This window comes from Oryzias latipes, chromosome 15 (assembly GCF_002234675.1).
Source record: "Oryzias latipes chromosome 15, ASM223467v1".
In the NCBI taxonomy this organism is placed as follows: domain Eukaryota; kingdom Metazoa; phylum Chordata; class Actinopteri; order Beloniformes; family Adrianichthyidae; genus Oryzias; species Oryzias latipes.
In genome coordinates, this window is record NC_019873.2 from 8047060 (window position 1) to 8191238 (window position 144179).

The 144179-nt window shown below is 38.9% G+C and overlaps 1 protein-coding gene across 1 annotated transcript; it reads left to right on the forward strand.

Annotated features, from left to right (window-relative positions):
- Positions 1–13882: 13882 nt before the first annotated feature.
- Positions 13883–112447, forward strand: LOC110016570. The gene is made up of 3 exons (XM_020709830.1): positions 13883–13977; positions 77209–77312; positions 111341–112447. The coding sequence occupies exons 1-3, from the start codon at positions 13883–13885 to the stop codon at positions 111877–111879; spliced, it is 738 nt and encodes a 245-aa protein (XP_020565489.1). The 3' UTR covers positions 111880–112447.
- Positions 112448–144179: the final 31732 nt, after the last annotated feature.

Consider the following 144179-nt stretch of genomic DNA (forward strand, 5'->3'; position numbering starts at 1 on the left):
CCCATGTTGCTGTCTGCTTTTGACTCCAGTGCAAGTTTCTGGATAATCTCCACATTTTAGCAAGCCACACCAGAGTTCTAAGGAAGTAACTAAGTAACAGAACGAATTCTCAACTAAGAGAAAAACATATCACGATGGTGCAATTCATAAAGCAGAGTACAAAGAGGAATATTGCAAAAATGAAGACAGACAGTTTAAACGTGGCTTTTAACAGGACTGACAAACACATTTGCAACACAAAAGCCTTAATTTTCAGATGTGTCTTTCAAAAGTGGAGAATGGGGTGCATGCTTGAAGCAACTCCGAGCAAAAGAACAAGTGAAAATGTGCTTCCCTCAGCCTATCTGCTTTCCTAGATAGTTAATGGTCCATTTCTTTGCAAACTGCTGTACCATCATCAGAGAGCGAAAGAGATGGAAAAAAACAGGAGTAATTAAAATGTCTGACTTGTAGCTTAATTACTAGCCAGCCAATGAATCTCTCTGTCAGACCAACTCTTTTTTTCCCCTTTCATTCCCTTTTAACAAGAAAAAAAGAAACAATGAAATCTCTGTTAAAATGTAATCTTCTCTTTGTTCAGATTCGATTTTTTCTCCTTTTTTCTTGTTTTAGATGAAAGTAAATTTCGTCAAAGAGTAACATTGCGCTTTCTACGTTCTTTTTGACTTCCGAACATGCTCACCTCCCAGAGATTCCTGCACACTGTAGCCATGGAAATGGGACTTTGGGGATGAAAAGAAACCATAATTTTGTGGCAGGATTAATTTGGAGACATGAGTGATGCCAAATAAAATCCCTGTCAAAACCTCTGCTGATTCTTTTCATCGCCTGCAGATCCCTGGGAAATCTGTTCCCTGTGGCGTTTGTGATTTGACAGTCCAGTAGTTTTGGACTTAGTTCCCCCCTGATACCTTTGACATGTTGACATTAAGTGGTTGCAGAGACAGCCAGCAACAGTATTTCAATCACCATTAAACAGATGATGTTTGGTGTTAGTTTGGATGGAAATAAAGGTTGCTGACAAACAATCATTCACAGACACAATCGAAGGCAAACAACTGTAATTACATTAGAGTGCCAGAGTGACAAACATTTCCTTGGATGGCAGAAATAAGAAAAAAAAAAAGTCCACACATGACCCCTTCAAGCTGTCAAAAAATTGGGCCCAATTGTCTGCGTCCTTGCAAAATGCCCTTTGTTTACATCCCAGAAGGAGGAGGAACTTTTTTCCTTTTTTTCCTTGTATGAAAAAAGATATGTTATCTCTGTTTACAGGAGATAATGACATTTAGTTTCAAGGTCTTATGCAGAGAAACTATAAAAAAACAAAACAAATATGTATATTTATGGCAAAAAAGTTCTTACAACATCTATCTATTAGCTACAGTATACCCAACTAATCCTTAAAAGAGTTACAGCCAATGCCTAAGCCTTTTCCTGCCATCACCAATGAGGTAAGGTGGATAGTGGAGGTTGCTAGTCAACCCCAACTTACATTAAAGTCATTGGGAGATGTGAGGGTTGTTTGCTTTTACTTATAAATCAAGAAAAGCTTTACCAGAAGCCACATTTAAAAAAAGAGCATTATTATTGTTTTCATGGCACTAGGAACTGTCTTGCTTGGGGGGAGACCCCTTCTAACTTTGACTAGTCCTTTTCTTTAAGCCACTACGTACATTTTCCGCATATTAAATTTCGATCTTTCGTGACACATCTGTGATTTATTTTATAATTAACAAGTGCTTCTTGTGTTTGTCATTCATTGAGGTAGATGTCTGTCTTGACGCAAGTTCAGTTTCAGCTGTTCAAAATTTTGGGTCAGTTGAGTATTACAGTTTGCGGATATTTTACGTAGTTTATACGCAACTATTGTGTAAATCTTACACAATTTTGCGAGATGCATATGTAAATATGTGGCTTTCAATGACATTTGTCTGACATACTTTTCATGCATGTACCACCAATGCATGACTTTTATATCGCAGAACGAAAGATCATTAAGACTCCAAACCAGGCCCCGTGTGCCTTAGTTTCACCCTTCTGAACACGCTAGAGGTGTCCGCAATTCTCTACGACCTTCTGTTCCAGAGATACATTAAAATAATAGCCCACAAAATGGGCGTATCTTCAGAACTTGAAGTCGTAGAGACAAACGGACTGCACAAAACTATTGTGGTGTCATGTATATGTGTGTGAGTGTGTGTCTTAATTTCATGTCTCTACAACTTTCCTATCAAACGTTACAGGGGTTTAAAGTTTGTGTTGAAGGTGGGGGGATGGCACAGTCATATTAGCCCTATAAACCTTAACCATAACCTTACCTAAAATCCACGAGTTCTGGGGGAATTTATTCCCTTGATATATTTTCGGAAGGCTTTGCAACCGCCTTCTGAGTTTTAATCAAGGAATGCTGGCTCTTTAATTTTTTTTTTTTTTTATACATTGTTTATTTGATATGGATAGTGCATACTAATGGACAAGTCAGTAGACAACAATTAATGTAAATAGTCTCCAAATACCAGGCAGGTAAAATAAAAATATAAGAAAACCCAAAAGCTGTTCATCTCAGTTAAAAAAACAAAACAATTAAAGTAATAAAATATTTAAAATAGGGTGTAACGATTCATGTTACTAATTTGATTCATATCATAGTTTGTGGTTGCTGATAGAAATTATAGCTGATATTGATTTATTTTAAATGATACGATTAACTGACCTTCAATCGATCCAGGACATCTTTACCCAAAACTTTAACCAGTCAATGGTACTGAACAGTGCAGGTGAAGTTTTCCAGATTTCTTGCGTTTCTTGAGAAATAATCAAGTGTAAATGAAATAAGTTTACTAACAAACACGAATGAATGTCAAATCCATTTACATTTAAGTGAAATGTATTTTTGCACATTTTTAATGACGGATCCTCTCCTATGGATACTTGGATCAAACAAGGCTTTCATCATTGTTAGAACACCATGTAATGTTTAAGTGAAGCAACTTTATGTGGATTCCTTTATGAATCCTGTCTTTCTTTCAATGCTCCCTGTGTCCATGTCTTGTCCAGCCGCGCTTTATTGCCAGAAGACTTTTCATCGAGGTTAAAGTTTCGGCCATGCAGAGAAACAGTTGCAAGCAGATATAAAACCTCCACGGAGATTTAAGGACTGTGCGGGAGAACTGAAATGGAGAAACAATGGTATAGCAAAAGATTGGCATAAGGTAAGTTGATGTTTTTTGTTTGATATTTGCAATATTTGATGAGCGTTTTTTCTAAGATGCACTGACTTTTATCAACCTAGAATGAAAGGAAGCTTTAATCTACAAGCTCCTTAATGACATGCTTGTCAAAGCTTTACATGGCAGGAAATGTAATCTAACTTTGACAAAATATTAAATACCTTCTGGTTTGCATTATGAATGACTTGGCTCTCTAACTTCTCCTTCTCCTAATAGACACGGCATATTATTGACAGATGTTCCATGTTTTCAATTGCAAGACCGGATTTTGCAACTGAACTTTTTTGTTCTCTGAGTGCACCCTGTCCACTGGTAGAAAGCTGGAAGGGTGAGAGGGGCTGTCCCTTTGAAATGATAAGTAGAGGCTTCCTTCACAGAGGGACTGTCATTGAAGTCTTTGTTTGCTCGTCAGTGGCTCTGAGGCATCTGTGAACTTGAGGGTCGGAGCAGAATAGAAATGACCACATAACCTAGTTTGAGGTCACCTGATGAAGAACGATGTATTCATATGTTTTCCTGGTTGGATTAGTTCAACAACATGCCTCGCTTTGAAGCCCAAGGTTGCAGGATCATTTTTGAAGTAGGTTTCAATCATCCCTTGACATTAAAGTCTCTTTTGTGCTTAGTATCCGAGCACCACAAGCCTACAAGTTACAGACTTGTTGCCAAGTATATGGCAACAAGGCTAGGTTGAAGTCCCTGGCCTTTCTCATACTTGTGTATCACAAAGGAGCACATTTGAATACCATCTCTTCATTTTCTTGACCCGCTGGGGTCACAGGGCTGCCAGAGCCTAACCTGAACCTGGCTACTGTTGGGCGAAGGCTGGGTACACCCTGGACAGGTCGCCAGCCTATCGCAGGGCACATTTGAATACCCATAAATACAAAAAGGAGCCGCATAAACTCAAGAAACAATTTAGACAGAACTGATCTTCACAAATCTTTTTTGTCCATCCGTTGGGCTGTTCAGGTCCGTCCAAACCTGTCGCAGCAGAGTCGCTTAAAGCAATTTTCCCCCTCCATCATCACCTGTATTAAACACACTCACACACCCCATCCCTGGTGACATACCACCTCCTGCTTCCTCACAACATCCCGGACCTATTTCCCTATATTTTGGAGGCTCATCTGAGCTGGACCCCCTGGTCAGATTCACAGCAGGGACCCCTCCAGCCCATCAGAGAAATAATTCTCACTCTGCCTCATTTGAGTTATTTACTCTATTACCACCCTGGCTGGTCCGTTCCCATGGCTGCCCACTGAGACCTAAAACTCAGGCAGGAAAGCCAGGCTTCCAGCAGGACAGTCAATGCCCTCCAACAGCCCCCTCCTCTTTCTACCACATTATGATGGGCGCTGCCACCTCAATCTGTAGTTGGCACAGTATGTGGGGGTTTTGAACAAGATGAGTGTGGAGATTACTCAGCCAGCTTGGAGCAGGGAGGTGTGGATAGTGCACTGGTGTGTGTTCATGTGCATGCATGAGCGACTCGGGCACATCTTTTCCCCGTTGGTCGTCTCCTGTAAGTCATTATCACACCCAAAGTCTGTGCTTCTCTCAGATGACTTGATAGATTTACATGACTCTGTCTGGGGACCTGTGAAACAGACAGGGTTCAGAAGAAACACGAGAGTGGACCACACCATCATCCCCCTCCAAAATAAGAAGAGGGATGCTGCAGTCACACCTTAATAAAAGATGTCCCTTTTTTGGTGGGTGGATAGCACACCTTATACTTTACACAATGGGCACAAATCCAGCCCTTCCTTTTGTAGAATTGAAATAGGTCTTCTCATCAAAGATCCCCTTGAGCTCATGTACCAGGGTAAGAAATGAATGATTTTGCCCATCTTCTTCATCATCTCATTTTCATTTCAAATCCTGTCACTTTCACTTATTGCTATTCAGTGTTATTCCAGATTTTATGAATTTACCTGTCTGTAATGCGTTGTGCTCAGGGACTCAGAGGCTCCAACAAAACAGCATCGGTGAGAGGATTTGTGCTGCTAACACAGTCCTGATGCATGTAGAGTTCCGAACTGTCTCATAATTTCACACCACTGCAACAAGAACTCATTTGCAAACTGCACATTTCTGTTAGAAGACAATTATTCAATTCCTGTAAAAATCCCTGTTTATGCCGCCCACACCGTAGTAATGATGTTAGCCTGGATTCTTTTTTTTTATCTAACAACATAAAATCAAGAGCACAGGAGGGACATTTTAAACATGATAATTAAAAATGTAAAAATGTCTTTTCATGTTAGCATTTTAAAGGTATATCCTGCTGCAGACAACAAGCAAAAAAACAGCTTCAGTTGTTTTAGCTCAAAGTTTCCTCTGTTACATCCGGACATTACAAGCCATAGCCTGAACTCACAGCTGGAATCAATAAGAACAATTCACAAAGACAAAAGATGTATTCAGTTAATTCACAAAGAAGACTAAATTTCACTTATCATCAATTGAACTTTCTGAGAAATTAAAAATATTTAGAAGGTCAGTTAAACTATACAAATAATAAAGCTAAATTAGATAATAAGTAAAATGTCCAATATAGAATACCGTACATATATATAATATTTCAAACTTTGTCTATTTAAAAAAAAAAAAAAAAACTTTTCTAGAAAATAATGATGAAGCTTATGATTTTCTATTCATAACTGTAAAATTGAAAGGGAACAAAGTCAATGAAATGACATGAGGTGACACAATGAATAGTAACATCAGACAAGTTATTTTCTTTGACTCGTTTTGACAAAATAAAAACTATAAGTAGTCATTTAAAAAATGAATAACAATACATCAGTGATTCGTAATATACAGTTCGAAAATTTGCACAATTTTTCCTGCCCAAAGTGTTTTTGAGTTTTAATGGAAGCAGCTGTTTTGAAATGAGCAGGAAAAGTCCTTCTACTGCCCCTAGTGGAGTAATGATGAACTACAAGGCAGATAACATGTAACAAAGTTACAGAAAATGGGTTTTTCAGGACAGTTTGGATCATTCTGATGAGATATGGGTCTCAGAAATGCATGTTTCAAATATATGAATGGGTACAAAGGGTTAATAATAAACATCTTTAAATTCACCCAAAAAATCTATTTATTTTAGTTAACCAGCAAAAAGTTTCATCTTTTATTTATTTTATTTTTTTACACGTAAGTGAAATACAGATTAAGCAGAATTCCACTTTAAAATTAAGTTTTAATTTATTTACAAAGTATATATCTAAATGGACAAAATTTGACAACAACAAAGATATTTTATGTTTGGTCTTGTTTTCTCGATTTATTACATCATTCATCTGAAAATGAGTCCATGCTGAAGCCCAATCCCAGCTGCGGGTGTGTGATCGTGTGTGCATCTCGGTTTGTGTCAGAGCAGCTTCTGAGCGTTACTGTTTCTGGCCTGGTGTCTCTCCAGCTCTCCTCGGTCGCGGAGCGGCAGCAGGTGTTGCTGCCACCTCTTGTCAAAGTGTCGCTCACACCATTTAAAAAGTGAGGACACACTCGGCTGTTTTGCATATGCTGGGGTTTTGGGGTCTCAGTACACTCGGGTGCATTAGGGTGGAGTCTGATCATTCACACATCAAGCTGTCAAACTATCATTTCATCTTTTTTCCCTCTACTTTGAAATTAATTTTGTTGCTTTCTGGTTTCTTATATTTTTTCAGCAGATACATTTCTAATGTTGGAACTTCCAACTAGCAGGTCATTTTCTCACATGTAAACCTTATTTATAAAGAAGTGTTTCCGAGAGTAATAATAACTCCTAAACATGCAAACAAGGTAAGGATGAGATCAGCATTATTGTTTAAAAACTTCACAGGAACAGGAAGTTCTGGTGAGGAAGAACAGAATGTGATGATTCCCTATCAAATTCGTGATGAGCTCTTTAACCGACAGTTGTTTAGTGACTGAAAGCACAAAGTATCTGACACCTGAGTTCTAGTTTTTTGTTGAAAAAAAAAAAAACTTTTATCATTGTACATATGATGGGTAAAAAAATAACCAGTTTTTTTTTAATAACAAAATAACAAATGGGCTTAATTTTTATAATATTATTTTATTTCTGCTTTTTGCATATAATAGACTGTACCTGCAGTGTTTCATTATCAAGAATGGCAACTTTCTCAATAAATATGAAAAAAAAAGTCATATTTTTTATTTGGAGCAACTAAACTTTTTGACAAACACAAAAAAGGAGTTTGAGAATGGGACACATGACACAGAATATACAACAGCACAAAATACAAAAATATTTAAATGAATCCATAACACGCTGAAGGCCGAACAACATAAACTTTTATTGGACACACTAAAACTAGACTTTTAAAACATAACTTTTTTTTAAACGTAAATAATAGGAAGAAAAAAAGACTGAAAATATGATTTTGGAATAAATCAAGTTAAACCTAAAATAACTTATATTTCTCTTTATAAAAATATATCCTGTCAAGATTAAAGTAGTTAGAAATAAAGTAAATGTTAAAAGAAAAAACAACAACAATTGACAATTCTTTACTCTTATAATAATAATATAATAATGGATGTTGGAGTTTAGGGTCAAACAGGAATAATAATATACAGGACGTGCGGAGGTAACTTGTCTTTTATGAACATACTCGTTAGCAGTCGCTTTACATCAGAAGGATACATGCTGCGTATCCCACTACGTCTACATCTCGACCAATCAACGTGTCCCTGTAACTGCGGTGCATTCAAATACAACAGGATAAATGGACTGTATATCAGAATATTATTTTGGAACGCATTCATTATTAAGTTGGAACAAAATATTATTTCGTACACGATTTGTTAGTTCATTTTACGCATGTCAGATCCTGGGCTCTGTAGGTTTTGCAACACTATATAAAACTTGACAAAGTTATGATATAAATCTAGAAGTAATACCACTACACTGAACTAAAACTGATAAGACACAAATATTTGTAACAGAAAATGCAGTTAAAGGATTGACGAGAGGAAAAACCGCTTTTTCATGAGGAAGAAGAATAAGTGTACACGCAGGTGGAGAAAAAGCTTTGCAGGAACTGCAAACAGAACCGAGACAAAACAAAACACAACTCAAGAAAAAATAACTACAGCACAATGACAGATTCCTTAAATTAAACTTTTGGAAACTGTTTTTATAAGATTTGAAAACACCGTTTTGTGAACCACGTTTGTTTTAAACCAGTGGTCTCCAACTTTTTTGATTTGTAGTAGTTGTTTCTGATTTGAAAAAATGGTAAATAATAGTAACTGTTTTTTCCCCCCATAAAATGCCCTCATAACATCGAGAACTCAACCCAGGCTCAGATCATCTTTCAGAGCAAAAAGATTTTTCATATTTGTTTTTACATAAATACTGATTCATTCATTTTCCCCTTTCTTAACAGCTGCCTACCTTATTCATCCTTAATCTCCCTTTTACAAGTTTCCTCAGATCAGAAACATCTTCAGCAGGTCGACAGCTTTATTTGAGGTCAAAGGTTGGTTTTCTACAGGTTTTCACACACTACAGCTGCTACTTTTTTCCATTCTTCCATGCAGATCTTCTCAAAAGCTGTGATGTTTTGGGACCATTCCTGTTCAACTAGGACATTCACCTCCCTCCACGGATTCTCTATTTGATTGAGATCCAGAGATTGACTAGGCCACTCCAGAACCTAAAAATGCTTTTCATGTAGCCATTTGTTTGTTGTCTGGACAATGTATTTATAATCATTGTCAAGCTGGGAGATCCAGCCACATTTCATCCTCAATTTTCTCACTAAGAGTGGTTTTTGGCAATATTTTCTTTGGGTCATCCTATCATCTTTGCAGAAAAGCAGCCCCAAAGCATTATATTTCCACCCTCATGCTTTTCCATATGTTATTAGCATTCAACTGGGAACAATAAAGCAGGTAATAAGTAGAGGATTGAAGACCTTCTTAGCAACAGGCCACAATTCTTGCTTGTTTGCAGGAGCTAAACACTTCTTTAACACAATTAGCAAGACAAGGTTGCTGTTGTTCACCTTTCTGTGTGTCCCTTTAGGAGTCGCCACAGTGAATCAGTTTTGATTGAGTCGCACAGGTGGTTTGGCAGAGATTCAATGCCGGATGTCCTTCCTGACACAACCCTGTACTTCATCCGGCCTGGGGACTGGCACAGAGGGACCCAAACTTGGTCCACATAGTTAGGCAGTAGCACAAACGGTCTTGCCCAAAGACCCACACTGGTTGAAGCCCTGGGAAACAAATCCTGGTCTCCCATTCGTCAGTCCTACACACTGCCAACTGAGCCATCACGCCCCTAAAGCAAGAAAAGGTATGATTCCAAAATTTTTTTTTGAATATAACTCCCACCATTCTGTACCTAATTTAATGGAAAAGAAAAACTTATCTGTTGAACCACCTAGATTAATACAAATATAAGTGTTGGTCTAAACCTTTTAATGTAATTTCTTAATTTCTAAGCTCCAGTTATGGTGCAACTACTCGAACTGCACATTGTAAGTTCCTGAAAGGTTTTCTAACGTAATTAACTTTTTTTCTATTGTATTTGGTTAATTTATGAAAGAAAAACATGTCAACAATCATGCAAAATATAAGTACGAGGATGATGAATCGGTGACTGAACTATCTGCAAAAAGACACTTCACTGTCAGCCAAAAAAAAAGAAAAAAAAACTTATCTAAAAATATAGATCCTTCGAAAAAATGTTTGTGTTTCTGTCTGTGTGCAAAACTCTGCCCGTCACTTCCACTTCCCGAGGTGTTAGCCACCTCTTTCCGCCTGCCATGTCGCTCCTCTCCATCCGCCTCTAAAAACAGGTTACTGATCCCCTCTCCTCACTCTCTCCCTGTCAAAACTCATTTGGGACATCCTCTCATCACTCTCTTCATTATCCATTCTTTCTGCCCTCTTCTTTTTTTTTTTTTTTTCCTGCTGCTCCTCAGCTTGTCCTCATCTCCCTGTGTTCATCTGTCTGGCACCTCGAGCGCCACAACCACTGTCAAAATGTACAGAGATGGAGCAGCGACTTCTGTGTTTAGCTGATGGGATTCACACGCTCACACACAAATACACAAACACGCACACTCAGAAACTACCTAAACCTATCCATTCGCACAGTTGTTTATACACACGTTTGTGCCTAGACTGGAACACACAAGTGTCTGCTTATCCGGACGCTCGAGCTAGATGTGGATAATAAGCGGCAGAGCATCAGTCACACGTGTTTACACTACAGCAAAGGAGGAAGGTACGACACGGAGCAACCACGTACAAACAACATATCTGCACACACATACACAAAAAAGACGGATGCTTTGAGTTATTGAGTCAGAGAAGTCAAAGCCTTCCAAAGTTGGAGTGTGTGTGCGTGTGTGTGTGTGACAGAGAGTGTGTAATAATCCATTGGTTCTGTTCTGTGCTGATTTCGGGCGCTAAGCCCTGCCACAATTATTCAAATCCAGGCTTTTAGTTGCAGCACACCTCTCTCCATGGGCCCATGAGCCGGTAATCTTGCCTTTGGCCTTGCATTTCAAATGGCCTTAACTCCCATAAGGAATGCATATGAAGAGGACCCACTAGTGGCTTAATCCGCCCTGTTTAAGTTGCTGAAACGTACACCTGTCACGCCGTCTCGCACCAGAGCTTGTGGCTACTGATAGCCGGCCTGTAATTCCAAAGGCATGTAGCTTTTTAGGCCTTTTGAAAAGAAATATTATCATAATGTTTGGCAGGGAGGTGTCAGGTGAAGAAACAGCCTCTCCCTTTTTATCTCCAGCCCCTTCTTGCCAGATGACTCTGCCTTGAGCAGCTTTCCTGTTTTTGGATGTAACTCCTCTATTTCCCTATTTGTCATATTAAAAACTTGTGTCATTTTTGTTGTTGTTGTAAATAGTCCCCACGGCTACTAAGATTTTTAAAGAGTATTTTTCTTTCCTTCAGAAAACATGACAAAAATGAAGGTTCAGGTTAAACTTTGAAGGGAGGGCACCAGCACAGCTAGATTTCTCTGTCTTGCATCATTATGCATTTCATTATATTTAAACCTTAACTTCTAACTATAAATCTTTATTTTAGTGACACCGTTTTATTTTATTTCATATTATCTCTGGCATGATCCAAACAAGAAAATATTGGCGTACAGGTTAAAAATTCTTAGTTGGTTTTGTTGAGTTTCTTCTTTTTCTTTTATGAGCCTGTAAGAATTTTTTGTTTGTCTTTTTATGATGTTTGATTTGTGTTTTTTTTTTTTAAGATGTTTAATTTACCTGCACAGCTTTACATGGTAATTGTGTCTATTTTAGAAATCAGCAAGCACTTTATTTGTCAGATATACAGTAAACCTTTGTTTTTCGCGGGGGTTACGTTCCAAAAAGAACCCGTGATAGGAAAATTCCGTGAAGTAAAAACCTCTATTTTTTTTACAACTATTATACAATTAAATACTCTATTATACATTGAAAAGAAAGAACAAACCATTTTACAGGCTCAAGCATTTCTTTCACAAAAAAGTACTTTAGAAACATTTTTTTCTACAAATAACTTCTTTACTGTAACTGTCAAATAATAATTTTAATCATCGATGTGAACAGAAGGCTTCAAATTGCGGAGGTTAGCCCCGCCCACCGCGACCCGAGTAATTGGATTAAACGGGAGAAAATTTAAAATGATTATGAAAAAATACAAAGTACAGTGTCAAGTCACTCGGTCACGTGACCAAAATCCATCTACTTTTTTAAAGTGGCTGTGACAGAAGCTAGCAAAGTTAACAAAAACAATCATGTTTGGAAAAGTTTGTTTTTGCATAGAAGAGCCAGTGAGGACACCAAATAACTTTTGAAGTTATCCGTCAGACAAGGCTGAAGTTGGCGTCAGAGTTTGTAACTTTCACCAGTTGTGGGCTAAGGAAAAATCTAGATCACATTTTCATGGTTCCTACATGAAATCTAGAGAATAAATAAAGTTTAAAGCAGCTGCAGATGTTTTAGACAGGATGAAGATACGTTTTACTTCTTAATTGTTAAAGGAAATTGGAGGCTAAAGAAAAAATTGGATCCCCACTGTAGTCTTGTACAGGACGGCTTGTGAAAATATTTAAAACATTAAACTGGTCCGGGTTGGAGACCACTGATGTAGAGCACTGGTGTCTGCAGTGAATCAGCTTCTTTTCGGCTCTTTCTGTCAAGATTTCCTAATTGGTATGTTTTTAACAGGCATGTCCAAAGTCCGGCCCGTGGGCCAAATGTGGCTAGCATTCAAATTTTCACCGGTCGTAGGTGAAAATAAAATCAATAATATGCAGCCCCTATCATTTTTCTAAGAAGTACGATTTCTTGATTGGGGTTGATCAAGTTATGATATAAGCCACATGGCAAATATGTGGCAACAACCTCTTGCTACTTGACCTTCAGAGCCTTAAGGGCCAAACGAGACAAACAGATTTATTTGAATGAGATTGTGTTATTTTCCTGTTTACATTCTTAAATTTTAAAGTTTACAGTGAATATTAATTTTTTTTCTTCGCTTTTTCTTGATCTCTGTCCTTTTGGTCTTCAAATTCACAGAAATTTTGGTTAAAAAAAAGATAAATGCACTTTTTGTTTTATGTGAACATGAAAAGTATCTAATTGCAATTAAATTTTGATAAAATTGTGCATTTTGCATGTTATTATAAGGGTTCAAAGAATGTTAGACCATTAGTTGGCACTCCTGAATTACAGGAATTGTGGAATGAGCAAGTGTTTTGGTTTTTGCTATCTATCTACCCAGATACTTCAGAACAGTCACTGTCCATTAGATGTTGGGTTTTAGTTTTCTAAAGTTTGAATTCTTTTCCTTTATTTAACTGTCAAACTGCACCTTTTGCCCAGTGACTGCAACAAGCTTCCATAACCAAATATTAATCCAACCATTAAATTGATTTTTTTTATCCTTATATTAACATAGTATGTATAACAGTACTATTGTTATTTATAATTTATGATTTTACAGTTAACATTAAGTTTTTTTTTCTCTGGAAAACACTTGGAATTACTGAAGTTACGAACTGTTGTTCACTAAATAGCTTCCCTACCTCTAAAGGTTAACAACATTTGTCCTTCTAAGCGGAAAAAAGTGTCTTCAAAGTCAGACCTGTCTGCCACTTGATGACGTCATGAATAGATGCCGGTTCTGTAAGTTAGCGCGTAGCTTACGTGTGTTGGTTTTATAACTTTAAAAAGTCAAACAAAAACAAAAAGTCAATACATTCAAAAGTAAACTTCTGTGCTTCAGAGCACAACCACGCGTGAAGAAATCCGTTTCTCCTCCCCGCCTACAAGCGCAACGCCAATCACTCTACCAGAGAAGGAATAGCAAACCCTAGTCGCTACAGCTCCCCCACAAAAAACACTGTTGGACACCACTATATCTTCAAATGCCCCTTCTATCAGAGTAATGTGGAGGAACCAGATGGGTAGGGAAGCAATTTAGATTCAGCCAATAGAAACAAAACAAAGACTAAGTTTCCATGTTGCTGTTCGAAGTATTTTTTTAACCAACAAAGATCTGACAAACACTTGTCACGACAGACTCGCACTCCAAGAAAATTCCTCAGAAAGTAGAAGAATTCTCTGAAATTCCAATCACCTGGATTTCTAAATTAAATGTATTATTTCCGACAGAAGACGTCTTCCAGCTCTCCCTCAGTGTCTGTTGCAGGGACAGTGATCAGCTCAGGACAGCTGCACAGCAGCCTCAGGTAAGACACAAACTCCCAGCCCCTTCCACAAGGGACCCAGACGTACTCGACATCTGTTGATGTAACCACACACACAGTCTTTGAACTCTTCTTTTTTTTTTTCTTCTTCTTGGTTAACAACAGGCTTTTCTTAGTGCTAGCCACAATGTGCTGCCAACAGACAACTTTGCAACTTACAATTCTCCTAAACTCTCACAAGCTCAGATCGAAGCATGTGGCGCCCAAAGAAAGAGGAGTTGTCTCACAAGCTGAGGGCAACCCACACACATGCAGGCGGCCTCCCCCAAGGCTTCAGCTGGCAACAGGAAAGGCCCGGCAGCTGCCAAGCTGTCCGTCCTGGATGTTTCCCCAGAAGAGAGGCACTGCCAGTGGGTTTGCACTCTACCCATTGCCCTGGCCTGAAACAAGGCCTTCAGAGGTCTATTCCCACTGGCCAGAGTTTTGGATGTGGGTTTTTATAAAGCTCTGTAAATGTTGGCTATAATTTTTTGGCCATCTGGAATTCAGGCCTTGTAGGACCACATTTATAGTACGATTGCAGCTGCCACAGCTATTTACGGGTCTACACACTCACAGGGACTCGAGCACACACACAGAATGACCACAGCAGCCACCCACAGTGTAGACACACTAACAAAAACAGACACTCATAGGCTAAAGAGAATATTGACTACAAGAAAACCTTTAGTCAGTGATTTTATAGACAAACAGAGATTCCTGAAAGACACTGCATGTTTTTGATGTTTTTAACATGTTGTTGTAGCATTTTTCTGATGATGGAGGACATACATAAAGAAAATTAAGCTCAAATTAGCATTTCTGAGAATTTTTCTATCCAAACTGTTGTGAATCAGGAGCAGAAAAAATGCTGTTTTAAAAGATCGTATTTGTGACCTAGAAAATACACTGAACGTACAAGAGATCCTACATAATAAAGTTGAAGAACATGATTTTATTAAGCTAGAATTGTAACTGTTTTAATTATTTCTACTATTTTACTACTTACAGTATCTCAATACCTATCACGTCCTTCACACACTTGTGATGCTTAGAGTGATGTTTAGTTAAATTTATGTCCGCTAGCATCAAAGTGTCTCATTTTACATATATTGTGTTGCGCTGTCTGCCCACTGTTATGGATGCTGACAAAAGTGACTTCAAATTGAAAAGAAACAAATCTGACTTTCTGTTACAGTCATCTGGCTACATTAATAAATACATGAAATTACCATTATGACTGAGCTATCACATAATAACTGGACATTCAGGGAACCAGATATTCTGTCTTCCCAGGAATGGATGTCCATTTGATTGGAGAAGGAATGTGGACTTACCAGGGAGATAATAGCCCGAACACCGGAGTCGCTCCACAAAATGAAATGTCTCATGCTTCTCTAACCCACACTACAAGCAAATAGTGTAATGCCAAAGGCATATTGATTTTCTGGCTGTATCATGTCCCTATTTCAAGTATTTTTTCTTGCCACCCAGCACTAAAATGTCTTCTCCTTATGTGTACACTGGACCTGGGAAACATGCCAGACAGAAAAAAATGGGAAGAACACAAACGGCCTCATCCAACATAATGGAGTTCAAAACTTTCAGGGCAAAACTAACAGGGGTCTGAAAGGTCTAAACAATAAAATATTAAGTTGAAGGAGTCTATGTAAGAAAAACAAATAACCACAAAAAATGTCTAGAGGGCCACAAAGGCTAAATGAAAGCCTGCGTTGCTACACTCTATCTAGTGACGCGTGGAAACAGTGTATACAGGATACCAGGGAAGTTTGTGTAGAAACAATCTTACTTACACCAGTTCAGCGTATCAGTTGTTGCTCCACTTGTTGCCATCTTGACTAAATGTCCCAAAATCCTTTCCGATAATAAGTGAGATGGACAAACAAGTCTGAGAGCTGTTGAAAAAGTAGTCATTGAAAAGCTAAGAATGTTCGTGTTATATATCAGTCAAATTTCAGTTATAAAGGGACATTTTGTGTTTCATAAAAACAGGTCCCACGACAGTTGACAGAAACAAGTAACTGGAAAAATAAAAGAGGTTTATGAAGCAAGAGTGCAAATGTATTGTATTTTCCTCACTATATAAAGCATACTGTCAATGAACAGTCTATTTTCAAACTTATGTCATATATAAGGTGCACCGAACAATAAGGCGCATTAAGCGAGACAAAAATGTTGGAGATAAGTCTGTCCATCAGTCAGACTTTATTACCTGCGTTCACAGTAACTAGAGAACTTGATTGTAACATGCTACACGTCAGTCACATTAGCATATTCAAAATTACACCCAACCTTGTTTGCAACACAGTCTGATTTTTTTGCAACACAAAAAAATCAGACTGATACCTCCAAAACTAACTTTCTTGTGACTGCGCTAACTCCCAACCTTGTCAGTAACATATAAAGAAACACAACCCGACATAGCTACAAGTTTGCTATGTTGCCGTATTTACAAACACACAATCTTGTTTGCAATTCGTAAAAAAAAAACAACAGACTGACATTCACCTCACCTCTCAAAATCGTTTCCACATCAGTAAGCACAACTAGAGTTAACCCATATACAGTAAGGTACATATTCTAGATTATGTCGTTTAATAAAAAACAACTTTTTTTTCTGTAGGATTTATTTTAAAATTTTTCATATAAGCCAAAACAAACAGTTCAAAAGCACAATTACACAGTTCAAAACCACAAATACAGAAAAAACTAAAAAAAACGAGAAAAGAAAAGACATAAATAAATAAACATGTCTAAATAAATAAATTATACAAAAATTAAACTGTGCTATTAATCTATGTCCAGCAAAAACATTAAAACATAACGTGTTAATATATTTAAAGGTTTACTGGGTCATTTCTAAGGTCAAGGCATGGCATGTTCTAAGAAAGGTGACCAAATTTCAGAAAACTTAGGTCCAGACCCCATAAGAGAATGTCTGATTTTCTCCACCTTAAAAGAAAGTGAGTCTTTAATCCATTGTGAATGAGTGGGCGGGCAAAGATCTTTCCAGCGCATCAAGATAGTCTGCCGGGCAAGCAGTGTCAGAAAAGGGACAAGATCCTCGGACCAAAGAGAGAGGGAATGATTGTCCGGAAATACACCAAAGACCACTTCTAGACCACTTTACATTGAATGATACAGTGCCGGGCACATATTTATGAGGAGTGAATTCGTCCAAGCACAGATCTCCACTGATCATCATTTATGTCCACATGGAGCTCTTCTGACCAAGCCACACGTAGATGGTCAGATGTTGAATCAAAGGTGGATAGTAAGGGGTTATACATTTTTTGATATTGTACCCTTCAGAGAGGGGTTGATCCCCGTGAAAGTATCAGTCATAGTGGCTATTGGGACACTGGAAGGCAGTGGGGGTAGTAGGCAGAGGCAGCAGTACAAAACGACTCCTTTGTGGGTAACCAGGCTGGCTTAACCATATGACTACAACACCAAAAAAATATTTTTCAGATATTTGCGGCCCAATAGTAAAATAAAAAGTTTGGTAGGGAGAGGCCGCCCTTTTTCTTTGCTTTTCTGCAATATAGTTTTTCTCATCCTCGGAGGCTTTGTTTCCCATAAGAATTGAGCAATAGAAATTTCAAGGGACCTGAAAAATTGATTTGCAGTGAATACTGGTAGGCATTGAAAAAAATAGAGAAGTTTAGGCAGCACATTCATTTTGATGCAGCTTATTCTACCCGCGAGAGATAATGGCAGCATGGACCAACGCTGTAAGTCACAATTAATTTGATCCAGTAATGGGTTGAAGTTGGTTTTGAAAAGATCAGAAAATTCCTTAGTCACTTAAACGCCTAGATACGTAATGACACATGGAGAGGTTTTAAAAGAAAAGTCTGATGGGGGATAGGCTATGGCCTCCGGATTGATAGGAAGAAGTTCACTTTTATTTAGGTTTAATTTGTAGCCAGAGATCTGACCACACTCCCTCAGCAGAGCTAAAAGTGGAGGCATGGAGACAGCTAGATCTGAAATGAATAATAAAAGTTCATCTGCATACAAGGCTACTTTATGATCTACACCACGCCTAAAGATACTGCACATAGAGCTAGTTCTAATGGCCACCGGGAGTGGTTCAATGGCTAGTGCAAATAGAAGAGAGGAAAGAGGACAGCCCTGTCTAGTTCCACGGCCCAAGGGGAAGTATTTCGAGTAGTCATTATTAGTGTGAACACGTGCCATAGGTGATGTGTACAGTAATTTGATCCATGATAGGAATTTAGAGCAAAAGCCAAAGCGTCTCAAAGTATAAAACAGGTGAGGTCACTCCACCCGATCAAAGGCCTTTTTCAGCATCAATGGAGATGACCATTTCGGGGATGCAGTAAAAAATATTCATAAGCCGTTATGGTATGAATGTCTGTTTTTAATAAAGCCAGTTTGGTCAGGACTGATTAATTATCATTGTTGACTACAAGCGTTTTGCTAGCAGTTTAGCTAAAATTTTAACATCTGCAAATAGCAAAGATATAGGCAGATGACTGCTGCAGCATCAGGGATCTTTATCTTTCTTTAGGATAAGAGAGGTTGTGGCCTGTCGCAAAGTCGCTGGCAAGGCACCAAGATCAGCTGAAGGCTGTGGCATGTTAAGCATTAGAGGGGGTAGTTTATCCATAAAAACCTTAAAGAATTCAGATGGGAACCTTTCAGGTAAAGGGTTTTCCCACTCTGCATAGACATGACAGCGTTCTTTTGTTCTTCAGCAGTGAAAGGCTGATCCAGTTGAGCAGCTACATCTGGTTCTACTGTTGGAATATTAAGATGTAAAAAGAAAGCTTTGTAACGTTTCTCATCAGGAAAACATTCAGAGGTGTATAGAGCAGAGTAAAAATCCCTAAATTTATCATTGATAGTTTGAGGATTGATTGTGAGTCCATCAGAGGTAAAGACTTCAGTAATATTTTGAGCTGCTGTTGACTGTCTGATCTGGTGTGAGAGTATTTTATCACGCTTATCCCCAAACTCATAAGTCAAATTCTGCCTTTTTTACAAGCAATTCCTTAGATAGGTCAGCACTGTGGGATTCTGCACACTTATTTTGCAGTTCCGATATAGCAGATTAGAGCTTGCGCCTCTTTGGTGAGACAATCTTATTTTTATAGGCGCTGTATGATATTATATCCCCTCTCAAAAATGCTTTACATGTTTCCCAATTTCCAATTGCAGATCTGGTGTATTATTAGTGGAAATATAGAGATTTATACGCTCACTAATAAACTGAACAAAGTCTGTGTCTTTGAGCAGCAATGGGAAAAAAAAATACATTTGAAAAAACACTTTTAAGTGGGCCTTATAGGGCAGAAAATAGGGTATTTATTTTATGTGTAAAGTTGGGTAGTCTGCTTCGTAGAGAGTACAGGATCACTTTTTTGCCACCTAAGAGTTGTGTGGCAAATTGTCCCACCTTAAATTACTTTGTCCTAACAGGAAGTGCTAGAATTGCTTCTTGTTGACAACTGGGATAGATTCTTCCAGACTCCTATGATGTTACATTAAATAAATAAGTTTGGAAAGAAGTTTATTTAGAGGCATTTAAAGACAAAAACCACACAAAAAAGCAAGTGTGTGTTTAAAGTTTTCCCTAGATGTAGATTTATTTTCTTATTTGGAAAGAAACTCAACAGCCACAAACACGACAACTGATTGACAAATACCAATTTATGTATTTACCTTTGCTCAGTATAAACCATATCACCCTTCTCCTGGTGTTCATGTCTGTGGTGTGCATTTTTGGTTTTGCTATGATTTCCTTTGTCAAATTAAATCAAAGCTCTGGGAAACATACAAGAAATAAGCAAAAGCTTCTGTTTCACACAAGCTTTTTGTAGTTTTTGTTTTGTTTGAGAAATTACTACAACCTTCTGTTTTCACAAATAGAGAGCCTGTGGGATTTGCACATTTCATTCTTTGCTACTGCACACACACACACACACACACATCTCTATGTCCATACTATTATCCATTTTTCACGTCCAATTTCTCTGTTATGGTAATCGTTAAAGGCTCGCCATGGGCTGGTTACTCACAGCTGACTTCAGAGGCTTCTCTCTCCTCTCTCCTGCTGTTCTCCTGCTGGCTCTTAATGCACTATTAACCCATTCCTGCTTATTAATTCCTTCCCAGTCATTGCGAGGCGTCCACTCCATGATAACTGTCATCACTCCATGCCTATTAGCTCCTCGGCCAATAGTCATGCCTTGTATGCTTCCACATTTCTCCGTTGTCCACCAAAACCCCACCCCACCCTTCTAAGAGTCTCTTCAAAATGGGGGTGCTGACTAAGTTGAATTTTAAAATACTGAAGCTGTTAAGCCAAGTTGTAGGAGCGCGTTGTACCCATCTGGACAAATCCTCTTTGATTTTCAAGTAATGTTTTCCCGTTCCAAGTTATGGTGATCTTGATAATATATTTAATATTTAGAATAAAAGTTAAATCAGATCACTGGAAAGTGGAATGAAATCTTGGACCACTAACATTAAAGAGTTTGACATTTTTTTAATTGACTTTTGCTTCAAAATTGGCAAAAAGTTTGAGGAGTGACCTACATTTTTAAAGGCTTTCATCAGGTCTGGTCTTTTCCTTTCTTAGCTTTCTCATTGCTGTCATAAGTCTATTTGGGCCTTTTCTGGACAGAGACTATCTCTGTACTTTTTGTTCCCCCTGCTGTAAATCCTGATGGCAGACTCTTGGATAAAAAAACAGGAATATTGCTCACAGTGGATCTTGGCAGCTGAGTTTGGAACCTCCGCTGTTGTCAGGGTCTGTGGTTTTGGGCTGTCTTGAGCTGTATGGAGGAATGCTGGAATAAGAAAAAGCCATTTAGCTCTTTGGACTCAACCACACATCATCTCATGTTTCCCTATGACCACAATAAAGTGGTGCAGTAGCTCCAAGTGTGGTCCTTCAAGTGGAACTTTTGCTGGTATTTGTGATGGCTGGTCGCACATGACTCCACAACTGTCAATCAATCAAAAACTGAGTTTATTTTGCATTTTTTTATTGTAAACTATAATCCCAAGGCAAACATTAGCACGAGTGGCCAACACGTGCCAAAGCAATGAAATACTAAATTATAAAGACAGCTGTTGCTGCAACTGAAGACTAAAAGTACATACCAACACCTTCTCAATGCTGTGTTGCTCTAAGGTGGCAGTGTCTAAACATCCCAATTGTTTCAAAAATACATTGCTAAAAATCATCAATGTATTTCATTTAAATCCCAAACAGCTTTCATGGCAAGCTTCTTTTGACTCTATAACACAAAGCTGCTGCAGAACACACTCTTGTTACATAAACCATTTTCAAAGGGTGGTGTAATGTCTGGCAGGCACATAAAAACAGCAGCAGACTCTTTGAAGAGCCTGCTTACAGCAGGCCGAACCAAGCGATTGTTTTCCTTGTTGGATTTCTCTGATCTTTGTTCACATCACCTATAACGATTCAGTCCTGGCGGTCGATGCCACTGTTTTACATGCTCCACGCAGTAGATGGCAGTATACACTCTACTTGTTGGTTGGTAACCACAAATAAGAGTAAAAAAGACATCCTGTGGTTGCACAGAAAAAAGTCTTACACAACTAAATAAATATTTGTTTTCATATTTTTTAGTATGGTCTGTCCTATATGGTACAACCCAGTTTTCATTTAAGTTCCTGTTGTACCTTAGTGACAAGTATTTTCCAGCAATTGGGTGACAACTTTGGGTGCCACATAAATTGTATCGTAGCTTTGGGGAATTGCTCCCCAGCACATTTACTTAACTGGAACAAAGTCCACTAAACTGGGATCACACTCACCTCTGTAAATTGTTGCAGTTAGGTCATTATTTAACTACCTAACCAATCAAACCAGTTAGAAACTGAACTCAAATACACTTGGATATGGTACAGAAAGTCTATTAAAAATAAGCCCTTAGAAGTTCTTTCACCCCTGGATTGACATGTCCAAGACCCAAACGGTGAAGAGTATTTTCTTGTGATGCAAGTAGTACAAGGCCCTTGAAGTCACGCTTCAATTATCTTTTGATCTATTTTAAAAAGGTTCCCAGTGGTGTTTTTATTGTAATTAGGATTTTTGTAAGCCAAAATAAAAAAAAGTATGTCGTTTTCTATAACTTAGTTTCTGCATAGCGGCAGGTGTTCTTTAGAAGTCGGGATTGTGGGCGGGATAATTTACGTGGAATGATCTTTTTCCTTTTTACCATCATCCCTTTGTTTACATGCTCCCCCAGCTTGCAGCATTTCGCAACCTCAACCTGACATTACTGGTGCAACAAAAATGGAAAGCAATATTGGAGCTATCAAGACGTGCAGTCTTGAGCCAGCTTGGATGGGGAAAACATGGATCAGCACATCTACAAGTGGATGCATCAGAATGGAGAGGAGCAGGGAGCTTGTGACTTTTGCTCCTGTTTTACAACGATTTGACCAAAAAAAAAACAATACAAAGGAATGCAATCTTAAACTTACATTTCTTTATTTATGTCCCCCATCATTAGGTAAATGCTAAAAGAACATGTTAAAAAAAAACACAAAAAACAAAATTTTCAATGGAGTGAGTCTTTACCATCAACTATACCTGCCTACATCTGGTCCACTTCTCCTTGAAGTCATGGTAGAGTAAAAAAAGTATGTATCCTTCAATTTTATCTTTCTAAAACTGTACTGTAATCCCCGAAAAAACCCTACACTTGACATCTTAAAGAATTTGGCAGTGTTGTAATTGCTGACCGCATTTAAGAACCATTAAAGCCTAGCAAAGACGAAGACTGTCCATTGTTTCATCCTCTTTCCAACCAGTTCCCTTTTTAGCTTCCCTTCCTATTCAATACTAACCCCAATGATTTGGCATTCACACCAATTTGCCATTCACAATTCTGTTAATAACTTCGGCCTTTTATTGCATTAGCAATTCACGGCTCTGCTCTGAGAGTCGTAGCCTAGCTGTTCTCTCGCCAACGCGCTAGCCCCCTTTGATTTCCAGTTGCATATATCAACCTGCAATTATAGACTTGGTCTGGAAATTGTCAAGCATGACTGCAGAGGTATTGGTGTTATTGCAATTACACTCAGGTAATTGAGCCGCCACGGGTGAAGATGTTAAACACTGTGTCTATAGTGGGAGTCCATGTCGCCACTGTCTCATTCCATTTTTCTCCATTCCTTAGCATAACACTGTGTGAAATGCTGCCTTTTTCCTCTAATAACCCAGTCAGATAATGTGAGCTGCATAACTGCACACACCGAGCTTCTTTCTGCAGTTACTCACAGTTGGTCACGTTGATTCAGTGTATTTCCAAGTAACTTTTTTAATAGCATTGTAAAAATGTTACTTTGTTCTCCAATTAGCTATGTGTACAAGCAAATGTGTCCCTTCAACACTGAGATGTTTTTTTCTAGATGAAATTAAATTAAGAACGGTGAGTGTGGCTAGGTGAATGTCAATATATCCCTGCCATAGCTTGGTTACAGATGTAAAGATTGAATTGATTTCAACTAGATTGTTAGGAATTATGGAGACAACATTGATAAGCACACACATTGGGTGTGTTATGGTTTGTTGTAACTGCTTCTGCAGAACTGGATCAGACTTATGTTAATGTCAGTGACATATTTTGCACTTGCAGAATTAAGGATGGGGAAGATATTAAACATACTAATGAATACTAATTTAGAGTAATCAATCAACCTATAAAGCATATCTTTGGACTGTGGAAAGAAACCAGAGTACCTGGAGAAAACCCACGCATGCACGAGGAAAACATGCAAACCGGGGCCTGAACCACTGATCCATTCCTGGTAACTACTACTCTATTATACTTTGTGTCCAGGTTGTGCTAATAATCCAATTGTTTCAATAACTGTTTATCTTTCCGTTTTTTTACTTTCTCAGTGAAGTGAAGCAGGTGACTTTTTTGAGTACAGTGTTCCCTCACTATATCGCAATTCACCTTTTGTTTTCTTGCTGTTTCATGGATTCTTTTCAGGGCAAATTTGGCAGCCTTTTTTATTTTATTTACAGCGCTCTGTGTTCTGGATCCTGATTGGCTGTAGACCTTATCAATCATTATCCTCTGTGCAGTGACTCCTGCGCAGATGCTGTACATGCAGCTTACCAAATATGCATAACGCTTCAATCAAGAGCAGATCTATGTTTTCATTCTACAATACTGGACTTGCTATTTTTCTGTAAAGGTTTGAAGTTCAAGAGTTTAAACAACAGAAAAAAGTGTAAAAAAAAAGGTTTGCATGTGCAGTAGTAGAAGGTTTCTACACCACCACTAACTCACAAGGACATGATCAGGCCTTTCATCTACCTGCTTAGGCAATCTTTTCTAAAGTTAAATGTTGAGTGTAAGAAATGGAACATCTAGCAGATAGAAACACCTCTGGAAACCTGGTTATCATAATCTGCCACTTGGTAAGGGGATCCAGGTTTCCATAGAAATGGTATTTCAAAGAAAGACGGTATGTCAACCCCAGTTGAAGTATAACCCCAACTTAGCAATAATGATAAAAAAAAAAAAAAACTATTTTTCATTTAACCATCTGGTGACCCTGGGCTTACTGATGATAAAAAACAATCAAAGGTGACTCAACACCATTTTGTTGAATGCAAACTGTCGCCTGCTGCAACATTTGTGTGTCTTACCACATTTCTATTTTTAAGTCTTGGTATGACCCTGCTATTTGTTGTTCCCCAGTTTGGGAGAAAAAGTTGCTGAGCTCAGAAGAAGCACAACAAAGCTGTCACTGCTGCAGAGCTGTCCTATCAGCTGGCTTTAGCTGACTTCTACCTCTCCTCTCCCCTGCTCATATTTGCAATGTCTTCTTCACCCCCTGCATGAACTCTGCCTTTTCCTCTCCCCAGCATCTGTACGGCCAAATATCTCCTCCTCTGTGTGCCTCCATCATTCAGCCTGTCTGCATCCGCTGACCCCGTCCTCATTACCGTCACAACTCTGCAGCAGCTGGTAGCCTGAGTCACAGGCACCATTGTCGAATCCCCACTCATCTCGCGCTCATCCTCTTTAGGAAGAGAAGGGAGTGAGGGGGAGAGAAGAATGCAGAGAGCCAAAAACAGGTGAGAGGAAGAAAGATGGAGGATGAAAGGGAAAAAAGCTTTACAGAAACCAAGTGGTTTATCAAGCTGCAGATGACATAATTGTTGTGCTTGCAACCTACTGTGTTTCAGAGTTATTGGATTTTACTCTCAGCTCAAACCATGTGTTTGCTGTTTTTTCCTTTTAAAGCAGATACAGGAAACATGGGATGACGTCTTCATCACATCGTTTATTAATAAGGATGTAGCAATTAACCGTTTGCTGGATCGAACCAGATCGATCTGTCTGAGGCAGAATCGAATCGACCAATACCAATAATCTTTTCTAAATAAGATAATTCAATAATCAAAACAAAATTGGAAAATACCATGATAGATTTATTTTACTATAATGTAAAAACGACCTAGTGCATCACAGCTATAATGACAGCCATCAGTCCATCATTCCAGTCTCATCTGTGAATTTAGCAAAGATATGTGACCCTACAGTGTGCTAGAATGTTGTAAGAATGGCGTATACTTACATAGCGCTTTCTGCCCTCTTTCTAAGGCCCAAAGCACTTTACAGTCAGAGACCCAGTCACACACACATTCACACAATGATGGCGCCACCACTGTCGAACACTGGCGCTAACCTCCCACCAGAGGCAAGGTGGGGTTCAGTGTCTTGCCCAAGGACACTTTGACACATGGGCGTGCAAGGCGGGAATCGCACCTGCAATCTTACGATTATGGCCCTACCGCTGCACCAGGGTCACCCTTTTGTATATTTGGATGTGGAAAAACAACAGTGGGCTGAATTTTAGGAAACTAAAATGTGAATGGATTTTACATTCATTCTTGTTAACTTGTTTGCACACATATTTAATGTACTCTTTATTATTTTAAAGAAATCCAAGGAATCTAGAAAACGTCACCTGCACTGTTCAGTACCAGGAATTTATCTCTGAGTCTGACTGGTTGAATTTGTCGCTAAAGATGTCCTGGATCCATTTTACGTCAGTGGATTGGATCTCTCAAAATAAACAGAAATTGACTACGAATCAAATCGACAACCGAATTTAATCATTATTAAAATGATACAATGCACTATTAATTAAGAAATAAAAATGCTATGGTATGGTGGCACTGAATTGAAAATCAAACCAAGAAATTACTCAACACAAAAATACATTAAAGATCACAACGACAATTAAAACAAGCTAAACAAAAAATAAAAACATTAGATTTTAGAAATGAAAACAAAAATCCAGAAACCAAAACCCAATTTAAAAAAAAAATGAAACAAGAAACATGAAAATGAAATGTTTCAGAAAACAAATGTAATTTCCAGTAATCAAAATGAAAAGTTTAAAACAAAACACAATAAGGAACCATAAAATGAAGATATTAAGGGGCATCACTGAATGGATTATGTTTGATTTTTGAATTTTTTACATATGTGTCCTTAATGCATGCATACTAATAAAACATTTTACGACTAGTACGGAGTATATCCAGTATGCCTTCACGCCAAAAAGCAGTTGTTTGAAATCATAGACAAATGTCTTCATCCAATCAGTAATGTCACATATAATCTATATTTTCCAGTTTCTTTTTGCGTGTTGCTTTTTGACAATTCATTTTGATTTCCGGAAACTACTTTGGTTTCCCCAACAGTTTTTTTTTTTCATTTTTACAGAAACTTGAAAAGGTAGGTACAACGGTACATCGCTACAGCAACATGGCACGCATTATTGATTGACATATGATAACCAGTAAAAAACCAGCAAGAACCACACAAGAGTGAATGCCTCATTGCACACAACAAACAATGTCTCCATGAAACATTAAAAATGAAGTTTTAATAACTAAATTAAAAACAAACAGAAAAAAATGAAAGAAATTCGTACTATTTGCAAATGGGATGAAAGTCTTGGTTTAGTAAGAAGCAATCAAATAAATAAAAGTCTTCAGAAATGTATGGTTCCTTCAAAATAAAGGCTCATCCATTTCTGCTGGACTGCGAAAACATTTTACCCTCCAGTGTCCTCCTCAGATGGAGGTAAACCGTGTGTTTACTGTGGTCTATTTTCAGAGGAGGATGAATGCACATTTGGAGCTTCAGTGAGTGTTTCTGGCAGCAGACGGTGCATGTGGGACAGAGTCAAAATAAACTACTCATGTTCAAGGCAATGAAGGAATGTGTCACCCAGTGAGGCGGCGTGGCACATGGCCCAGAGAGAGGGAAATAAAGAAACACCAAAACTGATAGATCCTGCTTTGGCTAGACACAATATGAGTCAGTAGGAAGCTGTGATGAGAGGAATTCTGGTGATTTCAAACACTAAATCCGAGCGTATTGTCCGATAAAGTGTGATTGCACCTCAATGCTGGATTGCTGGAAGAGAAAAAGGTGAAAAGATCCAGAGGGAAATTTTATACTAATCTTGTGCATATATAAATTCTGTCCTGGTTCCAGCAAAAGCCATCTCACAACACAACTGTGGGCTTGCACGGTCAGCTTTGATGCAGTGATTTTGCAGATTGTAAAGTCATTCCAAGCAAGCACTTGAGGAAATCAATATTTTACAACCCGCTCGTTCACACAAACAAAATATTTGTGTCAGGTTGGGGCCAAAAATAAGCTTAACTTTAAATTTCCATTTCTTTCATCCAGAGTTAGAACAACCGGGAGTGCAAAAGACTTACACTTTGTTGACTGACATACTGTTCGAGAGACAAAACAGCATTTTTGGTTTGTGAGTCTGTGTATTTGTTGGGGTGTGGAGGTTCTTTCCTTGACCCCATGCATTTCCTAAACATGAATCAAGAGTAAAGCAAAGCTCTGTTTCTTTAAACGATGGTTCTGAAGAATGGCTGGGATCAAGTTCAGATTTCTTTGTCAAAATGTAAGTTTTAGAATTGCTGTTCAGTCATGTAAAAAAGGTCTTGGTCTCAGACAAAATTGTGAGCTATAGCCATGTGGACTTTGTGTCTGCTGAACCAATTGACTGTTTGAGAAGTGGACCGAGTGCTGAAAACATGTCACAAATTCTTAAAGTCCCACTCCGATCGTCATTTGATCTAATGTAAAAGCGTTCCCAGTGGTCTCATCATTATGGTTATGCCGTCGACGTGTGGTGAGGTACTGACGTATTCAGTCAGATTTACAAACAAATGAACCAAACAGAGTAACATATTCACTGTTTGGTTGGCAACAGTTAAAGTGTGTCGTTTAAAATTTCATTTCAACATTTTTTCTTCTGTTTCCAAGCTGTAGCATTGGAAAAAAAAATCACAAAAATTGTTATTGACTTAATTTTACCTATAAAGGAAGTCCAGCCCTTCACTCCCCCAACCTAACATGAGCAGTTCAACAAACATGCCAATCTTTTCAGTCATAAGGTTTTGAGCCAGATTCCAGCTCTGATGAGACGAAACAAAGATGTACATGGAACTGTCTGTCTACCAGTGGATGCATTAGAATGGAGCAGAGCAGGGAGCTTATGGCCCGCCCCTTGTATTTTCTACGTCATGAATAAGATCTTGTTCAAACTGCATTTTTTACATCTGCTTATGATTCACCATATTTTGAATAGACAAATACTCAGAAGCGCAATTTTAATCTCAATTTTCTTTGTATATCTTCAGAAAAATGTTACAAGAACATTCTCAAAACATTTATAAAAAACAATTGTGGGTCTTTAAAAAGGGGTGACCTTACTAGCACAGGTCATTGAACATGTGTTAGTATGATCTGCATATTAAAAGGTCAAAACTGTATTAAACATTCATGTATTTTATCTGTGTAGTAATTTTTAAACCCTGGTACTTTATGTTAAATGGTTGTTCCTCAACAAAGGCGTGTGTAACACAGCAAAGTAGAAACTTAACCCCTCCTTGCAAAACCCAACTCAACCACTCTTGACAGACTGAGGTACTGTTGTCAGATTTGTGGTCAGCCTGAGAATTCTGACATCACAGACGTTTGATCTATAATTACGCCCCTGCTATGGAATCAGCAGCTGACCTAAAATCCTAAAAAACACGACACAAAGTTCAATAAAAAAAGTTTTCCCTCAAACTTTGGTTAAACGTGGCGGCCGCGCGGTAACAGTTTTGTTGTGACACATTGACATCTCGCCAAACTCAGGTACCTTATCAGACATGTTCAGGTTTTTTTCTGCTGAATCGTGGTTTCTCAAATGAGCAGGAGAACAAGGTGGACAGACAAAGACAGTCGCAGAGCAGAAGAGTATACAAAGTAAAGACACAACAAAGGGAGGATGAGATGGTGACTGCGTGCATTTGTGTGTGTCGGAGAAATTGGGTATAGGAAGGGAGGGAGGGTGCCGTCTGGGCTTAGCCAATCCCACGCCATGCTCTCTCATCTGAATTAAGCTGTGCAAAACAGGCCCCAGGGCTTGGTTGCTAAGCAGTGAGATGGGCTTTCAGATTTCCACTGAGACCTCGGTGGCGAGAGCCTCTCTGATGGCCTGAACCAGACACCCCATAATAATGAGCATTGCTTTACAACAATAGAGACCCCAAATAACAGGGGTGCACAGCGCTCGTTTGCTGCAACGAGAGGAATTATGCATGTTATGCAGGAGGACTGCATTGTTCTGTCAGACCCTATGTTGTGACACAGACAGTGACCATACAAATAAAACCATATGAGGGATATTATCTCACTCTAAGCCTGTTATTCTTTTCTTTAAAGAAAAACAACATATCCAGTAAAATGTTTCTTTACGCTGCCGTTGGTGCAGGATGTTAAGCTCACTTCCTCTTGCGCTTTGCTTGCAGAGTGGGGCACATTTCTTGATATTTTTCTTTTTTGTAGCCATAGAGACAAACTTGGAAACTGTGGCAGCAGGCGTTCTATTAGCTTCCCTTAGAGCTCTCCAGGTCTTCTCATAAGGGCATTTCCTGTATTTATTTATTTTTTTTTCATTTTTTTGCCCCTTGTTCGTCTTGCAGTTGGTGGGAAGAGTTGGACGGCGGGTGGAGGAATTGCTGCTGACCTTTTGGATTTTAGAGAGTGGAGAAAGCCAAACAAGCCAAAGTCTGTTTAGTCTGTCAACAAACACTTAAAGGTCTCAGGAGAAGCTGGGGGCCTCCGGGGGCCGCGGAATGCTATTCATCTGGAGTGTAGGCAAGAATGGGCTTGGATGCTTCAACGTGACACATAAACAAGGACCAATGCCCAGCCAGTTAAGTAATAATCTGGTTGCGATATGCAGACGCTGGCTGGGGCACTGTACAGGACGGTGTGTTAAAGGTTAAGTGAAACATATGAATAATTATGTGCTGTCTCAGTGGTGTTCTTGTTTGGAGTTCCTGAAACATTTGCAAATGTTAGCGATGGCGCTGTAGATGTAGATGCATCTGTAGATGCTTTGGTGAAGGCAAGCACCTTTTGTCCGTGTGTGTGAGTGAGTTTGTATGTGCGTGCATGCATGCGTGAGTGATGGTATGACTGACAGGGCTGCTGTGACATTTTTAGTGCGATTATGATAGTTTTTTTTCCCCCCATCTGATTAATATAGATTTAGACATCACAGCCTGGAGGCAACCTAAAATGTCATAACTGAATCATAACCGCTAGGTTTTGTGTTGGTGCCTTTTGCTTCTGGTTTCCTCTTTTATATTTTTGAACAATCTTTCAGGGTTTCACTTTTAAAAGGGTTTATTTCATTACACCTACTCTTAATGAGATTTATTTTGTTTTCTGGGTTAGGCCTGAAGTACAAATCACCAGCAAATCATTCAAAGCAAAGACATATTAAAAATTAACGACAATTAAAAAAGCAAAACAATTAGTTAAAGAACAACATTCTTTTTTATAAATTCAAAATTAAATTCCAGATACCAAAACACAATTCCAAAAAAAATAAAAATGAAACATTTCGAAAAAACAAAATGAATTTCCTTAAATGAATAAAATGTCAAAGAGTTAATGTTAATGTGAAATGTCATCATGCTTTTCTTAAGCCTTTCAGAGTAAACTATATCCATATCAATACGATGATATCTTATCTTTGGCTCAAATGTGGCTGAAATATTATTATTGCAGCCAATTTTCCTACCCAGAAGTAAGACGACTCTTATCTTTTAGGGGCCGGCTTTCGCTCTGTGTGGGTGCCGCCCATTTCATGATGTCAACCAAAAGCCGCCCTCGCGTATCTGTTTTTCGCCCATGAAAACAAATAATATCTGAACTTTTGGGAAGATGGATGTGCATATTGTGCATTTAAAAGGAAAGCATTTTTGCTGATCACCGCTAGCTCTGTGGAGAAAGTGGGTGTGTGTGTTAACCTGGGGGTGGAGCTGGCAGCGCAGATTCTTCATGGAAGGGGCTGATCTTACTTTAGGACATAACAAGGTGAGGACATTATGTGAATGCATCAAAATACCACTATGTGGTTATTCATGTTACGGAATAAAAATTATAATACACTTACAAGCTCAAAGTTGATTTTGAATGGTATAGGCCCTAAAAACCACAGGAAAAAACTGGGGTAGGTAGGTACTATGTAACATCACTGATTGGATAAAGACGATTGTGCATTGTTTCAGCCAAAGTTATTTAGCATTTTATTAGTATGCGAACATAAAAAAATGCGTTTGAAAAAAACTCAAATATTAAAATCAAACGCCATCATCCAATCAGCAATGTTCCAAAAAACCTACCGTCTCTGATTGTTGCGCTTTTTAACATTTTAATTTGATTTTTCGGAAATTACTTAGATTTTCCAAAATGTTTTGATTTCCAAAATGCACTATTTTAATTATTTGTTTGGCATTTTTATTGTTGTTGTGATCTTTAATATACGCTTGCTTTAAGTGATTTGTTGCTATGATTTGTACTTCAAGGCCACCGTACCTAGGGGCACAGGTAGTTTTCGCTATCTATTGACACTGTTGTCAGCCTTCTAATGCAGGTTATAACCTCTTGATGCAAAGATCAAATTTGGATTTATCTGCTCATCCAAACAAACACTTAATCATTCATGAAAGTTTACATTTCTTGAAATGCTAATTAACAAAGTTACTACACACACAAAAAAAGAAAATCCATCCCAAACAGAGGAAAAGCACATTTGAAATGACAGTGATAGGGGTGGCCCAATGTGGCCAGGCAATTAGCTGCTGCCAGTGAAGGCGACTGCGGCGATTTTTCTTGCTTAACTCATTAAAAGGGTCTCCGGCGGTGTGCTCACTCATGTCAGGCCTGCATAATTACTTTAAAACAAGACTTTGTGCGGGTGTGTATTTTTGTGTGTTTGTGGGGTGAGGGAGAGGGGGGGTCAAAGTACCCACCGTCTGGCATTGTTCACTGCCCCCTCATCTAGGAATTTAATTAGGCGTTGATTTTAATAAAAGCCCATTTGGGATGAAATGCAGCAATAATAGTATTGCGGTCCCCTGAAGGCTGGGACGTCTTCATTCGCCGCTTAGATGGACGCTGACAGGTGACATCACGGCTTCTCATACAGAGATATCAAAGTGATTTGATAAGGTGGTGGAACAATGATGTTCAAATGGAGCTAAAACTCACGAGACGTCAAACATTAAAGTAATGTTTAATCACAATGTGACTGAAGCAGACTTAAAAGAAGGAAACTGTGAACTTGTAGTGTTTACTTCACTTTTGCACAATTTAAACAATTTAAATACAATTAAAGACATGTCATTCTATTGAAATATCACGTTTTGAGTAAGGGCTAATAATAGATCCCGCTATGATTTGAAATGTCTTTACTGTTCTAGCTGTAATATAAATCAGCATATCTCTGTGATATGAATGTTACAGCTTAAGCCGTAGTTTTGTTTTTGGTACTTTTGGAGTGTTTTTCTGTCTCTGTTTTATTTGATTTTCTGCTGAAGGGGAGTTTTTCTTTCTTCTGTTTTTTTTTTCTCATATTCCAATCATTAAATTGTCCAGAGCACCTGATTGGATGAAGACCTCTAGCTCAGAGTTTACATACTACATAATTATCTGTTAGAACTTTACTTTGTGTGATTGTTTCAGGCTTTGGTCCTTGTATTTTGATTGTTTTTGTGTAGTTTTGAGTGTTTCCGTAGATAAATTCTCTTATTTTCAACCTGGGTGTTGTTATCGGAGTTTTTGAGTAGTTGGCTTATTTAACATGTTTATTTTACCTTGATGTTATGTTCTTTTACAAGCCCCTAGACAGGGGTTTGATTCTAGCTCAGGTTACGGGAATCCCGGACGAGCCCCCAGTTCATGTTACACCCCTTCTGCAACAGATGCAGTAGCTGGAGGTCCACATCCAATCAAATGCTCCGGACAATTTGGGCACCAATCTGTAAGCAAAAAGAAAAGAAAAAGACAGAAAAACCTCCCACTCCAGCACAAAACAACAGAAAACAGAGACAGAAAAACACCCCAAAAGTGCTAAACAAAGCACAAAAAAAACATGGTTCAGGCTTCAGCCATAACCTAGTCCCCTTTATCCTTCTCTGTTATTTAGCATCTGTCTGGCCACTTTCAGTTTGATTTAGTGCTGTAGAGAAGTTCATTTTTTTTTTTTTCTGTCTTTTTTTTCATGAATGAAAACTTAATTGAAAACCAACAAAACAAATTGGGGTTTTCATAATCAAGACTTTTTTTCTTTGCTCAGGCATGTGAATGTGCTGAAAGAAAATATTTGGATGTTTTTAATAGTAGCAATAATAATGACGGATTCAGTAAATGACTGTACCACTTTTGGCTTTTATTTTATTATATCTACAACATTTTTAATTGTATATCTGTGATATCAGCTTTTTCTGGTAGTTGTGATCTAACAAAAAAAACAAAAAAACTTTACCCACCACATAAATCAAAAAATTACAATGTCTGATTTTTGTGACTCCTAAAACTTATACATTCATATCAAGGACATTAATTATTACAGTATTCCCTTGTTTTTGAGTGATTACAGAATAAACCAAATCCAATCAAAAAGTATTTTTTCTAGATGTTTAGCTATTATAATGCTTTATTTATTGCAAATCTTTCATCAACATACTGTCGAACACAAAGAACCTAACATAAAGGACATAAAGGACATAAATATAGGTTAAAACAATAACACGTCATATAACACAACAGATCAAAAGCAACAACAATCAAAAGACAAATATAAAATGGAAGTAAATGCTGCAACTAAAGACCGTTTTGAGCATAGAGCACAGATTAAAATTGGTCAAAATTGTGCAAAAAGCAAGAAAGATTGTGGTCACAGATGTATCACAAATGAACCGCGTCAAAAACAGAGATGAAGTACGGATAAACCACGCAAAGAACACATTAATCAACGTAGAACAGGAACTGTGCATGATTATTGCGCTGTTTAAATGCAATTCAGTAGTAATTCAATTACGTAATTTAAAAAAAAAAAAGAAATTTGGGGCATGTATGCGATATGAAATGGTGGTGCAAAGTCCGTTAGACATAGGTGCACATATGTGGTGGGCGGCTGTGGAAAGCCACAAATTTGCGAATGCATCTCGCAAAAACCATCCACAATTGCACAAGACGTGTAATAATTGCATATAAGTGAAATATACATAAACTGTGTACATAATTCTCAACCGACCAAAAATTTGTTGTCCTTTTCTCACAGATAAGATTCAAAAGAGAAGTCCTGGTGACTTCAGTGTTTCATTGATAGTCGTCAGTGCTGACAGTCCTTTGCAGTTCTTTGTCTTTTCCTGATTCGGTTAACCTTTTCAACAAGATCTAATTTGTCTAACTTTTGATTTGTCTTCCCCTCTCCTGGACTTTACAAGACAACAGGTTCTGTCCAAATTGCATACTTTTAAATTGTTTTTCACATGTAAGATGAAGTACTGTGTTTATGGAGATTTAAAAAGAAATCATAAAACATTCTTCTGACTTAGAGTTAGTCATGTAATACTAACCATCTGAAACCAGAGAGACAGATGTTCCTCTAGAACAGGTTCGCTAGTTACATCGAGGATGTGATGGTAGATCGCGGACAATCAAAGATTTAAAAAATTTATACGTATATTTTTTACAAAAATCTGTCCGTGAATCACTATCCACACTGTGTAATACGTCACTAAGTTGACATATAGAACGACCAGTAGACCATCCTCTTAAAACATACGTCACTGTGTTTAACTACACTAAGCGCCCTTTCTTTTTTCTTTCGTTCTTCTCCCGGCGCGCAGAAGAAGCTGGGTCCCGTTGGAGGAACATTCTGGCCGTGGGAGCATTTGTTGATGCTGTGTTTATCCTCAATCGGAAGCAAGACTCGGAAGCCCCGTCTGATCCAGTCGTCCTGCCACGGCGCCTACTGCTGGTTCCGGGGTTTAGGCCCCAGGAATCCGTGCCCACTCACGCAGCAGTGTACAGAAAAACGTGCTTTTAAGTTAAATAAAGGGACTTTGGTGCATAATTCCAGGCCATGACAAATCTATACTTATTCTACACGTCCTCCACAGTCACCTCATAAAGATTTCTGTACTTTTACTCTGTAGTTTTTTTTAATTATTAGAACATAAACATAGTGTTTTTATCTAAAAATATAGTCTAAATAGTCAACATGTCTGCTTGCACCGCTTTCGAAGTGCCAAAAAGCCAGCACATTCACGAGGAGCCGCACGGCAATGAGACGGACTCTGATAATGATGAAAGTTTTGATAGAAATTTGCATCCCGGCTGTTCATTTCAGATACAGAAGATGAGGACTTTGATGGATTTTTGGATGCTGATTGATGACTGAAAAAATGAAAAATAAATCACAACCAACTCAATTTTGCTCCCGTTGCCTTTTTAAACACACACTAGCATGCATGTTTTACCGGTATGTGTTAACGTGCCCGCACCTCGAAACCTGGTGCGCCTTTTATACGTGTAAAATACCGTGAAATCCCCCATAACTGAGTCTGCGGCCTTTAACCCTCTGCGCCCTATGGTCATGAAAATACGGTACTTGGATTTAGCATATTTTTACAACTATTTACCCAGTCTATTGACTGAGGTTTTTATTTTGGGATGTTGTTTCATGTTTGGACTTATGAAAGTTTCTTTACAGGTTGTGAACAACACAAACAGACAGTTTTTGAGACTATTTTGTTTTCCTACAACAGGCCGAGTTTTTGGGTTAGGGTTAGTTTTTCGGTCCATATAAATAATACCAGTGTATCTGTAACATGTGGATTGTATCATCTTTCAATGGGATCATGCTTGGTTTTTTACTACTGCATTAAAGCTAAGCATCTGTTGGTGTGCTGCATGGGGTGACTGGACATCAGGAAGTGGGTAAACATTGTTTTTAGGAAATAGAATGAACTGCACTGGGGGTTTAAGGGTTTAAGTGATTTGGAAAAAAAAGTGCCCAGCCACGCTGTAAAGGAAAATCATTTTCACTATCAATGTTTGGCATCTTATGCATCTTATGATCATAGCTAAGAATATATGGTAAATGTGGATGGTAAAATGATAATCATACTTTATCCAAACAAGCTGCAGTTTTAAGAGTTAGCAATGAAATCAAACATTTTACAGACTCCACCTTTTCAGGTCTCTTATGAGCAAGTCTCATTAGAAAAAAAGGCAATAAAGGACCAAAGTTGAACATAAACAAATCCTGAGAGAGACGTTGAGAAAAGCAATTTGAGTTGATAGTTCACACATTGATTCAAACGGGCCTTCCATGAGGTAACAACTTTTAGGGAGTTCAATTACTCATCTTATTGGATCCTTAAAAGGAGACAACAGAGGCTGCTTGATCTGCAGGTTTTACTGAAGGGCCAATATCAGCTCAATACACGAGTAAATCAGTGAAGGAGTGAATCTGGATCTGGCTAAAACATTTTTTTGCCTCTCTGTCTTTTGTTTGTGTTGGAGCACATGCAGTAAATCTGCATATTCATTCTGTCAGTCCACATGTTCACTCCTTTAGCACGTCTCTGTTTATAGATAGTGGGCCAGATCCAGGAATGACATGAAATATAGACTTTTCTCTCCCTTTTTTGCCTCCAAATCTTGAGTTTAAGTGATTCATCTGACGGATACTCTTTGCTTCCTTGTAGTTCTAAGAAGCAGTCCGCTATGAACTGTTTAAAGCGCTTTCCCATTCAGCGCCTGTAAATCTGCAAGGCCATGTTCCTTTGCAGGCCTCTGCTGTGCTTTGTTTTGCAAAAATGGAAATGTTTAATCACTGATGTCTCATTTAAAACTGATGTAGCTCTTTAAATAGCGCCTTTGTGAAGGGCCAGCCTTCCTTGCAGTGAATGGCGAAGTTGTGTTTAGTGACAAACTTATGTGGAGCAACAGAACTTGAGGCAATCACAGTCTGCTCAGGGACAGAAAAAAAATGTTAGTGAAAAACATTTAAGGCAAGGCAAGGCAAGTTTATTTGAATAGCACAATTCGTACACAAAGTAATTCAAGGTACTCTAAATGACTTTGTGCATATTCATTCATATCTAAAGATCTACACCAATACATTTGCACAAACACACATTTGCATCAAAACATGTTCACAGAAAAACTGTACATACTAAACAAAAGAGTAGTACTAAATAATAGTAGAATCTAATTTATATATAAAGTGTCAAATCACAAGTGAGATGGTTTTGTTGATTTACACAAAAGACTAAAAACTAAAGTAACAGAGATAAAAATTATAAAGCAATTTATTAAAATAAGATAACATGGGGTTACTTTTATTTTAATTGTAGCTTAAAGAAAAATTAAACAAATAAAAATTACTAAACAAATAAATCAGGTCATAAGTTAAACCATAACTTATTTCTAATGAACTCCTGCCGCTCTGCAGAAACGCTGAATGATTCAAGTTTTTAGATTTTGGCTAAATCATTGGCATAATCATTGTTAAAAGACCAGTGGTTACGCTTTGAAAACAGATCAAAAGATGATCAGAGTGGGACTTTACTGTAAGCAGGAACGCTGCTTTAACTTCAGTTAAATTCTTATTAACTATGGCTGCTGCTTTTGTCAACGGTTATCTCACTGTGCTTCCAATTCACAAGTTAGGGATTCAAGTACAGGTATGGCTGGATAAGAAAGGGTTAAATATACACCAAAAACAGAGCGGTTGCTGAAACAGAATTTATTCTGTTTTTGTACAATAGTGGCACTGAATGTAAAGGCATTAAACTTACTGCACTAAGCTAAGGGGAGACAGCTGAGCATCGCAGAATCTGAGGAAGTCCACTCACAAGACTACCTGATGAAAGTTACACTGAGCGTGATCACTTCAGATCAGAACAGCAGTCGGTTTCACATTGCTGTTCTTAATCGACACTATTGACTGTATGAGACAACTGGACCGAGTGAATGTGATGTGATCTGTAGAAAATGGCTTACTTCCGGCTCCATCAAGTCAATTCAGTCACCATTTTTTGGTCTTAGTCTGAGTCTGAGTCAATGTTTCTATGGCAACTACTCTCATAAATTAAGAGTGAGCTTGTTGGAAGCCCACACCACTACCACTTAAAAGGGGGATCAGGAGAATCTGTCAACTAAACGTTTGACCTACCGCCCACTTTTATTGGGACAAGTTATCTAAGTTTTTAACTTGAATAACTTGTAAAAAAGAAAAAAAAATATTATGGATGTTAAAAAAAAAAAGATAGCAGAGCAAGAATGATGATTTTGACCGATAGAATGACTGAGTACCAGCTTTTTGTTTCTCTATAGAAGTCTATGGGATACTTCCTGTTTGGAACGCCAAGGGGGAGGAGTCATCCAGTCCACTATTCACATAGTCAATGATTGGCTTATAACTTTTGCACTTAATTTAATCGTTACAGAGCCACCTTAGGCTTTTCAGTGCTGTAATCACATTACAAAAAAATCTCACAAAAACACCCTAAGTCAAGAATTAGATGCAATCCCAGAATCCTCAGCTTCAGCCTTGCTGCCATGTCAGTTTCAGCAGAACATGAACTCCTAACTGCTTTAGCCAAACTTTCCCTGTCTGTCTGCTCCCTCCCCAGACCGAAGAGAAGCCGGCTGCAACAATGGCTGCTGTCCAGAAATTAGAGGGCAGCAGTCATCCAAGAAAAAGGTGGAAAAATATATTTGGACCTTCGTTCAGCTGCCACTGCCAGTTTCAGGTTTATGAGTTGGATTCTAAAATTGGAAGGATCATGGTGGCACAAATACTTAAAATGAGCCAGAGTAATAAAAATCTGAACTGCCAAATAATACAGGGAGAACTCTCCAGTGTACCCATATTTAATTGTAGCCCTAGATTATTATGGCAAGTTCCACAGAGTGAGTTAGATGAGAGCGAAGGCGAATGTTTCACAAAGTCCGCCCAGAATTAGTGACAGGGACAGACAGAAAGGAGGCAGAGGGAGGCTGAGGCCGAGTGAAAAGCTAATTAAAAAGATAAGTGACCAGCAGCCGCGGCCTGTCAGGGTGCAGAGCCACAGTTGAAGTTAACCTGCTTTGTGCTGAATGGCAGCAACTGACAGTGTCGACCGCGGCTTTGTATGGCCTCACCTGTGATGGAGAGGCTCTCTGTTCGCAGGTGAAGGGCTGCACAAGCCGGGGTGGCACTTAAACACACTAATAGAAGCACACATACCTCCTCGCCTCTCCCTCTCACACTGTCTCAGTACATCTCTCCTTCTTCTCTCGGCTGCTTCCTCCTTCCTCTCTCTGCCTCTTGTGACAGATCCAGGCGGTGGGTGGTGGCGCTGGCACATTGTTTCTTCCTTTCTCTCGCCTCTCCTCTTTCCCTCTCCCTAACACACGCACCGAGATGTACACCCACACATGGGGTTATAATTAATACCTTCCCCTATCCATGTTTCATAGTGTTTGCTTAGAAAGAGCCGAAGAGCTGGGGTGAGAAGGCTGCAGTGAGGGTGGGATGCTAAAAAAGATCTCGAAGATTAATTAGCGGCGGAAAAGGGGAAGAAAAGGTATGTGTCCGGAGAAAGCAGCAAGCTCTGCACAATGGGCCGCACTTCATTTGAATAACGGAGCTTTGTGTCCCCCCGTGCGTGTGTCATTGCTACACCAACTCCACCTGAAATGAAGGATAACTAGCCCACCGGATTAGAAAACGCACCATCTATCCTCAGAGTCTGCCCCTCCCTCCCCTTCTCTCACCTTCTCCCCATTATTTGTATTCAAGGTTTTTTAAAATGACATTGCAATCTGATGATGCTCCAGCCTATTATATTGTCTGGCAGGACAAATACCCCACCGTTTTTCCGCGTAGAACTAACACAATTTTTCCATGTCAAACCATGTGTGAGTGTGTGTGCACGTGAAAGAGAAGGGGAGTGTTGGGGTAAAAAGGGGGGGGGGGGGTGCACGTTGGTAATATTCCAGGTTCTGGGATGGAGGCGAGGCCCTGGGAATGTTGTCATTAATCCTGGAGGAGGGCCGTCTCACACTTGGATTATTAGAGAAATAAATTTGCATGCTGCATATGAGCCAGGTGAAAAGCACTGAAGGCGCAAATTATATTTCCCTGACAGGCTGAGCAGGAGAATGGAGGCTGCCACCATATCGTTCCATTACACCATTACACACACATACCCACATATTCATATGAACTGACATTTCTGCCGCCGTACACAGGAAAGCAGCACACGCGCACAGATACAAGATGCGCTCAGGGATTCCACATCCATGCATGGGGTTACAGAAAAGAACATGCTGGAGTGGACTATGGAACTTTCTCCGGTTTATTTTCAAAGAGGACTTCACTCAGAAACTCTAATAGTACCCAGTTTGTGAGCGAATGTAGGGAACCCCCTTAGGAGAGAATTTCAAGTGTGGACATACTCAATATTTTCATTTCTCCAGTGTGTGTAAACAGCCTTCTTTTATGTGTGTGAGTGGTGTGTATTCCGATGGGGTCCTCTGGCTCTGGGCTGTCCTCTCACCCTGTCTGTAATGGTCCATGCAGGCTCAGCTTAATGGGGTAGACACTGGTGTCAACTTCATTACTTTACATCTTCTGCCAAGATGAAAAGTCTCTCCCTGCTTGCTCTCTGACCACACTTCGTTAGTGTTTTTTTTGTGTCTTCCTCCAACATCTAAGCAAAATGTGAAACATTTGAGTGCTGGTTGAGTTGTAATCACTACAAATGTGGTTATTTAAGGCTGTTTCCCCACTACCCATTACAGGCAGAGGAGGTTGGGCTGGCTTTAATGCCCGTCCATGTACTGTTTGTAACATATGAAGGCACACTCTAATGATCCTGAGACACCAGCATGCTATGTGAACACACACTGATAAATGTTTAGCCACCTTGGTTTCAGGGGTGGGGAAACATGGTATCTCGTGTTGTGATAAATATGATAACTAGAAGGTGGCTGCAGTGTCTCATGTTTTTTAGAAAAGTAATGTCATTTTTACTAAAGTCTGTCACTGTCCTGCTGTTACTGTCAGCTTTCGCCTCCCCAGCTTGTTAGCTTCTAGTCACATGTTTTCATGTGGGCAATGATGCTGAGAACAGCACATTCGTTTAAAGCACTTTATGATTTTATTACAATATATTTGTCTGGAACAATTATGCTATAATTCATAATATATGAGCAAATTTGTTACGCAATTAAGAAAAAGTCAAAAGTCGTAGTGCCGTGCATCTTTCTAAGCAATATCCAAAACTTGTTCCAGTTCTCGCAGGGTTTACCCTTTAACGCCGGAGCTTCAGCTCCAGTGTTTATGTTTTTCGACTGCTGTGACTCTTCAACAGTTGAATTCATGTCAATCCGCAGATTCTGAAGTGGAGAAAAGCAGCCTGCTTTAATTGTAGCCGTATATTATTATGGCAAGTTAATTACTTGTCATAATAATAAATAGCACTTCACTATTTTGAACAATAGTAAAGTGCTAATGCAATCGATGTAGTCGATGTAATCGCTTTGCATATCGGTGCAAATCCTATATGAAAATCCACTTCCTCCACGTCAGAATCAGCTTATTCACAGCGTATTCCCAGTGTGAACAGTCAACTGCTACGTTCACACCGGGCATGTGTCGTGTGTTTAAAAACCTGTTGAATGCAGGTTCTTGAACTCGCTTTTAGCATGTGGTGTTCCCACTGGACTGTTGGTACCTGATGGTAGCATATGTTCCTTTGCAGAGGCTTGGTGTGAAACGTTGAAGTAGTGCAAATCTCGTGAATCTTGCTTCAGGCTTTTTCTTTCACAGCTCTATTCTGATGTATGAAAGACTTGGTGTGATAAAATACCAGCCGGGCACTAAACAGCAATTAGACTTTTTTTCCTCCATGATCGATTTTCAGACGGTTGGCACTTTTGTGAATTAAAAGGGAGGCTACCCATACATCACTACAAAATCCAAATCCCTGATTGATCAAAGTTCAACTGGTTTAACTTTTAAAGCGTGCTCTAAGGCCGCACGTTTTTGTACGTAGAACTGGAAAACTCACTTAAAACCTTACAATGTATTTATGCGAAATTTTGAAGTGGTCTCTTGAATGAGTGTTGCACGTAGCCAAAGAGTAATGCAATGTCAAAGAGCGTGTTATTTGGGTGTCACTGGTGACAGTTCTGATATTTAAGGGGTTAATAGTGCATGGATGAAACAGTAATGAAACCTTGTCATTATTTCTTTTGATTCTTACATAAGACTTCTTTACAGTCTTGTTAACATGCAGTTGTACTGATATTTCACAGACCTCTGTTTTGTTTCAAACCACTGAGCTTGTAAACCATCTGTAAAACCAGATCATGCAGCTTAGGTTCTGGTGTAACTGCATATTAGTGGTTACATAGAGGTGTGGTTCCCGCTATGACTTGCAGTTTATTTCTTTGGTTCTTACTTGGGCACATTCTGCACAGCTAAACACACAGTGAACGTGGTGCAAATGTTATAGGTGAACTTGATTTTTTAAAAATATTTTCTGTAAACGTCTCTAGTTCTAAAGTCATAGTAAATTGCAATAATGTGGTCAGTATAAACAAAATTAGGAGTTAACTTCTCTTTTTGTATTTGCAACTCCAGGCTCAACTGCAGAAATGTTTGATTTATACAAAATTAGGTGTCTGTGGGAGGGGCAGAGTCACTGGCTGGAGCATTGGTTAATTGTTGAAAAGATTAAAAAAAAAACGTGTTTCACAGGAGAGTCTTTAAAATTCTCCAATAACTTCATAAATAAATATGGAAGACTTCCCAGAAAGGTCTAAAGGGACTTTAAAGCATATAAAAATAAATTACTCATTTTAAAACACTTTTACAGTCACCCAGTATGAAAGATAGAGACATGATGGGATGAAGGTGAAAATAAAAAAAAGGTGGGAGTTTGTTGGAAGTAAAAAAAATCGCTGCACAGCCACTCATGATCACTTTTGAATTTGGGGTTTTCTTTCAGAAGAAATATACAAGTGTCATTTCACTGCCGGTCACACACACCAGCGTCACATCCTGTGGGATGTTGAAACTCTGTTCTGTCATATGCTTCCTCTGCAGCCAAGTCTCAGAAACCAGCGTGAGATACAAACATCACACTTCTTTCCCTTCCTACACTATGTAGTGTTGTTTACATTTTACTAAACCTCAGAAAGTTGTAGGAACCACATTTAACTTGGAAACAAAATAATGGAGTGCAAGACAGTAACACTGTTTTATTCTGAAGAGAAAAAAAACCTCTAAAATGAGATTATGATCAACATATATATCAAGATATATCTTAAGAATATTTTCAATAGAAAAATAATCTTAGTTTAAGCAAACATGAAGTTTAATGAAGTAAGACATGTCAGAAGAATGTTTGACTTTTTTCTGCAGTATAGTTTCTGTGCAGTTTTCTCACATTTTGTTTTAGGGAACATCAGTCAAGATATATGAATAGGTTTCCTTCATTTTCCAATAGTACTTTAGTTTTTGGATCAAAATCAAGTTTTTTAGGTTCCATATTTTTGTCCTGTTGCCGACCTTGTGAGATTGTGTACTGAACAAAGAAAAAATGTGTGCCCTCTTTTACTATGACGCAGTCACGGGGCTCAACAGAATCCTGAGAATGACAAAGATCTTTGGACATAGTGGTTTTGAGCAAGGTAAGATCCAAATTTTTAAAGATGAATTGAGATCTAGTTCATGAAAAAAAGCACAGAATATGAACAAAATGATTTCAACAAAGCCAAAAGCGTCCTAGCATATGGAATATTTTGCGATTCAGCATTGGCTTTTTGTACGGTATGAGGATAAGAAAGACACAGTTTAACTTTGTTTTACCTTTGAGAACCTGATTTGATCCAAGACTTTGATGTGATGGATGACTAACTCTGAGTACCAGTTTAAAGTTTTCATTTAATTACACCCCTAAACCACGCGCCTCCTGACAACAGAAGCCTCATTAAAGCAGAATTAGAAGAGATTAAAGAGGCACCTCTGTATTTATGTTCCTTGGGACTGTACAGATGAAGACGCATGGTTCTGTATGTCCACTGCATCGTCTTTGTCAGTCTTTCATCTCTTGGCCTGTGCCTATAGGCAGAGGGTGAGCAGCAGGCGGTGTAATTTTGTTCTAAAGCCCCTAGTTAGGCATGCATATATTCCTATTATAGTCAGCGCTCCCGGAACAAGACAACAGAGAGCAAACAGAATGACCTTGAAATATTTATCCCCAGCCTCGCTTCAGAGAATTAAGTTTGGTGTCAGGGGCAACTCGCTGCCATCCAGCTCCACTTTGTGTGGAAGTGTGCGTGCCTGCGTACACACATGCACACATGCCCGTCCTCCTTTAGTGGGTTATGTAGACTGAGACAAACGGTTCGTGTACCATCTTGCAGTGCTGAATATTAAAGACGGTCAGGGAGGCAAGGCTTTGATTTGGACAATAAAGGCTGATGAGTAGGATCTTAGAGCATGGGAGAGGAGTGTGTATGTGTGTATCCATGTGGGTGTGTGTGCGAATGTGTAAGCGACGCAGCCAAATCAATGAAGTGGAAGCCAGGAGCCGCCCGGCCCTGAATACAGCCACTTTGTGTTTGTGTGTGGAGAAAGGGAGGGTGAAGAAGGGTGCAACTGACCCAGTCTGAACAAATGTGGGTCAGAACACTTACAAAACTGAGAACAAGTGTAAACTTAAACTCCTTGTGTATCTTTGGTTAGTAACTTCCACAAACAGAAACTAACGTAGTAGTATTTTTGGTAGCCTTTCTGTAGACTGGGTCATCGTTTGACATGTTTCACAAAGCCGTGCCTAACAAAGTGGCTTAATTGAATAAAAAAAAGTAAGGGGATGCAAGCACAAACAAGAAGCTGTCACACAGCTGACAGGGTTAATTTGACGGTATGACTGAGAGACAGATGATAACAGTAATTACACAATAAAGCAAAGCCATAGCAATTAGAAAAGGCCAAAGATGAATTAAAAAGTAAAACTGCAAATTGTTGTGATGTTTACAACCCATTCTGTTCAAATTGCCAATTAGCTCTGATGTTTTCTAATAAAAATCAGTATGAGCAAGCCATTCTGCTTAAGAAAACTATTTTGTTTTACAGGAAGACCTGTGCCCTTAAAAATGTACTTTTTTTTAATCGTTTAAAATGTGTATTTTACAGGACAAACCTAAATTTTCCGCCAGGATCTTGAAAGTAGAACAAAAACAATAACTTTTCATCTAGGATAAGTTTTCTGCTACAGCTAGCTTGTTACGTGTTATTCTTTTTTGTGAGTAAAGTTTTCCAGCATGTAGAACTTATTTTTGGGGATAAATTATGCTAAAACTAGGAATGTCCCCATCTGATCCCACGTGATTAGAAATTGGGCGATGGCATCAGATTCAGAATTGGATGCTGTATTCTGATCAGGGATCAGATATTTTTTCTTTGTATGATCAGCGCAATATATTACAAGCTTAATGTTATAGATAAATACTCTACTAAAGGTCTATTAACAGATTACATTTTATTGCGGTAAAGCACAGCAGAACACGGCAATAGTTTGAGCGGCCAGTGCAGAAAAATAGTTCTGTACAGTTAGCGAGATTTTCAGTTTTTGACTTCCGGTCTCAAATCTTTTAATAAGCGTTTTAAACTGTTAGCAAGTCTCTCTTTTGGTTTATCTTAACAAAAACAACAAACTACAAAGTCATTGTAAAAGGAATAAGATCAGGTTTTGGTTTCTTTTGAATGAGAATAGCTCTCTCCATGTTGCAGATGGAGATACGGCATAGAGACGGCTGCCAAGGGTCGGTCTACAAAGTGCAAGCTCTGGAAAAATGTGATTTAAAAAAAATGAAATTGATAATCTCTCAAAGCAACTCAAACCAACAAGCTCTTAAGATACTTAAGCTACAGTGATCAAACTTTCTCACATGACTAATTGTCATCTATTTTTACTAGTTAGTAGTTAACTATTTTAGTTATTTGCACTAAATTTACTTGATTATTGAAGTTACTTCACAAAAGTGCAGTGTTAAAGTTTTAAATGATAAAAGTTTAACAAAATAAAAATTGTAGAAATAAAGAATCAAATTTGTTCATTTATTTTGAAATTGTTCTACAAAAGTTTCAGACCAGCATTTAGTATCGTCAGATACTAAAAGTCAAATGACTCAGAATCGGATCAGGGCCGAAAACTCATGATTCCTAGTTGAAACCTCACATAAAATTCCATTTGCTATAAATAAAGTGCTTAAAGAAAAACTTGAAAAGTAGCTTTAACAAAAGTTAACAAAGCTCATTTTCTGTATGCAGAATTCCTGCTGTTTTGTAAAAGAAAATGACAATGTTGTCACGATACTTCCTTATTTCTAGCACTTGTCTGATAAAAAATGGTAACTATTTCAAGAACTAAAATGTTCTTCTCCCTCTTTAGTTTGAAGTTGCCACTTTCCTGTATTTTCAGAGATCAAAAAGACTTTCTAACAACATTTGGATTTTTTTGGAGATACTGTTCTCTGATCAATAGCAGCATATCTGACGGGACATCTGCGCAGAGGAGACATGATGGAGGCTTCGCCAAGAGCCTCTTTGTTGTACTTATGTAATTGTCATGTTCATGGGAAATTTTTATTGAGACAATAACAAAGCACATGTCCACAAATTAGCCTCACTTTTTCCCCATTCAACTTCTCATTGTCTGCAATGCCTGTGAGGGCTGAGAATAATGGATGATTGGAAAGGAGAAAGGAAGCAGTGAGCTAGCTGTGTGTTTGTGTGTGAAGGGGAAAACATGTTGGCAGGGTGGTAGAGAAAAGCCTGCCGGATTGTTGGAGCACAGTGGAGGGAGGCCTGCCAGATTCTACGCCACCGGGACTGTCTGACCCACACTTGTGTCTGTGTGTGTTTGGCTGCTTGCGCACAACCTCCGCCTGCTTCTGCGTGCCTTCATACTATGCATTTGCGCTCCGGTGTGTGTTTTACTACATGCATTTGTTTCTTTTGTTTCGACCATGTGCACTTGCTGTGTGTGTGCGTCGTTGCACGTGTGTGGGAGGCAAACAGATGAAGACGATGCCTGCCTCACATTCAATGTGATCTGAGCCTCACCCCTGTCATTATATTTAGCATAAAGCCAGCTCTGAGTTTCATTATGTGTTTCCATCCACCGCTCCATGGAGTGAATCGTATGTGTCAATTAGCCTTTGTGTTCTGGACATGAACTCAGTTTAAGTTTCAGGCAGGCAGTGTGATAGCCTAGAAACGAAGGTCTACAACAGAATCTGACAGCAGTGATGGCAATTACTCCACAAAAGGACCCGGAAAAATACAATTGTGTTTACATACATTTTCTATACAAATTGGCATCTCCATTGCTAAAAAGCATGTTTACATTTAAAAGAAAAATTTGCAAAGTTTTTCTATATTGATGAATTAGTTCTTCTTTTTGTATTAAAAGAAGAAGAAAAAAGACAAACGGGAACGCCAAGTATCCCACCACTGGATTGTCCACACTATAAGGCACAATTTAAACCCTATTTTTTTCAATAAACGACAGTCGGCCTTAAAATCTGCAACGCTTTATATATGGATCAATTTTGTTTGTGTTTCTGCTCATTATTTTTAATACACTAACATGGCTAATGTGTAGCAGTTTTAAACATGTTTTTTACGTGTTACTAATAAGATTTGGAGTTATTGTAGTTACGATAACAGTTGTTTTTGCTCGACCACATGCTGCAAACAAGGTTAAGAGTTCCAGCAATTGTAAATACATCAAACACATCAGAGTTACAGTGTTCCCCCGCTTATTTGCGTTTCAGTATTTGTGGTTTCATGCATTTGTGGATTTTTTTTTTTTAGTCGCTTGACTCCACCGGTTCATCATAAAAACTCAGGTCCAAAGGAGGTACTGCAGGGGAAGAGGGGGGCGGAGATGAAGACCATGCCGCCGCCCTTCCCTGCCGACTGCTAAGGAATATTTCACAGCTCTTTCCACCGGTTCGCTATAACCAAAGTTTGTGTCCCCGGACGGAGAAATGACATCAGCTGACTCAGAAACGGCTGGAAAATATCCCGAAACACTGAGGAAGATAATCACGGACAATAATTGTCATCCGCATGAATGAATGATGGATGAAACCGGCCTTTTCTTGAAGAAGATGCCCTCTCACATTTAACTGATGAAGGAGGAAGCAAGGGCTCCTGGATTTAAGGCACAGAGAGACAGAGTGACCCTCTTAACGTGTGTAATAAAGTACGCTATGGTACAGTCTATTGCTCTGAATTAAAAAAAAAAAAACTCTTTATGTAGAACAATATTCCAATGTTTGTTAATAAACGTTTTACAAAGCATTAGAAATGTTTCAGAAGAGTTTTTGAGGAGTTAGGAGAGGTGACTGACATTATTCAGTGACGGGGAGGGGGCTTCTCCATATTAGCGGATTCTGCGTATTTGCATGTTTCGCTGGTCCCTACGCCCCGAAATACTCGGGAAACATTGTACTGTAAATGCAGTTAATAAAGTCTGACTAACTGACAAATTCATCTCTGAATTTGTTGTCTCGCATAGTGTGTCTTACAGTCCAACGCATCTTAATAAGACAAAAGTTTGACTAAAGTGAAAATATTAACTGACACATTTTTAAACAAATTTCTTTCTTTCAAAAGTTGCCCTTTATAATTGCGACCAGAGCTCTAACAGACTTCCTGGCTCATTCACTTATGACTTTACAACTCCTTGATGTGGTCCTAAACATACCAATAAATGAAAATAACACATTTGTTTGTTCACCTTCCTGCATATTCCTTCAGGAGTCGCCACAAGTGGTTTGGCAGAGATTTTTACGCAGGATGCCCTTCCTGATACAACTATGTATTATATCCAGGCTGGGGACCGGCACAGGGGGACCCAGATTTGGCTACACCGGATAAAACGTGTTTTTCCCTCTGGGAATCAAATCCCGATTTCCCAGGTGCCAGACCTGCACTTAAGCAAGTGAGCCTTTCCAGCCGCTAAAAAAAGAAAAAGAAAAGAAAATAAATAATTACTCCAAATATGTAATAAGCAGATTAAGAAAAATGGCAAAGTAACAGAGATGTAATGAAAAACACTCATCAAAGTGAAATGAAATTCTAAAAAGTTCAAATCCTTTTTATGTTAAAAACGTTGTAGCCACTTCAGTACCACTGATTTCTAGGTTGGATTGGGACAAATGAAATTTTCTCTGAATTCGAATAACATTCATAAGCTATTAACAAGGAGATTCATTTTTGAACCCTCTAAACATGATCAGAAAAGTTTCAATTTGGCAGAAACGGCAGAATTTGTTGTTTGTATGGAAGAAAAAAAGAGCCGGAACTAAACGTTTTTGATAGACAGTTTAGAATCTGACAACTTCAGTGCATCGTGGAACAGTGTTTTTGTTGTTTTGTTTTGATAATTTCTCATTTTCAGAGAAACGTAAAAATCCACAAAGTTTTGCAACATTGTTGTCAGCAAACTTATCAGGATTCTTTAGCAATAAATTCCAGTTTCTGAACCCGACTGTCGTAATCCTGCTGCATATACATAGAAATAAATTATATTTGAACTGCATTACATTAGTTATTGTCCGTATTTGTCCGTAAATCTTTAAACAGGGATCACTAACATATTGTTAAAACCGGTTTTATTCCATTAATCTAAATTAAGGTAAAACAGCATACGGGGAAGATGGGGAAACCTTACTCACTGCCCAAAGCATCATTCACAATAGAAATGTTCAGTGTTGATAAAATAATGGTGAAGATGGGCTTTTTAAAAATACACTTAATGCACCGAAGCTTTAGCAAGAGGTTTGAAGAGCAACATCAATTTACTTTAGAGTTTGCAAGGTTACTAAATCTTTGATGCGATACTGCCCTAAATGTCTAATGCCAGGAGTGTTACTTAGTGTTTCATTAAACAGCAAACCACAGCCAGTGCTTTTATTTTGTTATGAGTTTAACCATAGAATTCACCTTCAGTCATTTAAGTCATTTAGGACAGAGAACAAATGGAGACGGTCCTCTTGCTGGTCCGCTGAACACATGCAAGAAAACCGAGTAAATAATACATTTGAAAGCATGCACACAACGGGCAAGTGGACGTGGCTGAAACAAAAGCGTGTACTAAAACATACACACAGGAGTGCAAATACATAATATGAAGGCAATATTCAGCCGATTAATTAATACCACAGTAGTGTTTCTTTCTATTGTTTTCGTTTATGTGCTGGATATTTAAAAAAAAAACTTTCTTTGGAAAAAAAAAATCCCACAGAGGTCAAAAGGAAACCAAATAAATCCAAATAGAGTTCCCAAACTCACATTGAGGAGCTAAAAAGTGTTACAAACTGAAAAACACCTGTTTGTATTTCTCTCTGCTCTATAATCTGAACATATCAACCTATGCACACTTAGCCCAGTCTTATTATTTTAGTTGTCAATCTAAATAAGAAAGTGGAGCCGAGTTTTCCCTTAAAAAGGCCTTAAAATGCAATAAGTTGGATTAAAAATACCATATTTCTGTCATTTCCAGGTTGTGAAAGCCCATGAAGCCCCTGTTACTCTCCAGTCGCCCTCTGAAGCCTTTGGCTAGTGTTGTTCACTGACCTGTCACTGCTGCTGTGGCTCGCCTTCTCCAACAGAGCTGGGCAGCTGACAGAACTGATCGCCTCCTTTTCTTCTCCTAATGTGTTGTGATAAGGAGCTTATGTGAGCTTTCCGTAGCAAAATTATCCCCTCCAGCTATTCTAACAATCTGCCTCATGTGGGCGTACACTTCTTGATCACTTCGAGGCAGAGGTGATGCTGGCAAGCTAAGACGTTGACCAGGAGAAAGAAGGGACGTTTAATGCGTTAACCTGTGTTGAAAGGCAAAGATGGGGGGGGGCAGGAGGACGCTGCAGCAGATGCCCGTTGTCTTCCTGGCACACTGGGAGATGTAGCCTGCAGGAAGCAGCTTTTTCTCTCTCTGCTTTCTTTTTACTGCACACGCTTGCCAGCAGATGATATTGAACAGGCTTTGATGAAGTAAATGCAGATATTGATTTGAAAAGGTTGCATATTTTTTCAACTCCAGAAATTCAGACCAAAATGTTTTCTTGTGATTCGGGTTAAACACACTGAAGCACCTAAAAACATCCATCTAGGCAGAAATGAGCTCCATATTTGAGCACTATCATCTACATATTGTTCCTTTGTCTATGTTTTTTTTGCAACAGGCTGCGACACAAGCGTGTGCATTGAGGGCAAACCAACACGTGCATCATGCTGGAATGCGCACGTCCTTCCCCAGGAGCTTCCACTGTAAGACATCGATAGCCAAACTGTAAATGACAGGCACAGAGGGAGTGTGTTTAGCAGTTTGGCTGGATCTTGAAAAGGTCACACACTCATACAGAGACAGAAACATGACCCCTCTCGACCCCCGTCTTTGTCACCCTCGTGTGGGGGTTTCCGAGCATGTGGCGCAGTTATCAGGTGTAATGTTTGGCATCTTTGAAAAGTTTAAGATTGGGGATTACTAATATCTTCTCTTCTTCTGTTTTTTGTTGCTGCAACTGAAAGAGAATACAAATTTGTTGGAGTTTAAGAAACAAAAACAACAATTATCACTATTTCTAAAAGCATAAGCATTTAGCTATAAAGGAGTTTAAAGCAGTCTTCTTTAGCTACTTATTGCATACTCACTTATTATTATTAGCCTTATCTTTTTTTCAAAAAACAACAGTGCACATTATAATCCAGAGTGCGTCACATGGATTAAACGTGGTGGTGGCTACTGATGTTGAAGTGATTTTGAGAAGTACACAGCACTCTGTCAAAATGTTTGGTTAAGTGTTGTTGTAAATACGCTAACGAGTAGCGGCGTCAGACATTTTTTCTTTTACATGTTTTTAGCAAGGTTGGGAGCTAGCATAGTCACATAACGTTTGTTTTAGCGTTATCAGTCTTTTGTTCACTTTCTACGTTTTGCAAACAAGGTGAGAGTTGCAGGTAATATGAATATTGGCTAACGTGACTAACACTTCTGATGTAGTGAGACAGCGTAGTGTGGTAATCTGCATTCAAGCCAGCAACATGTAGCACGCGTTTCATAAATTAGGCCGGTAGTGTTCACACCGGACTAGCAGGGAGGGGGATTTTTCTTCTTTTGCTTATTAACTGTTTTCTAGCGCTTGTCTTCCACCTATTGGCATGCAACTTGATTTGACATGCCAAAAAAGCGGTGCAAATCTTACTCCAGGTTTTTTTTGTTTTCACAGCTCTGTGCCTATAAATGTTCATCTTGGTGTCATTAATCTGGCCAGGCACAAATGCAATTATTAATTTGTCCTTCATAATCATGTTTACAGCGGTTGGTACTTCTGAGTTTTGAAAAGGACGCTACATCCATGTCACTATTAAATCTGAGTCCCTGATTGGTCACAGTGCCGCTTTGCCGCGATTAACTTTAACCAGTTGAACTTTCAGCGCAATCAATGAACGCCCAATTTGTAGGTAGAGCCTGCGAGCGGACTTAAAAACTAGCATAGCGAAATTCTGGTCTACACACGTTTGCATAGACTTTTCATTGAAAGTGGCAACTTGTGTCGTATGAAGATCTTAGACTTCTTCTTCATGCCTTTGTATCTACACGGCTAGACTACTGTAACAGTCTGTTTTCCTGTCTGAATAAGAAGGATCTGTCTCGCCTGCAGTTGATCCAGAACTCTGCTGCGAGGATCTTGACCTGCACTAAGAGAAGAGATCCCATCTCCCCTATGCTTAAAGCTCTTTGTTAGCTCTCGGTTGCTTACCGCTTTCAATATAAAATCTTACTGTTACTTTTAGGGCCCTCCAATTTCAAGCCCCTCCACCTGTTTGTGATTTGATCGCCCCCTAGAGACCATTTCGTGCACTGAGGTCTGTGGATCAGAACTTGTTGATGGCTCCTTGCACACGGTTCCGGACCAGAGGAGACAGATCCTTCCAGGCTGTTGCTCCTAAACTCTGGAATGAGCTCCCGTTGTTCCTGCGTTCCCTGGACTCCATAAATTATTTTAAAAGTCAACTGAAAACTTTTTATTTTTGAAAAGCATTTTAACTGAAACTGTTTTTTTTTGGGCTTGGGATGATTGTTTTACATGGTATATGCTTTTGTCTTTCATGTTTTATTTAAGCTTGGATTTTTAAAACTGGAATTAAATATAGCTCCATGAAAAAAACTCATAAAAATGCAAAATTAGCTACAGCTATATTAAAATTGAAAGTCTGAAACGACTTACTTGAATTGCTCTATTTGGCAGATGCTAATTTGCACAATTATTTATGTATCTATTTAATAAATAAGCTTGTTTGATCCATTATCTGGTGAGCTGTAATTGTACTATTTCTTGCAATTTTTTTTCATTTGAGACAAATGAAGTTCAATTATAGGCAGAGTTGATAAAAGGCCAAATACAAGATTACAATAGTGAGTTGAGTCATGTTTTTGTTTTTTTCTTATTGTGGCTGTCACTACAGAAGTGTAGTTTTTTTTTTGCTATAATTTTGAAGAATAGTAATGCTTTTAGTCTTATACAAGCATAGGCTTTTATTTTGAAAGGGCTTATTACCTCTGCTCTGACTCTTGGATGAAGTTGTTCAGTTTTTGTCTTAAATAACTAAAATGTGAACTCTTTAAAGCAAGTTAAGACAAATCAGTTTTTTCTTCTGATTCAGTACCCTAACTTTGTTTCTTGTCTGTTAAAAACCAAGAGGTACAGATATGGGGGGGGGGGACACAGACAACTCAGAATATAACACAAGAATCAATGTCCACCATGTCAAATTATCACATTGAAAAAGAATTGTTTTGTTCCACAAAGCAGACATGCAGATACCCTGTAACCTTCAACTGCTGGACTCTGTGTTTCATCTTTGTTTTTGTCTCCTGTCATCACCATCATCCCTCCATCTCGACACGAGCTTGAAAAACAGGAGAAAGTGAGATGGAGAAAGAAAGAAAGAAAGAGGGAGAGAGATTGGATTTCCATACTGCATCAGATCACTGGAGCGCAGTCTTAAACCACAGAGTGAGCTGGCACTGGACAAAAAAGGCTGGATTCAATAAATATGTGGACTAAGCTCTCCTTTTCAGACCTCACAGTATTGAATTCCAAATTTAGGTCATTTAGACTTGGCAAAATTGATACAATATGGAGATCTAATCCATAGCTAGTTTATTCTCTTCCTATTTTGTGCACTACTTAAAAAAATGATTAGAAATAAAACTTAAACTTTGAATGGGAGGTAAGCCAGTGTAGGAGGGTGTGAACAAATACCAAAAAAAGATTAGTATTTGGAGGACCCCAGTTGGAGGACCCCATCTCCCCGCATTTTAAAGAAAAACCATTGGCATATTTTACGAAAACGTTACAAAAATGACCTGGAATGAAAAGAAGTGTGAAAGAGACTCCGGAAAAGTAAAGTGCGTCCGTGTGAAGAAGTGGTATTTTGACATTTTATCAGAGTCTGAATGAGGTCTGCATGAGACAATGCTCTCCTGCCTCCTCGTTTAGCCTGATCTTAATTGGCCATTAGATTGAAATATAGCCTATACCTCTTCAGCGTTTCTATTCTCCTCCTCTTCTCTTTTCCTCAGCGGCTTTAGAGCTGATTAGACCTTTGATTTACTAATAAACACAAAGAAACAGATTAGCTGCAGAGCTGAGGCTCCATCAGACATGCTTAACTGTGTCAAAGGAGGAAAACACGAACAGAGGCCTCCACGCTCACTGAAACTTATCTGATGGTAGTGAAAATCTTCTGAAGTGTCTTAGTGCCAAAATAACCAAATCTTTGCATTTTTCTTTAAAGAATAAAGTAAAAAAAAAAATTACCTCGGCGGCTTTATTGTTATTGTTATTTTACACTCTCTAACTTTACAAATTTAGTTTTGTGTCATTTTCATTATGATTAAAAATTAATTTTAATCATTGTGTTTCACTGCCAATTTGTATTTTAGCCACAGTTATTTTTTATGTCATTTGATAAATTCATGATAAACACGACTTGGACTTTGTTTATAATTAAGGGGCCACTCAATTTTGCAGGGGAACGATAAAGAAAGAGGCAGAAGATGAAAATGAGGGTTAAACTTGAACTTATAAGCAGGGTTTTTTTATTGGTCAATGTCATTTTCATGTACTTACTGTATGTGGGGTCAAGTTTAAAAACTGCACCATAATGCTCATTGCGGAATTCCCAGCATGTTTTTTTTTTTTTTTTTACCTTCTCCTTTCTTTAATGGCCACTATTAGAAAAAAAACCACATGAATGAAGTTACACAATTACTAGAAAAAAGTCGTGATTTTACAAGAATAAAGTCGTAAAATTATAAGGAAAGAAGTCAAATTTTATGAGACTGAACTCGTAGAATTATGAGTAAAAGAGTCAACATTTTGCAATGATAAAATGATAACTTTATACATTGTAGCTTGAAAATAGGGGGGATTAAAGTCAGAAATTTATAAAGAAAAATCTGCTAAAGAAAAATAGAAACAACAAAAAAATAACCAATATTGTCTGAGAATAGCAGTTATTTCAGCATTGGTGTCACAAATAAGGACACACTAAGTCTTTTAGCCAAACTGCATTGTTTTCTTATAAGTATATAAGTATTCTTATAATTCTTATAAGCAGAATGTGCAGGCATCTTCAGAAGAAGATTCTGGATGGAGACTTACACAACCAACGATATTTTCAAAAAAGCGTGTCTTTTTTCTTGAAAAATTATGACCTTTTTTCTCATAATTTTACATTTTTATTTTTGGTAAAATTATACCTTTTTTCTCATTATGACTATATTTTGTACTTTTGTACTATTTTTCAATTTTTATTTTTGTTGTGGCCCTCATTCTCTGTCGTGCGTTCTTCCTCTAAATTTAGCTTTAAACCGGTTTCAAAAAATCTTCAATTATATATCAGCATTCTATGTATCTTTAATTAGTGGCTAACGTAAGCAGCTACAAGAGTTTTTGGTTTTTGTCTGGTTTAAGTCGACCATATTTTCTGTATTAATATCACATAACTGAATTAATTCCACATTCCAAATGTGCCATTCCAAACTTCTACTGACCTGTTCTTCGTTTCTGAAAAACGATGATTTTGTGGAGCTTATCTTCCAAAGCTGCAGATGACTAAACATCATGTCTGCTCCATCGTTGCTTTTTGTTTGTTTTATTTTGTCCACAGAACTCACACTGGGCTCTTAAAATAAATAAGACATTACCCACAATGAGAAGAACTCAATCAGCGCTTGTGTTTGCTGAGAGTGAGAAAGACAAGGATAATTACTCTCTAAATAGGCAATCACCGGGGTGGCACCCACACAATCAAGCAAGTATTTTGAGTATTTTGGGATGCTTCCACAAAGAATCCCTGAAAAGAAAGAATCAAGCCCGGCGTGTGGGTGAGTGACAGACCCGCCGTCTAATGCTACTCCAGGGTCACTGGTGGGTTCAAAAGTGGTCATTAAAAGCTTGGATTTCAAAGTGGGTTCATGGGTCACATGCAACGTGAAAAAAATAGTCCCTTAATGAGACATTTAGTGTACAGTGAGCTTTTTAAACTGGATTAGGTTTTGGCAAACAAAATAGAAACTTCTCCATCGTTTTGTTCTTTCTCAGTTTTTATTTTCTCCTCTGTTATGCCCTTTTAAAACTTTCTTTTTTTCATTTAACCAAAAGGCGAAAAAGTAAAAAAAATCAACAGTGAAAATAAAGAGGGAGGCAAACTAGTGGAAATCCCAAATAAATCTGAACAAGATTAGCTCCGGCAACCCTGTGACCCCGAAAAGCACATGGTGGGTTAAGAAAATGGATCGATGAATGGAGGTTTCTGATTTGTTTTTACACACAGTTGACCCCCAGTTACAAAAGAGGTCAAGTTATGCCAGCAGATCATCCAGGATTCAATGTAACTGAGTCTTTATCTTTGGATAGCAAGTGCTCGTCTTGCATTTTACTTGGATGTGACAGCTCGGATAATTGGAGACCCAAAAGTGCACAAACATTATGTGAAGGATCAGATTCTTATCACTTCAGGTTTGCAATTTACAGAGCTGCAACAATTTGCAGTAAAATCTGAATGGCATCACTGAAGGAGTTTGTGGAATATCTCATGATGTGTGTGTGTGTGTGTGTTTATCAGTTTCCTCTGATTTTTAACAAGGACTCACTCTCTCGTCTATAGAATTTTAAACATGTTTAAAGACAAACAAATGGGTTAAAGTAGTGATTCGTTAATCTTAAATTCATTTCAAATGCAGTTTTTATGGGAGTGAGAAATCCGAACCAGACTAAGTCCCATCCTCCACACTTCTCCAAAATTACTCTTCAAAGACCAAAGAAGGGAGGAATAATTAGGGCAATAAGTAAGACATAGCTGGAGTCACAAAATCTTACGTCTTTTTTTTTTTGTTTTGTTTTATTTATTTTTTAAAATAATGAACTAAAGCTGGGATGAATCTATGACTGTTTTGGGCTGAGATTAGCTTAACGTAAAATGTGTTGTTACTGAGAAGCCTTGTAGGTGTTTTTGAAAAACTGACTGGGTAACCCCTTGAGGTTGGGATCGTTTCTGCCCACAAATGCCCGTCTGTCCTGCCAATGAACAAAACAAGTTTTAAAACATCCACCACCCTAATAAACAGAAAATACAAAAAATTAAACAAAATTGACACAAAACTGTAAATATGTGTATTTAATAATGTAAAATTTGACTTTTTAAAGTTAAAGTCCCATAAGTTGTCACTGCATTTGACTCATCCCCTGGGGGAGCAGTGAGCTGCCCCCAATCCAACCCCGTAATGTTGAGTATGACTCAGCTGTGGATTTGTACTCACAACTTTCCAGCCTCAGGGTGGACACTGTAGGCCACTGAGCTGGCCTTTGGCATGAAGATGTTACAACCCTTTTTTAGGTCTAGGGTTCCTTGGAGGAGCATAACATCAAACTCAGTGGTTTTGTCACCAAATTTAAATGAACTAAAACACCAAAAGAATTTTCCCCATACAAAGATTAACTAATTTATTTACAAAGGAATAAATAACAACCAAGAAGAACTAAAAGTGAAGCAAAAAGACTTCAGGGTCAACCAAGATCCAAACCCCAACTAACTGAAATCTGTTTTCTTACCTAAACTAAAAGAAAAGGGAAAACAAAGACAAACACTAACCTCCCTGAACTTACATAAAAAGGAGAAAACAAGTACTAAAGAAAATGGCAGTTCACCCCTACAGCTTCACTTTTAACGTATAAGTTACACTAAACAAAACTACACAGAGTGGGCAACAACACAAAACCACAAAGTGCATCACAAACTAAAACAGGTGGAAACTACAAAACAACTGGAGAGGGGCGCCAAGCTGCAGTGGCGACCGGTTGCAGCCAAGCTCCCTTCTCCCTTCGGAGGTCCGAGTGGTGCTTTTAAAAGCTGCCCCCATCAGCTTGGGTCCAAATGGAAGCCACACCCTATCCACACAACACCTGAAAATAATCAGACACACACACACAAAAGATCCACAAAAACAACAAAGTCCCACTCTGATGGAAATAAAATACACAAAACACAGAATAAACAGAACAAACAAAACCAAATACGGCCACAGCCCTAACAGGCAACAAGAAGTTGCTCCACTTGTCACCAGCCTCCAGTGGTCAAAAAAGGAACTGCACATTTAGGATTGGTTGGTTGGTTTTAAAATGGAATGAAAAGCTCATTGAGATGCTGCCTTCAACCATTTAGGAACATGCTTCAACCCCATAGCTTATCTTATGGTAACTTTTGTCAGATGACTGGTACTGTGACCTCCAAATAGTGATTCCATAATTTGCTCAAAATGTAAAACCTACATAGAAAAATACTCTGAAAAAACAGAATATGTTAGTTTAAAAAAAGACCATAACTATTTTCTGTTTTCCAACTCTGAAGTATTGCGGCATCTTTGGGTTTTGTGACATAACTTCTGGTTATCTGTTATATATTTTGTTTCAATGACTGCATCAGGAGAAAATATATCATTAAAAGTTAAAATGACCCCTACTTTACTACATTATAAAATAATCAAAAGATCCCTTTAAGCATTGTTTTCAAGGTGTTACTTATATGATTTTTCATTCATTCATTCCTCTTCTTCTGTTTATGCCCTTTCGGGGTCACAGGGCTGCTGGAGCCTATCCCAGCCAATTGTGGGCGAAGGCAGGGGGCACCGTGGACAGGTCACCAGTCTGTCTCACGGGATACTTATACGACTTTCTTCTGTCAAATAAAAAGTAGCTAAAAAAATGTTGCTATAAAATTTTTTAAATTAATGTTGTACCCAAAAGGTCAACTCAGGTAGTTAAAGGCAATGCATTTAAACTTGATCTGCCATTTATCCTTCTGTTATGGCTAACATGTATAATCCAGTGCAGTCCACCAATGCTATCTAATTCTAGTCCATTCTAATTGAATTCATTAAAGAGTATTTCTAGCATCACATGCAGTGGTTAAGAGCATTTAACAGATTGTTTTGTATAAAGACATGAAAAAACGTGACAACAAAGTTGATGTTTTTACCCCTTAGTTTTCTTAGTAATGAAGTTTAAACATCTCATTTATTTTGACTGACTCTGTATTCAAATTAGTCCATTGGTGCTGCTCTTCTAAGTATATTTAATCATGACATGACATTTTTTTTTATTAAACATCTCACAATGACAGAACTGCAATATTTAGATCTTTTTAAAACAGTATTGTCTTTTTTTTGTATGTTTTGACACTTTTGTCTGTCATTCTTCTTCCCTCCGAATAAAAAAATGAAATCCAAAAGTGAACAAAAAACAAAAGTGCAGCGATGACACAAGAAATAACGAGACAAAAATAGAACAGAAACTAGAACTTACAGATAACAGAATGATTTCTTTTCAATGTGTAATGTCAGTAGTGTCAACATTTATAATGCATTTAAAATATTTTGACATAATTTAATATTTACCACTACCATTTTTTATGGAAGCATAGTGCATTCCATAAATAAAGAAAAACGTTATCTTCTCATTTGCGTTCAATTAAATAAAAAAATAGCATGATCTTAGTTTAGAATTGGGAAAAGAAAAGTGAGTGATCTTCGTTATAATTTTTGTGTGTTGAAAATAATTGGATGATCGCCATTCTAATTTGCTTTTGTTTTTTGAACGGACGATCTCTGTTTTAACTTTTTCATGTTTGAAAAAAAAGGGGGATCTTTGTTCTAATTATTTTTTCTTAAAAAAAGCCTCAATGTGTCAGTGCCATGGACATTTAGCTTATGTGCCATGAGCTGTTTTCTTTTTGTTTGTGTTGAAGCAGAAAAACTAGTTACAGTCAATGTTTTTCAGAAAATAGTGTCTGCCTGTTGTAAACCTTGAGGTATGATGCCAGAAAGGACCATCAATAAAGTACACAAAAACACCCCAGACAAAGATCATTAAGTTCTTCGTAATTCATCATAAATAATCTCAAAAACATCACAAATCCTCATTATTGTTAGCATACTCCAAATAAATCCCTTATATTACTATTCTCTCTCTTAGAGTGAACCAGCGTGTTCGAGTAATGCAAGTTGTAGATGTTTCCTTATCTTCTTGCTTTTCTACAACTGTTGTAGTCCTAAAAAAATTAGAACGAAAAACAGAAAAGTATCAGAGCGATAAACCGGCAAAAAATAATATTGGAAAAAATGTAACATTGAAAAACAAAAATCTAGAATAACAGAAAAAAACTCACATTACCTACATTTTTTACATAGTAATAAATGGTTATCATTTTTAGAAACACCTTTTCTAAAAGATGAAATAAATAAAAGCAATAAAATAAGAAACAAATAAAGCAAAACAAAGACACAACAAACTGTTTTCTGTTTGGACACAAATTTAACAAATCAAATCAAATCAAACTTTATTTCTATAGGACTTTTCCAACTCATGCTACTCAAAGTGCTTTACATTAAAAACAGAATCAAATTATAAACAACAAACTACAAGACATTAAACAAATATTTTGTCCAAAACCCATACAATGTCCCAATGTCCTGGGAGATCCCATTGCATTGACCCCGTTCACTGACATGGAGGATCCCTCTGAGGAAAACACTGGAGTTACAAACAAATAAAATGTAAAAGGAATCAAATTAAAACAAATAAATAACCATTTCAGTCCTTTTGTTCATCTTCTAATCCTGTTGTTCCCTTTCGGGGTCACGGGGAGCCTATCCTGGCCACTTGCGAGCAAAATAACAAGATAAGTTAAGACACTTTAAAAGAGAGATATAAATCAGTAAATGTGAATTTAAAAAAAAATCAAATTAGTAAAAAGAGAACATAAACCACATTTGCAGTTGAACTTTTATTTTAAATATGCTGTTCAATTTGCCTTTTTTTTAAGCCACTCTGATTTTTGTCGCATTAAAACATTTATGTTGCACTAATCTGTAAAGAAACCCAAAAGAAAAACATGTTTTTTTTCCTCATATATTTTAAATAATATTTAGTCAACATTCTGTCCAGACAATAAGCTATAAATTGTGCATAATTAAACACTTAAAAATGAATCAATCAAATGAAGACTCCGCATCTGCCTCAAACAGATAGTTACATCTACAAAATTCAGAGCCCACATCTGAAAGGAGTTCATATTTGCATTCTGTAGAATTTGTTATTACTTAGCTATTATTAGCTGGCGCCTGACCAGACGGGAGCAGCTTCTCTGCATGGGTGGGAGTGTTTGTCTCATCAAATTTGGCATGAAAACATAATTCACTAAATGACTATTGATTTAAATGAAGCTGTATCAGCAGCCAAATTCATAAAAATTAGCAGCGACCAAGCCAATAAAGTTTTGATCGTGTTTTTGCTGGTGCTGATGGGGAAAATGCAACCACATCAGAAGTTTGGAACGATGACAGGAAAGACTAAATGACATTCAATCCATTAAAAGAAAACATGCTTGAAACCAGATAGTGACCAATAGCATTAAGAAGTAAAGTTTCCATACAATGAATGATGTACTTTTCTGTATTTTCAATGCCATGTGCCCACTTTATAGTTCTATGTTTGCTATTACAAGGCATGCTGTCAAATTTTCCTTCATTTAGCTTTGGGCTACTTCCCATTTAAACAGCATGTCTCCGTCAGTGTTGTGCTGTGAGGTTCTGCAGAGTATTATCCTGGTACAGTTTGTTTTCTGCGTCGTTAAACACATGATTGGTTTCACAGGGCAAGCCGACACCTTTTAAAGTTTGATGAGTGAGTTTCCTTCTGTGCACGCCGGTGTGTGGATGTGCACAGCGGTGGCCAAATCTATTTGCAGGGACATAAACCGGCTTCAAATAAAAGCCCTCTGCCTTGCTCATTATGGGTGCGAGAGATCACAAAAGAGATTATGAGTTTTGTTAACAATCAGTAAAAGTGTCTCATCAGAAAGAGACTTTTTTTCCTAGAAGTCTTTTATCTGCTAATGCATTTTAAGTTGAAGACATAAAGCCTTATTCATACGTTAGTAATACGTAAGTGCCTGTCGGATGCCCGTAGGATGGATCACAAACTGCAATGTGTCTAATTTCTTTATTTCTGGTCAGGCTATGTGCAAGGAGCCTTCAAGTATAACATGAACATCATTATCGGGCTCCTTGACCCCCAAAAGAATGAAAAATACATACGACATAGAGCGTCTGACCTACTTCGTCCTTAGTTGCTGTAACAGCCATTTAAACATTGTACCCAGTTTGAAACAGATTTGTAGAATAGGTCAACTTAGGAGCCCAGCAGTTCTATTGGCTGAGATATATGACGTAGTCAGTGACGTGCAGTCAGGAGAGGCAGGTGAGGCTGTGCCTCACCTGTCATTATGGGAAGAAAAGAGAAAAAATAAATTCAACTATTATATTTAATCAGTAATTTGTGCTTTGCAGTCATTTTCCATTTAAATGTACCAATTTTGGGTGTTTTTTCTTTTCAAAATCGCTGAATTTCCGCATTTGCCGTTCAGATACTAAGAAGTGACGTGCGATGAGGCACCAGCCCGCTGAGCCTCACCTTGGATTGCGCAATACCTATGCAGTCAGACGGTACTGCTGTCTCTCTGTATGTCGGTTCAATCACTTGTACTGTATGAGCTGAGTTTGCATATTTTGCAGATGTATATGATGTACAGTGTTTGTTTTTATAAATAAGTGTATGTGAGGGACGTGTTTCTTGTGCTGAGCGCTAAACGCCGGCGAAAAAGCCGCTGGGTGAGGCCAGAAGTTCCCGTGCCTCACGTTAGGGGGCGCCGGTGAGCCTTGAGATTATGACGCTAAAAAAATAATAGAATAAGTGATAGCAAGCGGCAAGTCATTTTCTTCCGAAAGAGCGGCGTATGGACTTTAGTTACAAGTAAAGGTAAGACGATAATAATGTTTGTGCTTTTTTCCATGCTGCGTTTTGTATATGAAAAAAAACATGTTGAAATGATATTTTAAACAAAACACCTTAACTGTTGTCAATCAAATGGAGAATAAATTAATCAGTATGGTTCATATGTTTGTAAATCTGACTGATGACGTCAGTGCCTCACCAGCCATTAACCTCACCGCACGTCACTGGACGTAGTTGATGTGCATTGCTTTTGTTAACTTAGTGTAGCAATTTTGACCGTACTTTAACATTTTCATAATATATTTATATGTTTTGTATCATAATATACTTTTTTTTTGTCACAATCCATTTGGAAAGTAAATATTGAAAACAAAGAACTTGGCCTGTGGAAGTTCATTTAACCCTTGTGCTATCTCAGATGACCCCACCCTTACATTGACGTGTTCTCCCTACCATGACAAAGGTGGATAAAGGTGGAAAGATTTCATGTAATCCATGGACACCAGTGAAGATCACAAATCATTGAAGAAAAAAGGTTCAGCGCACTGTCTAGTGGGTCTAGATGACCCAACTTCCAATGTTAAAGTGCCTAGGATAGCAGAAGAGTCAACACAGTAGAGGCCTGTCTCACAACCTCAGGAATAGAATAGAGTAGAATATCTTTATTTCTATAGCACTTTTCTCAGAATGAATCACAAAGTATTACAAAGAGAATTAAAAAAAAGACGCATCAACCATAAGCTCTGACTCTACAGCTTAAGTGTGCCTTTCAGAAATTAGACGGAGCCACACTTACACTTACCTTTGCAGGTGGTGTAAGTGGTCGCTTCACCCTGTCGCCCGTAGCATGCCCGTAGAAAATGTGCATGAATATTTTTCCTCCACGGGCTTACCTAGGGATCTAAAACTTTGACATTTCCTGTGGGTCAAACCCGTACTGCTATGCCATTTTTTTCAACACCCAGACACCCAGTATCCACCCATAAGGTGACTAAGACATTGAAATACTTCTGAAAAAAATATTTACATTTTAGAAAAAAACTTCAGGAAAGAGCTATTTTTTAAAACATTCCATCATTTCTACCTTAAAAAAGTTCCTTTTTGAGAATAAAAATACAAACAAACACATAAACAGAGAATAGTTTTTTCCAAAACGTCTAATTTCCTGACCCACCTTGTTGTCACATCTGCTCCATTTGGATGTGTACACTTGTGCGATTGTAGACAAAGCTCTGTGTTTGTGTGAGCGCATGGGAGACTTGTTATTGAGAAGATCCTTCCTGAGAAGGAAAGGCCAGACCCTGGAATGGTTTAATCAATAGAGGAATGTTCTCTCTAATGAAGTGTGTCAGCTTCTTAACAGGACTAAAACCTTCATCAAGTCAATGGGGAGAAGAGCGTTAAACCTGTGGCCCATCTGAGTAATCATACCTCTTTATTGAGCGACCTGAAGACGAGGCAAATGCCAAATCTGCGCATGGTCAAACTCTGCAGCGGGAGTCTTACAGCTCAATAATTAGACACACAAATGTAGCCAACAAATATTTTTATTCATTTTTTGTTAGAACAAGAACCCCATGTAGTTCGATTTTTGTTGTGGGCAACCTACATTAATTTCTCTAAATGCCAAGTTTAACCCAAGAAAGTTCAACTTAATACATTCTCATTTTTTTATTTCACTTTAAAAATCCTTTGTAGAACAGACAAAAAAAAAAAAAAAATCTGTAACATTCTGACTGTATTCTGCCCCTCCTATATGTTCCACATATAAAGTACCTGCTGATTCCAGGAAGCCAAACAGACTTATAGAAAAATAAACAGCTATGCACCATTCTTTATTTGCTTTCTTTTTTAAATGTACTTATTAACCCTCTCTATTCATTATATTCATTCTGGTCAATCACGTCTCAGTAATAGCAGGTGGTCTCATTTTGAACGTTCAATTCATCTGATTGATAGATTTCGTGTGTCCCCCTATCAAGTGGAAAGTGTATGGACTTTCAACAAGCTCACTCCTGATTGGGGAGTGGCTGCAGTAGAAATGTTGACTCAGACCAATTACTGATGACTCCAATATGGCGATGTCCAAATTGCGAAACATGGTGACATAATCGACTTCATTTCATTGGAACCAGAAGTAAGTCATTTTCACTCAGTCCAGTTCTCAGATACAGTCAATGGTTCAGAACTAAAGGTTCTGAATGTTTCAAAGCAGATTTTTATAATTAACAGCGTAGAAAAGAAGAAATTCATAACAATTAAAATGTATTAAAATGTATATATATATATATATATATATATATATATATATATATATATATATATATATATATATATATATATATATATATATATTTTTTTTTTTTTTTTCCACAAAGCGCCTGTATTTGTTGTAAACTGGTGCAAAATGAAACCAAACTGCAGTGAACTGTGTGTTCGTGACTCACTGATGTGTTTTTTAAATATTTTTTGAGGAAAAAAAATGGTGCTTTGTAACCCAGAGAAGTCACAGTGTCTTTCTATAAAAAAAGATGAAATCCTTTTGAATTACATTTGCTTTTTTGGAGATTTGATGTCCATACAAAAACAAAAAGTACTTCATCCTCATGTATTTACATGCAACTGTTGCTCCTAGCTTGAAGTCAAATGGGATGCATGGAGAGAAAAGCTGGTTTCTTCGACATGTTGATGAAAAACATTAAAATTAAAGATGTTTGGACATTTGAACAGATATCCTAAGTGCTGATGACACACATGTCCAGCATGAGGTCCGCAGAGGGAGAGGGGAATGTGACGTGAGTAAACAAACACCTAAGCTTCTAAAGAGTGAAGAATAATATCAGACCAGCTGATCTGCATATGAAACAGCGGGGCTCGTAAGTGCTCACTTTCTGGGCAAGCTGTTCACCTTTTTCTGTGATCCACAAATCTAAAAAAGCTGGTCATCACTCGCTCTGTCTTCACTCATCTTCCACCTCCCTCCATCTTTGTGTCTTTCATTGATCTCCCTCTCATTGGACTCATCACTCTGCATTCTCTGCAGACAAAGAGCAACCGCAGGATGACAATCACATTAGAGCACACAATCTATTTATGGCTTTGCCTCATATTTCAACTCCATTATTTCTCACTCTCACACAGACATACACACACACACAGAAACTTGTTCCCTCTGCCTTCATTCGCACTCCGTGATAATATAAATGCAGGGTTTTTAGTGGTAATGAGTTTTTAATGAAAAATGAATTATTTACTGTGGCTGGAGGACAGAAGATAAAAAAGAAAGAGGAGCAGGTGATATCAAAGCTTTGAAAAGTGTTGGAGTTAAGTTTACGAGTTTACTTTGAGCGCTGAGGATTTCACTCAGGCTACGGCCTGAACATTTTAAAGTGATTTATTTCCTTTTTTTTCTGTGTTTATTCAATGCAAAAAGATCTGCTGATCCGCTTCACAGTGACAGGAAATGACTGATTGCTTTTGACACTTTGACAGTGAAGATCTGTGCTGCAGAAAGTGGCAGGCAATGAAATGCCTGTCTCTAAAATTGCTAACATCAAGCATGCGTGTTCAAGAACGCGGGGTCTTGATCGCACTTTTGACACACGGTGTTCACACTGTACCATCGTTACCCGACACTGACGCATGTGCTCACAGTTGGAAGAGGCTTGGTGTGAAATGTCAAAGCGATGCATATCTGGTGACTCTTACACCAAGTTCTTTTTTTTCACAGCTCTATTCTGATATATGAAACACTTGGTGTCATAGAATTCCAGTCGGGCACAAACTGCAATTATTAATTTCTCCTTCACGGTCACTTTTCAAACGGATTTCAGTGAATTTCAAATGACACCATCCATAGGTCTTACAAATATGAGTCCCCGATCAGTCAAAGCTCACCTGGTTTAACTTTCAACGGGTTGCATTAAATGTACTTTTTGTACGTAAAGCTTGCGTAGTGAAGCATAAATTCAAGAGTTTTTAATGCGGAAACGCTTATATTCACATGTATTTGTAGACTTTTCATTGAGAATGGTTGTAAGGGTTACGTAATTATCATTTCTGACACGCTATAATCACCATAATATGATTGTCTCAGTTCTATCTTTCAGTAAGAAAACAATGACGTGAAAAGTGCTGTCTATACAAGATATGACGATCTTGTACTGCTTGATTGAATGACCAACTTTTATGTTATCATCCACGGTCACCAATAAAACCAAACTGGATACACTGGGAAGGCAGAACTCCTCTGTGACAGCTTTGGGCTATGACAGACGGGCTTCTCCTTCTGCAGAAGTCTAACAAAATTCTCATCTCCTGTGTGGTTCTTCTCTTTGTTAGGGAAAGGTCTTAACCCTGACAGTGGTAACTTGAAGGCGCATTATTAAAAACGTTGTAAACGTACCGTTTTCCACACTATAGGGCGCATTGGATAATAAGGCGCACCGTCAATGAATGGTCTGTATACAAACTTTTGTCATATGTAAGGCTCACTATGCTATAAGGAGCGTTACAGGAGACAAAAAAGTCAAAGATAAGTCTGTTCATTGGTCAGTCAATCAGATTTTATTGATTGCGTCACAGTAACTGTAGAACTTGTTTGTAACAAGCGACATGTTAGCCCCGTTAGTGTTTTCATAATACCTGTTACTCCTAATCTTATTTGCAACATGTAAAAAAAAAAAAAAACTTATAGCACTAAAACAGACGTTACTGTGACTACGCTAACTACCAACCTTGTTACAAACACCCAAAAAGACATGTTCATATGTTTGTCGCTTTAGCATGTTCACAATAACACTCAACCTTGTCTTGCAAAAAAAGACCAAAATTTTGACAGAGTGCCATATAACTCAGAAAATCGTTTCAACATCAGTAAAGAGAACCAGAATTAATCAATGTTTAAGGTGCTTTGGACTATAAGGTACATTGTTTTATTTTTTTGTTTTTTCTGTTTTGGTAAAGCGTCTTCATGTTAACAAAGCAACTTCTTTAATGTAGAGAACTGTACACTGATAAAACATGCAAAGCTGCTTAGCAAAAGGAACAAATAAATGATGGCATGTAATATTTATGACTTTGAAGTTAATTGTTTCTGTCAAACAACAAAAGAGGGCCTTTAAAACAGAAAGCTATAGATAAAGAAATATGTGAAATGACGTGTTCATCAGAAAAACATTTTGTTTGAACATGAAAGATATTTGATCAAAACCGAATATTTATAATCAGAGCTATTCGTGAATTAAAGTCCTGGTTTTATAAGTGTATTCTTAGTGCCAAGACAAGTTCACACCATCAAAGGCTGTAAAAAGAGGCCTTTTCTCTTTGCTGTGTGATGACCAAAGTTGGTTTTCTCTGACGGTCCACTGTGCTCATCAGGTGTGAAAGCTCACCTAAACTCTGGTGTGTCCCAAACAGTTCAATTATGTTGCAAGAAGAAAACAAAATAAATACATTTTTTCTAAAAAGCACAGAGTAATATTTTGTTGAAGATTCTTTGCCATGAACATTCTGTATTGCAGGGTTCTGTTCTTCAGGTCAGCTGGACTTTAAGGGTCAATTCAGATTGATTGTTCAGATTATAAGGAGCTTTAGAGGTATAAGGAAAAAAGGGAAACAAGTAGATGTCAGAATGGGACTGAGAGACAGGACTTGTCTAAGACCTTTGTTGGAAGAACCAGTCTCCACTATGACATAGATGTTACCATGACTCCTTTTTTAGGCCATCAGTCTTCTACCTCAACTAAGGCCTTTGCTCCCCCAAGACAAAGAAGACTTTGTCCAGTATGTGCCGCTACTGTTTTTAGAGGAGTTTCCCTGGCGTTAAGGTGCAGGTGAACTGTTGAGTCCTGGGCCAGATGTTGTGGTTCTTGTGTTCTGTTTCACCCTACGTAAACGGGTAGTTTAGTTTCCCCAATGTGCAGATTAGAGCATCCCTGACTGCTTTGGATATCATAGACTGCATTGTTCTGCTTCTCCTTCTCTGTGCACTCCATGCTTGTAACCTGACTGATAGAAATTAGGAAATTAGACATTCTACGGGCATTAAAGTATCACCTGCACACCGCATGCGAGTGCCATTTGGGTGCGGTCAGTAAGGAGTCAGGACCCTGGTGATTGTTTGACACAGCTGTGATTTCCTTGTAGACATTAATGATGAGACTTAAATCATCCCGAGTGTTAAAGCAAAGAAAAACGAAAATACATTTTCATCATTTCCTGCTCATTTAAAATGAGCCCATTGGAGTATCCTTGCCTGAATGCACACATACAATTTCTAACAGCTAACTTGTGAGCACAACTGTGATGCCAAAGATTGAAGGTTTGAAAATCTAAACATTTTCAAAAAATATCTTCTTTAAGTATTGACAACTTACAGAAGATATTTCTTTTTTCAGTTCCTCAGGCTGTAGTCAGTGGACTGCAATAGAGTTGCAATTAACAAATCGGACTGTTCAAAACCTTGTTTGGTCACAGTCTGGTGGCACGAGGAAAAGCTTTTAGTGTTAAACCTTTACACTAATTAACAAGCTTGTGAACTTAATGATGGCAAAAAACAACAACAACAAAAACAAAACAACCAAAACACTACAAAAAAAACAAGTTTTTCGTTCTTCCAACAGCCTCAGTGGCGTTCTTCTTTCACACAAAAAGTGAATATATGGCATTGTTGCATAAGATCTAATCTATTTTTACAGAATCTCCCACAGGTATGATGGGTTTCTCAATCAAGTGTGGCTCATTTTAATCCACTGGTAGATGTTATTGTCAAGCTGTGCCCTCCTGTCAATCACAAAACAGCTTCTGATTAAAGCTAGCTGCTGCTCCGCACCACTTTTTCACCTAGGTAAAATCTTTCATTTAAAGTTTCACAAGATCCTGAGTTTCTCATAGGACTTTAGGCTGTAAACTAAAGAGTTCTTTAAGATGCATCTTTTAGAAGGCTCATCTTATACTCCGATCGTGGAATGTACCTGTTAACACGCAAAACCACACATCTGACAATGTTTTTATCCTTTTACAGGTGTATTTGTGAAAAAAACAATAATCTGGTTTTAATTTTAAGAACAGTTTAGAATACATTCAGTGTTTTTATGTGAGTCAATGATGATTTATTGAAGCACCACAAACGCATCAGGACAGCAGAAAATATTTAAAAAATTAACTTTTATAAAAAGACACAAATACAAATGAATTAAAAAAAAATGTAACAACCCTTCAAAATAGCAAATGAAAGAATTTTGAGTAGTGCAGAAAAGAGATTTCGACAGCATTTTTGTTTTTTTACTGTTGGATGTAAAAAAACAGGAATTTAAAACAAGTCGGGAAAATTCCCAGACACTTGGCGATTTTGAGGCCTTCGACAGACTTGCGACTTTTCCATGGTGTACCACACCTTTGCCCAACGATAGCCGGCACTGGCTCTGGCAACCCAGTGACGCTGAATATAGCAGTTTAAAAAAATTGACGGATAGAGATTTCAATCTTTGGATCATTTGACATCCATTTTTGACCCTTTAAGTCCAGTTATAACACAATAGGCACCACCTAAGGAAAGCCATGCATATTTCTTTTTGGTGTTGACCCCCATAAACAGGAACAGATGATTGATAAAGGAAAACATAAATGAGCTTTTAGACAATGGTGTGACAGTGGTGTTGGATTTTGAATGGGGATGTGTGATGGTTGAGATGCACGTAAGACATGTCACTGCAGAGGCCAGCTTTCCAGAGGTTTGCCAAAGATGATGCTAGGACAAAACCTGGTCAGCTCGCTTGAAATCATTTAGCTGTTCCCTAACTGTTGCTGTTTGAACTCACAGCCAATGCTAATTCTTTTGAAAATAATTCTTTTTTGGTTTCAGCACAAAATATATATATATATATATATATATATATATATATATATATATATATATATATATATAATTGATACTTATAATTGATATTTATCCCACAATGGAAATTCTTCTGAGCATATATAAGAAGAATGTGTGTGTGTATATATATATATATATACACACACACATGCTTCTTAGTCTACCAGCTTCACTGCTTTTTTTTTCTTTTGTGGCTGCATTCAACCTTTCCATCTAATTTAGTATTTACAAAGTTTCTTGACAGTTTAACAATTATTTAAAGTGCATAAATGTTTTTTTTTAAGTATGTTTCAGCTGTCAGTATTCACTCATACATTTTTATACACCTACATATTTATAGTTTTTATAGCATTTAAGAGCTTTGTCCTTTTCCTTCAAAAGTGCCTGCCTGTTAACAAGCTTCTGTTGCAAATAACAAGGTTCTTTTTAATCAATTCCTGCATGGTTACATCATGGTATAGCCAAGTTTTTCTATAAAGTTCAGTCTGCCTCATGTTCTTAGGTACTCTTATTTTTGTGATTCTGCTGCTTTTTCAAAATTGTTTAAACTATACGGTGAAGAATGACACAAAGTTGGAGCAGAAATAGGCCACATCATCAAATAAAACATCTTATGTTAGTTTTATGTCATTTTATTTCATGTAATTTCATGTTAATAATGTAATTTTTTATTTATTTTATTTTATTTAGGGTCTCTCGGTGGGTGGCAGTGGTCTGCAGGGGACAGAGGAGGAAAATGAGCTAAGGCTATAATCCTGCAATTTACAGTGTTTCTCTTTTTTAGAGCACTTCACACTGTTTTCATATGCATTATCCCTTTGTTAAATAAATGCAAATACAAACGAAACTAAATAAAAAAGGCAATTGTAACAACCATATTTTCCACACTAGAAGGCACACTTGAAAGCCTGAATTAAAAAAAACAAAAATAGTGCCTCTTATATTCTGGAGCATCATATATATGTATTAATTCTGGATGTGGAAGTGATTTTGAGAGGTACACAGCGCTGTACCAAACAACGCGACTAACAGACTGTATTTTCTAACGTGTTCCTAATAAGGTTAGGAGTTAGCGTAGTCCCAGTAATGTTTGTTTTAGCGGTATCAGTCTGTTTTGTCATGTGTTGTAAACAACGAACAAATTTCCCACGTGTGGGATCAATAAAGTATTTCCGATTCTGATTCTGAAACAAGGTTGGGAGTCTCACGTATTTTGAACATACTAAGGTGGCTAAGTTGTAGTACGTCACAAACAAGAATTAGAAATACTGTGAATGCAATTAATAAAGTCTGATTGACTGAAAGACTTATCTCTGAGTCTTTTTTTTCACTTAATGCATTTTATAGTTTGGTGCACCTTATATGTGACATACGTTCTAAAATTGACCATTCATTGACGGTGCACCATGCAGTGCATTAAATACAGTTATTTCTTAAGATGTGCAAACATGTTGGAAGTTGCAATGATAAAAAAAAGAACAAAAAAAACTGTGAAAATAAAGTTTTCCCTCAGAGATTTAAAATTTATACTTATTGTAAAGTGAGGCCTCCCTCTTCCTGCCCGGTTTTGCAGTGACATGACTTGCAGCCTGATTAGTGTCTGACTCGATTTGTTAGCATGTTTGCCTCCTCCCCTCTAAGTTCAAACGATAGAACCAAAGGCAGGGAATAAAGGAAAAGCGTGCACGTGTCCTAAGGCCCACACACTGAGTGGTTGAGAGGGTCTCCTGGAATAGGGTCACTTTTCAGAATAAATCACCACATTGTAATTGTCATAAATTATATTTAGAGTACTTCAAAATAAACTTTGGTCTCTTAAACTTCTTTTTTTTTTTTTCAAAAAATTCAAGCATTGTATATAAGTTGTGATTATTTTCACTCCTGTGATTTCTCTGTAGCATTCAAACAAGTTTCTTTCAGTTTACTGTTTACTAGCAGTAAGCTTTAATCTTTATGACTGATTACACACCACACGCTTTGACATATCCAAATAGTTTAAAGTGTTGCATACACAATGCTTCTGCATGTGTAGGATTTTCATTGGAATATTGTTCTACGTTTTCATCTTCCAAATGACCATCCAAAGCAGCACATTACGTTGACAATACTCTTCATTTGTCATGCAGTCATCAAATCACTGGAATCCAGAAAAAGAAAATGAACTTGCTTTAACAAAAGCCATGAATTGTGAACTGACTTCACTTTGAACTTGAAAAAGTTGTTAAAAATCCATTAGTGATTCATGATGTGGTACAATTGTTGATTGTTTTCAAGCAAGAACAGAAATATGTAAAATATTTAGGCCCACAAAAGAATGTTGGATATTGTGGAGAAGACAATCTCCCATGTAAAAAACACAAAGAAGTTTTAAAAGCTGATTGATGTGATTATCAAAACACACACACAAAGCCAAAATCTATTAGTAAAGGAAAGTTATTGAATGGCGTATACCATCTTTGAAGGCCCAAAGTCCTTTACAGTCACAGTCCCAGTCACCCACTGATTGACACGCTGGCGCCAACCTGTAACAACCAGAAGCAATGTGGAGTTTAGTGTCTCGCCTAAGAACACTTTGGTGCACAAAGCAGTAATCGAACCTGCAATCGTCAGATCAGCCGTCGACAGCTCTACCTCTGCACCACAGCTGCCCACAAATCATCAATAAATGCAGACATGGCTCAGTAAACCTTGTGCTATCCTAGGCACTTTAACATTGGGAGTTGGGTCATCTAGACCCACTAGACAGTGCGCTGAACCATTTTTCTTCAATGATTTGTGATCTTCACTGGTGTCCATGGATTACATGAAATCTTTCCACCTTTATCCACCTTTGTCATGGTAGGGAGAACACGTCAATGTAAGGGTGGGGTCATCTAAGATAGCACAAGGGTTGAAGGGTCTTTCCATCCGTTTTATTTCAAATACAGTTTCAATAATTCTTGATGTTTCAAATGGCTCATTCCTAACAAGGAGGAGTGCACGCAAATTAAATATTTGGCTATTTTAAGTTCCTCTCTACTACCTAACCACGAAAAAAATAATTTAGTGCAAGGATATCTAGTGCCCTGGATTTTAAAAGCCATCTGGACACCATGTTCACCACTTAAAAAAAAATAATAATAATATGATGTCACCGATTTCACAAAGTGAAAATCTAATCAATATGAGCATTTATTAATCCACTGTGTTCTGATGAAGAAGACTTCTTCAGAAAAAACGTGCGATCAGCAGCAGACATAGCTGCATTGTCTCTATTCATATCTTAGGTGATGTTGACTTGTTTATCCAAATCAAAACATTCAAAGAAGGCTAGCACACTCCTGTTTGCATACTGTAACATCTGCATGTCTTTTAGTATACATGGGATATGTTGATTTGCTGCTATATAAAAAAATAAAAACATTTGACACCCCTTTCAAACTCTCTTTGATAACCAATGGTTTGGAATGAGCCAGTGTGAGATTGTGATTGTGTGACTCCACAAATGTCAACTGCTGGGGAAAAAACAATAGGTATTAGCTTTGTCTTATGGTTCCACTGGTTCTTAAATCGCTATAACCAAAGGGTGTGACCCTGCATGGACAAATGGCATCACCTGACTCAGAAGCGGCCGGAAAATATCCTAATATACTGAAGAAGATATTTGCAGAGAGTAATTATCATCCGGATGAATGAATGATGGATTAAACCGGCCCCGTCTGGAGGACGATACCCTCTCGCACTTTACTGATGAAGGAGGAAGCAAGGGCTTCAAGCAAATTATTAAAATTAAATAAAAATCCTCAGATGCAGTTTCCAAGTAGAACATATTATGGGCTTTTATTTATTTAGTTTTTTGTCAAGAAAGAAAAACACATCGCTTTGAGCACAACCTCTTTTCTCTTAGCATCTATTTGTGACGTAGAAACTTAAATGGGCGTGCCAAAGTCTCACTGCTCCGCTCCTCCACCTACGCACATCCTGGCCTCCTCATGCTTAGGTGTGCGAGAAATGATGAGCGTTCAACGCCCTTGTGTTATAGCTAGTTGTTATTCTCATAAAGCATAAACAGATGTTAGCTTTCACATTTTTCCCAAAGATATTCCGTTGAGAGAGAATTGGACTTGAATTTCTTGGTTAAAGCTACTTTAAATACCATTTGTGTTTGAAGTCAACACCTCAAAGTCTGTTTCTCCAAACTACAGAGGAAAAAGATGGTTTTCGCTAGACAGTTTTTTTTTAAGCCAGATAAATGACCGTCTATCAAGAGACCATCAAGTGGACAGCCTGTATCTATACGGTTAAAGTTTGGGTGAGGTTTTAAACTAGCAACAGAATGTGCAAACAGGGCTTTTAGCTGCGGGGAGGGGAAGGGAAGGGGGCAGGGTTTTTCTGTGCCAAAGGCGAATTTCTAATGAGCTACTGCCGCTCTGCAGAAACTATGTCATTAAAAACGACATGGGGTTTTAGATTTTGGCCAAAAATGGCAAAATCATAATTAAAAGACCACTGGGAAGGCTTTTACAATCGATCAAGAGATGATAGGAGTGAAACTTTAAGATATAACATTTCTTAACTTTGATGAGCGATCTTCCGGCCAAAGAAAAAGAAAGAGATACGGTGGGGTGAGGGCGGCGGTGGGGTTTTGATCACTTTGACGCAAAAATCCAAGAGGATGCCCCACTTCAAACTCTAAAACCCAATTTGAGTCCCAAACCCAAAGGTACCAAATGATGCATTTCTTCAAATGACTACCGAAAAGTGCTTTCAAAAGGGAGCAAAGTGACTAAAGTGAAGTGCTTTGTGAAGTCAGTCCTGTACGCTGGAGTTCATGCATGCATGCATGTAATACAAGGGACATCAATCCACCACAGAAATGCCGTGGTAATGGTGGGAGCAGAGAGTAATGAAGGAATTGATCTCCACGCTGCAGTAAGCGAGTGACATTTCCACTAAAGCCTGGAGAATCTCACCTTTTGGTGCTCTCGTCTCCCCTCCTTCCTGCTGCCCTAAAGACTTCTCCCCCTTCCTTTTTCTGTCTTCCCCTTGACCTGCTGACACGTCAGTTCCCTCCACTCTTTTGTCGTGCGTCAACAGTCCCCTCACTTTGGGTTCTGTGACATCTAAGACTTTAATAACCGTCTCTCTCTGTCCGACTAAATTGTGATAATTTCTTTTTCTCCCACTCGCTCAGCCTTTCACACTTTCAAACTTCTTTCTGTCTCTCACTTCATCTTTATTGTTTAACTCACACGCAGAAGGCCACACGCTCTTCATGTGCACGTGCACACACTCCAAGCCACTGGTCCCAAAGGGCAGTCCATATTAGCTTACTTGTTAATACTTGGTCGGCTCAGGATCAATACTTAATCAAAAAGTAATGGGATTCCTCAGTCAACCCATATGATCTTTCAATAAAGACTTGAATCTTTTTCGCCTAGATCTTCCAAACACACCTCCCCCTCTTCCCGGCAGGGGCATCAGCGTGGACGAGGGATGGCGAGAATGTGAGGAGGAAAGACTCGCTTCGTTCTCACCAGGCAGGTGGAGGAAAGCTGGAGGCAAACTGTGCTCTGCAGGTGCGTGTGTCAAATTAGACTGTAGTGGGTGTGTGGATGGACAGCTTCAAACATTCATCAGAAAGTCCCGTCTGAAACAGAGTAATAACAGAATCCAGTAGAACTTGTTACCATGCTTGTTAGGCTTACCTGAATTCTTGTCATATTCTATTGCAACTCTTAAGAGTCACACACATGTTGGAGGGAAAAGACTGAAAGATAAAGCACAAAGTTGAGAAAATGTAAAACTTTTCACATCAGACAATGATCATTCAAATTCTTTCAAAGAAGGGCCAAATTTGGTAAAATTTGAAGATGTTTTACTTTAAATATTATAAAATAGGAAATGTAAAGCATTTAAGAAACAGAGTATGACTATAATTGTATTTGTTTCCATGCAAATGGTAAATGGCATATACCTAGATGGCGCTTCTTAAAAGGCCAAAAGTGCTTCATGATCACTGTCCAATTCAGCCATGAACACACACGTTCACACACCGATGCGGCTGCACTGCGGAACACTGGTGTTGACATATAACTACCAGGAGCAATGAATGGTTCAGTGTCTTGCTCAAGGACACTTTGACAAGGGGGCAGGCAGGGCAGGAACCCAACCTGCATAATTCCAATCGGGGGTCAACCGCTCTACCTCTGACTGGCGACCTGTCCAGAGTGTACTCTGCCTTCATCCAAAGGTTTCTGGGATAGGCTCCAGCAACCCTGTCACCCCCAAAAAGGATTCTGCGGGTTCAGAAGATGGATGGATGGAGGGAAGGAGGGAGGGAGGGAGGGAGGGAGGGAGGGATGGAGGGAGGGAGGGAGGGAGGGATGGATGGACACCATAAATATGTATAACTCTGTCATATTAGAAAAAGACCTTTTTTAATAAAAAAAATGTTGATGTGCTTTTTATTGTGCGCACTAAGAAAGAAATAATGAAATAAAATTTAGGTGTAACATATTTGTGAATTGTAGTATAATTAATAGAATAAAGAATGGTAAGCAAAAAAGTATTTAGTCAGCCACCAATTCTGCAAGTTCTCCCTCTTAAAAAATATGAGAGAGGCCTGTAATTGTCATCATAGGTATATCTCAAGTATAATAAACAAAATGAGGAAGAAAAAATCCAGAAAATCACAGAGTCTTAAAGAATTTATTTGTAAATTATGGTAGAAAACAAGTATTTGGTCACTTACAAACAAGCAAGGTACAAGAAGGAGAAAACAAGGGAGTGGCTTCGTAAGAAGCGTTTTCAGGTCTTGGAGTGACCTAGCCAGTCTCCAGATCTCAACCCTATAAACAACCTTTGGAAGGAGTTGAAGTCTGTGTTGCCCAGGAACAGCCCAGAAACATTACTGCTCTAGAGAAGATCTGCATGTAGGAATGGGCCAAAATACCAGTGACAGTTTTTGAAAACCATGTGAAGACTCACAGAAAACGTTTGACTGCTGCCATTGCCATCAAAGGGTACATAACAAAGTATTGAAGTGAACTTTTGTCACTGACCAAATACATATTTTCCACCATAATTTACAAATAAATTATTTAAAGATAAGCAAAGTGATTTTCTGGGATATTGACATACCTTATTCCACATTTTACAATCCGATGCGATCTGTGTAGTCCATTAATTTATGATAACAAACACTTCGTCAGGCTTTATCCTTTAGATAAATGCTAATAGTTGTGGCAATATATCAGTGTTTTGGGTTAATTCTGTAAAGAACTATAAAGTCACACACTGATGAAGTCACAGCAGCGATGGGCTTGTGGTACGTACAGGGACACCGAGACCAATGTTTATGTAAGAAATTCATGCAAGTTAACAGTTGGACCCCTGCTATATATTTGACAACATGACTATAGATATAGATTAAAAATTAGATTAACTAACTAATTCAAAAAATTACCAATTTGTCTGTGATTAATAAACTGTGATTAACGCAGTAGTTTTAGCCCCGCCCCCTTGTCAAATCTTTTGATTAAATAGGTGATCTTAAGTATTACTATATACAAAGGGCCCTTGAAGCCTCTGCGCTTTTACAACCAGCCCATATGAGGGGCTGTATCCAGAGCAGAGTTACTCCAACCATGACGGTGCCTTTACCATGTTACTGAAAAGTTTTATTTTCATTTGACCACAGGCTACTTTACCATTTGTCTTCTGGCACGCCTGTGGGATCTTTGGCAAACTGTTAGTAGAGGGGGATATTTTTTTAAGGATTAAAAAAGGATTAAAGATTTTTGTCATCACTTTCCCTAGAGTTGTGGTGTAAATGTGGTGAACCCATAGATTGGTTCTGGTTTTTTTATGGAAAAAAAGCAACAAAACGGGGGTGGGGGTGGGTCCTGTGTGTGTCAGAAAATTGCTCCTTGACAAAACAAACACTGTACCTTTTCTCTCTTTTAAAGTAATCTGAAAACAGAGCTTTACTCATGTTTTGGGAATACTGGACCCTTTTCAAATTTATAAGGGAGGATAATTACTTAACAAAAATGGTCCATCCATCCATCGTCAGAACCTGCTGAATCCCTTTTATGGGGCGTCACATTATTGCTGGAGCTTATATCCCAGCTGCTGTTGGGTAGAAGGCGAGGTACACCCTGAACAGGTCGCCAGTCTGTTGCAGTGCTTCACACTCACCTGGGGGCAATTTAAAGACACCCATGCCACTGTGCAACCCAACAAAGAAAGAAAAGGTTTATTTAAAATAGCCCCAATTGTTTAAAAAATGTTTTTAAGGTAACAACTAAAGGCAAAAATGCAAAGAGAGATTGATTTTTTTTTTGGAAAAAAGGTTTATTTAGTTCAAAGTGTTTCCTTCTGTTTATTTCTGTAACTTATCTGTGCAGCAATGATATAAACACAGGGTGGGCATCTGGTAGTAGACACAGAGGCACTGGGCTAGATCAGAAGTTGTCTGGTTCAACTCTTGGATTGGAGAAAGAGACAAAAACAGGAATGCATTTGATGGCACCATGTCTTGGAAAAAAAAAAAACACACAAATGACATTTACACAAATAGAATGGCAATTCAATAATTACTTACAACAAAAACATAATTCCCATTTGTAAAGACCCGTTCTCTTTTCAAATTCAGGAAATCGGCTCATCAAGGCACAATGCAACAGTTCAGTCAGTCATAACGGCCAAGGTGTCCAACAGAGGGTTATCCAAAGTGCAGGAAGGGAATTGTGAGAGTGGATGTGTGAATGGCTGAGTAACTGAGTAGCAAGGGGACTGGAGTAGAGGAAAGTGGGCGGCTGTAAGAAGCCTCCTACCAGAGTTCACAGGTAAGGCGAGTTCAGGCTTTTGGTTCTGGGTCCTGGGCTTTAGCTCACCATCTAAAACACCTGACCAGTTCTGTAGTTTTCATCTTCATTTCATGCTCGTATCCGGACAAGTCGGCACCAGTGGTCAGCTCCTTCAGCAAAAACACCAGAGACTTTCCCACTCGCTCCTTCTGGCAATTTTCTTACAGCTTGCTTCATAGGTCCTGATTGTATGTGCTCAGTCACAAGACCCTGCAACGCACTAACGCACGCAGCGTGGTGATGTCATCACGCAGGACAAGCAGGGAAACTCTCATATGCAGTCGTATTTCCCACCAGGGTTACACCCACTCAGTAACATCGACATCAAGTGTAAGAATGACTTGTCAGTATTTTTACTGGAATGTCACTGCAGTGCATGCAGAGTTGTCTTTGAAAATCTCAATTACTTTTTAATTATTAATATTTGTCATATATACTATTGTTGCACAAGTTGACTACAAGGCTTCCTCAGCTGTTGACGTTTTGCAGTCTGCTAAAATTTTTCAAACATGGTCCTGCAGTTGTTCCTTGCATTTCTCTCACGTTAAGTCTCTGAGCATTTGCATGCCAGTTTAATGCCTCAAAAGATAGCGAAAAATGCAAATGCAGCACACAAAAAGCTGTGTTCCCGTATTAAGTTGAGCAGCCTCCGACATGGGCACAGTGTGATAAATCCCTGCAGAATTGCATGCTAAATAGCTTCAACCTGGCTGCAACCAGCCACGTCCCTGTAAACAGGCTTTGTGTCAGCATTGTCATATCTCAGTTCCATTAATAAACATGAGAATCTGAGGCCTTTAAGACACGTCACAAAGTGACAGAGCTGGCACTTTTTCTCTCTTTGTTTCTTTTTCTTGGTTAATTTAACACATTTTTCTCTTATATTTCTCCTCTTTTGTTGCTCTTTTCCGATAAAACACATTTTTCAATAAATAAATACCTTGACTTCTTTAGTTTTCACTTAATATAATTTCTATTCATCAAGCCGCTTGTTTCACTATTTTTGGTTTCTTTTTTTGGGGGGGATGAAAATGAATTTCATTCCTCCATCATCAGCATTTCCATTGAAGCATCGCTCTATTGTTTGCCTGTTTTTTACAGGGACGGCATGCACATCCTCACTTCTGTTTGTTCATTTCATCCTCCCGGTTTCCAGTGGCAGTCTTCCCCCACGAAACGCCTCTAAGCTGGGAACCCTTTTTGCATGTATGTGTGTTATGAACAGGGAGGGGAGGGGGATGCACTGAGAGAAGACATTTTCACAGTCATCGCCCACTGTTGCATGTCTTTATTATGGATGCATAAATGCATAAATCTGTGTGTGGCTGCATTTGTTTACAAGGACTCTTACCCAAATGCCACATAGTGTTACATAACCAAATTTTTACTTTCTTCTCTTCACCCCCCCCTCCCCCCCACACACACACCTATCAAACAGTGTGATTTATAAAGGGTGTGTTTCTCTCACCTTGTCTTTCTTCCTTCCTTCTGTGGCTCCACTTCCTGCCACTTGTGTGTCTGTTGGCGCTGTGGTCATCTTCACTTCCTGCAGGATGTGTGCGTGAGTCCGACATAGGCAGGCGTGTACGGCTGTTTCTCAACAGAATCTGGGTATTGTGTGGCAACTCGGTGACCCTGTCTGTCTCTCCTGTTTAAGGATTTATTGCCAAAGTCTTTGAAAAATGAATGAGAACTTGAATGAAAAACTGTTTCCTTTTTGATAAAAGCTGCGCTCATGCAAGTGTACAAGAGTACTGTGTTTTTAGTACTATTTTATTTATTTATTTATGACTTGTTTTACCCATCTCTTTGGATAAGCTCAGACCATAGAAGAGTCCAGTTGCTGGTGGTGCTTAAGGGCCTGATGATGCCAATGCATCATTTCAGGTGGAGAACGAGGTGGAGTACAGCTACAGAAACCGTCTGGAATGAAGAGAGACAGCTATCTGTGAACTCGTAGGCGAAAATATGATTGTGAGTGGCTGAGAAGAAAATTGAGGGACTGGTTCTGAGAGACGGTGTAATTGATGACTGGTGTGTAGAGTGAACACAAAGCACCTGGAAGCAAGGTTTCTCAATGAAATAATAATGCTAATATTTCACCTAAATAAAACATGTAAAATGAACTTTTTAAAAAAGAAACATGTCAGAACCCAAAGTGATAATCTAAAGAGGACTAAGAAAAAAAACTCAAACATGGCAAAAAAAAAAAAGTAATCTAAAAGGTGGTTCTGCGTTCACCGAACATAACAGACAAGAAACAATCTGTTAAGGCGACATATGGGTTAGAACCAGCTCAGGCTGAACAAGAATGGTTGATAGACCAACTCTACATAGATAAGTGAGGGGGGATGAGATGGGGTTGGCCCAGGTAGGTACAACAGCCAATAAAAAACTAGGGTAGAAATAAATGTCACCCACCTAATAACTTAAATAAAAGTTATAAAAAAGAGACTAGTCAAGTACAGATTAACAGCTTAAACATGGTGGGTTTATCATATGAAAGTTTGCAACTAAAAAGAGCAAGAAGCCAACCAAGGGAAAAAGAGAAAAAAATAACCAATCCAAATTGTTAGAATCCAATTTGATACAGATCACTTCATTCATTCATTCGTTCGTTCGTTCGTTCGTTCGTTCGTTCGTTCGTTCGTTCGTTCGTTCGTTCGTTCGTTCGTTCGTTCGTTCGTTCGTTCGTTCGTTCGTTCGTTCGTTCGTTCGTTCGTTCGTTCGTTCGTTCGTTCGTTCGTTCGTTCGTTCGTTCGTTCGTTCGTTCGTTCGTTCGTTCGTTCGTTCGTTCGTTCGTTCGTTCGTTCGTTCGTTCGTTCGTTCGTTCGTTCGTTCGTTCGTTCGTTCGTTCGTTCGTTCATTCATTCATTCATTCATTCATTCATTTTCTAAACATGTTTTTGTCCCTTTTGGGGTCACAGGGCTGCCAAAGGCAGGGTACACCCTGGATAGGTCGCCAGTCTGTCGCAGGGCCAGATCACTTCAGTCAGTAAACTGTATTACTGCACAAAATCTCACATTTATAAATGGTAAAAACACTTTTTTTATTTTTTTAAAAATAACAAAATTAAGTTAAAATATTCCCATTTATAGGCTTTTGAGAACAACAAAAGTAAAGATGCGGGACTTGAGATTTTTTTTTTTTAAAGTTAACTCAAGAATAGGAAAAAATGGGAGCCTGACTTGGTCAGTGTAATGTGTTAATACCCCAATCTGGGGTGTTAATACCCCAATCTGTGGTATTAACAACCTGAGGAAGAGCTGCAAACAAGAGAACCTGAACTCAATAACATGAGCAAAACGACCAAAGGCAGAAGAAAAAGGGACAAAAGGTTTTACTCCTGACACCTTCTAAATATTCACTTTGGAAGGTTAAGCGTTGGTCCACTGTCAGTTATTTGTAGAAGCAAACAGGCCAAATATTTGAGATTTCAATGCATGGATATGTATACTCGGCTAGATAATCTCTGATATCCCTTTAAATTAGGAAGAGGTCTTGAAAGTCTGACTGAAAGATTTAATAGAGAAACGGGAATTGAGCATGAATAATCTGTATTGTTTGGTGGTTGGGCTCTGGGCTTGGTATGACCTCGGACTGAGTGAAGAGACCCCGGAGCCCAGACATTGCTTAAGACCAGACCACACTGAAGCTAAGAGCCAAGAGGTAAACGGAGCAGAGGTGGGCCAGCGAAACGTCTGGAATGCGGATAAACAAACCTGTATGAATTTAACGGCAAGAATCTGATCGTGATTGGCTGTGAGAAAAGTGAGGACTGCAGCTATTGGCTTAGAGTGAGGATTAAACGATGAGTGATGTATGGAGTGAAGAATCAGCAACCCAGCGTACCCAAAACGCTGAACAGTAGATCTTCCTTATTGTAATTGCACTAACATTTCTTCATTTTGAGAGGCAAAAGTAAAACTTGAAATATGTGTGTCAACTGAAGCTTGCTGTACTCATTGCAGCAACACTCAGAAAATTGGTTTGGATAAAGATGGAAGCTTTGTTCAGTCCATTTACCTTGCAGTAATGGAAAAAAAAATAAAAATAAAAAATAACTCTCCTAATAATGCATAGATTTGAGCTCTGATCAAATCAAAACAACTTGTTAAACAGAACTTTTGGTGTAAAAGCTGACTTTTTTTCAAATCGCAACCTGACTCAAGTGATTATTTAAGAAACTGCAACTGTTGCTACTTCCTAGTCTGTGTGAGTTTGGGAATAAATGGTTTAATAAAGACATAAAGGCTAAATGTGTAGTTTAGTTTACATTTTTAGGGACATTTCTAGGCTTAGTATAAAAGTCACCCTTTGATCCATGGGTTTTTGTGAGGTTCAAGTTTATTTATTAAATGTTAAGTTTCTGCCACAAAGCCCGTTCCTGCATACTGGGTCCAACGGCACCAGTTCCTGATACTAAATCTCTAAAATCACTCATTTCATCCTTCTTTCTTGCCCCTTGCAACCCACTTCCTAATATTCTCTGCAATTTCAGTGCTCGTGTCAAGCCTTTACTGTGGTGAATAATATCAGCCCAGAACTCTTGGTGTAGTCATGTTTAATTTGTAGAGGCTCTTGGTTTCCCTCTTTCATGTTACCTCTTTTAGTCTCTTCTCAGCAGCTTACATGCATGTGATGAGGTCACAGTGAAAGCAGTGGCTTATGTGCATGATTTATATGAGTGTTAAGGGTTTGCATGTCTGAGAAATTTGAGCTGAACTTTATGTTTGAAAAGTCATTTATTTGGTTGGAAATAAGGTTAGTGATCGTCATGAAAACCTGATGGACGGATGTTGATTTCAGTGATCTAGAAATCTACTAGTGGACATTTTTTCTATGAAACAAACTTTTGCTTCATCAACCTGACAAAAACAAGCGCTTAGAGGGGAACTTTCCCTCTGAAATGATGCTTTGTGTCACTTATCATGAGGTTAAGTAAAAAAAAAAAAACGCCCTTCACACCCTCCGCGGGTGGTTTCTCCTCCAAGCTCAGGTCCTCTACCAGAGGCCTGGGAGTTTGAGGGTCCTACGCAGTATCTTAGCTGTTCCTAGCACTGCGCTTTTCTGGACTGAGAGGTCTGAGGTCTTTCCAGGTATCTGTTGTAGCCACTCCTCCAGCTTGGGGGTTACTGCCCCGAGTGCTCCAATTACCACAGGCACCACTGTCACCTTCACTTTCCAGGCTTTCTCCAGTTCTTCTCTGAGTCCCTGGTATTTCTCCAGTTTCTCATGTTCCTTCTTCCTGATGTTCCCCTCGCTTGGCACTGCCACATCCACCACAACGGCTTTCCTCTGTTCTTTATCCACCACTACAATGTCTGGTTGGTTTGCCATTACCATCCTATCAGTCTGGATCTGGAAGTCCCACAGGATCTTTGCCCTCTCATTCTCTACCACCTTCGGAGGTGTTTCCCATTTTGACCTTGGGGTTTCCAGTTCATATTCTGCACACATGTTCCTGTATATTATTCCAGCCACTTGATTGTGGCGCTCCATGTATGCTTTCCCTGCCAGCATCTTACACCCTGCAGTTATGTGCTGGATTGTTTCAGGCACCTCTTTGCTCAGCCTACACCTTGGGTCTTGTCTGGTGTGGTAGATCTGAGCCTCTAAGTAAGTAAGTAAGTATATATATATATATATATATATATATATATATATATATATATATATATATATATATATATATATATATACTGCTTTCCTCTGCCGTTGCAAAGCGAGAACGGTGCAAGCAGTTGGTGCAGTTGTTACCAAGACGATGCGTCACACTGCTTCTCAAATAATCCACCTCTCATGAAAACTGGTCTAAACATTAAAAATGACATTATTAAAGTAATAATAATTTATCTGGTATGCATTTAATTTGTAAGTGACCATAGTATAAGTGAAATAACGCCCTTCAAACCTTTAATTATCAGAAATGAAGCTACTGTTGAACTCCATTATGATTCTTTTTTTTATTATAAACACCTCACCAGGGATTATCTGTTACTTTTTTTTTTTTAAATATTTGGCAACAATTCGGCATTTGAGTCAGTGAGGTAGTCATCCATGTCTGTTGAGGAAAAACATTTGCAATTTTTTTGGTGTTGTAGTGTTCGATCAATCAGTAGCATCTTGACATGCTAAAAGTGAAAAGCAAAAACAACAAAAAAACAATGTTCTCTCTGCTGTAAGACTTTCAGGAGAAGGTATTAAAAATGTTCACTGTCAACAGTTGCAATCAATAAAGACCGCAACAACTAAATAGCAGCTTAATGAAGAAGAGACCGACTTAAGTCAAGTTTAGCAAATGTTTTGGTCACCCTCTGCTAATCATATGTACATGTACAAGTATTGCCCCAGAAGATGAGTAATTTTTTTTTTTTTTCAACAAAAAAAAATACAATTCTTTGATCAAAAATAGATGTTTAATTGCCACAAAAAAATTTCACACGATTTGATGCCAAAGATGCGTGTAAGGTCTAATACACACTATTGCTGTTTGTGAGATTTGAATGTGTGGAGAATTTTTCTCCTCAAACGCCTCATTCTTGTAGACTTTGAACTTGCAATGGACTGAAATTGATCTTTCAGGCTGTGTTGTTGTGGTGGTTATCAGTTCATGATCTCTATCCCTAACTCTCCACTTCTCAGTAAGTCTGTATATCACTGTCCTGTATCGGTGCCGCGTGGCGCCGTGTGTATCAACCATCTGTTAGAATCGGTCATGAATATTACAGGGGCCTCGGCACTTTAAACGGCTGATATACCCCATGGATATTGACATGCATGAGGGAAGTCATGTGTGCACTCTGCGCGTTTACAGTTGGCCCATTGATTTATAATTAACGCCTGGGTTACTGCTCCAGCACACACACAGCTGGCCTGCTCTCTGGAGTTATGCCACTGTTTGAATGACAGGAGAGCTTGTGCTCAAAGTTTTTCCAGTGTCCGGCAAAGATGAGCGTCGTGCAAGTGTGCGCAAATGCGAGGGATGCTGGTGTTGGAGAAATGAGAGAATGGAGAATTAGGCCGATTCCATCAAGATTTCCCTTTAAGAATTCATGACTGGACTGTGCTCGCACACAGAATTGAAGAACGCCAACTTATTTATTACTTTCCGATACTTCAGAACCTATGCATGCATGGATCACAGTGCTGTGGGGAAAAATAAGGCATTTCTCAGTAATCTAAAAAAAAAATCATCATTCGTTCAAATTATGTTTCTAAAGCTACCAAACATACACAGACCAGTGTGGTAAATCCATCCTGTTCCACCATTTATTCTTTTTTTTTAGTAAAATCCTTTTTTTCTCAAATATGTAAACTTTGTCTTTAGTCATTTTAGTTTTCAAAATCACAATTAAACTTAGCAATTCATAAAACAAAACTGCTTACTCCGAGGCAAAATAAAAGACTGAAGCTAATAACTAAACAGACAGGGTTTCGTGTAAGAGAAGATAGACACTTTAAAATAACCTTCAAACTCGAAATCTTTTTTATGACAGGAAATAAAGACATGTTCATAACCCAAAACCAAACATGTCAAAGTTTTTCATTTTGTTTCTGCAGGAATTGATTAAGAGTTAATTTTTAAAATTGTTGTACAGTTTGTTGGTCAATGTTTTTTTTAATATACATCATTTCTATGTCCTGAATAAAGATTAGAGAAAAAAAAAACTTCTGAAACTTGCAGTTACCAAGATCCCCAGCATCTATGTTTCTTGTAACAGGCGGCCATTAAACATGCTTGAAAAGTTTGAACTTCAACCAATGAGGGACTTGAGGGATTTTGTAGTGACACGGAATCCCTTTTAATTCACAGAAGTGCTAAATGATCGAAAATTGATACTGGAGGAGGAAATTAATAACTGTGGTTTGTGCCCGGAATTAATTATATGACACAAACTCTTTTGAATATCTAAAAAGAGCTGGGAAAGAAAAAGCCTTCAACATTTCATAACAAGCGTCTTCTAACTGTAGGTGGCGAACATACACTAGTAGACAAAAAAAAAAAAAAAAAAAGGAAGCCCCCCCCAATTTGTCCAGAATGAACACAATAGGCTAAGCGTCCATTCAAGAATGCACATTTAGCACGTTCTTGTGTGTACATAGCTTTACAGTAAGCCGTGCCCAAGAATTTTGACATTGGTGAAAAATATTTTGACTTTGGACACATGAGAAGTAAGCATGAAGGCTAAAATCTAAAAAAATCTAAAATGTGTCAAACCTGAAAGGACAGAAGGATAAAAAAAAAGTCAAACATGTTTTAAGTGAATTCTGTTTATTTTTATTTATTTTATTTGCTCCATTCAGGTTGTCATTGTAATTGTTGCACATGTGCTTGTGGACACACTAGAGCTCCGTAGTTCAGGGTTCAGGATTTTTCTTCCTGGAATGCTGCAGTGCAGAACAGTATTCCTGTTGTAAAGCAGCCTCAATCTTTTGCCCTCAAGTCACAAGGAATCCCTGCACCTTTATTCTGCCGGCAGCTTGTCTACACTGCAGACATAACTGTACATAACAAAGAGGTTTAAACTATCTTTACTTCTTTCGAACTCCTGAATAAGAACAAAGGCAGCCTATTTTCCACAATTCATCACCATGGAGCCTGTTCAATCAATGACTTCAAGAATAGCTTGACCTTGCAACAATAAGAGTTTGAAAAAAAAATCTTTCCAAGGCCACGATGGGCAAAAATGTTTCTTTGTTGACAGTGGTAAAACGCAAAAATTGTCTTGTTCTCCAGCAGCATAACTCAGCAAGCTCAGCACCTTAAAATTAGATTTTACAAGATCATGGCAGAAGAATACCTTGAAAAATGTTATGTTCACCTATACCAGAGGATAATATCTATCTATCTTTTTTTTTTATTGAAACTTAAAGTCACTGGCCATATCTGCTCCTCTCAAACCAGGCTTTTGGTTATTTCATACCCTAAACCCAGCTTTCATGGATAGCCTTAAAGCTACAGACATATCGGCCATAAGACTCACATTCAAGAACATGGTGAACACGGACACCTGAACGCTAATTCACCATATGGTGTTCACACTGGACAAGTAGGATGGGACTTAGTCCTCTTTTCCTGTTTACAAGGGCATTTAGGTTAATCAAGGAACGGAATACACAGTTCTTAGAAAGTGCTGCCGGCGGCTTATTGATTTTATGACAGGAGCCTGTCAGTGGTACATGCCCAGAAAGCCTCCTTGGGGAGGTGTTCTGGCCATGTTCTGGGTCATCTGGATGTGGGGGAGCAGTGGCTCTACTCCGAGCTCTCTCTGGGTGACCAAGCTTCCCACCCTATTTCATAGGAAGTGCCCAGCCACCCTACGAAGGAAGCTAATTTCAGCCACTTGTACTCAGGACCTCATTAATCTAGCCACAGGGGTTGCAAGCCAGTTACTTCTGTGCCGGTCCCAAGTCCGGATAAATAGAGAGGGTTGCGTCAGGAAGGGCATCCGGCGTAAAAATTGCCAAAATAACCATGCGAATCATCCACAACACTTTAGACATACCGGATCGGTCGAGGCCCGGGTTAACAACGACCGCCACCGATGCTGTTAACCTACAGGGTGTCGGTGGAAATTTGACTACTGTTGGTCGAAGAAAGAGGGGAGGCAGAAGGGTCCGTGGCCAGAGAGAGAAGGGAAAAGGCAGGAACATAGGTTTGAGAATAGGGACTCTTAACGTTGGCACAATGACAGGGAAAAGCAGAGAGCTGGCAGACATGATGGAGAGAAGGAAGGTAGATGTACTGTGTGTGCAGGAGACAAGGTGGAAGGGCAGCGAGGCACGTAGTATTGGAGGAGGATACAAACTGTTCTATCATGGTGTTGATAGGAAGAGAAATGGGGTAGGAGTGATTCTGAAGGGGGAGTTTGTAAACAGTGTTCTAGAGGTGAAAAGAGTCTCAGACAGGATGATGAGCCTAAAGTTAGAAATAGAAGGGGTGATGGTGAATGTAGTCAGTGGGTATGCGCCACAGGTTGGCTGTGAGTTAGAAGTGAAGGAGAGATTCTGGAGTGAGTTGGATGAGGTCATCGAGAGTATCCCCAGAGGAGAGAGAGTTGTTATTGGAGCAGACTTTAATGGGCATGTTGGTGAGGGCAACAGAGGTGATGAGGAGGTGATGGGCAGGTTTGGTGTGAAGGAAAGGAATCTGGAGGGACAGATGGTGGTGGACTTTGCAAAGAGGATGGAAATGGCGGTAGTCAACACTTACTTCCAGAAGAGAGAGGAACATAGAGTGACATACAGAAGTGGAGGTAGGAGTACTCAGGTGGACTACATCCTATGTAGACGAGGTCATTTGAGAGACGTTAATGACTGCAAAGTGGTGGTCGGAGAGAGTGTGACCAGACAGCACCGCATGGTTGTGTGTAAGATGACTCTGGAGGTCAGGAAGCAGAAGAGAGGGAAAACAGAAAAGAAGACCAAGTGGTGGAAGCTACAGAATGAAGAAACTTGTGAGGAATTTAGGCAGAAGTTGAGGCAGGTCCTGGGTGGTCAGGATGAGCTTCCAGAGGACTGGGAAACTACAGCAGAGATTATCAGGGAAACAGGTAGGAAGGTGCTAGGTGTGTCATCTGGAAAGAGGAAAGATGGTAAAGAGACTTGGTGGGGGAATGAGGAAGTACAGGAATGCGTCCAGAGGAAGAGGTTGGCTAAAAGGAAGTGGGATGTAGAAAGGACTGAGGAAGGTAGACAGGAGTACAAGGAAGCGCAGCGTAGAGTGAAGAGAGAGGTGGCAAAGGCCAAACAGAAAGCTTACGATGAGCTATATGACAGGCTAGACACAAAGGAAGGAGAGAAGGACTTGTACAGGCTAGCCAGACAGAGAGACACAGATGGGAAGGACGTGCAACAGATAAGGGTGATTAAGGACAGAGATGGAAAGGTGCTAACAACCCAGGAGAGTGTACAGAAAAGATGGAAGGAGTATTTTGAGGAGCTGATGAACGAGGAAAATGACAGGGAAAGAAGGGAGGAAGATGTGGTTGTTGTGGAGCAGGAAGTAGCAGAGATTGGAAAGGATGAGGTTAGGAAGGCTCTGAAAAGGATGAAGAGCGGAAAGGCCGTTGGTCCTGATGACCTACCTGTGGAGGTATGGAAATGCTTAGGAGAGACAGCAGTGGAATTTCTAACGAGTTTGTTCAATAGGATTCTAGAGAGTGAGAAGATGCCTGAGGAATGGAGGAGAAGCGTTCTGGTCCCGATCTTTAAGAACAAGGGTGACACGCAGAACTGCAGCAACTATAGAGGAATAAAGTTGATGAGCCACACAATGAAGCTGTGGGAAAGAGTAGTGGAAGCCAGGCTTAGGAAGAAGGTGGAGATTTGTGAGCAGCAGTATGGTTTCATGCCCCGTAAGAGCACCACTGATGCCATTTTTGCTTTGAGAATGTTGATGGAAAAGTACAGAGATGGTCAGATGGAGCTGCATTGTGTGTTCGTAGATTTAGAGAAGGCGTATGACAGGGTGCCGAGGGAGGAGCTGTGGTACTGTATGAGGTCGTCTGGAGTGGCAGAGAAGTATGTCAGAGTAGTTCAGGACATGTATGAGAGAAGTATGACGGTGGTGAGATGTGCTGTAGGTCAGACAGAGGAGTTCAAGGTGGAGGTGGGACTACACCAAGGATCAGCTTTGAGTCCTTTTTTGTTTGCTATGCGGATGGACAGGCTGACAGACGAGGTAAGACAGGAATCTCCCTGGACAATGATGTTTGCGGATGACATCGTAATTTGCAGTGAGAGTAGAGAGCAGGTGGAGGAACAGATAGAGAGGTGGAGGTTTGCTCTGGAAAGAAGAGGCATGAAGGTCAGCCGTAGTAAGACAGAATACATGTGTCTGAACGAGAGGGATCAAGGTAGAAGCGTTAGGTTACAGGGGGCTGAGGTGAAGAAGGTGCAGGAGTTTAAGTACTTGGGGTCAACAGTTCAGTGTGATGGAGAGTGTGGAAAAGAGGCGAGTGCAGGCAGGTTGGAGGAAAGTGTCAGGAGTGTTGTGTGACAGAAGAGTGTCAGCAAGACTCAAAGGAAAGGTGTACAAGACAGTGGTGAGACCAGCTCTGCTCTATGGGTTAGAGACGGTAGCAGTGAGACAGAGACAAGAGGCTGAGATGGAGGTAGCGGAGATGAAGATGTTGAGGTTCTCCTTAGGAGTGACCAGGTTAGACAGGATAAGGAACGAGTACATCAGAGGGACGGCTCATGTTGCCTGTGTTAGCGACAAAGTCAGAGAAGCCAGACTGAGATGGTTTGGACATGTTCAGAGGAGGGATAGTGGATATATTGGTAGAAGGATGTTGGAGATGGAACTGCCTGGCAGGAGGGCAAGAGGACGGCCAAAGAGGAGATATATGGATGTCTTAACAGAGGACATGAAGTTGGCTAATGTTAGGGTAGAAGATGTCCATGATAGAGTGAGGTGGAAAACGATGATTCACTGTGGCGACCCCTGATGGGAAAAGCCGAAAGAGAAAGAAGAAGTACTCAGGACCTCATTGCTTTGATCATGACCCAGATCTCATGGCCGTAGGCACGGCGAGCACAGGATTTTAGAGGGTTAAGGCTCAAAGTCGGAGAAGGGCAGCAATTTATTTTTTACCTTTAAACAATACAAAAATTAAGAAAAATTTAAAAAATTAACTTTTAATGGATAAATACGCAGTTACTGTAGGTTAAAGTTACACAATTGTCATTTCTTTTATGTAAACAAAGTTTTTTGTGAACATGACTTTGTTCACTTTATCATAGACTGGAAAGACATCAGAGCAATAAAACACTGGAGGCTATTTCTATTGGCACAATGTGCTGAAGGAGGAATAATCCTCATGAATCAGGTTTAATACAGATGGTAATATTTTAAACACATAAATCCAAAATCATTTGTCCCCAGAATGCTAAAATTAAGAATAAGATTTATTGTTGTTATCAAACTGTTATGAGGATTCTGCTGTTTAGTTTTTTAGTGTTGTTTTTTGGTCATGTTCTGTCTCTATCAGTCACTCCAGGTTCATGTTAATCATCCACAGCTGGCTTCATTTTTGTTCATTCTCTTCAGTCAGTTGAAGTGTCTGGTTCTCTGTTCTACCTTGGAAGGTCATTTTGTCGGCTTTTTTTTTCTCCACAAATTTTGTCCTGTTTAAGTTTATTTTAAAAAATGTTTATGTTTCTGCCACCAAGCCCAGTTTCCTGCATTCTGGCTCCTACACCTCCAGTTCCCAACAGCTGTTCCCAATGTGACTCTTCTTCTATGTTGGGATTCACTGTTAATTCTCTTGCATCTTGTCATCCAAACACAGACTTTTGTTGTTATTGTAAAAATTTTAATATAAAATGAGAGTTTAAAGAAGGCAATTCTAATCAAAAATTACGTTTAACAGATACATTCAGTCTCAGACCTGTAGTGAGGAAGCGATGAAGTCGCCATAAATACTCTTCGTTTATTTTAAAATTTCCTTGGTGTTTTGTTTGGAACTTAGTTCCTAACGTCCTCTCCTTGAATGGTCTGCTCTGTGTTGAATTGATGTACCGCTTAGATGTCTGGCTAAAGCAAAAAGTGACTCCTTGACTAATATAGAGCTTTTTTCTATAGTATAAACCATATTTAAGATAGTTAAATCAGCGAATGGCGACTAGTTAGACCTAAACTCTCAAATTCAAGCTCCTTCATTGTCACGTCTCTTAAGTTCTCAATGGGGCAGCAGCTTCTCTCACTGTCCACGGCTGTCCCTGACTCTCTCTTTCTGAGCCCTCCACCTGGGGCAGGAGCACTGCTTGACATTCGGCCGCAAACCGCTCCAATGCATGCTGGAGGTCCTGGCTCGATAGAGCAAACAGGACAACATCATCTGCAAAGAGCAGGGAGGAGATCCTGTGGTCCCAAAACAAGACCACCTTCGGCCCCTGGCTGTGCCTAGAAATTCTGTCCATAAAGATTATGAACAGAATCGGTTATAAAGGGCAGCCCTGCCAGAGTCCAACATGCACTGGGAACAGTTCCAACTTACTGCTGGCTATGTGATCCAAGCTTCTGCTCCGGTCTTGCTCAGCAGTTTTGAGAGAAGTTTCAAAAAGCAAGCCTCCAATTTCTGTTTCTTAATGTGATGCATTTCTGAAAGTATCAGTTTAACATTGGTCTGTATTTGTGTAAAGGTGGAACTCATAAAATTCACCTGATCAGTTTTGGGCAATGGTTTTGAAACAGACACGATTTGGTCCAAACCGTCGGACCCAGGTGCCAGATTCAAACAGCTATTAGTCTAAGTTACACATTGCCACTTGATCCTTCTCATTTCTCGTGTCTCTTCAGCACAACACTCTGGACCTTTGGATCAAACTCTTCCTCATTTCTTTAAACTCACATTATCCACTTTCTCTGACCTGTCATTGTCCTGTCTGATCTCATCTGGCCCTTCATTTAAGGTCATCCCTCCTCCGCTGTGTTTTCTTAAAGGGTGAGAGCAGCGAGAGGCCCCTTCTCTTTGATTAATCTCTTCAACCAGAGGTGAACGGCTTGGGTTAGAGAGGTGACACACTGGATTAGAGGGCTGCATTTAGTCGAGATGCTGAGTTATCCGCAGGGGGTTCTGAGGGGCTGCTCTGCCTGCTGTTGCCCACTGATCTGTCATGGCCAGCCACAACACATTTTTAAGCCCTTATGATCTACCTCAATGCTCTCTGCAGGAACACACTACAGCACACCACATATGCTTAGAGATCTAAATGTATGCAAACTTTCATTCAGTTTTTTTTTTGTTTTTATCAGGATTTAGACTGAATATTTATTCATTTATCTAAAGATAATTGATTTCAGGAAAATCAAGACATGAATAAACTGTGTCATAATACTTATCAGGGACTAAAATCTTTAAGTAAATAGTTTAAGTACACTTATACCATTAAAGGTTAATGATGTTTTACACCTTTTCAATCTAAAATCTAAACTCTTTTTGTTACAAACTTTACAGTTGAATAATGTATTTTATGTACTATATATATATGTTTAATTATAACTAAGAGTGATTAGAAATGGCATCATCTACATAAGTATTAAGATGTATGGATGTGTATCTTCTTTTGCTATTTATTTTTATTTACCAACCACATCACAACTGGGCAAGGCAAGTTTATTTGTATAGCACAATGTGTAAGCAAAGTAATTCGAAGTGCTTCACAAAACAGGAAAATGCATTAAAATTACAATACATTATGCAAAGATTAAAAACAGACATAATCATTATAAAATTTACTTTAAAAGAAAGGAAAGAGGAATAGAAAATGAAAAGAGGTGTGTTTAAGGACCCCTCAGTAATATACATGGCTAAACAGGGATGTTTTGAGTCTAGATTTGAACCTTTAACACAGTAGAGGCAAGTCTAACAACCTCAGGAATAGTTTAGAATAGAATATCTTTATTTTTATAGCACTTTTCTCAGAATGAATCACAAAGTGTTACAAAGAGCATAAAATCAAGGCACACCACAGGTCAAGGCCATGCAGTCTGAGACACAACTCCCAATTCCAACAAAATCTTTCCTATCTTCTATATTGGACTTGAACTAACTTAGGGCAGAGCCAAAAATGCCAACCCAGTCTTGGAGTCTGTGTAAAAGGATCCCATGATCAACAGTGTCAAAAGCAGCGCTCATATCTAGCATCGTCAGTGTTTAGGCGGATGTCGTTAGTTACCTTGATAAGAGCAGTTTCTGTGCTATGATGAAGTCTAAAACCTGAATGGAAAACATCAAATGGATTGTTTATTAAGAGAATGTCAGTGAGCTGCTAGTAAACAATGTTTTCAAGGATTTTTTCTAAAAATGGCAAATTTGACATGGTTCTGTAATTGTTAAATTTGTCATCCAATATTTTTTGATATACCTGTGTATATGTCTGTTGTTTGTCTTTAGTATTTTTTGTATTTAGCGCTTGAAAAAAACCCAATTCCAATGCAATCCAATATTTTATTATTATCCATGTGAATATATGAGACTTTCCAAGCAAATAAAAGTTTGTTCTAGACTTAATATAGTCTTTCAACTCCTAATTTTTAAAAGAATAAACTCTGAATGTGTTGATATTTTTCTTTTCTTTTTTTGCACATGTAGTGTGCTTGATCTAGATGTGCATGTTATCAAAGAAAATATTGGATAATTGACTTTTTTGAAACTTAAGGATATGTTAGGATGGAAGGGTAATACGAAGTCATGTATCTGAGATGTAGACGGATTGAAATGACGTAATCAGTAACCGCCCACCTGTCATGGTGGAGGGCAATGGTGGAACTATGAGCAAATGAATGTGAAAATGGGAAATATCAACAGCAGTTATGGCCTAAAGATATTGTAACCTATCAGCAAAAATTAAGATACATTGACGACATAGAGGAGGTCATTTGCAATGGGTCCTGTCAAAGTCACTTTGTCCAGTAATCATGTACAGTCAGTGGTATTTACTGTTATTGCAACTCAAAAAAATAAAAACTCAGTGTACAGCATCTTGATTTGTTGTTAGCAGTTGTTAAAGTTTGCTTGCCCTTCGGCATGGAAGTTCTGTGATGTTATTTCCAACCCCTCCTTAGTCTCATATCTTTCAAACAGTTCATTGGCACACCTAGTAAGTTGAAGCACATAAAACAAGATGTTTTTTATGTGCTTCAACTGACTAGGTTCAAAGGAGCATTACACATTTTTAACTAGTCATGTAATTCAGTCAGTACACTGAAAAAGTAACTGGTTTAGATGACGAGAATAAGCTCCAAAGCAATGTTTCAAAGATAATGCAGCCAACAAGTTCAAAATTTGTATTGACACATTTATTATGCTCAGTTTATTATATGTAACTTTTCATGTTAGTTTCTCATCAAGTTTAGTACTTTAGGTGGATGACATCTACTCCAGTCATGTTGGAGTTTATCAGAGAGAATGTATTTTAACACAAATATATTAATGCAACTAATGACTTTAAGTAGTTATGTTCTGTTTTTAGATAAGAACTTATCTTTGGTTTCTGTAGAGTATTTTTCCCTTGTGTGCTTGTTTATGTGCATAGTGAGGTTTAAAAAGGTTCTTAAAGGTACAGAGCAGGTCTCAGGCTAATCCACAGTGATGGTTAAAGTGCTCCATGTCAACTGCAGAAAGCTATGTCTGCATGTGCGTGTAAGATTCTCTTTTTTTGTTTGGGGACATGAACTATAGCCACCATGCAAATTTTTCAGCATAAATTTTGGATTTGACCAGGAGGTTTTAGGTCTTCATATGTACAAAGCATAAAGGGGGGAGGTGCTGATTGGAAGCAGGATGAGGGCTTGAAAGCATAACAGGGATGGCAGGAGGAAAAGAAAAGTTCAAGGGTCTAAAGAAATTTGAGGGACAGGAAATGTCTGGGAGAGTTAGAAGAGGTACCCATCTGCCGTGTTGAAAATTGGTAAAAGCCAATTTTTTTTAATACATCCCCAACCCCCAGGCTGTGGACCGGTACTGGTCCGTGGGGCAGTTGGTATTGCGCCACAGAGAAAAAAAAACAAATAACATAACCTAAGTTTTTTTGTTTTTCTCAATCTAAATCTGAAGGAAGTTTTATTTTGCAAAATGACTTGAATTGTCACCACCACATCCACGTTACGGTCCACTGTCATTAGCCTCAAAATGATTTTCAAAGAATATATTGGTAACACTTTATATTAAGATTCCTTAACAAGCTTTGTTAACACATTAACAAGCATTATAAATGAATTTATAGGGTGTTAGTAAGACATTTATTAGTACAATAAGTCTAATAAGGTTTATTAAATTACTTAGTTAACACATTTACAAGCATTATTATTAGGATGTTTCAAGATGCTAATGATGCATTTATTGATATTATAGGTGCCTAACAAATGTGTCAGTGTTAATAAGCTTAATAAGATTTATTAACAACCTTTGTTAACAAATCAAGAAGTATTATTATTGTTTGGGGTTCTAGTAAGATATTTATCAGCATTATAGATGTCTCACACAAGCCCAAGTGTTCAAAAGCCTAATACGTTTTATTGACTAACTTAACAAATTATTAGGCTTTATTAATGTGTCAGATGCTAGTAAGATATTTATTAGCATTATAGATGTCTTGCAAATACCTGAAAGAGTTAATAAGATTTATTAACATCTAAATTCAGACCATTGTCTTCAAAATCCATATTACTAAACTGCTTATAAGCTTTACAAATGTATTAATTAACTTTGTTAATAGTTTATTAATTGTTTTGCAGCACCTCATCTAAAGTGTGGACGTTTTTTAACGTCAACCACAACCACAACCACAAAGCATAAAGATTGTAAAAAGAACTTTATGACATTAAAACAGACTAAACATACACAAATCGTTCTGTAAAAGATATATAAATGTATAATAAATGTCTTACTAATAGCCTATAAATTCATTTATAATGCTTGTTAATGTGTTAACAAAGCTTGTTAAGGAATGTTAATATAAAGTGTTACCAATATATTTAATAAGGTCATCTGCTTCGGCTAAACAGACCCAGATGCTGGAACCTGGAAAGAGCACAGGAGAGTTAGCTGAAAAATAAGATTATTAATTGTTCTGGGCGAGGATCAGTGATGTGGCGTGGAGTTGTGGTCGTGGTATGGGGAGGAACCAGGACTTGAGGTAAGTCGTGACGTGGCTTGGAGTTGTGGCGTGGATTGGAGTCGATGCTTGGCTTTGAGTTGTGGCGAGGCTTGAAGTTGTGGCGTGGCTGGAGACTTTGGAGGACTGATGGTGGTCAGGCTGCTCATGATGAGATAGGAGCCAGGTAGACACCCGTGGAATTTTGTCCTGTAGATGTGCCAGAGAATTGTAGTTAGCATGAAGCATAACCATATAGAGTGAGAGACTGAACTTGAGATCAGGCTAAGCACCATAAGGGGCAACGAATTGGCGACGAATGCTGGAGCCGGATCTTCTTAAAAAGGCAGACAGATGATGAGGTGAGTGTCCACAGCTGGGTCCAATCAGGAAGGTAAAGCAGAGAGGGGAGGGGGGGGGGACTGCAAGAGGCACTATGACAAAGAACCTAAAACCATTTTTTGTAACTTACAAGACTGCACACAGGTGGGTGATCTGCTTTATAAAATAAGAAAAAAACTATTAGCTGCCAGGAACCAAAAACCTTGGATAAATAACACTGGCCTTAACAAAAAACATTTGAACTTGTAGACCAGTTTGTTACAGTCGGGTGATGCCGTTTTAAGTTCGTTAACAAATTAGATGTGTTACCTGTGGCATACGCTATCTTTGTGTAACAATGTCAACACACAGCATTCGACTTATCCAATTGTGTTTTCCCTTCATGGACGCTGACAACAAAACCAAAGTGTTCCCACACATGAGAGCGTAAGGAGATGGGGGGGTCCTCATCTCTGGCCTCGTGTCTGCATTAGCCATATGTTGACATGCTTACTGTCCATCACCAAATAGCGTTTCGGAGGAAACTCACGGCTAAAATTACTACCCCTTCTGCTCAAACTCATCACAGTGGAGACCTGGGGGTTAGCCCCACCTATAGCCACTATTTCCAAGACTCATGGGAAGTGTGAAATCATGTGTGTTGAATCCTTCACCATCACTGAGAGAGCTATAAAGAGAAGTGAGTTCATGTTGTTACGCTGTTTGTGTGTGTTCATAATAAATGGATTTTAATGCCGAAAAGGAGATGGAAAAAAATGTACCGAAACGGTACAGAAGTGAACCGAACCGAAACTGCCGTACCCAAACGGTTTGGTTCAACTACATGTATCGTTACACCCCTAGTAGCCTCTATGATATAATAATACTTTGATTATGTTATATCTATTTAATTAAATAAAGTAGCAACTGGTTTCTAAGAGATGTAACATTATTGGATAGCTGGGGTAATTATTCAATATCAGAAGAATGGTTAATTTTATTTGTGCCTCTGTGAAAAAAAGAACATGTTGTATGAATGGAATACAATGTTTACAGATATGAAAACAGAGAAATTGTTTGTGTGCTTGTGTATAGAGAGTGTGTTGTGGAGGTTAGCCTGGGTTTGTAACTGTGGTGGAGACCTATTTTAATTCTTAACTAGGTGTCCATGATTTATTAATTTGTGTTTGAAATAACAATTACCGTGTCAGAAGGGATCAGGCCAAAACCCTAATTGCAATGGAAAACACACTTAATATGGAACTTGCCCCAACCTGAGCACACGCAAGTCATCCCCAAAAGACCCGGGAAGACATGTCTTTCTGCATTCATGACCATGCATACATAGTTTTATGTAAATCTGAGCATGAATGTCAAAACAGCTTTTTCATCAGGTCATGCATTTGCACATTGAGTAGCCGTTTTATCTAACATCTGCAGTATGAGTATTCTATTTCGTTTTTCTATATCTATGCTTTGATTTATTTTCAGAGTTTCTTTATGGGTGCCTTTTTAGAACAAGCCTTTTTTGTCTGCATCATTTTGGTGATCCCTGTGTGAACTTTGTCAAACATTAACCCTTGTGCTATCTTAGATGACCCCACCCTTACAATGATAAAGGTGGAAAGATTTCATGTAATCCATGGACACCAGTGAAGATCACAAATTATTGAAAAAAAAAGGGTTAGCGCACTGTCTAGTGGGTCTAGATGACCCAACTCCCAATGGTAAAGTGCCTAGGACAGCACAAGGGTTAATATGAGGCTTCATCCCTTTGTCTATTTTTTTAGACCAGCTTAGTCCTGTTCAGGGTCATAGGATGCTTATCGAGCTACAGTTGGGTAAAGCTTGGTACACCCTGGACAGTTTGCCAGTCCCTCATATGGCCACACAGACATGCAACTACACACACTGACACTTGAAAGGAAATTTCGTCCTGGATGAACCCATGAAGCATTTTTTTGGACTGTAGGAGAAAGCTTGAGTTCAGAGAAAACCCATCCATGAACAAAAATAAAATTCAAGTAACTAAGATATTTTTCTTTCTTGATGAAATTATTTTTCTTGTAAGACCGACAAGTTTCTTGAAATATGGGTCTTTTAACTTTCTTAAGATCCATTTTCTTTCAAAAATACAACTACCTCAAATCTTGTAGCTGTGAGTTGGGCTGCATGTAAGTTCTACAAGCACTGAGAACTGATTAAGACTTTGTTTTTCTACATTTTAACTTTTAAACAACCTTTGAAATTGATATTTCCTTTTTTTTTACTGGACAATAAGTGACTTATTGCCGCTTTTCAGTTAAGAATCATCCTGTAGAGATTATCTTATCTTGCTAAGTAGCAGATGAACAAAATTCTTCCCATACAGGCGTGCTGCATGGTCCGTGGTTGGAGTGTAATGAGGCTGAATTATTGGCACAGCCTAGTGTAAAGAGGCTGCTAAGTGACTCAATGATTTTAAAGATAATCTTTAAGAGCAGAAAGGGAACTCAGAGGAAGTTGATGGGAGGTGAGCGGGGGGAGGAAGAGACACTTTTAAAAGAAGTTGAAGGAGCACTGAGACTTTTCAATGACTTCTCTGTGATGTATCATAGGTTTGCATTACCCATACTCAGAGTGTGTAGAGGGAATGCCACTTCTTGCTGTTCTGTCACTTGCTTATGCTTTTCAACACGCTCAAATATCCACTTTCCTGTTCCCCAAACTTTCATTTCTGTCTCTCCGCTCTCTTTACTTCTAAAGGAATTCTCCATCCACCTAATTCCCCTCCTGGTTCTTTATATTGAGTCTGGGCCCTGTTTGTATTCCATGTCAAAGGATTTTTCTGTTATTGAACATCAAATCCTCGCGTCTCAGCTGGCTCTCGCTTCTCCCTGCTCGGCACCATGCATATTCAGGAACCCGTGGCAGTGTTACAGGGCCAGGCAGTCTTGGAAAATCCACCATTGCTAGCATTATTGTCAATATTTAAAGTGTTAATTTGGCCACATGCTCTCAAAGATTGAGAATACTTGAGGAGAATCATACATTTCCTTGTCCTCATATTTTCTAGGTGTGACTAAAACAAGTGTTTCCAACATTGTCTTAGTTGTCTCTACAGAGAATACTTGGCATCCGTTAGTTTCAGCTTTACTTGGAAAGCGGTGATGTTACAAGTCTCACTGTAAAACTTTGTCAATTTGAGTTTTCACCTTTTAACACTTCAATAAGTGAAAAGACAAAGACTGCTGTGAAAAGTTCTCCAGGATGCTCACCCTACTCTGTAAAAATATTCAAACAAGGAAAAAGAAAAATGCTTCTTTCTTCCTGTGGAAATTTGCCATCGATGTTAATAGAAGAAAATACATTTCACCAGTTTCCAGATGGTCAAAGCGCCTACAATGTGTCCATATTCATTCACTCCTCATTCATATTTGGTGTTGGTAAACTGTTGATGTAGACTGACAGAGGCTGCCAGTTCACGGCTACAGCTCATCTGACCATCACCGGGACATTCATACACATTCACACACCAGTAGAGCCCCACTGGAGGCAGGGAGGGTGAAGTGTCTTGCACAAGGACACAACACCAGTTGACTGGGGGGAACAGGGATTGAACCGCTTAGATCATTGGCCGACCTGCTCAACCACCAGAGCCACTGCCGAATTTGCCTAATATTATTGTGGAGTTGAAGCTAGGTTTAATGGGGATTTCTGTGCAAAATAAATAAATAAATAATAATAAAATTCTCAAAGTGCTAAAAACATTGTGTTGTAGCTTTTGTTGATCATCCATTTGTTTATGCGCTTTCCCTCTAGCTTACAGCCCCTCAAAACCTCTACCTAACATTTGCGGTGCAACAAAAACGGCAACCAATATTGTAGCTTTGATCCAGTTTAGATGAAGAAAACAAAGACATAGATGGATCTATTGGTCTGCAAGTGGATGCGTTAGAATGGAACAGAGCTTGTGGTCCGCCCGGCGTATCTTCTACGTCAAAAATAAGCTCTTTTTTAAACAGTATTTTTTTGTCTGCTCCTGATTTATAACAATTTAAATAAAGAAATACTCGAAAATAAAAATTAAACCACCATCATCAGTGAAAATGTGTCATTATATTTATGCAACAGAGGGTTGAACATGAAACGTGGAATGAAGAATGAGGATCCTGAGAAAGAATTAAAGACATAGAGAAAAAAAGAGAGATTTATAAACAGGACTAGAATATCATTATTCTGAATAGATGCTGCACAGTGTGTGGTGGTGTGTGCCTGTGTGTATGTGTTTGTGTATAGTTAAGTTATAATGCATCCAGCAATCTGGCATGCCTTTTTAATTCTACTGAGTAAATAATGCATCCGCCCCAGTCCATAATTTATATTAGTGGACATGCAATCAGTTCAGATTAACATGCACTGTGGCTCGGTAAGTGTGTGTTTCCATTTGTGTGTGAGTCGAGGGACTGACTTGAACATGACAGGTCACTGGCTTTCTGCTTCAGCGTGGCTCTTTGTCACTGTCTCCCTAAGCCACTAGTTCATTCTCAGGTTAAAGGAGTTACAGTCAGCCATGGTTTTGTAAATAAAGTCAATTTTTTTCTCTCTTCTGTAAGTTATGGAGGGGTCTTTTTTTTCAAAAAGTAATGTTGGTAATCAACTTGAACAAAGAAAGGCAGGTTTTAGTTTCTAACTTTTTATTTTTCATTTAAAACCCTTTTTTTCCAAAATGGTGGCTATTCTGTTCATTTTATCTGCATCGCAAACGTTAAATTTTTTTGGTTGACTGGGATGACGAACAGGTCAATACACTTTTTGTTTTTTAGAAAGATCTGCAAAAGTACATTTTTGGAGTTCCTTGGCCACAGAGGGTTTTTGTTATCCACGTCCACATTCCTAATATGTTCATATCATAAGTCATTTCGTTCAGCTTAATCAACAATTCAAGTATTAAACCTTTTTTAAAGTGTGTACTCTGAGCGACAGGAAACAAAGACCTGAGGACAGTATTGATGTGGTCGTTCTTCCTGGTTCTAGTCAGGACCTGAGCAGCAGCTTTCTGGATTAACTGTACATAGACTCTCTAGAAACTGGTTTGGACATTGTACCTTTTTACTAACAGTGTCCTTAAGATGGTAACATTTTGATGATTTCATGTAATGAATCTTGCACTTAAATACGGAGTCTATAATTACTATCTAGGTTTCAATCCTATAGTGACATAACTTGTCTATGCAAAAGGCATTGTCCATGCCAATATTTCAGTCCTGCCTGGGCTAAGCTTGAGTTGTTTTGAAAGTTCACAGTCCATATTTAGCTGCTGTGAGCGAGGATTAGATTCCCACAAAAATGAGAAATGATTAGTGGGTCAGAATCAACTTTTTGAGCTTTTAAATGTATTTTAATTTTATTTCTTCACAAAAAAACAACCCAAAGCTGTATTTTAATCCATTTACATTGTTTCTGAGTATCCCTCTAAAAACCTGTGCTCTGAGCACCTGTCCCTGCCAGCCCACAAAAATGAGTGGGTTCTCACATGGTCACATCACAAAGTGAGATTCCGCCCCTTCCAGGAAGAGTCTGAAACACTTTCTGTGCTGAGCTAGTGGTGATTGGCTTACGTTTTTCTTTTCTATACACAATATAAACATCCATATTTGCAAAAGTTCGGATGTTGTTTGCTTTCGTGGACATAACGGAGAAGCACTGCGGAGGTCGGCTCTAGGTTGACGTCATAAAATGGGCGGCACTCACAAAGAGTGAAAGGCGGAGCCTCAGAGATCGAAACATCTTACTTCGCGGGTTGGAAATTGAACTGTGAAAATAATTAATATCTCATTGAAAAACAGTTATTTAGTGTGCCAAAGGTACTGTAATATGTTTTCATATATATGGATATAGTTTACTCTGAAAGGCTTGACAAAAGCATAATATGGGCCCTTTACAACTTTGGATTTTAATAGAAACTAGAAAGAGCATAAATTGGATCAGTATTGCAATCTTCACATATAATAGTTTAATAGGTTTTGAGCATAACTCTAATTCAAAGTGTTGACCATTTTTAGAAATAAGGACTTCTTAAGAGCTGTCTTGTGTTTAAATATTTTCACCACTCTTTAACATACTTTTAAAAGTTTTACTATTGTTATAAATATTAAAACAGCATGTAGTTAGCTGAAGTGCTGTTACTTATGTAAAAGCAATAGCAAAAGAAAATGTGTAGAAATTCTTGAAAGCCCAGATGGGCCAGCATTCACAATACAAGGATGTAGTAAATAATTTGGTGGGCTCAAGATTTCATTGAATAAATGTTATTGGTATTTTTAATGATTTCTTTAATGATTTCTTAATCTTTGTCAATAATAGTACTTACCTAGTAAGTACTTTTTGCTGAAGGGACAGTTGCCCCTGTAGGTCCGCCCATGAATAAATTGTTTCTAACTGTTTCTAATCACAAACTGAAGAAAAAGGAATGGCAGGAAGACTATGAATAATAAAAGTTGGTTAAATATATTAATAAGTTTAAACTTAACTCTAGTTAATTCTATATGCAGAACAAGACTCAGGGGATTTCCCCTTTGTGGGATCAATAAAGGCCTATTCAATTTTATTGTAATCTAATCTATTGTATTCTATAGCTACATTCACACCACCTTCAGCAATGCACGTTCAAATAACTATTTTCACAGAAAATCTACGTAAACAAGCATAAATGTGTATTTCAGGCGTACAGAAGTTACTCCAACTGATTTCTGGTCCTATGTGCATAATACACAACCATTAAATCAGTTTGAATTTTAAACAATCAGAGACTCAGATTTGCTAGTAATATATGGATGGCATCCCTTTTAATTCACGTAAGTGCCAGGCGTTTGAAAATTGATCAAGTAGTAGAAATTAATATTTGCGGTTTGTGTTCGACTGGAATTATATGACACCAAGTATTTCCTATATTTTGCAAATTCCAATTAATCTTATTTATAAAGCACCTTTCATGTCAAGCTGACAGCTCAAGGTGCTTTCCATAAAAAACAAACAAGAATACAATAAAACCAATCCCCACACATGTAATAAAATAATTATATAAGCCCCTCATAATAAAATACACAAAAAACAAGCACAAATAAAAGAGAAATGAGAGAGCTATAAAAAAGAGGAACCCAGAAGGCGCCGTCCTGCCTGTCCTCCTGTTGGCCGGGGTGTCAGCATCTATGCAACACAAGCACAACTCATCCCCAGGACCCCCCGCCCCAGAGACCCCCAACCCCCAGGCCCAGTGCACCCAACATGGGCACACCAGGCCCGGCAGCCCGGAGGACCCGGAACAAGAGATGCCAGAGGACAAGTATGGGCAGAATCTCTTGGAGCCCGAACACTAACACCCCGGCCAAGGGTGAGAAAACACTCTACAGTCTAAAATGTAGAAGTAAAAAAATAAGAAAGTTAAAATATAAAAACAGGTAAAATATGAAAATATTAATTAAAATAAAAGAAGATGAGTTAGTGCATAAAAAAGTCTAAAATATAAGTTAGAATAAGTTAAGACATAAAAGGACTAAAATCCATTAAACAAATAAATTTGTGATAAAATAGCATCTAAAATCTAACAGTAACGATACCACATATGAGATCTAATCAAAAGCTTAGTTAAATAGATGAGTCTTTAGTTTCTTTTTAAAAACCTCAATAGTGGATGAGGCCCTCACATCCTCAGGCAGGCTGTTCCACAGACGAGGTCCAAGACCAAAACCTTCTTCCAACTGTAGGTGGTGGACACGTGCTTGTGATTGTACTGTAGCATTAGACAGACCAAAACCTTTTTTTTTATTAAGCAGTGTTCCCAAAATATAAAATTGCAGTTTATTTTAAGCCGAGGTTCAATACTGATTTTTTCCTATACACTTTGCAGACAAAAAACTAGTTGGAGATAACTTCATAACTCCAGCTTTAATGTCTATATTAGTAATTTTTAAGGTCAAACCAATTTCAATGATTATCTCAAATAGAATGACTAAAGTGTTTTTAAGCAGCAGCTCCTGTATATATTTGCTTACCTCATGCTCTTCTTTCATAGTTTGTTCCGGGCCAATGCTGAAGATGGATCTCCACTGGGCATTTGGTTTAATCCAGACCAAATGCTAAGAGGACTGTTTTGTAGCTGGCCATCTGCCTGGGCTGCTGGTCAATCACAGCAAGCTGTGGAGAGCAGCGTAGTGCTGCACCACCTTGCCAAAGCCTGAGCTGCCTGGAGACCACTTCATTACTCAACAACACTCAGTGGCCAGTTGTCCACACACCAGACTGCACACAAGCTAATGGGGACAAGAACTGATCTTTTCATGATTTGAGCAGCAGCTTGTCCGTATCTTACTTCCAAGCCGTTAAAATCCAGAACAGGTGATGCCTTCAAAGTTCAACACTTTACTGAAGTTTGCTGTGTTTAACTTCATTATATTAACCACAAAAGATCCATCTTTTTAGGATTATATTGAAAAAGTAATGAAAGCACCTGGTTTGGTCATTTGGTCGAGTTACACTTTTAATTCTTTTCAATAAAAGATATCCACGTTGTGTTATCTGCAAACTCAAGCAAGTTATGTCAACTGGATTTCTTCTTGAAAAGTTGAAATCATTTATTTCTCATCTGAAGAACTTGGTTCTTCTTAATCAATGTGAGCATTCTGTGGATGAAAATATTTATTACTTCTGCTGTTATAATTCTTCAGAATATTGTGATTTCGATATTGTGTTGTCGCTTATTTGTGCACAATACATGCATGGACGTACAACACACAAGAGTCAAAGACAAAGAGGGAAAACCATACAGTCTAAGCTAATAAAGGATTCCCCCCCCCCCCCCCCACATTTTTAACTAGTATTTTATGACATCATCCGAGGCTGGGTTTAAGGTTTTCTTCAGTCCTTCAAACTGCATGTTATGATCCACTCAGAACAAGCAGTTGCTGTCACTTGAACATGTTTGCCATGTGATCAAGTGACCACTTTCCATAAAAAAATTATGTTGACGCCCATAAGTGCGTGTTTCGGGCTTCTGCATTCAAAATGCTTTCACTCGTGTAGCTATAGCACATTTTTAATACGGTTTTTGGGCTCGATGTATAAAACGCATGGACATTAAACACACGTTGATAGTTAAACAAGGTCGAACTCTGAGCAATCAGGGAGTCAGATTTGGTAGTTATGTATGGGTAGTGTCCCTTTTTGTTTGATGGAAGTGCCAACTGTTTGAAAATTGATCATGGAGGAGCAATTAATAATTGCAATCTGTTCCAGGCTGGAATTTATTAGATAGAAGAAAGAAGAAAAAGCTTAAAGGAAGATTTACGAGATTTGCAGAGCAACGATTTGACAAGCCTCTTCCAAATGTAGGTGGTGGACATGCGCTAATAAACATTAAAAAAGGAAGAAGCCCCTTCCTGCTTGTCCATTGTGAATACCATATGCTAATTGCCTGTTCAATAACCTAGGCATTCTTGAAAGCGCGTCACTTGCCAGGTGTGAGTGTAGCATAGGTCCATATCAAGTTAAAGTGCTGAATCAAGTTAAAGTGCTGAATCCGAGTAAAAGGTACACATGGAGATTGGTATTGTTTGTTCTACAGGTGTAGATGGAGCTTAATAATATCTGTAAAGTTATTGAGAGAATGCCTAATAGAAGAGTCAAACAGATCTGGTATCAAAGAACATCAACAGACACATCAACAAAAAGCACAATGGATTGTTTCAATCAGTGAAGTTTTAGCTCAGGTCATGTCTTTCTGATTGATGAAAGCCAGAAATACCGTCCTAGTAAAAAAATAAAAATCTTGTAGACCACCAGTTTCTTCATTGAATGTTGTGTCTTCTAAAATATCCAATAATTGACTTATCACAAAAATCAGAAAAGTCTGATTTCTTAAGGGAAAAAAAAAATTCGGAATAGTTTCGATTGATTTTCGCAGAACACAGCCTTTTCTCAGAAAGACATTGTGATTTGTCTCTTTTTTGTCTGTTGTGTTAAGTAAGAAGGCCACAATTGCACTTCTCCAGATCTCCATGTTCACACTATCTGCTCTATTGTGAACTTTTGTTTCCTTTAATTTACACTCAAACCTCTCGGTGTTGTCCTCCTCATCCTCGCTCCTCCAGGACAAAGCAGAAGAGGTTGTTAAACCATCTTAACTTTGGAACACGTTTAGAAAAATTATTGTTCCTCTTTGTGTTGTTTAATGACTGCCAGTACTCACAGCACACATCGTGATGCTTACACACTGAGTCTCTCAGGTTCTGGTCTGTACTTTGAACAAAAAGATGTTTAAAAAACATGTGATCATGATGCATTCATATGTGGACAAACCACATGATTATGTGGGAATAGAGGCTGTTATACTGTACGTATGGGGTCATCCTGTTCTACAAGCATCTACATGAACTTCTCTAAAGAGAACTGTTTGAGGATATCATTAAATTAAGCCAAATTCAAGTCTGTAATTCATTTAAATCTAACCTCAGGTCGGCCCTGTAATCTGAATTACTACGGGATTCAAGAAACACAACATTTTCTTTATTTCTTCTTTGATTTGGAGAAAAGACGTTCCTTTGTTCACCAGATGATCAAATGTTACTGGACAGATCCACGTTAAAAACAGTAATAACTTCATATATGTGGTACAGCAGATTCCCCATTGGGCGGTACACTGTACCTTTAATAACTCATTACACAAAACACCTTTGGGAAATTCATTTTCCTATATCTTTGCAAGCTCAATTATGCCACTTAATTTATATCTTTGTTTGCTTAATTGCTGGCTCTGTTGCTCTACGGAAGAATGAAAAGTGTTTGTAAAGAAATGCTGCACTTCAGAGGCTGTTTTTGTCATTCTTCCATTGTGTCATTATTTATAAAGATGCCACAATGCATCCAATTTTAATGAAGCATGCCTTGGAAGAGTTTTCAGTGCTCTATTTGAGTAAAGCTGAGATCAAATATGTGAGATCTCTGGCTAAAATGGTAATTTTGTAGTATAACAAACAATTAGCAAGAGTATTTATCTACCGTGGTGCTTGATTTGAAGAGTGGATCAAGACTGATAGGGCTTGCCTCATTGTTTAGAGGAACAGTCTTCCTCTGGAGATCCTCTTACAATTATTTCGTTAGGTTTTTTGGGATCTTAAATTCCCTCATTGTACTGAATGGTGCTTTTTTTTTTTCTTTTTTACTTTAGTTCTCAGATTCCTCTCATTTTCTATCACACCAGGTTTCAATTTCAATTGCCCATTTTCTTTTAGACCAAAATTAACCTCAGTCTATATAATTTTTTAAGTTTTATGGTTTGTTGTCAATGTAAGTTTTTTAAAACCCTTGTTTTATTGTATTTTTGCTTTGTCCATATTTTTTCTGTTCTTTGTTTTGTGTGTCTTTTGGTAACGAGCCCTGTTTCCTGCATATAGGTCTCCATAACCACTACTGCTGTCAATTTCTAGCATTCTGATATCAAAACAATCAGCTTATTCAGAACAGTCTTTCATGTACATTTGGTTTTTTAAGGTAGTCTATCCCTTGTGCTATCCAAGGCACTTTAACATTGGGAGTTGGGTCATCTGGACTCCACAAGACAGTGGGCTGAACCTTTTTTCTTCAATGATTTGTGATCTTCCATGGATTACATGAAATCCTCTCCGCCTTTATCCACCTTTGTCATGGTAGGGATAACACTTCAATGTAATGGTGGGTCATCTGGACCCCATAAGATAGCACAAGGGCTATTAAGATATTCAGTGCTCATTGAACATAACTAAAAATGGTTTCAATTTCATTTAAAATGTAGACTTCGCCACAAAGCAGAAGAGGAACTACCAGACCCCCGTCATCGACAAGAGCCCAGTGGAGAGAGTGAACAGCTTCCGATACCTCGGTTTCCACATCACGCAGGACCTGTCATGGTCCTGTCATATCAACACCGTAGTGAAAAAGGCCCGGCAGCGTCTTTACCACCTTAGACGCCTGAGAGACTTTAGACTGCCCTCTGTGGTGCTTAGGAATTTTTACTCTTGCACCATAGAGAGCATCCTGACGGGAAACATCACAACCTGGTTCGGGAACAGCACCATGCGGGACAGACGAGCTCTCCAAAGGGTGGTGCGTTCAGCTGAGCGCATCATTCATACCGAGCTCCCTGACCTACACTCAATCTACAGCAGGCGGTGCTGGACCAGGGCCAGGAAGATAACGAAGGACCTCAGCCACCCCGACAACGGACTGTTCTCTCTGTTGAGGTCAGGAAAGCGATTCCGCTCTCTGAAGGCCAACACAGAGAGACTGAGGAGGAGCTTCTTCCCGCAGGCGATACGGTCTCTTAATCAGTAATCATGGACATCATACACAACAGGCACTTTCACATATGTCACTTTAGAGCATATTTGCACTCATACAGACATTCTGTTTTTATGTTTTTATATTTCTATATTTTATATCTATTTTCATATTGATATTCTTTCTTTGTTTGAGGTCGCTGGCGGTCGCCTAAGCATTTCACTGCACATTGTACGCTGTATGATTGTGTGTGTGACAAATAAAATTTGAATTTGAATTTGAAAATTAAAATTTCACTCAAAGAAAACACCTATTAAGAAAAACACTATCATAAAACTGTACAAAACATTGTGGTCTTTTATGTTTATTAATATTAGATGTATACAATCTTTTATTGTATAAAATTGTACAATCTTCTTCTAATGGGCTTGGACTCATAAAATTTGACATCACTGTTTGACGAAATAAGATATTTTTTCTATTCTGCTCAGGAACTGGATCTAATATAGATTTATTTGTAGTGGTGCAGTGATAGGGCGGTCGACCCATGATCGTAAGATTGCAGGTTCGATTCTCGCCTTGCACGCCCATATGTCATAGTGTCCTTGGGCAAGACACTGACCCCCACCTTGCCTCTGGTGGGAGGTTGGCGCCAGTGTTCGGCAGCGGAGCCGCCGCCAGTGTGTGAATGTGTGTGTGACTGGGTGAATGGGACTGTGACTGTCAAGCGCTTTGGGCCTTCGAAAGAAGGTAGAAAGCGCTATATAAGTATACGCCATTTACCATTTAGGCAATCTTATGCAATTTAATTCTAGTTGCTGGCAAATGTTTTGTTAACAAATTTGACCTAAAAAACATTTCTCTCAAAATGCAATATGATCAACCTGTAGTTCCAGGTTGATCACAAATGTGGAAACAGAATCTGGGGACTTTTATGAGCCTTTTTTGTCATGCTGTATTAAGTATCGCATTCAAATATTTTCAAATATGATTGAAAGGGATATAGGGATGTACCGGTACATGGAAAACAAAGATGTGTACGGATATTTCTGTCTGCAAGGGGATGCATTAGAATGGACGGAGCAGGGAGGCTGTGGCTTGCCGATTGTAACTATATGTCACTTCTAAAATATTTTTCAAACTACATTTTTTTCATCTGGTCCTGAATCACAATGATTTGAATAAGGAACTAAATAAAATGCAGTTTTCTTCATACATGTCCTCCTTCATGAAAATAATGCTACAAGAACACCAGAAACAGATTTTTATTTGAGTGGGTCTTTGTACGTTTTGGGTTTTTTTTTGGTATCTTTTGTAGATACCTTCACAAGCAATGCAAACTTTCACTTAAATAAATGTTATTTTCTATTGATTGACAGTCCTCTATCTGCTGTTTTACACCTCCATCAATAGTTTAGAGATCTGGCAAGCAGAGTTAAGCACTGGAAGGGCTGGTCGTGGATTGTTGCAGAGTAACCCCCTGTTCATGCTTCTTTTTCTGCTGCTGCCAAAGCCTCCCATACAATACGCAGCAGCCAAGGCCCACTTCACACTCTTATCTTTGCTGTGTAGTTTCACCCACTCTCATCGATTCTTTATTGACCCGAGGTGTCCTCCATTGCCTCTGCTCCTCATCCTCCCTCCTATCAACCACTGCTCCACCCCCCTTCTCCAAGAGCAAGGTGAAAAGAGAGACTGAACTTGACATTGATTTTCCACCGACTTTCTTTCCCTCTCCCACTATTTCTGCTCTCGTGTCGACCCTACCTCCATCCTGGTATGGCCACCCTCTCTTCAAATGCTACAGCAGCGGCTGCGGCGGATGCCTCGCCGCAGCGATGAAAGGTGCTGAAGCCGTTTCTGAATAAAACCTCCCACTTCTAAAAAGGGATGTAATTCTGCCTTTGATCTGCTACTAAAAGACATAATGGTGCAGGTTCAAAGGTACATAAAAAGGCTTCGGAGGTGAAAAGAAACTGATTTTGTGTGTGTGTGTGTGGGGGGGGGGGACCTTTCGGAAAAAGCAAAAGCCGTACCAGTTGAGTTTTAGCCGTAACAACTGTTTGTGCTGCCCCGCTTCCAAACAAGTCAATCTGAGTCGGATAAAAAGAAAATTCTGACAGTAGAATAATTAATAATTTTTAAAAGGAAATACTAAACAATTGCTCACATTGTCAAGCCAATTATAGCTCAGCCCATTTCCTCCATGGAAATGTGGTGAATATAATTACACAAACAAGGACACAAGCATACTCCCAGAAACACAAATAATAAGTCGACCCCCTGGAAGGCAACCCCCCCATCCCACCCCCTTGGACAACACATGAGAAGCCAGATCTCTCAAATGGAGAAATAAACAAAAGAAACAAAAATAAATGAGATGAAAGAAGGAGCGAGACAATAAAGGAAAAGTGTCCCTGGTGGGTTGTCCCATCCCTCCTCTTTGTTGTATTTTTTTTTCTTTTTCTATTATTTGATTTATTTGTTGCCTGGCCATTTATTATGTTTTCTTTTTTTATTTTTTTGTTGTTGTTGTTGTTGTTTAAGTCGGCCAGTTCTTTGTGATTTTTTAAATAGTGTTGACTCTTGCTTTGATCTCATACAGAAAGTAAAAGAACTTGAAGCTTTGGAAGATATTTTGATTATTCTTTTATTAACTTCTGAATGCTTTGCTTGTGTTGTCTCTAAAGAATTTACCCCAAATCTAGCTGCTAACAGGCAAGTAATCAGTTTCAGAGGGTTTAATCAAACTACCAGCTTTTCTGACACTTTTACATTTACTAGTAGTTACTAAAGATTAAATCTGGAGCTATTTCCAAATTTTATTTTAACTTTGAATTGTTCTTTGTGATAAAAAACTGGGATTTTATTTTGGAGGGGGGGGGGGGGGGGTTGTCAGTTCTCAACAATACTTTTTGACAATTTTTAAAACTTTCATTTTTATTTCCAAATAAAAGCTGCTGCCTCATAAAGTCTTTATTGTGTAACATTTTTAAAAGTTCATACTGACAGCTGTCAATCAACACACATAGCAGGAGAGAGAGAAAAAAAGCTTCCATTGGCTTCTTTTTAAAACATGACCACATATTCCTGACTTGTTTGGACATATATATAGAGAGAGAGAGAGAGAAAGAGAGAGAGATGTTTATATTTAAGTACTAAATAAAATGGCTTATGACAGGCTGATTTTAAAGTAAATTTGACATTTTTTAATTGAATGAATTAAATTAGAAAATTATCTTTGCTGCGAGTACAAGATGAGTTTCTCCGTCATTTTTCCTTGAACAGCTTGTTGAGTTAGACCCATGTGTTCATAATTGTCATGTCTACAGTGTCACAGCACACAGTGTGCCGACAACGTTCCGTTCAGAGGTTCTTTTAAAGCGACTGACCTCGGTCCAGTTGAGAAAAAATTAGGCACATTAACAGACACATCCACGGTTCGTAGTCTGATGCTGAACACTCTCACCTTTGTTTAGGAGGAAGAAAACTCCATATCTGCTAGTAGAGCACTCAGTTTAGTACAAACCCACATGTGCAGCCACGATTGTCTCCGAGGATGTTTGACTGGCTGTTCTGCATGTCAATCAAAAAATGTTCTTCAAGGTGAAAATGGTCATTTTTAATAAAATACAGTTTTCATTTTTTGTTTGCTTATTTTTGATAGCTCGCACACCGACGTGTTGGGCGCCCCTGTACTAAACCAACATGAACTCGAATGACATTGTCCTTAAAAAAATAATATTTTTGGTCGTACTTTGTACCCACAACAGGCTTCTAGACAGTCTGGAAATGGTGATTATGGAAAACCTAAATGTAGGAGTTTGGCCCATGAACGAGAAACTATTTTTAAAACTAAACTTAGACATAAGTAAACTCCTTCTTTGCCACAAGGAAAAAGTAATAAAATAGAGGTGGCCGAGGGTTAATCAACTGAGACAGCTGTGGATAATTGACCAATAAAACCTCAAGTAAATGATGAAACCAAAGAACACAATTTGACAATAAAACAAAAAAAGAAAGAAAAAATTTGACTAAGAACTCACCAAAAAAACAATGGGAGGCTTCCCAAGAATATTTTTCAATGAATATATTTGAGAGTTTGATGTCTTTATTTCTGTAGAGCTTTAATAAAAGAAGAATTGACCAATGTTTAATTAAAAAGGCTGGCTCTAAATCTGTGTCTACACTGAGAAAATATATTTTTCTTTGAATAAATTCCATTTTGATGTCAATGTTTTGAACTCCAAATGTTTAGAAATGATTTAGTCATCACAGTAATATTCCTGGCTGTCCTATTTTCCTCTAGATGTGTGTCAAGTATGAGTACAAATGAAGAAGAATTATCCCTTGCTTTAAGATCAGCTGAGTATTGCTCAATTGTGGATAATAATGTGAGCCTAAACGGCCGGTCCTTGTTAATGCACCTTATTTGAACTAGATAATGAGATTACGATAACATCAATTAACGCCCAGTGATAACGGCGACTGTGAGCACATTGTCGTTTTGATGGCATTTGCTTTTGGTCTGGTAATGTACGTCCTACGGAGATAATTAAGAAGGACTGCTTCAGCGACAGGCAGGCTGAATGGGAGGAGAAGCATTACACCCAGACCCTTTAGGCGATTAGCATCTCTGCTCCATCTCGTCCGCCACCAGCTTCAAGTGGAGCTTTTGAGGAAGCCCAAATTGATTCAGCATCACTGCTGCGTTTGGATGTAATGATAATTTCTTGACATCTTGATTTGTGTGATGTTTGTGAATCCTCAGAATGGGAAACTTTCTAGCATTAGCCATCTATTTAGAGTATATGTCAGGCAGTTTATGCTTCATTTATTATTTATGCTTTATTTATTAGGAGAAAAAAAATCATTCTCAAAAATGTCTGATTCTAAACGAAGGAAATAACTTTTGCCTCTACAAGGCTAGAATTTTTTTCTGTATTTGTCATTTTTCTTGTTTTCCGGTCCACCATGACTGGAGTGTGAAGTCCATACAGAGGAAAAGTTATAGCAAAGTTACAAACACGATCATCCACGGAAAGACTTCAAGTTTTATTTTCATAATCCTACTCTATAAACTAACAGTTAAGCAAAATAAATGAAGCTAACGACACGTTGTTTCTTCATCGTATAAGAAGAGTATGTGAACATTTTCTTCTGAAAGTCAATCTGTGAAGCTGCATTCCCAATAAAAAGTCTATGTAAACACACATCAACCTGAATTTTGGGCTTCTTCTTCTTTTATGTCCGGTCGCAGGCTCTATGTACAGAATGGGCATTCATAGATTCTGCAATGAAAGTTCAACCAGTTAAAAAATGCAACAATGCTGAACCGTGCTCACATCCTTTTCAAAACACGGAAGTGCTAACTGTTGATCACAAAGCTGTAATATATAATTATGGTTTGTGCTTGGGGGGAATTCTGTGGCACCAATTTTTTCATATATTGGAATGAATCTGTAAAAGAAAAAGGCCTTTGATTTGCGAAATATGCACCGCCTTGACATTTGACAATCAAGCCTCAACCCACAGTCGGGGGCAGAACGCGCTAATAAAAAGGAAAAAAGTAAATAAACAAGAAAAATGCTACTCCCTGTCGCTGCCTACCTGCTCCCTGCAGGTCCGGTGTGAACACCACCGACTGAATGCGCATTCAGGAAACCATTTATAGTGCGTTGTTGAACCCACCATACTTAGCCAGTGTCAATGCAGCTTGAGAAGTAGAAAAACTGGGCAAAACTAAAAGTTTAACCCTTTAGAGATGTTGCCAACAACACCTACATACTCTCTTTGACTAACCATACCTCTTTGAACGTTGACGAAATCAACGTGGATCAGCAAATTCTGACATCCTAACATAAAGTGTTGCTTAATGGAAGCAGTAGTGGCCTGTGTGGTCCCATCTCACATAAAAAGAAATGTTAATATAAAGGTGAGAGAACAATGCATAATTCGTGTGCCAGGTTTGTCTGGGCTGATTAAACAGCTAAAGTCCCACCCCTGGTTGTGTGAAATTTGTTCTCCCTGTTCAACCCATCCATGGAGTTGAGACTGGTGACCTGTCCAGGATGTCCCCTGCCTTTGACCCCGTAAGGGACCAAACAGTTTAGAGGATGACCGAATGAGTATATATAATCTCTAGTATGTGGAGCAACAAACTAATAACTGTAAAGCGATTAAGAAAAAAATGGAAACGGATGTTTTTTGGTAAAGTTGAGTGAAGTTAATGTTTTATAACCAATGGATTTTTGCTGGACTTTGTGGAGATTGCATGCCATTAACACGTCAGCTCCTTTAGTGGATTTCAGAAGCTCCAAATGATCTGAGCTAACCATCGAGCACAAATAGCTAAAGGTATCCATTAAAGAATCATTTTGACCCCCAATCTTTGCTGGGAGGCTGTCTTTGTGGCTGCTGATGTGACGCCGCATCAGTGACTGTATATGTTTCAGTAAAATCCTGGTGAAACTGCTCTGTCTTCTGTTGTCCTAATGAATATCTCCAAGCATCATCAGATTGATCTCAATTTTTCCCAGTGGGGATGAGTTGTGAGCTCCATAGGGCACATTGGAGAGGAGTGGTAAAAAAAAAAAAAAGTGGAAGGGGGGGGGGTTGATGATTGACAACTCCAGACTGCAATTAGTGTTTCTCTCAAAGCATCTGCGTTTCGGTGTTGGATGCTTTGTCTTAAGGAGTTTATTTCTGGTATGTGCAGTGATCTGGATCCTTGATCCGACGGTTCTGATTCGTCACACTGGGATAGGTAGCACAGGGTGCAAGAGTACCATTGCCAGATGGCATAAACACCCAACCCCGTCTCTGATGTACACACACACACATGCATGTGCGCACACTCACAAGCACGTGGACAAAATATGACCAAACCGGTGGCAAGACAGATCTGATGATCTTTATTCCCAAGTTCCCAAGTTATTGTAAATAAGAACATGTTCTTAATAACTTTAAGTTCTGCTTAACGTAAAACGCAGTGTGCACATTTTATACAATGATCACACCCAAAAATCTATGCAAACACGTGCATATGTGCATTTCTATCAGAACCGGATTACAAAAACTATTTGCACCACTTCAACATTTTGCAGCAAGCCTCTTCCAACTCTAGGTATATGTGCTAGTGTTGAGTAGTGACAGACTTATGTGAAAACATAATATGCTGAAAACACATACAAAAACAAGCATTACAGTGAAAAACTGCATTCACACATGCCTGGTGTGTACAGCTTTACAACATGGCAGTTACATTTATTTTCAGCTTGTTAAAGCAAACCATCAAAACACCAAGAAACCATACTTGACTGAAAAACATACTTTGTCCTTTGTCATTTTTTTACAGCCTGTCAGATGTTTTGATCAATATAATAAAAAAATACTTAAACATGTTTTCAGTGCACAGATTTGGGTAGCTTACTTTGCAAAGTCAATGAAATGCAGGTGATGAAATAAAAGAGTACTTTTAAAAATATTTTCTAGCATATTCACTTTGGACATGGTGATATTTGAAAACGGATTAATTTATTACAAACAAAATGAATGTATTTATTGATCACCTATCTTTGTCTTACTTTAAAGACCTAATCCGATAATAAATTGGCCTTGGTGTTTTTAGTATGTTCTCGTGGCTTTTTTCTGATTATAGAACATATTTAAAGAAAATTAAGCTCAAATTGTGTTTCTGAGGATTTCTTTATTCAGATTGTTGTAAATCAGGAGCAGAAAAAAATAAAATAAAGGCCACAAGCTCCCTGCTTCGTTCAGTATCAGGCTGGGGAAGGGGCCAGGATTGCTTTGCACCAACGGTCCCACCCATAACTTAAATGGAAATTTGTAATGAACTACTGCTGCTCTGAAGAAACCATGTCCCAAAAACAGTACTTTTTTTTTTTTGATAAAAAATTGCAAAGTCATAATTAATACCACTTGAAACGATTTTACAATAGATCAAAAGATCATTGGAGTGTAACTTTCAAAGTATTGGAATGATTGTGTGGTCAAATGCTCTTGCATTGCCCTTTTGAGTTTTCTCCAACACTTGCACGTTAGGGTCATCTCTTTTTGTCTTTTCTTATTCCAAAAATGGATGACTGAGCTGGTTTTAGTTCAACTATTGCTTACTTTGTTTTTTATCGAAATAGTGACGGGCAAGAAACTCCTAAAGAGAAAATGTGTTTACAAAACCACATTTTTTTGTCAAAATTTTGCTGGAACTTCTCAGTAATACATTTTTTTACGTTTTTTTTTTACACTTTGCGTTCTGCAACATCAGCACCGTTCACATGCACAGAAAGACTTTTTTGCAAGATTTCTGTTTTTAAGTATGTATTTATTACTCATTTATGCCTACACGAATTTAACCAGTATTACCAGAGGGCATGTGAGTGGAAGGTTAAAAGGAAAAGTCATGGAAATGTGCTTTTCCCTTGTGCTTCCCGTTAACTCCCAATCACAGCTGAGCACAGATCATACATATGTACGGGGTTTCTACTCCCCGGCGCATGCGAGTCCATCACTGCAAATGAACGCTTCCCTTGATATAATTCTCATCAAGGTTCAATCAATTTTCTCTTCCTATGCCTGCAGCAGTGTATCAAAATGGTTCTTCATCAATCTCTGCTTCTATTCTGGTCTGCATCCTGTTGAAGCCCCCCCATCATAATGAGACAGTGAACTTTAACGGGTTGGGGGCAGTTGATGTTGGAGTTATAGGTGTATTAATACGGAAAGCTAAAAAAGCAGTGAACTTTACTCAAGACTCCTTCAGCGTGAGAGATGGATCTAAAATAAGGGATGGAGAAAAGACTGTCCAGGAGTCTGGAGCTGTTTTTATGTGCACACACACAAATACACACGCACACACTAAAAAGACAAAGGAGCTCTGGACCTGAGCCGAGGAGTCAGTGGTGAAGGGTCTGCTAACAGGAGAGCTATGCTGGATTCCAGGGGATGAATGGTGAGTGTAGGGTCACCTCTGAACAGGTCATACTTCAAATGGGATCACAGCCCCACTCCATCTGACACCGACATTCAGCCTGCGCCTTTTGCCATGAGAGGTGACGGTTAAATGTTTTAGCATCCAGGTCAGCCTACGGTCATCTGCTGACCCGCCGGTGAAGGCTTAAGTTATCTAAAGTGCTCTCCTTGATAAATGACCACTCAGTGGAAGGAGTTGTAACCTTCGACCGCTTATCAGCTGAGGTCCCACACCAGGGCAGTCAGGGATTTTTTTTTTTTTTTTCTGTCACTAAGACTAAAAATTGTGACACTAAGACTAGTGCCGTTTCAGTGCAGTGGTGTGGTCTGAACCCTCACTAAAAATCTTCAAAGTAGCTATTGTCCTGTAGGTGGCGGTAAAGCTGTTTAACTACAACTCTTTCTAGGACATTTGGAATGTAGGGGAGATTTGATATTGGTGTGTAGATGGCTTGATTGCTAGGATCTAAACTGGCCTGATAAAAGGAGTAACTTGGTTCAACTTATGTCTAATATTTGAGATTTTACTATCAAATTATTTAAGGAAATCTTCAGAGCTTCTACTTAGCTCTGACTGCTGGTTCGTCCGGCTATTGTACTAAAAAAAAATATCTTGGATTATTTCCATTCTCTGCTATTAAAGTTGAATAGTACTGGGTTCTAGCTCTACAGAAAAAGATTGAAACCGCTTCAAAATTTGGCACAGAGCTGTAGGTGGCAGACATGTGCTAGTAAACAATAGAAAAAGAAGACGCCTCTCCTTGCTTGTCCTGTGTGAACACTACGAGCTAAATGCATGCTGAACAATGCACATTTAGCGCATTCTTGACCTTATGTCATATGTCCGGTGTCAACGTAGCTTAGCAATTAGTAAGGATGTCGATGTAATCCAATTAACCAAATTCACCATTATCAGAGTATTTCATTTTTGAAGCACCTGTAACCCTTGTGCTATCCTAGGCACTTTAACGTTGGGAGTTGGGTCTTCTAGACCCACTAGACAGTGCTCTGAACCTTTTTTCTTCAATGATTTGTGATCTTCACTGGTGTCCATGGATTACATGAAATCCTCTTCACCTTTATCCACCTTTGTCATGGTAGGAATAACACGTCAATGTAAGGGTGGGGTCATCTAAGATAGCACAAGGGTTAAATACATCCAATAAGGTTGCTTTGTGTAATTGCTGATATTTAAACGTTTTTATGTTAAATAGTGTATACTTGTATAGCGCTTTTCTACTTTCTTCGAAGGCCCAAAGTGCTTTAAAGTCACAGACCCATTCATACACACATTCACACACTGATGGCGGCTCCGCTGCCGAACACTGGCGCCAACCTTCTACCAGGGCAAAGTTCAGTGTGTTGCCCAAGAACTCTGTGACGCATGGCCGGGTAAGGCGGGAATCGTACCTGCATTCTTCTGATCAGAGGTTGACCTACCACTGCATCACCAAAACAAAAGGAGTACAATACCTTATCACACAATTTCATTTCAATATTTTTTTTACTACAGTTAAAACTGATTCTTCTATTTCTGAATAAATATAGTGTTAAATCCAAATGCACCATCAAACCAACTGTGATTATGACTCATGAACACATAAATCCAACACTATTTGTTAGGAAACCCTGATAGGCTCAATGACTTCTCACACCTCTGTCTTTTGTCCTTCCTGTTTACTGCTTCATCCCGTCTTCTCCCCTGCGCTCAAAAGCAATCCCAAGCCCAGAAATACCTGTGCGTGTCCCTGCTGCGTGTGGTGCAGCCGAGGTTATCTGCTCAGAGGCCTCGAACGGTCTTTCCGAGATGGAGACAGGGAGGGCTCAATTGAAAGAAAAGAGAAAAAGCGAGGGGGAGTCCCTGGGTGATCGTGTTGTGTCCAACCAGCAGCTCTTACGTGACTTCATTTAGATTTACATCGCCTGCTAAATTAGAATAATCACCTCTAGAGCACTGTGTGCTTTACCTCATTTCTTACTGTCTTTTACTCATTTTCTCCTTTGTCTTGTTACTTTTCTATCAGTATCAGAGGCATTTTTTGTGTAATTTGTTATTCCTTATGATATTTGATATGTGTAGTGTTTTTTTTTCTAACACTTTGTTTAAAAGGGTTGACCAAAGAATTTTATATTAATGGACACATTTGTAAGAAATGTGTACAATAATATAAAAATGATAAATTCTATGATTTTCTTCATTGTTGCAAATGCTCTCCTGTAAAATTGTCATATAGAATCCTTTACATTACTGCATTGGAGACTTTGATTTTATTTTTCGTCTATGTATTCAAATATTAAAATGCAAAGAAATTGGCTTGAATCATTGAAGGCTGCATGTAGTCATCTGAGGACAGGTAAAGCAGTTTTGTTAACTGATACTTCTCTTGAGTAATTCAGGGATAAATGACAAACATTAGAAAATCCTTGCCAACGTTGTTTTTCACTTAAAGTTTGAAATAAAACGTTATGACTCCGCAGTTTCGGCTGCTTCTGCTTTGTGAGAAGCAATGTTGTGCAAAATATGCCAGTCATTCAGTAATTTGATTAAGTGTTCTGACAAAAGACTGGCTCTCATAAAGACAGATGATAGAATGAATCACAATGACAAGCAAGTTATGGAAACAGAAGGAAAAAAAAAACTAACTTAAAATCTTTTACTTAGATGTTTTTTTAGAAGCATTAATCCTTTAATAGGGAGGTATCGCCAACAGAAGGAACTGCCGTTACTGTTCGATTGTTTCTACAATTAACATTATTCCAACATATTCCCAAACTGAGAATGGCAGCTTTTCTCTGTTTCATAAATGGTTGTTGAGTTACGGTAATTCGAAAAGCATCAACACCAGAAATCAAATTATGTTTATTGATAAAGTTGTGTTTTTCAGTATATGGTTTAAAGTGGGATGGGGTCCCATCCAAATGCTTCATAAAGAGCTTCTCCCGTCAACATGTTAGATCCATCATATTCCTGGCACCTTGAAATCTGTATCAAAGAAGCGGTGACTTTTTAGAAATATCAGTTGTACTTTTGAGGTTTCCCAGCTTTTACCTCGCCATGAACCTGTTTGTGTCAGCCCCCAGATAAGTTGTCAAAGCAAGCACTTGATTTGAAGCCAGTGTAAAGTCCAAAAAAACAAATTCCCTACGTAAGACAAGAAAAGAGAAATTTTTAAAGCACTGCTGGTCCGAAATTAAAGAAAATTTAGAAAAACCTTTGTGTAACACCTGCATCATTAATCTAAAATATGACTTACATTTTTAGAAATTAGACAGATTTTCGTGGGACTGGACACAGAAGCTTGTGTTTTCAGAGATCCTTAAAACACATACAATCAGTGCCTGACAATACTTGTATAGAAGAACCCTGAAAAGCAAATGATTCATCATTTTTTAGATTACCTAAAATGAAATACCATATTTTTTGCACCATAACACAGACTTAAAAACCTTAATTTTTTTCAAAAAACATTAGTGTAGCTTATAATGTTGGTGCGCCTTATATATGGGCTGAATCCGAATTGCTTCCCTACCCCTACGGCTTCTCCCTACCCCTACATTTATCCCTCAAAGTGCAGAGATATTGCAGAAATAGTGTCTTCAAATTCGGATGTTAACATTGGCACAACAGCGTGTGGCTGCCACCGCTCGGAAATACATATCAACATTGATTTCATAAAGTCACTACTTATATTTTAATGTAAACTTATGTACTTCAGAGCACACCTACGTGAAGACATGCGTCTGTCCTCTTAACCACGGCACAAGGCAAATCAGGTGGATGGTCAGCCCTATGTCCCTATGGCTCCTTCTAAAAAAAAAACACTTTCGGACATCAGTACAGCTTCAAATACTCCTACAACTGGAGCAATAGGAAGGAGCCAGAGGGGTAGGGAAGTAATTCGGATTTGGCTATGGATAAATTCTGGTTGATTTTCCTGATATCGAAGCAATTTTGACAGGTAAATGGCATTCTGTCAAAATGTTATTTATTTTTTTAACCTATTGTAAGCAATGTTTCTGTCACGGTTTTAGGTTCTTTGCCTTTATGTTCTAGTTTTTTTATGTTCGGGCCTGTTTGAGTTACTTCCTTTTTTATTTTGTAGCATTTCCTGTTTTGTTGTTGTCTCAAGTTTGACCTTTCCCCATCAGTCCTGAGTGTTTCCACCTGTGTCTTGTTCCCTTGTATGTATTTAAGTCTTGTCTTTCCCTTCCTCCTGTGCTGGTCCACATTGTGCTGTTCCCTGGTTTCGAGCGTTGTGTGTTTTCAAGTTTCGAGTTTCTAGCCTGCTAAGCAGTGGATTTTGGTTTGTAGTCATTTGTTATTATTAAAGCCCCTTTCCCCTGCAACCTCCTGCCTCCTCTCCTCTCTGCGCCTGGGTACTCCCTCTTCCTCTCCCCGTGACATTATGGACCAGCCTTACCAGTACCCAGCAGAGGGGACCTGTCTCTGGTGGACCCCTGGCTCTTCCCAGATCTACAGGGACTTTAAGGGGAGTCGCCTGGCCGTAAGGGGGGGTCGACCACATCACCGTCGCCCCCATTCTAAGTCCTCCCCTGTTTCCTGGTTGGAGCGTGACGTTCTCCGGCATCGGTCCTTCCTGGACCCTCTGGACCAGGACCTGTGGCTGTGGGAGGACCCTTACCTGGAGGAGGAGGGGGTCGAGTCCCAGTGGACTTTGGAGGGTCAGCTCCCCGCCTCCTTCTTCGACGGGCCTCGTTTGGCTGTGCGAAGGGGCCGTCGTCGTCGCCACCGTCCCTCTCGACGCCCCGTTTTGGTTCCGGAGGTGGAACTGGAGGCGTCCCAACCCGGTCCTGCGTCCAGGAGGGAGCCGGACGCACCACGACCCGTTCCGGCTCCAAGGAGGTTGCCGGACGCGGCTCCTCCCGTCCCTGCTCCGAGGAGGTTGCTGGACGCACCTCGACCCGTTCCGGCTCCGAGGAGGTTGCTGGACGCACCGCGACCCGTTCCGGCTCCGAGGAGGTTGCTGGACGCACCTCGACCCGTTCCGGCTCCGAGGAGGTTGCTGGACGCACCTCGACCCGTTCCGGCTCCGAGGAGGTTGCTGGATGCAACTCCGTCAGTTCCTGCTCCGAGGAGGTTGCCGGACGCCACCCCTTCCGTTCCTGCCGCGGACCCCGAACCCGAGCCGCCCGCCGCGGACCCCGAACCCGAGCCGCCCGCCGCGGACCCCGAACCCGAGCCGCGGACCCCGAACCCGAGCCGCCCGCCGCGGACCCCGAACCCGAGCCGCGGACCCCGAACCCGAGCCGCCCGCCGCGGACCCCGAGCCGCTGCCGCCCGCCGCGGACCCCGAGCCGCCTGCCGCGGACCCTGAACCAGAGCCGCCCGCCGCGGACCCCGAGCCGCTGCCGCCCGCCGCGGACCCCGAGCCGCTGCCGCCCGCCGCGGACCCCGAGCCGCTGCCGACCGCCGCGGACCCCCTGCCGCGGATCCCGAGCCGCCAGCCGTTTGCTGGTTAGACTGTCGATGCTGGTTGGCGCTGCCTCCCGGCCGCCCTCCGGATCCGTTTCGCCGGACAGGGCGGTCTCCGGGCCGTCCTCCGGACCCGCTTCGCCGGACTGCTGTTGGCCCTTGGATTGGCCTTTCGGACCCCCTCCTCCTGGACTCTTGGAGGAACCTCGGTGCGGTTCCTTGAGGGGGGGGTTATGTAACGGTTTCAGTTCCTTTGTGTTTTGTTCCTGGGTTTCCTGTTTTAATTTGTAGTATTTCCTGTTTTGTTGTTGTTTTGAGTTTTACCTTGCCCCATCAGTCCTGAGTGTTTCCACCTGTGTCTTGTTGCCTTGTATGTATTTAAGTGCTGTCTTTCCCTTCCTCCTGTGCTGGTCCATATTGTATATTTCCCCGGTTTCGAGTCTTTCTAGTGTTTCGAGTTTTGCCTGCCGTATGCAGTGGTTTTGGTTTTGTCTTTAGTTTTGTTATTAAACCCCATTCTCCTGCAACCTCCTGCCTTCTCTCCTCTCTGCGCCTGGGTACTTCCCTTTCCCCCCGTGACAGTTTCATGTCATTGTGAATATTCTAACACAGCTAAAGTGTAGTAGTTTCGAGGGGTGTTTTTTCTTTTTTTATATGTTTGAACTGAACAAGGTTGGGAGTTAGCGTGGTCACAGAAACGTCTGTTTTAGCGGTATCAGTCTTTTTTTTACGTGTAGCCAACAAGGCTGGGAGTTACAGGTAATGTAAATACTCTAACGAAGCAAACACTTCTAACGTGGTTAATATGTATTGTGTTACAAACAAATTTTAGAATAACTGTCAACATAGTTAATAAAGTCTGACTGACTGACGGGCTTATCTCTGACTCTTTTGTCTCGCTTCGTGTGCCTTATTGTTCAGTGCACCTTATGCATGACGTAATTTCTAAACAAGACCATTCATTGATGCTTCGCCTCATAATCAGTGCACCTTATAGTGCAGAAAATACAAGACATATAGGGTAACCTGGTTAAAATGAGTCAAGTGCAGTATTAGTAATAGTTTTACTTGACTTACCTTTAAATGTCACCAAAGTCAGTTAACAGAAAATGAATGTTGTCAATTGGAAATGGTTTTTTTTTAATCCAGTTACTGCATTTCTTCTTAGACAAATCTTGTTTTTTTGCCTTTTATTAAGGAGTGTCCATGTTTAGCATCATTCTGCTAATGTAATCCAGTCTTTCCATATGCAAAAACAATCTTATTACATTATCCGTTGGGTTTAGCTTGGTCAAATGAAGCAAGGTAGTGCAAAAGAGTTTTTTACAGCATTATAAGAAAACAAAAGAACAGATCCAGCCTTGGCAAAACACACAAACTAAGTGGACAAGCCTTTTTCAAGCACACACCCAAACACAGAAGAATCCTCTGTAGTGCTACTTGTCCTAATAATGCTGGAGTGTTGTGGCAACTGGGCTTTAAGCTACAAATTGACTGCTAGCTGCGGGTGGGCTCATGTTTCTGCTTACTACTGCTACTCTACTACTGTCCATTCAAACAGAGGAGCCTACTAGACAGTTATATGGCCACTTAATTGGCCCATGATGGCAGTGTGGCAGAGCGGTGATCGCCAGCGGAGTGCTAGACACCAGGATGATTAGGGGCCCATGTGTGTATTTTTGTGTGAGAAACACTGTGTGTGTGCACATAGGATATGAGGGGAAGATTGGGGTCTCTTATTGTATATGTGTGATTCTGTTTTGTGTGTGTGTGTGTGTGTGTGTATGTGTGTGTGTAAAGAGTCTGCTCAGCCCAGCAGGACAGCACCAGGCCTGGACTTATTAGTCACTCGTCTCAAGCTGTCAACCCACACAAAAGGCATCAGACGATTAAAAAAAATGAACAGCCGCAAACATATTCTGCACACTGCAAGTCTTCTGCTATGTGTCAGGTGTGTGCGCACACAAGTGTTTGGGAGTGTGTGTGGATGGGAGAGAATTGTGTATGTGCGTTTTGATAGAGGTCTATTTTCCCTCAGAGTCCACTCCACTTCTAAGTGGGGAAATCAATGCAAATAAGGGAGGCGAGGAGGATAGAAGGAGTGAAAAGAATGACAAAAAGGGCCCGAAAATGAAAAATAAACAAAACTCACGCATTTAAAAGACCAAGAAGAGATAGAAGAGGCAGGGAGGAGGGGGTGGGGGGAATGCCCATTAAGTTGGGAAATTGTAGCCCTTTGCTGTTAAGCATTCTGCTTGCTCCCATATTTCCCTGATGGTGCTACAAGATTCACCAGGCCCAGAGTTATCCAGATGAGACCAGCAAGAATTAAAACGCCATATGTTCAGGACGGCACCTCGGCACAAATCAAACGCTCCTGTAATTTCTCTCAGTACAAAAGAGGCCCTTAACAATGGGCTGTCCACGCTTTGCTGGTTTGTTTATTTCTACCCCTTTTTGTCATCTTGATGCAGTGATTTATTACAACTTAGCGCCGGCTTCTGCTGCTCCTCAGGTTTAGTGTTTGTGAATGCACCAGTGTATGTTAGAGATTATTGATAACCATCGAGACTGCGGCACCCTGACTTTTGTTTCAGGGCTGTGAAGTGATTAGAATTTAAATCATGATTAATCACAGATCTCTATAGGTAATTGCATTAATCACAAACAAAACACGTTTGTTTAGTGCGGTTGCTTACAGTCTTTGCAAATGAAAAGTTAGCTTGACATTTTACAAAAATAAATTCATTGTTACCAGATTACATTTGTCTAATCCAGTGTTTTTCAACCTTTTCTGAGCCACGGCACACTTTAACCTTAAAAAAAATCCCGCGGCACATCAGCATCCAAAAATTAAAAAAAAAGGAGAAACTCATAGTCTGTATTGATCTACAGCCCCTGCACAATCTCACATGCATTTTTGAGATAATTGTTGCAGAAAAAAGCTGGAAACTGCAGCTGTTTTTTTCTAAAAGATGCAATAAAAGTTAAGTTAGAAGATTTAAAAACAGTTTGTGTGTTCGTTAGTTTCAAGACGTTTAACAACAGATCTCCTTTTGCGCTGTCACTCTCACAACCCAATGCATCATGGGAAATGTAGTGCATAAAACGGCCGAAGATCGGTTTTCGGAGCTTCATTGTTTTGTTCACTTGTTCCACGGTCTGATACCGGATTCTGTGGAAAGCTACACCGCTAAAGACGAGCTTTAGCTGGTATTTCTGTTAGAACTGAGCGACTTTACGAGCTAAATCGGGACAAGGAAGTGAAGACTTTAAGCACTTCTGATTGGTCAGACCGATGACATGTGATTAACCCCCCCAACACGGGACTTTTCCAAAATACAGCCGAAGGTGCAGCTGAATCGCGGTACGTCATTCTTATCAAAATGTCTTTAATAAAATAAAATAAACGCAAAGAAAAGGTATTTTACGATCTTTTATATTCCTAACTCCTCAGTGTTTTATCAGGGCCTGTTTGGATGAACAGAGAGCTAAAATCCTGGAGATGGGAAATGTTTTTAGATCAGTTAATGAGGGCAATTTCCCACGGCACACTTGGCCATCTCCCACGGCACACTAGTGTGCCGCGGCACACTGGTTGAAAAACACTGGTCTAATCGGACGTTTTTTGTTTTTTTTTTTACTTAAAAAATTTAGGGTTAATTTTCCAATAATAATTATCAAACCTCAAAAATGATAATAATTTGTGTGTTTTCAATCATTATGTTGATAGAAAAGCTGTTTGGGAAACAACAAACTCTGCATGTACAGTGCAAAAACAGGCCCTCTAGAAATAAGTCAAAAATTGTTAAAATAAAAAAAAAAATTATATAAATAGGCAAAAAAAAAAATTCTGCCACAATAGTAAGAAAACTTCAACAGAGTTTTAGGGCCACCAAAACAAAAACAAGGTAAAATTACGAGTTGGTTTGTTTTGTTTCAAACTTTTCTTTTTTTTTATCAAACAAGTGCTGTCTTATCCGGTTTAATGCTCAGTATAAAGCAGGCTGGTGTTATGATTAAAGAGTTGATTGGCACTAAAACGTACATGACTTTCATGTTTTTATTAAAATCAATTTCATAAATATTTGCTATGTCAGCATGACAAACCCACCTCTAACTTACTGTCCACCGAACCTTCTATTCAGCAAGCTTATGTTATCACCTTTTCTCTTTGTTGCGCTCTTTCTCATCAGCCTGCTGTAATAGATAATTGTGTGTTTCCAACCTTTGCTACCGTTTGCTAATTTAACCATAGACCGAAAAGAGGGTGACCCCACCCCACCTCCTCCCCTGCTGCTATAGCACCAACCCCTCAGTCCCTGCAACAGAAGCCGTGGTGAGAAGCAATCAGGAGCCTGAATGGACTCCTTCTCTCCGCAGACTCAAGGCTGATTCCAAAGCTAATAGTCATTGTTTGAAGTGACAGTGCTGCCCTGGCATTTGCTTAACCTTCTGTCTTATGCACGAGAAAGAGTCAATGCACAATCCCTGCTTAATTAATATCTTTCCTCTCTGCCTGTCCTCCCCCTCCACTGTTTCATCCCTGAACAAGAAGAAAAGAGAAAATGGAGATGAGTGTAGAGTCATTTGGGCATTCTTTTGGGCTGTTCATAAAAATGTCTTTTCTGTATATTTGAGAGCAAGAGCTTCATTGGGACTGTATTAAAAATCTCAGTTCCTTTTGCTCTGAGCGTCCTGGAAGTCCTCATACCTGCAGACCTTGAAAGACCAGGAATTTATCAGTGAAGGTTAACCGGAAATAATTTTACTCTGTCATTGAACTGATTGCTGCTGACTGAGTTTTCAAGTTCCTTTTCTCAAAGGAGACTGAAATTCACCAGTCAAAAAAAAAAAAAAAAAAAGTGGAACCTAATGCCTCTGTCACATGCACCTATACCCCTTGTGCTATCCTAGGCACTTTAACATTGGGAGTTGGGTCATCTAGACCCACTAGATAGTGCTCTGAACCTTTTTTCTTCAATGATTTGTGATCTTCACTGGTGTCCATGGATTACATGAAATCTTTCCACCTTTATCCACCTTTGTCATGGTAGGGAGAACACGTCAATGTAAGGGTGGGGTCATCTAAGACAGCACAAGGGTTACGGGGTCTTACCCCTATAGGTGTTGTGGGTTTTTGGGTTGTCGATGCCCATGGAGGGCTACATCTTAAAGGAAGTGCAGGTGTGTCTTTGTGGCTCAAACGGCCACCTCAAGGGACGTCAAGAAAATTAATTGTTCCATTGTTGTGCGTGCGGTAATTGCATCGTGAAGTATTTTTAAGAATACTGTAATTCACACATACCTTTGACGTATGGGTGATGTTGTCATGTAATGTTGCACTCTAGTCATTAGTGAGGTGCACGCATTTATTCCTGGAAAAGCACTAACGAGCGCTTTGTGCAGAGTGCTGGTTGTGGTGGGATTGAAAAAAATGAAAAATCCATAGGAAACACCTGTGTCCTTTTTCCCCCTTACTTACCCTTAGGTGTTATTTAAGTGTTCACTACGACCTGTCCCCCATAGCACGCCTGTACAATAACATGTGCATGAACATTTTTGCTCTACAGGCTCATCGAACGTACTACAATCTTAACATTTTTGTGCAGGACACCTGCTTGTCCCCCACATATTTGCTCATTTTTGCCAGTAGACTAAGGCATCAATTAGTCACAAAACCAATAAGAGATTTGTGCTTTAAATACTGTGTGTACTGTCTGTGTGTGACACTAGAAGAAGTCAATATATGTGAGTATAATACTGTTGACTAATTAGAAAAAACACAGATGATGTTCGAAAAAAATATTCCTTAAGAAATACTACAAGTAAAAGGGAAATAGTCCTGCTAACAACAGTAGATACAATTACACCAGAAAAGGGATTTAGCCAAATAAAGAAGTTGGATTCAGTTAATTTTAGAAAATGTATCATGTATTAAATGAGTCAGAGATAAGTCCGTCAGTCAGTCAGACATCATTAACCACATTAGAAATGTTAGCTGTCTTAGCATATCTATTTTTTTTCTTAGCATATCTACAATACCTGTAACTCCTATCCTTGTTGAGACCCTGTCACACAGCTACTATGTACATTTTGCACATTTTTCATGTACGAAATGTTGATTTTTTTCGTGTTACGTGCATGATATACGTAATTTATGAGTGTTTCCTGCGTTTGTCATTCATCAATGTGCACATATGTTCGTTGAGTTTTTCAGGCGTCGGGTCTTTAAGTGAATTTGATTTAGTGCTATTCAAAAAAATGTTGTCAGTTGTGTTATTTAGGTAGTTTAAATGCAATTATTTCAGAAACCTCATGCAATTGTGTGTCAATTTTGCAAGATGCATACCCAAATTTGTGGCTTTCCATGACCATTCCAAGTATGACCAAGTCTGTCTAACAGACTTATAACTTATATGGCACACATATCACGTTGAAATTAATTGCTTGACGCACAAATCAGTGCAGTAATCACACACGGTTCATGTTCTTTGTGTGGTTTATTCATATTTCTAGACTTATAACTTTTAGGGCACACATATCACGTTGAAATTAATTGCTTGACGCACAAATCAGTGCAATAATCACACACGGTTCATGTTCTTTGTTTGGTTTATTCCTTTTTCTGTGGTTTAAATGTTTTTCATTTGTGATAGATCTGTGAAAATTTTATGTACAGACCACAACTTCTCTCACTTTTTCCACGTATATTCACTTATGACCAATTTTCATCCGTTCAAAATGTACGTAGTGGCTGTCCACACGGCCTTAAATAACAAGTAAAAAAAAAACAAAACAGACGGATACCGCTAAAACAAATGTTGCAGGGACTATGTTAACTCACAATCTTGTTAGTGACACATAAAAAAAGAAACATCTACACGTTAGCCGCGTTTACAATAACTCCCAAAAATGTTTGCAACTTGTAAAAAGGAAACAGACTGACGTTTTGACAGAGCACTGTGCATCTCTTAACAAAATGTAATCCATATATTGCATGCTCCAAATTAGAAGGCATACTGTTGTTTTATTTTTTTCAATTTAGGCTTTTAAAGTGCTCCCCATGGTGTGAAAAATATGGTAATTTTTTTTTGCTTTGCTTCACCTTTGTGTCTGAAACAAGTTTGTTTTATGACTTTAGGACAGGGTTAACCATAGTTACTATGGTTAGTTTCACCAACACAGCTGGCAAAAAAAAAAGCAAAATTACCTAAGGTGAGCTTTACATAATAAACAAGACAGAATGTTCACACAGCAGGTGACATCAAGGATGAGAAGTCCATCTTCTCTGAACGTAAGCATGCATAAGCAGAGAGCCTTCTGCTAAATCCCCCTTTTTTTTTAAACAGCCCTTATACTCTAGACCCCACTCATACATGTAAATAAGAATCAGTGCTCAGTTCAGACTGAAGCCTTGCCAGTAAGCCCGGGAATAAAGCAGGAGGTAAACAATGCAATGACTGCTCTCTGTCTCCAACAAGCACTGTGAAGCTTAATCCCTCTCCTCTGAGGCTTTCTCCACTTTTGCTTATTTTTATCCGTTTTTTTTATTCATTTATGAATGCTTCGGCAGACCAAAAGGAAATGTAAGCCGCTCAGTAAGTGGGAAAGAGTACAAAACAGTGACAGTGTGACAAATCAGGGAGGAAGAGCTGACTTTAAACTGCATTTAAAAGAAAAAAAAAAGTATTGCAGACACATTAAAAGCATCCCTTCTTTTCGTCATTGCAGCACAATAAACGAATTATTGTGGCATGCTGGCATTAGCTGGAAGCGTTCTGCTGACTTACTTTTGTAAACTTTGAATGCTGGGTTGATTTGGACTTAAAATATTACATCCTGATAAAAAATGTTTGGTATGCTGCATTTGACTAAACAGGGCATCAAGGCTAATACTCAGACAATGGCCATGACAAAACAGAAGAGGAAAAAATGAAAAAATTCCAATTGCAAATCTCCATTTATTTATTTTATGGAGCATTTTCATGCAATTTTATTTTCTAGCTAAAGAAACATTAATATAACATGTAAAAAAACATAATTATACAATTGTATAAAATTATTATATCCTAATAATTATACTATTATAATTTAAAAAAGTATTTTACGATCATAATTATTAATAATATATTTAATTATAATAAAAATATTTGGAATTTGTATTTCCATGGTAAAATATACTATATTTAATGAATGCATTTTAAAACTCAAAATTCAAGAGATTTATTGTCATCATTAAACATGTTTTTCTTTCCTGAAGGTCTTGAGTATTAATTCAAGCAAAATAAATATGTCTATAAAGTTAAAATATTTAAAAAAATGTTTTTAAATATTTTCTAAGATATATTTATAAAATTGTTTCCATTTATATTATTTTCCTTCAAAATTGTCCCCCCCCAAAAAAACAAAAACAAAAACCTAACAATTGAAAAAGCCCATGAAGTTGATAATAACTATGTAAAAAAAAATAATGATGTAACAATATGATGAGATGTTCAACAGTTATAAATTGATATTTTGAAGGTTTTTCATCCATGTCTTTTCTGTTATGGTTTGGTTTTCCCAGCATATCAACTGATGCTGTGATCACAATAAAACTGAGCAACGGGGAGGGAGGCATCTGCACAATCTTCAAGCTTTCATGTCGCTGCCCAATTTTTGAAAAGCATTGGCATGGTCATGAATGTAGACGGTGGCAGTCAGCCGTCAGTCAGTCAGGCAGGGATGAAACCTTTACGAAATCGGGCGACAGCTTGGCGGTGGCAGCCGGATCACTGGCCGGCAGCATCTCTGTTTTTACCACATATAAACGGCTCTGGCCGTCCATATCAAGTCCAAACGGTCCAACCATAGCAGAGTCTTCATTGGATGAAGATCATCAATGCAGCATCAATGCCGTCATCCCATTTGTATGCAGGACACACAGTGGCCTGAATCGCTAGATTGGTGTTGAATCCTGCCTCTGGCTCGTCTCTGCTCTGTACCTGGCCGTGTACCTCGTCTCTGCTCCTGCTTCTACACCTGGCTGTGGATCCTGTCTCCGGCTCGACTCGCGCCCCCGACTGTCCCCCCAACTCCATCTGGTTGAAGCTCGTCTGCTGGACTTTAACCCATGTGCTATCTTAGATGACCCCACCCTTGCATTGACATGTTCTCCCTACCATGACAAAGGTGGATAAAGGTGGAAAGATTTCATGTACGGTAATCCATGGACACCAGTGAAGATCACAAATCATTGAAGAAAAAAGGTTCAGCGCACTGTCTAGTGGGTCTAGATGACCCAACTCCCAGTGTTAAAGTGCCTAGAAAAGCCCAAGGGTTAAATATGTAGTTGTAAAGTTAGATAAGTTAGTTCTTCTCTATGAGTTCTGGTAAATCGCCTGTCCGTCCTGGGGAAGGATCCCTCCTTCATGTGGGCACCCCTAAGGTATCTCTTTTTTTTCCAGAAACCATTTTTTTAGGAGTTTTTCCTTACCATGAAGGATGGTCTAAAGGCAGGGATGCCAAGTTTAGCTTAGTCAGTTTGTTAGTTCAATTTAGTATTTTCCTATTGAATTCTTTTAATTTTATGTTTTACTTTTTCAATTACATATACAAAGCCCTTCGAGACGACTGTTGTTGTGAATTTGGGCTATATAAATTAAATTGAATTGAATTGAATTGAATTGAATGTCCGGTCATCGCCGGGCCCCTGGCCCTTGTCAACAGCCTGAGCTGCTACGGTACGATTTCCAACAATCAGATGGAGGTAGTGGGAAGACACCATGGGGAAAGCGGGGTGGTTGCGGTCTAAAATTGGCCAATCATCAGATGGTTTTGGGGACCTTGGAAACCCTCCTTAGTCAATTAGCGCAATTTGCTGCCTTCCTGCCACCCGCTTGTCATTGGACTGTGACTTCAACATCTGCCGGGCGGTCACTGACTGATGTCAAAAAAGCACCCGTTTAACGGCAGTCGCCGTTTAATTTGAACTTTTTCTTAAAACCACCTCGGCCACCACGCAATGTGTAGCAATGTGACTATCACCTACTGATTACAAATGCCGCTGTGTGATTTAACTGAAAAACATCCATTTAGGTAGCCAATACGGTGGCATTTTGGGTTATGTGACTGTAATCTAAAGAAGAGAGGTACAACATGTAGCAATAAACAATTTGCCACTGGCTAAAACACAATTCTTACCTGATGATGCTGTAAAAATACTCAGCTTCTGAAAAGATTTCTGAAGCGGTAGCATTGCTTTTTGATTGAAATGTTTAAAGTAGAAAAAATACACTTTAGACTTTATCATTCAAACGTGTGTTCAACCTCTTCACGCCACATGTCGGATATTCGCAACGTTTCACTGAATCCAGGACTACACTTAATTTAGCATCACAATAAAAGAAAAAAATAATAAAGAATGTTTTGTCAATATAATTGGAACTAAATGCTGGCATGATGGGGTTAATAAAAGGAGTTTAAACAATGAAAAACATACATTTTAAATAGCAGATCTTTACACGCAAACAGAAGAAGGACAGAGTTAGCATAAATGCCCAGTTTTAGTCAAACATTTCTACAGTTCTTTCTAAAAGTAGTAAAGGAGCAAATCTGGAAGTAATAATGTACAACTGTCAGATTTATCAAACAAAAATGTCATTCTTTTGACTTATGTCTGTTAATAAATGAACAGAGTTCTTTCATTGAAATAAGTGTAATAAAGGTTATAATATTGTTTTGGATTTAGAAACTTTTTTCTTTTTCTCAAAGATATCTGTTCGGGGTCTGTGATATAAATCAAAGTAATAAAACCTCCATGTTCTTTTTTTTTCAGCCACCAATGATTTCTCACAAAAGGCTGGTACGCTTACTGGCGGATTCCTGAGCATTAATCCTGCAGCTCCACATACTGAGGCCACATACATCAACATTTTATGTTCTCTCATGACATTTACCTATAGTCTATGGTTAAAATACTGAATCTTAGAGGATTTTTTTCTCCAGATCTGACTTTAATTATTTAAAAGAAAGTTATGCAATTAAAAAAAAAGTGGAGAAATTTGGATCTCACAATCCACATTTTGTTTGTGAGTCTTGTGCTTTACAGTGGATTAGGAGCAATCTGAAAGAGAGGTCAGTCGTTTCTTTATCCAGCTGCCTTTCTCTGCTTTTTCGGGCGGGATGTCCAATAAAGTGGTCAGCAGCTGACAGGTGCTGCCATGGCTGACAGGCCAGAAACGGAGCAGCTAGGTGTGAGGAAACGTTTGCTGGTGAATGTGATACAGATTCCTTGAGGGGGCCCAGTGCTTCAGAGCATGGCAGTGGCAAAGCCACAGGGACCCAGAGTCACTGACATCTCTGTCTGCCAAGCTCTTTCTCCCCTTCTTCATTTCAGTTACCCTCTCCCCCCCCCCCCCCCCCCCCCCCCCCCTTTTTCACTTGAATCAGTAAAAGAGTAGAAAACACCATAACTTTCCCAGAAATCCACACAAAACCACTCCGGACTTTAGCCCCTTCTGGCCAAAAAAAAAAAAAAAAAAAAAAATCATGTTTTTAAGTTACTATGGCAACAACACGTGTAAAAAGGCACTGCTTTGGAAAATATACAAATGTATTTTCTTGCACAGACACAAAGACCAAAACCGACTAGATTTTCACAATTACTATTCATTAAATAACTGCTATCTTTGTAAAGGCTACTACTATAAATCAAAGTGTTAATTTGACTTCATGAGCTCCACTGACAGACTCACAGTTTTATTAATTACACCATTCCTAAGACAAGATTTCAGCTTGGCCAAATTAAAAGAAGTATGTTTCAGCAAATCTATAGAGTTTTTGAATAAAAATGGTTTCAAACCATGAAAAACACGAAAAAGATCAAATGTACAATTTTTGCAGGCTAAATGCAAAGCAGATCTAGCAGAATTACGTTTAAATAAGTAGATTTACGACAGCCAGTTCGAACACTTTATATATATAAATTAAATACTATTTTCTCTTTTAAGCAAAAATACTTTATATGTGAGTTACCACAGAGTGTAAAAGCCTAAGTATACTTTTTCTGTGGTATGTTTTAGCCTTCTCCTTTTGCAGAATTAGTCATTTCAAACTTTTTGGTGGATAAATGTTTTTGTATGAGTAGGAATATCTGCTACACTTTTTCCTAATCATTTGCAGAGTTAAATGTCTAAGCTGTGTCTCATCTTCTAACAATTGACGTGATAACTGTATTATGTTGTTTCGTTTTAAAAGATCTCAAGAAAAAAACATAAAACCAAAAAAAATATTTTTTTATAATAACTACACAGCTTTTACTTATGGCACAGATTATTAAACTGCCATTTTTTATTGTAAATATCAAATGTTTTATAGACTAACACTCATACTGATGCTGACGAGTTGCCAGAGGTCAGTCCTGTGTGAGCCATCTCTGCTTACTTGCATTAACGTTGTCATGGAAATTGCGAGAGTAGTGTGCATAAATGAATGGTTTTCTCAGAGTGGTTCTTTGAAAAAGTTCAGCCCATTTATTTACCCATCCATTTTTTTCTGCTCATTTTGGGGCCAAACAGCAGTCTAAGCAAAGATGCCCAGACTTCTCTTGCCCTGCTTCTAGCTCCTTAAGAGGATCCCAAGGCATTCCAGGTGGTCCCTCCAACAAATGCTTCCATCCAGTTGGACATGCTAAAAACACCTCCAGAGGCATCTGGACCAGATGCCGGAGCCACCTTAGCTGGCTCCTCCTGATGTGGAGGAGCAGCGGCTCTACTTTGAGCTCTTTCTGAGTGACCAAGCTCCTCACCCCATCTCTAAGGGAGCGCCCAGCCACTCTGCAGACAAAACCCTGCTATCCAAGACCTTGTTCTTTCTGCCATGATTCAGAGCTCATGACCATAGGTGATTGTTGGTATAAAGATTAGCTAATAAATTGAGGGCTTTGCTTTCTGGCTCAGCTCTCTTTTCACCACAATGGACAGCGGATGCTACAGCAATCTCCCTGTCAATCTCACGCTCCGACCTTCCCTCACTCGTGAAGAAGAACCCGAGATTCCTAGAAAAAAACTCTTCTAAATGGAGATGAAAGAGTTCTCCACCTATTTGAAGAGGACAAACTACTATTGCCTTGGTATTGCTGATCCCACCACACACTGGGGGTCCTGGCTTAATGGAGCCAACAGGACAACATCATCTGCATCATCTGCCACTTACTGTACCAATTACTGGTAATTTCTTATCGTTGATTTTTTTCTCAAGCACATTATTTGTTATACTAAAAAAAAAAAAAAACATCAAAAAACTGGCCAGGTATTAACTTCAATGTGAAAGAATAAATATACAAAAGCGGTCTTTCTAACCTACTTACACAGTGCTGTGTTGTTGCAAATTAACACGAAATTCTTGCGCCTCCTATGGTCATGTGACTAAGGGAGAAGTTTAATACGCTGTGGCTTGGGTGGTGTTTTGGCTTAAAACTCACCTGATAACCAAAGGATTTAGACATGACATTTGCACTTTTATCCTTTTCCTTAACTATTAATCAATATTTTAATAGAGTAGTGGATACCAACATTGGTGTTGTACTTGTATGTAATATTTATTTTATGCATATCGCATCGTATCAAATCTTCAAATGTTTTAATACAAATCTACCTCACAATCCCTCTTTTGCCCCTCATGTGGGCACCTATAAACTCTGTATGTAAGTTGCCACAAATAACAACAACAATAAAGAAAAGACATTTCCACCTAAAAAATTTTTATTTTGCACTGGTGATTTTCTGTAGTCTGACTGCATTTTTATGTAAATATGCTTTCAGGATTCAGCCACAAACTTTTTATTTAAAATATTCACCCCAGTCATCTAGTTCTCTTTACTTGGAAAGGCGATAACTTCCACCTCTCAACAATAAAGAAAGAAAAGGTTGACAAATAATTCCTATTTTGGGAGTTTTGATTTCCAAAATTCAGTTACAGAAATGCAGCATTTTTTTTTTCCATCTCACTTTTTTTGTCATGAACCAGTTAAAATGTAGTTTAATAGGTCTCCAAAAGTTTCTCAGCCTTTGCGACTCACAGAAACTCAACCAAGAACAGTTAAAGTTTTCCAAGTTTTCCAAGACAAGCATGGCATTGTTTGGAAAAAAAAGAATATCTCGAGTAACTTTTTTGAACACATACTAAGTTGCAGTGACACAAGAGCAAACCCCTGCAGTCCATGCAAGCACACTGAGGACACTATCACTTTAAAATGAGTTTGGGTTTTTAAAATATTTTTTTTGGCCAGTGAAACATTTTTTGCAATATAGACATTAAAACATTGAAATAACTGAATTGCATAGAAAATAATAAAAAATGAAATATGTTTGCATAGTTTTAAATGATGAAGCAGAACATAAAAAGAGAACAAATGTAATTTATTGGGGTATTTTTTATGTTTTTCATTTTTACAAGTTGTTGTTTGAAATACTTTAGTCTTCAGGAATGGATTGTCATCTCTGACTTGACCAAGGGAAAGTGTGTATGTGTGTGCACATCTGTGTGCACGTGCTGTGCTCTCCACTATGTTGGTATCTAAATTAAATTGTCTTTATCTCTTCCAGAAGAAAAGGAAGAGGAAGGACAGAAAGGGCCGGGGAGAAGGAGTGAAAATTAATTTGTAGGATCAAAAAAATATTTAATTTTACTACACATCAAACAAACTTTGTCTTCAGACAGGGTGCGCCGAGGCGGGTCTGCCTTTCTCCTTATTCCTTTTTTTCTTTTTCTTCATCTATTTCTTCTTCTTTTCTTTAATTAAAAAAAGCATCCTATTATTACAGCAGATGAAAAGGCAACATCTATTCAAACAGTACAGTCGTACCGGACTACCACTAATCTTTTGGTAATTATTTTTTAATTGAATCTTTTGAACACAAAAGCCCTGAGCAGATGCTTGTATTACCACAGTCCCACATCCCGCTCCATGCCATGTATACGAGATGTTGCTGGCCTCACCATGAGCAAACAGCAAACCAGCACTGAAATGAGACGGGAGAGGGAGCAGGAAAGACAGGCAGGAAGGACGTTAGATGGCAAGTCATGAGGGACGGGAAGCATTGATAGCTATGATACACATGAAGCTACATTCACACCGGCCTCGACAACACGGGTTCAAGCAACCACTTCCAATGAAAAGTCTATGTAAGCGCGTGTTTTGGTGTTCCACGTTCAAAATTCTCGCATTCATTCTAAGCAGGTTTCTATGACAGTTTTTGGGCTCTACAAATTGATCATGTAGCAGGAATTAATAATTGTGGTTTGTGCCCGGCTGGAACTATAAGACTCAAGTCTTTCATGTATCGGAATAGAGCTGTGAAAGAAAAAGCCTGGAACAAAATTTGCAAGATTTGCAGTGCATGTCCACCAACTGTAGGTGGTGGACATGTGCCAGTAAAGAATAGGAATTAAAAAAAAATAAAATAAGACAAAGCCCCTTCTTGCTTCTCCAGTGTGAACACCCTGGCCTATATCCACATTCAATAATCCTTATTTAGCACGTTCTTGAACAGGAGTCACATGGCCAGTGTGTCCGTAGCCTGAGTGTTTGTCTGCCAATGCATACTGAGTGGTCAAAAGCTTTAATATATATAGCAGCTTTTTACATCTGCCTCTTTCCCTCAAATTCTCTCTTTTGCCCCTCATGTGGGCACCTATAAACTCTGCATCTGAGATGTGCTGATCTTCCTCAAGTCAGGATTGGTCTTATAGGAATACAGGGGTACTTACAAGCCCAAAAGATGGACACCAACTGAATTTTTCCTGCATTTTGCCTTAAGGAGACCTTTAAAAAAACACTTTATTACCACATAGCCTCCATTTTCACTGACATCGGATATGCTTGTGGATCTCAGTAAAGGAATCTGGATGATGTGTGTAAAGTTCTTCAATGGAGAATCCTCAGAAGTGCTTAAAAGACATGTAGAAGGAGATGCAAAGAGGGACTTAAGAAGCAGGCAAAGAGGAGCAGCTTGGAGAAAGAGACATCTTTAGCTTGGCTTTATGCAACGCTATATTGGCTCTTAATCATGTCGAGTACCCGTCAGAGCTTGCCAAAGCAGGTTAAATCACATTACTCATGCATTGTAGATGTGTGTGTGAGAGCAGGAAGAATCGTATTCCTTTGCAGCATAGGAGTGCAAGTGTGTCTGCATGGAGCATAATGTTGGTCTAAATGATGGCATAAGCCTTGTACTTAAATTTTCTTTGGCTTGTCGTTGTCAAAGCCTTAAGGGCCTTCAGTTATCAGACATCTCTGAGGAAGAGTGTTTTGTGTATTTAAGAAAACGTTGATATTTGGAAGTGTCCTGAGTTATTAGAAATGTATTTTATGTAGGTCTTCATTTATCCTCACCTTCGAGGCCGTGAGCTGTGGGTTGGAAACAGACTGAGAAGATTATGGTGGCAAAAATGTGCTTCCTCTGCAGGGTGGGTACGATTCCCCCTAGAAATAGTGTGTAAACCTTGGTCGTCCAGAAGAGTACAGATGACATTCCTCCACACAAAGGGAGCAAGCAGAGGTGGCTTGGACATCTACAAAAAATGCTGTTTCAATACTTTTTGGCTGGGGCATTACGGATCTGCGAAGGCTGAAGGACACAGCAGACATGATGGGTAAAATAAACTTCTCAGCTTTCCTTGGAATGCTTTCATATGTGAAAGATTTGCACAAACATATAGACTGTCTAAAAGAATCCCCAATTCTCAATAATTTGGTTTACGAATTGTAGCCAATGTCTTAGTCAAAATTGCCTTCATGGGTTGATACTGGCTGTCTGCATGCGAAAAAAAAGGGCACGCAGGAGTTCCGCACAAAATTTGGAGATCATAGAAAGAGAAAATGTTCATGAACCTTTTTTGTATGGGCATGTTGCAGGTGACAGGTTGTAGCGAACATTTAAATACTGTAAAGGGGTTGGTAAAGCTGAAGTAGGTGAAACGCTGGCATGTAGTATGGATGTTTCTTTTTTCAACGCCATAACCCTGCACACTGCACAAGGGGCCTGGTAGTGCTGTTTAAGTCTTGTTTTACTCTGTGCACACCCCTTAGTTGCTCCGTGCTTGCATATCATCTGCACACCCAATGGGTGCCGCTTTTGCGCTGAGTGAGGAGCCACTAGCTAACAAGTTATGTGAGGTATTAGGACACTGTACGACTACATCCCCCATACGTCATAAGTGCGTGCAACTTCCACTATCGGTACAAATATTTCATGATAGGCTTACCAAACGCACGCAACCATATCTTCCATCTTCATGATGTGGCCGCAAGGGAACCTCAAGGACACCCTAAGATGCTACCTCACCCATCCTCCACCCTCCACGAATTCGCACAACCCAAAAACCGTACATGTCGACCTTGTATGGGTGCATGCGACTATGGCTTTAGCTTAGCCCTGTTTGTATGGCCTACAGAAGCAAAAACATCCTAGCATGGCTGCTATGTTCTTTGTGATATTCATGCTAAGGTATATCTGAAACGGAATTCCTGTTTTTTATACTTAAGTCCAGATAATATGCAAACACATCAAATCTGGCTAATGACAGCAACAAGCCAAGTGACAGATAAATAGCAATAAAAAGAGAAGGATACTGCAGCGGTGCAGGATGGCAAAGGACAAGGGGAGGGGACCGAGTGACAAAGGGGGCCGATGCTGAGAATGAGAGATCAACAATGCCATAAATAACCTTGAGAGAAGTCACCTATCCTCCCGCAGGCGACAGCTCGTCAGGGAAATGAATGGGTTGTCACTGTCGTCTTTGTGCCCATGGCTGAGGGCACTGTAGCTGGCAGAGCAGCGCTCGCACACAAATGGGAAAAAAAATAAAATAAAAAAACTGGTTTCCTTTTTTCAAATGTCTTCTCTCCCCCACCCACCACTGTAACTTACACAAACACACACAG

What these genes read in the sequence shown, in the direction of transcription:
- LOC110016570 (XM_020709830.1), top strand. Translation starts at nt 13,883, where the DNA reads ATGTATTATTTCCGACAGAAGACGTCTTCCAGCTCTCCCTCAGTGTCT. An exon ending in CAGCTGCACAGCAGCCTCAG is followed by an intron (nt 13,978 to 77,208) that starts GTAAGACACAAA and finishes TCTTCCCGGCAG; the next exon opens with GGGCATCAGCGTGGACGAGG. An exon ending in AGGCAAACTGTGCTCTGCAG is followed by an intron (nt 77,313 to 111,340) that starts GTGCGTGTGTCA and finishes TTTAAAATGTAG; the next exon opens with ACTTCGCCACAAAGCAGAAG.